The sequence below is a fragment of the Pelobates fuscus genome, chromosome 4, assembly GCF_036172605.1.
Source record: "Pelobates fuscus isolate aPelFus1 chromosome 4, aPelFus1.pri, whole genome shotgun sequence".
In the NCBI taxonomy this organism is placed as follows: Eukaryota; Metazoa; Chordata; class Amphibia; order Anura; family Pelobatidae; genus Pelobates; species Pelobates fuscus.
The window spans coordinates 36,951,478-37,095,656 of NC_086320.1; the positions used below are offsets into that span (position 1 = coordinate 36,951,478).

A 144,179-nucleotide genomic window follows, 5' to 3' on the forward strand; every position below is an offset into this window, starting at 1 on the left:
TATCAACATCGTTTAACCTCCCCCCCACCAGAAAAAAAATTTGTGCCATTTCTTGGATGTGCCAGTGCGTGTCAAGGTGTGTATATCTGTGCTTGTACGTGCCAGTGTGTGTATCAGTGTGTGTGTGTATCTCTGACACACAGATACACACACACACATTGGCACATAGTGGAACACAGATACACACACTGACACACAGATACACACACCTTAACACACAGTCTATATCTGTGTGTGTGTGTGTATATCTGTGTGTCAAGGTGTGTGTATCTATGTTTGTATGTGCCAGTGTTTATGAATCTGACACACAGATACACACACACTGGCAGATAGTGGCATCCAGATACACACACTGACACAGATACACACACCTTGACACACAGTTTGTATCTGTGTGTGTGTGTGTGTGTATCTGTGTGTCAAGGTGTGTATCTATGTTTCAAAGTGTGTGTATCTGTGTTTGTATGTGCGGTGTGTGTCAAGGTGTATATATATGTGTTTCTATGCGCCAGCGTGTGTAGCTCTGTCAGTGTGTATCTGTGTGTGTGTGTGTGTGTGTGTGTATGTATCTGACACACAGATACACACACACACACTGGCACATAGTGGCACACAGATACACTCTGACACACACCTTGACACACAGATACACACACTGACACACACATCTAGACTCACAAATACACACACACTCAGATACACACAGTGACATATACACACACTTGCACCCACAGATACACATTGGCACATACACACACTGACTTACTCAGATACACACACACTGACATACACACACACACACACACACTTAGACACACACACACAGGCACACTGGCGCACACACACACACACACTTAGATGCACACAGTGACACATACACAAACCTTAATGTAACTAAATCCCCATTATTTTTTGCCTAGATTAGGTGTTTTTAATAAAACGTGAAAAAACAGCACTTAAGTGGCTGTTTTGTAGATAAGGAGTGCACTGTATCTTCATTTTTTACTGTATGTATTGGCCCCCAGCAGCACCCCACTTAAGTGTGTTCTGGTGAGTGGAACTAACCCCCACTGACAAACATATACACTCTCACACTCTCACTGACAAACACACATGTACTCTTTGACAGACACACAAACACATACAAACTCCCTAACAGACACACATACATTTTTTTGTTTTTTTACATTTTACTCCACCCAGCCTCCCTACCTTTAGGAGTGCTGGCATGGAGTCCCTGGGGTCCAGTGGGGCTGCTGAGCATCTGGCATGCGGGCGGCGAGGGAGCAGTGATCTCCCTGCTCAGCTACCTCGCACGCCTCTTAGTGATGCCGGAGCGACGTCATATTCCGGCTCCAGCATCACTGCTGTGCGCGCGAGAGAGCTGAGCAGGGAGATCACTGCTCCCTTGCTGCCCGCTGCCATTTTATTTTTTAAACTTTTGCCAGAACACCAATTGGGAAACGCTGCTTTAAGTCCTTCCTAATTATTGTTTTCCCTAAATCAGTACCTGTGCATTGCTTACTCCAAAATTCATAACTTTGCATTTATCTACATTAAATATCATCTTCCACTTGGTTGTCCAGTTCCCTAATTATAAATCTTCATTGACACACTGTTTTCTTGGAGAAATGCATTTTTGACACAGTAGTCTGGGTAATATGGGTTCTAGATTCTACAAGAGTACGGAATGAATGGATGGAACATTCTTGACCCAAACCTGAGTGCCCTGGGCATTTGCGAGTGACAATTAAACTGCAGCTTTGTTTCCTAAAAGTAGCACAGAACTAGTATTCAGAAATGCAATCAATAATATAGCTGCTGTCTCCTTTTACCTGTCTATGGCCACTAATATTATAATGTCAGAAGTTACTCATTAATCCTAGTCATCTCATAAAACCAGACTCTGAAAAATTTCCCAGATCTAACGGCACACCTCTCTGTGTACAGAACTCAACCATGGGAAACTTTCATGTGAGTATCATGTAATTTATAACATTTTCTTCATTGTAGGACTATTAGAAATAATATTTTCAAAGCTTAATTTTTAATTTTTAGGGGGAAAAAATATATATATAGATTGTTTAATTTTTTTACATTTTTTTTTATGCATTTGTTTGAATGATAGACAATAAAGGGGTTGTATAAAACTTTTACGATCAAAAACGTAGATGAAATTTTTAATCACCGTGGATATCAGTACATTCCATTGGCATTAATAAATTGAACTCCACTTTTATAACTTTGAAATACTTCACGATCATAGCACTTTTAGGAGTCTCCTTCCAAGTAACTAGAATTTTTTTTTTTTCATTTCAGTAATAATGCCTTTTTATAGATTTGTAGAGTATTTGCTATTTTTAATTTATTTCTTATTTAATGTGTGTTTCATCTCTACTTCTAAGACACTCATACGGATTTATCCACTAAACTGTTTTTAATTGAAGGCGGAATTGAAATATTAAGGCAATAGTTGTTATGGACAAGTTCTGCAACTCAGCTGTAGTTGAGTTTTTAGACTACATTTTGCGTGTTTATGTTTTGTATTATGTTCTTTTTGTGCCTGTGAGAGTCGACCATGAAGCGGGGTCTCCATAAGCCCAATTAGCATTACAGATGAACTTGATTCGAGCAAATACTTGTGTTTATCTTAACTTAGACCTTCAGTTTTATTCAGTAAAAAATACAATATAAAACTTGCAAAGATATTAAAAATAGATTTACTGCTTTTGTTATTTTTATGTATGAAAAAGTTCAGAAATAGAGGATTGTGAATTGTTAGTAAAAAAAAAACTTAAGAGGACAAAAAAACTAAATTGTGAGAAGACCTAAACATTTTAGCCAGAGACCCTATTTACTAAGTAGTGAATTTTAATTTAGTGAGTTAAGGATGGGCTGGGTCATTGAACGGCAGCAAAAATGCTAGTGGGCTGATTATTGACTCAAGGTCCTCCCAAAACAATTTGCATTTACATTTGCAGGTACATAGTGATCAAATCTAATACAAGCGAAGCTAGCATGTTGTCATTAGCACCATTTGGATAACTAACTTGGGGGAGAAAAAGTTAACTCCGAAGAAGGGCACATTATACCCCGATAATTATAACATAAACATTATAATATAAATATATATTTGTGGTCAGGGAGAATAAGCAGAGTTATAGTAGTGGTGTGCAAGTCGGTTGTGGTGTGCTGAAACCGACGTTCGAGTAAGCCTGTAAAAGATGGCCCACCAATTGAATACCTTAATAAAGGGAGCAGTGGCTGAACCAGTTGTTCTCAGCCCAAAGGAAGGGGAGACCTCTGCTTTTATAGTCCGGGCAACCCCTCCCACAAATACTGCTAGAAAAATAATGTACTAAATAAAATTAATGTACTAAATATTATTTTCTCATTTTATTTTTTAACCCTTTGGCTGCATGCGTTGCCAGTGGACAAATACTGCAGATATTTGTAGGTTGACTCACAAACATCACGCGATTTTATGTTGCAAGCTTGTCTAATACTGGACTTGTTCAAATGGAATATTGTAGAAATTTGATGTTTGATAAAAAATATGCATCCTATATTTTTCCTTGGAATTTGCATGTGAATTTTACAGATTTTTGGTCTTTACTGAATATGTCTGTGAATGACCCTATTTGGTTAACTCACCGCTATTACGCAATTTCTTGATGTCATCCTACAGGAGTCTTATAAAGGAGTCCAGAACTTGCACATGTTATTTTTTTGAATGATTATATATATGATCATAGTAAGGGTAGGCATATTTAAAACATGTGTAGAATTTATAAGTGGATATTTAAGTTCATGCACTTGCTATGTTCAATGTGGGGATCAGAAATAATTAAGAATGATGCTAGCAGAATGTACCGGTAACCTGTTAGCATATTTCCACATATATCATGCTTGCATTAAGTGCTTGCTCATTATACAGTAAGGCAGAATATACATGTGTTTAAAATACCGTAAGTCGCCACTAATTATAAATTTGTTTTTGGCTTTGTACAACACAGATATGGCGTTTAACCCCATTTAGTTTGTTTACAACCTCTTTTATAGCAGTTTGGAATGTTTTATGATTGAGTACAGAGCTCCCAGTAATTAAACTTACAATAACATGTGTTTAACCTTCAGTAAATGTAATTACGAATAAGCACACAAAAAATACTTAATGTAAATGATTTACACAGTCTCGTCAGGGAGGCATCTAAAATGTACCCTTGACACACATGCAACCCTCTATGGACATCTCAACTGTTGAGAGTTATTGGAGATGGTCCACAACTTGGACTGTTAAATTAACACTTCCACCTCATAACAACTTCCTCTCAATTTAGTCATTAAGGACATGGTGTCACTGGATGCCATCTTACCTTAAAGGGTTAAACCATTTTTTGAACAGTTTACCTTACGGCTATTGGCACTAGCTCCTCAGTCCTACAGAATCACAAGAAATCTTCCTGATCCCTGTGGTGGCCAGACGAGGAAGACAACTTTGAAGTCAAACCGTGTGAAAACATTTTATTTGTAAGGCACCACGCAGTGACTCTAGTCCCTTAACAACTACACTGTGATGAAGTAGCTATGGGGTCTGAATACACTGGAGAGTGTTCCTTTAAATTTTGGGCTTCATTTAATGATTATTTTCAGTTTTTAAGAGATTTTACCTACTTTGCAATGTTGGCCTATGTTTTTGCAAATTCCATTCCAGCAAAGCACAATCCTGTCATAGTTTTTTTTTTTTTATCAATTTGCTTTTTAAGAAAAATAAACAAGATTGTGTTCCACAGAGCAGTGTGACCAATTTCATCCTGAAATGTGTCTTTCTTCAATACCTCTGAATAGAATCTTTAAAGTGGGGTTATTACTAGACTAGCGCAATGGCGGAAAAATTTGGTTCTGCTGAATATTGTTTTTAAAATGAAATTTAGTGCGGTATACTCGTTCATTTGACTCATCTAAATATCGCCCATAAAATATATTCTGGTAAATGATTCAGACGAACACAAAATGGAGCAAAAATGGGCAAAAATAGTATATACATATAATAAATATTATTTCCCCACCATTTGGTTTACAGATCAAGTGAGAAAAGTAACCAATAGAGAGGAAGAGAGGGGTAGCAGTATATAAAATAATCTATGTTTATATATGTATAAATATATAAAATATATAAATATAGATATATAAATATAGATTTTTATTTTTCTTAATGCTCCTCCTTTTTTACTCTCTGTTGGTCGTGTCTCTATTGATCGTTGAATAAAATTAACGTTTAGTGGCAATCTATATTTTTCTTCATCTCTTTTTTTAGCGCCATGGATGGATGTATCAAACAGGTTGCGTAGTAAGTGAGGATGGAGGAGTGAGGGGGATGGGGATAGGGCAAATTAAACATTTTTAACAAATAGTTAATATCATAAAAGCCTCCATTATATGAGGTCATTTGTAACTCTCTTGTAGCTCTTAGTTATATATTGTATTTGAAGTGTTGAATTGAACTCCATTGGAAAAAGCATCAAAATCTCCTCAATTTAAACCCATGCACTGAGTATACACCCCACCAGCAGGTTTTGACTTTCAGCAGAACTAAAAAGAAACAGTTTTGCACCCTGCAAAGTCCAAGTGATGGAGCAAAGTTAAAGAACGTGTAAATTATTCAGCAGAGCATGTTATAATCTCCTCTTAATCTCATTGTTTCTCGGTAATCTGTGCATGATCCCATACTCATTATCAGACTATTTACTGGGTTTTTTTTAAATAAATTGTTGAGTGTACAAAGTTCATTTTATGGATTGATAATGCTATCTAGATGACCAGTGGTTCACATCCAATTCTTAAAAACGGCTACGAGATTACTAATAATAAACTTAACAACGTCTGCCGGAAAGCTTAAAGGTTGAACCACACCTTCTATCATAAGCTCATAGATATGTTTTATGACATGTGGTATGCTTCATATGTTTGACCTTTATATAGACAAATAAATGATAACCATGTTTGTAAATTAAAATTATTTATCAATCCAATTAATGATGCCCCATTTTGCCTCCCTGGTCTTCACTGTTAATTCATCTCATCATTCCCTCATCAGAAAGTTAATACGAATTATATTTCTTAGTATCTTGTTTAAATACTTTTCTTTAATGCTTCTTCATTGCTTTGCGAGAAGTACTGGTGAACACACAGAGAAAGCTGTGTATGTCCACAACAGATAATTAAAGAAAGAGTAATGTTTCAGTTGAGTTCACTATTTCCCGAATATATATGAACCACCTTTATGTTTACTTTTATTATCCCTGGAAACCTGTATTGTCCATCAGACTCTGTTAGATCAGGTGAAACCTGTATTGTCCATCAGACTCTGTTAGATCGGGTTTAACCCTAAGGTGACCCAAGGCAGCCACCTTTGGCCCAAAGGTTACAGGACCATGCATGGCTCCATTAACCATCGCTATGTGATGAATGGAGGGGGTCCCATGGGGCCTTATTCCTTCTCTGAACTGGCGGACGCCATTAGTATTTCATCAGTTGATTTACTAATCTCTGACTATGACTTATGATAATTAAACCATCCGCAGCCAACAGGAATTCATCTTTGAGTTCAAATTGATTTATTTTCTTTCTCTCCCTGCACTATGTCACTGTAATGCAGGACTTATTGTAGCAGTGATACATATTACAGGCAGATACAGTATCTTTTAAAAAAAATATATCAGAACTTATTCTTATTAGTCTTATTGCAGTATATTCTAAACACCATTAATGCTCAGGTTTTAGTTTCTTTTCCGTAGCTTTAATAATACCCCTGTGTCATTTTATATATGATGTATGTATACCTCCAAACATTTCAAATGGACAGAGAGACACTTTCATTTTAAGGATGTGAGAGGAGGTGTGGCCGATACATTTTAGGTGACTTACTAATAACATTTTACACCAACTAAAATGTAAATTAGAACAAGAACAATGTATCTTATTTGAAATCACAGACTGATTTCAAATCACATTTATTGTAGTTTAAAGACACATTGGGGAGTATTATTGCTGTGGAGCTCTGTTATAAATATACACTCACACACCAACAACATGGAGCTCCTAGAAAACGGGGACATTAAGATAGTGAGAGGGACAGAGGGATTTGGGCCCAAAATAGGGACTGTCCTTCCTTGGCAGGAATGTGTGTGCTTCTGTACTTAATGATATTTTCAGTATGAAATAGTTTGAAAAAGAAAACCTCTGCTTTGTGTCAAACCAAGAAAACCTACTTATCACAAACCGCTGAATTTGTTCTAAAACACAGTGCGTTGTTTATGTGCAGATGGGAGATCCACGGAAAAGTTATGTTATAAAAGCCGAACTGGAAAAAGTCTCTAAGTCGGCTACGGTTTCAGTTCGGCTACCCTGGCCTTAACCCCTTAAGGACCAAACTTCTGAAATAAAAGGGAATCATGACATGTCAGACACGTCATGTGTCCTTAAGGGGTTAAATTTCAAATTCAAATTGAATTTCTTTTTAATTCACAATTTGGTAAATAACCCCATAAAACACTTTAAAAAAAATGTAATACAATAACTTACAATTACAGAATTTAAAAATGTGTGTGTAAAAGCAATAGATTTTATCTATTTTTATTACTACATAATGATTGCATTTTACTGGAGGTTGCCATTCATTCTAATTTGGCGTGTTTTCTGCCACTGACTGCTGGTCATTCTGTTTGCTGATTGGGTAAAAACTCAAAACAGATCCCACTACTGACACCATCAAAGCAGCGGGCCTCTCACTGCTGCACCCTTAGTTACTGTTTTCTATACAAATCAATATTCTGTGAATTAATCCGTAATGAGTTAAGGACATAACAATAACATTACATAATATATCATTACTCACTAGTGCAATTAGTACAATACCGTTTGTGTGATGAATGTTAATAATTAAATATTGAAACCCTCCCATTTATGGCTTCAGATGTGATGAGCTAGAAAATTGATAAGTTAAAGCTTTGGTTAGGGTGGGAATGAAACAGAATAGTTAGATAATTTATATTTTATTGGTGAACAGCTGCTCTGTGATAATGTTACTTTGTCCTGCTAGTCATCACAAAGATGTCCCTGAGTAGGTTACTTGTTTTTTCTTTAATTTCTGAAGCTACCAGCTATAATTATTTTAATATAAAGTGTCCTTCAGGGCAGCCCTTACAATTGGCAGGGCCCTGGATGAGACAATTTTATAGACCCACCACCATCGTCCACAGAAATGCATATGTGATTAGTAACACATGCATATATAGCCACTTACCAACCTTTAGAGCAACACTCTAAGCACCATAACCACTGCTGTGCACTGCTTGACATTTGCTTAACATTTCTTCATTCTGTCTGGATACATAATGTCAAAACATGAATTTATTAGTTAATAACAAAGATGAAAATGCTTTTTCTGAAGAAAACAGTAGAGTAAGCAAAGATTATCAGTTACTGGGACACTATTTGTGTTGGTGCTTTATAAATAAAGTATAATAATAATAATAATAATAATAATAGAGTAGGGGCAAATGTTTATCTGCTGCAGACAGCCATTGACACCTTTACACCGCTCAGACGGGCAGCAGGGAGGGGCACTGCCAGCTGTGACACAATGTGTTGTATTCCCAAAGATGACAATTATCAAAGTAGACAGCCTAACAAGGATATATGACAAGTTATAGTGGTGCGGGAAGTAGGGGGTTTACAACCAGGCTCTCAAAAACTCACTATAGGGTCAGGAACAAAAAAAATTATTCCTGACCCTGTAGTGTAAAAACTACCATCTAGCCCTCCTGGGCCCCTCATGCCTCCATAAATAAAGCAAAAGCTTACTGTATTCAAGCCTGAAGCTGTAGCTCTGCATGCTGTTTGCCTAAAAAAAACAAGCAGTCTGCTGACATCAACAGAAGTGGTGGCCTGATCCAATCACAATGCTTCCCCATAGGATTGGCTGAGACTGACAAAGAGGCAGATCGGGGCAGAGCCAGCATGATTCAAACACAACCCGGGCCAATCAGCATCTCCTCATAGAGATGAATTGAATCAATTAATCTCTATGAGGAAAGTTCAGTGTCTGCATGCAGATGGAGGAGACACTGAATGGCAGTCACACTGTGCAGCACTGCCCCAGGAATCACCTCTAGCAACCATCTGAGGAGTGGCCAGTGAAGTTATCACTAGGCTGTAATGTAAACACTGCATTTTCTCTGAAAAGACAGTGTTTACAGCAAAAAGCCTGAAGGTAATGATTCTACTCACCAGAACGAATTCAAGAAGCTGTAGTTGTTCTAGTGACTATAGTGTCCCTTTAAAATACTCCAGCACAACAGTGTGTTCCCATTGGAGGTGCTGGTTAATTAGTGCCATGTTTTACAAATATGACAATGGGGCGAGTAACATTTCATTTGCATGACAAAATCAGGATGACAGCGCTACCGAGCTGACCATGTGCAGTGCTCAATGGGTATTCTGGTGTCCCCAGAAGTTAGTCATCAGAGAAAAATATGCAAGGACTAATGGACAGAGGTCTAAATTCAGGACTGTCCCCTTAATATCTTGTGATACTCAGTCTGCACTCAGGTGCCCAGTTTGGCCTCAAACATCTGGAAATACACTGTTTGCTGACACTGTTGTAATAAATCAGTCTCTTGCATTATAAGAAAAACAGTTATGGGCCTTTCTGTCCAAATTAAATTGGATATAAATGGTAAGACAGGCTGGCCACTCTTGTGCATCTACGCTATGCACAAACAATTAGGAAAAATATAAAGTTACCAAGCCGTAAGTAATCATCATATTTTTTTTTTTCTTTATAGCCAACCATTAGGCATCACCATGACTTTGATGCAGAACGAGATTGCAAAAAGTTGTATAAAGCGTGCAAAGGATTGGGTATGTACATAAAGTAATAGAACGTGTTTGTGAAAACCCACTCGTTAATCCTTTTTTTTAATGTAAAGTTCTAAAGTAGTAATGTATAGCCTGGGATTAATGCTACCCCTCTATCCTCAGTCTTCATTGTAATCAAGCTGTGATGATCTTTGTAATACAGGTGCCTGGTTACATCCATCAGACAGATTTACTAAATATATGAATTATAATTTCTTCATTCATGATATTGCATTCCGATGGCATTTTGAGACCATGCAGTCAAAACACACACACACACACAAGTTCCCTATAAGGGAGTTTGGCAATTTGTATTTATACTTTGTAATGCTTTGGAAGGCAAGGGATTTTATACTATTTATAATAACTTTTTTTTTTTATTACTATTATTATGTTATATACTTTCCTGAACCCTTAATATTCTCTTCTTTACTTCACTTTCCACAGGAACGGATGAGAAAGCAATTATTGAAATCCTGGCAAACAGATCCACAGACCAGAGGCAAGAGATTAAACACAAATACAAGACAATGTATGGAAAGGTATGTGGAAGGTGATGGGGGTGCAAAATGTTTGCAATCGAAGAATTAAAGTGTCTTAAAAAATATATATCAATATATATATTTATTTTAGATAGTACCTATAATAAAACAAGCACATAGACTTGTCAAGTTTTTGACCACACAGTTTCAAGAATTTCTGACAGGCTCTGCAGTAGATTTGCGTGACTGGATGGCCCCCACCACCTAAAATTCAATATGTCCAAGACTAAGCTCTATCTAATTCCTCCTCTAGCTCTACTACAATTTATGACTTTTTATACCTCTGTAGATGGCCAAACAGCCCCATCTTCACTGGAATCCGTCCACAGCAGAATTCAATTCAAGATTCTCTGACCTACAAAGCCCTTACTAACACTGCCCCCACTACCTCTCCTCAATAATCAACAAATATACTCGAGCCCGCCCCTTAAGATTTAACAATGACCAGCTCCTTGCATCTACTGTTATTACCTCTTCTCACGATAGACTTTAGGATTTCTCTCGAACAGCACCAGACCTCTTGAATGCACTTCCACACACTCCCCATGTTTCCCTTTCTTTAAACGATCTCTAAAGACATTATTGTTCATTGAAGCCTACCACTCAACTTATAGTTACATAGTTACATAGCAGAAAAGAGACTTGCGTCCATCAAGTTCAGTCTTCCTCACATATGTTTTTGCTGTTGATCCAAAAGAAGGCAAAAAACCTAGTCTGAAGCGCTTCCAATTTTGCAACAAACTAGGGGAAAATTCCTTCTTTACCCCAAAATAGCAGTCAGATGTCTCCTTGGATCAAGCAGCTATTACCCCACTAATAAGAAATGATATCCCTGTATGTTATGTTTTTGCAAGTATTTATCCAATTTCAGTTTAAACATCTGTATGGACTCTGATAAAACCACCTCATCAGGCAGAGAATTCCATATCCTTATTGCTCTTACTGTATAAAAAACCTTTTCTTTGCCTTAGATGAAATCTCCTCTCTTTCAGCCTAAATGTGTGACCTCGTGTCCTATGTATAGCCCTGTTTATGAATAGATTTCCAGATAATGGTTTGTACTGGACCCGAATATATTTGTATAATAATAATTACATAACTAATGCATCCACTTACCCAATAATTGTCCTCATGTCATTCTCTATTAACATTATTCTCACCCTTGCAGTCCACACCTCCTGTCCCACCCCCCTCCCCCATCTAGTTTGTAGGTTCTCATAAGAATACGGCCCCCATCTCCTTCTGTATTAGTTTTTCAAATGTAGTATTGTCTCTTAGTTATCTTGTACTGTGTCTCTTTACTTGTACCATTGAACCCATGGACAGCACTACGAAATTTGATATCACTAATAAATACAGTATATTAATAATAATAATGAGGAGTGAAATACCTTCCTGCATTGATACGATCTAGCATGATCAAAATAGGCTTTTTACACAGAAAACAAACTTTTTGATTATGGACTATTCTCCCAGGTCCTGTAAAAGAAAAATAACCCGTATACAATTGGGCAAGAAATCTAAATATTACATATCTTCTGGCCTTATATATCTACCGTATGGTTTTCAAACTGCAGAAATTTATAGAATGTTCCTGATAATTCTTTGATGATTGTCTTACTTTTTTAGAACTGTGTTCCACTTTTCTATTAGTAACACTTTTATAAAACTTTGCACGTTTTCATTCAACATGTTGATGTTAATATAAGTACAAACACAGATATATTTTCTCATAGTGAATTATATTTTTGTAGGATCTAGACAGTGTTTTGAAGAGCGAACTGAGTGGTAACTTTGAGAATACCGCCCTAGCTCTGCTAGACCGTCCTTGTGAATACGATGCACGGGAGCTAAGAAAAGCGATGAAAGGAGCAGGAACCAATGAATCTCTACTCATACAGATCTTATGTACAAGAGCCAATCAGGTACTGCATGAAGCAGGAACGCAATGCGTTCATATATCCAGTAGGAAAAAAGTTACATGTTCTTCTTTACTTTTTACTTTAATACAAATGAGACACCAATTACAGTATTATTTATAAAGATAAGCATTTTACATAGATGTACAGACACTGAGTTTGTTTTCTGACATTTGTATACAGTGTTTTCTTACATGATGAAAGAAAACACTAAAATACCATTATTCTCAAGAGGGAAATTTAACAAGCGATTAAAAAGTTTTTAAAAAGTCTCCTTAGTTAGCCCCGGGAAAGCTCTTTTTTTCAGTTTCATGAATAATCTCACTATAATAGAATAAAAGATAACTATTGTTTTTGTCTTTTCATTGTCTAGCGTATAAAGTATTATGTGTAGTCAAAGAAAAATGAAGGGAATAAAAAAATAAATCACACATAACTTTTATCTGACTCTAATAAAGTGAATAGCCACATATGTTCCTTTTCCCTTTGAGCCAGCAGAACTTTTGCTCACAGATACGCAACTGGAATCTATCCGCACAGTGTGTCCGGGGTTCGTCCAAGCACACCTTAACGTGCGGCCAGTTTGTCCACCTTATCCTGCTTTAAGATCCTCACCTGCACTTTGGAATCGTTTTCAGTTGCCCATTATCTAGGGTTTGATAAAGAACAGGAAAATAGTCTATAGTTCCTTAATAAAAACTCCCTTTAAATAGAAACTTCCATGCAATTCCATGGCAATCAAAAGATAATGTAAGTGAAAGTATGGAAAGTATACTCTCTGTCTCACGTACATTTTGTCTCATGTACACATTGCAATGAACATTTGCGAGATCAACCTTGCAGTGTCATGGAATCTCCCATAGACGCCCATAAAATACAAAGATCCAGTTAGAACTCGACTTTCTAGTTGAAAAGAGGAAAATATCAGCACCAATTAGTGAGAGCTTGAGATAAGAATATAAGCCCTTCTCTTTATCTCACGAGAGACAGGGAAATATCACGTGCCGTCTTTGCAAAAAAACGTTCAGACCTTACAAGTTGCAGTGCTGATTTAAGTCCTTAAAATGGACAGTATAAATTGAAGAGAAAAGACGTAGAGATAATTTATGTATTATGTAACGATAATAATAATAAAAAAAAACATACACTTTTCTTTCTTACATTTAGTTGAAATGACATTTCATAACAATGAAGTACTGAATATACACAGAATGTAAAGTACGCCACATTGCTTGTTAACATAAATAACAACCACAAGGAAAATCATTTTAGAAAAGTAGATACACAAAGCAACAAAATGGACATCAAAGACTTCTAAAAATGCACTTCTTGCTACTTCTTAAGAATTGATTAGTTCTACAGTATTCAAACAGAAGCTAATAACGGAATCTGATGGCGCTATATAAATAATAAAATAATAATAATAATAATAATAACATGTCAGTTAGCCAAGTTTACTACTGTATAACAAAAAAAAGTTCTATATATTAAAAAAAAAAATTGAAAGACAAATATTTTTATTTAATGAATACATGATTTTTATTCACTTATCCCAATAGTCGAGGGAAAATTGGGCCTACTGACCCATAACAATGTCATTGAAACTTGAAAGGCAAGGAATATTCTTTATAATCAGTTTTATAATATTTTCATTTTTTTTTATTTATTTTTTAGCAAATCAGAGCAATAAAGGAAGCATATAAAAGATGTAAGTACTGTTTTCTGTTAACTTTGTTTAATTAATTCAGATCTTCTTGTTTTGTTCTAAAATCTAACCATGCATTTTGTTTATCTTAGTGCATGGTAGAGATTTGGAGGCAGATGTAAAAAGCGACACAAGTGGTTACTTCCAGAAAATCCTAATTTCTCTGCTACAGGTGATTCTGCTACTAAATTGCATATTAATTGATTCATTATTTGATTAATTCATGAAATGGCTTTTTATTAATGCCACATGATAGATGCACCAAATGTATTACGTTGTGATAAAGATTAGCTGCTTGGATTTTTAAAACATATTGGAAAATATATTTCTTTAATTTTTCTGATAAACGTTTGATTAAACTCATGCTAACATTTGGAGATTGTGCCACCACAATCATTTTTGCATATATATATATATATTCATTTTATTTAAAATTCAACACATTATAATATAAGGTATATCAAAAAATAATGAAAAATTGAAAAATTGAAAAGTAAAAAATAAAATAAATGTCATAGTTCCTCTTTTCGATTTAAAGTATTTATAATAACTTGCTATGATTTTGCCCATCTGCAATAGATAAAAAATACCTGTCGATTTTATATATATATATATATATATATAAATAATTTATTTATTTATTTACGTATTTACCTCCCCCTTATAATTGTTAAATATTTTCTCATTTATAGGCCAACCGTGATGAGGGACTAGATATTAATGAAGATCTTGCTGGACAGGATGCCAAGAGACTGTATGAAGTAAGTACATATGTTTGAAGGACAATTAGTGACTAATCTAAGCTGAACATTTTAAAACATTATGGCTGTTTCATGACAGTGCCATAAACCTGGCTCTGCATATGTTTGTATCTACATTTTCCATGATATTCAGCTAGCCATTAGTAGCATATGGCCAATGTATAAACGTCACAGGTGCAGTTTCCTGATCTCCCCCATTTTGCAGGAAAATTCTGCCTTCTGTAAGACACTCCTGTATTTTGTAGCATAAAAAGGGCTAGGGATTTAATGATTAAAGTTAGAGTTTAATTGCTTACATAAGGGATGTAGGGGTTAAACTAATGAATTTTAAGGTTAGGGATTTTAGTTAACATTTTTAGGGTTAAGGTTGGCAATATGCGATTTTAAAATAAAGGACTTTAGGGTTAGAGATTCTAATGTTAAAGGGTCACTGTAGGATCCCAGACAACCTCATCTTCATCTCTTTTTCGACCTGCAATGTAAAACATTTCCACTTTGTAGACAGGGCAATGTTTCCACTGCAGGGCTAAACACGTCTAGTGGCTGTTTTCCAGACAGCCACTAGAGGGTGCTTCTGCACCTACGACACGTATAAAGTGTTCCTTTTGATAATTTAAAGATAGGGAGCAGTACTATAGCTCATTGATAAGCATTGTAAAGTCGCCAGCCTGTGCAACTGCATGCGTGGCTAAACCACAGAAGATTCTCATTGAGAAGCCTCTGATTGGAGTATTCCCCTGCACAGAGTGAAAGTGCCTGGGAAAGAGTACATGGCTTTCAAAGGCTAGACACAGCAAGTATGCCGCTGTGCAGAATTATTTTTGTGTGTGTGTGTGTTTGAAGGCATATCTACTAAATATTGTGGGACATAAATCAACTGAGTTTTCCTTTAATTCATTAATATATTTTAAAGAACATCATTGTTTAACTCCTCACTAGACTCGATTTCTCAGTTTGAGTTGCTCTCAATTCGTGCTCTTGCATATTTCCACTGTCGTGCCTATTCTGCCTGGTGCATGTGTGAGATACGCCTTCATGGGTGACTTGAGGATCACCATTCATAATGTTTCTGGAGGCAGCAGGAGATATGTGCCTGGATTTGGAGACAGCCTTTTTAGGTGTGCCTCAGAAGGATCCAAATCTGCATGTGAAATGCACGATGTAGATCCAGAAAACCCAAATGTTTACTACTCTCCTCATTCTCCCCTCCCCATCATCTCCCCTCCCCATACTCAATCCCCATCAGTATCTCTCCTCCTTGATCAACCTCCATCTGTCTCTCTCATACTGTGCAATCCCCCGTCTGAATCTCTCCTCCTTTATAAACCCCCATCTGTATCTCTCTTCCTGTGCAAACCCCATCTGTATCTCTCCTTCTTTATAAATCACCATCTGTATTTATCTTGCTTTATAACCCCCATCTGTATTTCTCTTCCTTTATAAACCCCCATCTGTATCCCTCCTCCTAAACCCTCATCTGTCTCTCTCATACTGTGCAAAACCCCAACTGTGTCTCTACACCTGTCTAAACCCACATCTGTGTCTCTCGTATTGTGCAAAAGCCCCATCTGTGTCTCTCCACCTGTCTAAACCTCCATCTATGTGTTTCATACAGTCCAAACCTCTATTTGTGTTTCTCCATCTGTTCAATCCCCTATCTGTGTCTCTCCACCTGTTAACCTCCATCTATGTCTCTCCACCTGTTAACCCCCATCTGTGGCTCTCTACACCTATTCTCCTCCATCTATGTCTCTCCACCTGTTAACCTCAATTCTCGTCTCTCCACCTGTTAACTCCACCTGTGTTTGTCCTCCTGTTTACCCCCATGTCCTGTGTCTATCTCCTCCTGTTAACCCCCCCCCGTGATCTGTGTCTATCTTCTCCTGTTGACCCTCATGATCTGTGTTTATCTCCTCCTATTAACCCTCATGATCTATCTCTCCAACTTTTAACCCCCACCTATGCCTCTCTTTGTCACAGAGTGTGTCTCCTTGCAACATGTCCTTCCATTTCTCTCCCTCATCCCTCACATGTGTGATCTGTAGCCTGGGAGCCGCTGGCCGAACACTCTGTGCTCTCTGCTGCTCCACAGCAGATTCAGTCAGTAGACGGAGGCATTGAGATAAATAAACTTCCAATCCCTGCCTTTCTCCACACACAATTATTTCTAGCAGGGAATATTGACAGATTTAAAGGTAAGTGATCCAGGTGAGAACTGTATTGCCTCAAAGAGTCTAATATTCTTTCTGTTTTCTTTTTAGGCTGGAGAGGCTCGGTGGGGTACAGATGAGTCTGATTTCAATGTAGTTTTGGCAACAAGAAATTACATGCAATTAAGAGCCACATTCAAAGCATATGAGATTGTAAGTAACTGGCAAATACTATGAAAAAAAAGGGCAATGTTAACAAAGAGTCTCGTACAGTTAGAGGAAACGGGGGAATGTACAGACTTAAGTCTTTAACATAAGGGTTGGTTCAGGGAATGTTAAGCTTGGCAGAGACTTCGAGGTTTCACAGTGAATTCAAGATGAATTTTAAATTTAAGTTCAAAGTAGCCAGACTGGAAGCGTAGCCGACTGAACATTTTTACAGTACAGTTATTTCTATTTGAATTTGAAATTCCCAAATTCTCACTTCGGTGAATAGCCCTGTAAGATTTAGGAGATACATGCCTTAATGGCACTGTGAACGGTGACTCCAATACTTCTCACTCAGGCAAATCTAATACGAAATAGCCCGAACCTTAAATCATTTTATCTTAAGTCTCCCTAATGCTAATCCAATCCTCAAACCCAAAACCTAAAATAATACCAAACATGCAACCCTCCCAAGTCTTTAATTAAGGCTGTGGGGTAAAATGGCCCTCAAACATTATAATAATAACTGAAAATACGAAAACAATTTTAGTCACGTCAAAGATTCCCCCTGATGCCTCCCTTATTGGGAAAGACTTTTATGTTAAATGATTGCACAGCAGATAAATATTTTATCCCCGGGTCCACACGTCATTTAAAGATACTGTATGATGCTGCCGTGCAATACAGATCTGTTCATTGAGACATTTGTAACTAAACATTTGACATTATGTATGTAAATGGACTGGACAAACCTGGTCTACAATGTAACAGGTTGTGCTATGTGTTTCTAATGGTATTGGATCATTTGGAAAACGTATTACATCGAGGTCTAAGTTTGACATACTTATAAAGGATAGTGACCTCGGTGATTGTTACATTTATTGGCAGTGGCACAATTATTTACTTTTTACTGGCTCGATATTAATAGGTGTTGACTAGTATGATTAACGATACATTGATTTTGTTTTTCTGAATACTTACATGGTGGACAGAGATAGATAGACTGATTGATTTACCATTACACTGACTGGCTGCATATTTCTCTTTCAGCTTCATGGGAAACAGCTTGAGGATGTGATAAAAAGCGAAACATCTGGAAACTTGAAGAAAGCATATCTGACGATAGGTAAATGTTTGTCAGCATTCTGTCTCTTTACAGACAGGGGGCGGTATATCTCCAAATATTATAAACTGCTGGATGTTCCTAGGTTTAATCTGTAAATCACATCAAGCTATAACGAAATTGAAGGAGAGAAAAATAAGTAGCAAGAGAGGTGAGAACGGACAACAGCCTGCCCTTCGGTGAGTCCCCGCTCAGATCTCTAGCTGGTTTTAGCTCAACTTGCGCCATTACAGAGAGAACATATCTGAAGCATATCAGACTGGTCCCACCCGTATAGCCAATATCCCTCTAGGCATCGTTTAAAGGGTAATCCAGATGTGGACCCCTTGCTCACGGTGCCTAGAGGGATATTGGCTATACCTCACTGATGATACCTTACAAGGCTGAAACGATTGTCTCGGGTTGCTGTATCTCTCGTGCAGAGGGAACTTGTTGGCATTTTGGATCTGGACTGCCCGTATGGGTGGGACCAGTCTAATATGCTACAGATATGTTCTCTCTGTAATGGCACAAGATGAGCTAAAACCAGTTTGAGATCTGAGCGGGGACCCACCGAATGGCAGGCTAATTGAGCTGTTGTCCGTTCTCACCTTTCTTGCTACTTGTTTTTCTCTCCTATAACGAAATCTATTTATATTCTTTGACTATCGACACGTCATCATTCTAAATGTTTAATTTAAGGGGAACATCGTATTGGCTTCAATTGACCTATTCTTTCACATTAAAGGGAAACTATAGTACCAGGAAAACAAAGTTGTTTTCCTGGCACTGTAGCTCCCTATAGTGCCCCCTTCCTTCCCCGTGGTGCAGAAGGGGTTAAAGATCCCCTCTGTCACTTATCTCAGTCCAGCAAAGACTATATTCCTGTGTATTTTGGGCAGTGGAGTGTCTCTTTAAGAGCCAAGCAATTGCCATGGCTAGTTGAGGTCAACAACACGTAACCAACTATTGGCGCAGGTTCAAAGCTCCGATATTATGGGTGGGGGGTAATATTTCACAGTTCACATATCAATGGAATCCATATATAGAGAGATTAATGGTAGTATGAGGTGAGATTAAAAGGGTAAAGATAAATATGTCATAGACTATTTAAACCAGCTTGATAAAAATATACCTTTAATATAAATCTGCGGTGGGTTTTTGCAGCCTGATTATTTATACAAATTCCTCCGGCAGAGTTCACATGAACTCAGACAATGTGTGGTTAGAATGATAAAGTATAAATGATGCAATGTTTTTCCAGGTAAGATCTGGCTGGAAGGATGTGGTTTCTGGATTCATGTCAAGGCTTTGTTTAATATAATATTTTAGAGCTTGGAAACTATGAAAATTACTGCATCCATTCTATTGGCATAGACCCAAATGTGTACACAATGGCATAGTCTCCTGGGAAGACAGCTCCAGAATTAAGCATATGTTCTTAAAGGGATGCTGTCACTGTCTGAGGTGGCAATGACTGGCTTGGAATATTACTGTCAAATCACCAACTGCTTAGTTCAACTGTAGCATATCTCCATGCAAACGAGGACGTGCAACTTATAAAATTTATGGGAATCCGGTAATCTTGTGGAGGAACAAAAATCACAACAGAATAGCATCTATGGGTTACAAATGAAATTAAGGATGTAAATTCTGTCAAATACTGAAATAAGAAGGGCCTTGAAAATATCTTGTGCAGGATCCTGTAGACCAGAGGTAGGCAACCTTCAGAACTCCATATGTTTTGGACTACATCCCCCATAATGCTCTTACACCTGTAATGCTGGCAAAGCATCATGGGAAGTGTAGTCTAAAACATCTGGAGTGCCGAAGGCTGCCTATGCCTGCTGTAGACAGCCTTAGAATCTTTACCCGTATAAGTATTTGTGGAGCTTAAAATTAATCGACAAACGGACAGGTCGCCAATAAAACATATAAACAACGTAGTGCAAGATGCTCTCATATAATAAAACACAAACACATTTGTTATACGTAACGTAAAAATGTATTTAAATAAAGCATATCACACATGTCACTAGAAATAGGATTCCTGGTAGTCACCTTGTGGAGGCATCATTACATACTATGTGATATGAATTTTTCTTGTCTTCATATCATAAATCTACATTATGGAAAGTTTCACTATATGACAAAACACATTACTCAAGGGATTAGACTCTAAGGAGATCTACCAGAATATTACAGTAGAAATTTTGTAGATTTGAATAGAATGGGTAAAGGCCTTTTTGTTTTTAAAGAAGCAGTAACAACAATTTGCTGAAGTTCTTATTATAGATTCTAAAAAACTATAATTATTACGGTATATGTAAACAAATATTACATTACGCAGTGCCAGTGCATATAGAATGTCAACATCATTGAGATTTATTTTTACAGTTTGTACACTGCGATCTAAATTTTTAAATTCAGTTTCAATTCACATTGAACTTCCAAACATTGACATTATTGTAAATAACCCTGATAGACTATAAAAACATGACTGCCTCTCATTCCAGAATCATTAATCCAATAAATGAATAAAAGCACAACCCTAAATAGGAATACAGGGCCAGAGCAGAGTTTCAGGCACAAGAGAAGGGTTTTACCCACTGCTTTATTAACATATTTCACATACTTAGCGTTAACTAAACACTGAAACATTGTTACCATTTTACAGTACGCTAACTAGTGCCGGCTGAGATCAATGGTTCAGAGTTTGTATACTGGGGTACCACCAGCCTAAATACGAGAGCCCCTCTTCCTACACATAATTATTTTTATTACTGTTATTGGTATTTATATAGCACCAATGTATTTCGCAGCACTTTACAATATTATAAAGGGGGACATTTAACAATTAAAGAGATAATTACAAAATGTTACAGGAACAATAGGTTAATGAGAACCCTGCTCAAACAAGATTATAATCAGGGCCCGCGGCTGCCCATCTATTTTTTTGATTGTGCTGCTGGCCATGTTACTGGGTGCTAGAGAGCACTTACATTACTGCTCACTAGCGGCCGGTAGAACACCGCAGGCAAGATGAGCATAGGAACAGCAATGGAGTTAAGATATCAGAGAATGTGTGTTAGTCTGCTTGAGTCAGTATGTTTGTGTATGTCAGTCTTTATTGGTCATTGTGTGTCTGCATGGGTCAGTGTGTGTCTGTTTCGCCCAGTGTGTGTCTGTATGGGTCAGTGGGTATCTGTATGGGTCATTGTGTGTCTGCATGGGTTATTGTGTGTCTATATGGGTCATTGTGTGTCTGTATGGATCAGTGTGTATCTGTATGGGTCAGTGTGTGTCTCTATCGGTCAGTGTGTGTTTGTATGGGTAAGACAGTGTCTATATGGGTCAGTGTGTGTCTGTATGAGTATGTCTGCATGGGTCAGTGTTTGTCTGCATGGATCAGTGTGTGTCTGTATGGGTTAGAGAGTGTCTGTATGGGTCAGTATATGTCTGTATGTGTGTCTCTGCATGAGTCAGAGTGTGAATATGGGTCAGTGCGTGTTCGTTAGTTTGCATGGATCAGTGTGTGTTTATACTTGAGTCAGCGTGTGTTAGTCTGCTTGAGTGGGGACGGCAAAATATTTTTGTCTAGGGCTTCAAAAATGCTTGCAATGGCCCTGATCACAATTATATATATATACACACATATACACACACACACAATCGAAAAGGACTCTGCATTCAACATCTCAGTATATTTAGGGTCACGGTACAACTTCTGTCATATACAAAAAACCAACAAATAAAAGTGTTTATTATTGCTGTGGGGAAATAAAGACAGCACTTCATGTCATTGAGTCCAGTTAGTGCACTTTTATTTTTATATATATATAGTTAAGCTTTGAGGAATATCTTCAAGCTGCATAGGTGCTAGTAATAATAAAAGGGTTTTACTATCAGTCCGAAAGACTGACCAGGATTACAGATGAAAAAGGGTGACAACTTTTGCAAAACATCAAAAACAAATGGGAAAAAAGAGGAAGATAGACTGGAGTTTAAAGCTTTGCAGGGTACAAAGCAATAGTTATGTGCAATTAATTTTGAATGCTTCTGAATGTCCGAATTGCCGAACCGAATTGCCAAAGTGCCGAACCCTAGGGGTAGGATTACTGGTAAGGTTAGGGGTAGGGTTAGGGGTAAGAGTAGGGTTAGGGTAGGGTTAGGTGTAGGGTTAGGGGTAGGGGTAGGGTTAGGGGTAGAGTTAGGGAATTGCCGCTGTCCCAAAGTTCTGAATTGCCGAGGTCACGAATTTCTGAAGTGCCGAACCGAAGTGCCGAATTGCCGAAGTCCTGCTTTTTGGAAATGCCAAACCGAACCGAAGTGCCGAATTACCAAATTGCTGAAGTCCCAAATTTCGGAAGTGCCAAACCGAACCAGAGTGCCAAAGTCCAGAATTGTCAAAATCCCGGATTTTGGAAGTGGCAAAGCAAAGTGCCATATTGCCAAAGTCCTGAATTTCTGAAGTGAAGAAGCGAAGTGCCAAACCAAACCAAATTTTTTGCCCATGCACATCCCTACAAAGCAACAATGCATATTCACATATAAATCAAGATATATATCGTTATTCTCTCGAATCCCCTTTCTCGACCTGTGACACAATCACTGCCAATTTCTTAAACAGTTCTACTACGAACTTTCTGCTATAAGAATCCTAAATATGAGAGTTATTTTCTGCATGTTCTGGGCTGACATGCCGTCGCCCAGACACTGCACATCATATTCTGACTGAATACCACCCAATATCTGCATGTTTGGTGCAATATGTCAGATCTAATGAAGGGTTATTTCTAACCATCAGCACTGCCTCGAGAATTAATTCAGTGTGAGTCTCACTCACTTTTGATACTGTTACTGATAACAATGACGGAATTCCTGTATAAATTATTCCCACATGTCGTTGATTCTGCAGTTCAGTGTGCCAAGGATTGCCAAGGATACTTTGCTAAGAAGCTGTACAAGGCGATGAAGGGAGCCGGGACAGATGAGGCTGCATTAATCCGCATCCTTGTTACCAGAGCAGAGGTGAGCTCATATTTCAAGATTCTCCGTATTAACTGAGATATTATATTGATAGCGTAATCTTTTTTTTTTTTTTTTAGGAAATCAGCACTTTATTGTCGCATACATAGATTTGCATTTATGATATAACAATCGCTTTGAACATGAGACTCGCAGGTTAATAGCATGATCTCAAACACACACAGATTGGTCCGTTTGGATCCTAATCTAGGTTATGGATTCAAAAGTTCTATTTAACCCCTTCATTACCAGGCAGTGTGCAGAAAACTCACTCCCAGAAACCAAGTATTTTGGGTGTCCTGGAAAGTCTTCTTTAAATGTAATTTTTGTTTCAGTATACATAGATAGTGCATTATTTAATGGAAACAAAAACATAAATTATGTCTGGACGGAAAAAAACTGTTAAAAAATCATTCACCAATTAATGAGGTCACGGAAAGTTGTAAATAAATAACATTTCTCAATATGTAACAGACATAGGCTACAGTCATCTCAGCAACGTCACATTACAGCAATAAATGCACCCTCACATTGCAGCCAGATAAATGCACAAACACACTGATGTAAAGAGACACACAGTGATATACACGCAGACACACACATACAGTGACAGATACAGTCACACAATCACACTGGGTATGAGTATATTACACATGTAGTTCCTGGTGAGGAAATAGGTCTTTCTGCAAGAATTACTACATTTATTATTATTAATCACATACATAAATAACCCATGTAGACCATGTCTGACGTTCCTGTGTCAAAACCTGATTTATCTCAGCTATATTCAAATCAGTGAGATCAACAGGGGCCATTTCATCTGAAACCACTACAATCAGTTCTAAGAGGAGACCGATGTCTTGACAGGTTCTCATCTCTCTTAGCAGTCAGGAACCTGCAACAAACTGTTTTTTTCTTCGTTAGAAATATGTACTGGTCGTTAGGGAAAAAAAAAACACTTTTATAAACATTGTATCTCAAGTGCTTTGTCAGATTCATTGTAATAACATGTTTGCACATTGTTCATATCCATATCTTGTACAAGAAAATATGCATCTTAATAGCTTGTTTTGAACGTTGCCTGAAATACACAGTTTGGATGCCCACCAAAAATCCAGGATTTAGTCATTTCACAGTTCTGTTCCAATGGAGAGACTGACAAAACCAGAAGTGCTAGCTTGCCTTGAGGACTGGGAGCCACTGCTCTAGTAGAAGGGAAGCAACCTTCGGCACTCTAGATGTTGTGGACTGCATTTCACCTGGTACTTTGCCTGCATGATGGCTGTTGAAGCATTATGGAACATGTAGTCCACGATATCTGGACTGCCAATGGTCTAGAACATGGCCTAGGAACATGGCTTTTCCAACGCGCCAATTGTCTGTCTATAGAATAAATCTATAATTAAATCTATAATTATATCTATCGTCTATTAACCTAATGTGAGAACAATTTAGAGCAAATCTCTTAAATTAGAGCCATCATCAAGAATATTAAATTGGGTTCCGTAGTAATTGTTACATTTTTACAATGTCACCCCAATTATCTGTTAGCCACACTCCTATAATATTTTGTATCAATTATAAGGCAGTATTGAAAAAAAATCATACTAGGAGTCATGCAGACACAGTATGTGAATAAGTACCCAAGATATATAATGTTTATTAACCTTACTACCTTTCCCCAGAAATGCTTCTTATACTCCAAATGAATGATTGTTATTTTGCGATCTTTTGGCAATCTAGACTAAGAGATTAAATGATGACGCAAATTGCCAAAAGCACAGATTGCTTCCCAAAAACTATGAATGCATTTACAATACCGTTTTGTCCTGAAATGAACCTAGAGACTGTATATCACAGCACGAAAAATAGAAAGACAGTACGACTCGAGCTGGAGATCAAAATGTCAAATATTTAATATTTTATTTTAAAAAAATTCGCATAAAAATATTCATGTCCTAACTATTTGACTGGAATGTTTAAATCGTAACAGATTTTTGGTTATTCTGAGCACATGAACAGTCAATGAAAAAAGTATGTCCAGACTCAACACATTGTGCAAATTAATGCATTATCTTTTTTTTATTTTATTTTTTAACAGATTGATCTCGAGACAATCAAGGAACGATACCAACAACTCTACAAGAAAAGCTTAGCTGATGCCATTAAATCAGACACATCTGGGGATTTTTGCCGAATTCTCCTGGCATTACTGCATTAAACATACATTTTTAAGTATCAAAAATTTAAAGTACCCCAAATCTAACGTACCCAAAAGATTTCTCATTCCTTACTGTTAACTTTCTTTTGAGGCCAATATTTACGTTTTAAAGTCTGTTAGAGATTGTCTGTTTCAAATTACAATGTGTCTGTATGATTCACATTGATAACCGGGATACTGCAAATTTTCCTGAACCCCAATTTCCTGTGATGGATGTTGCATCATGAACATCATGGGGAATGTAGCTCACAGACCTCTGCAGTGTTAGGGCTAGTCTAAGCTAGAGGGGGGAATACTGGAATTGATTACTGTTTTGGAATAAAATAAACATTTTCTTATTGACGAACAATTTTCAGATGCATTTTTATTTTAGCGTTGGTGATAGAATAAGGATTTGTGTTTCACCATAAAACAAAAGATATTTATTTCAAAATCAAATATTGTCTTTATTTCATGTTTTCATTATATTCCATCTTTTTTCATTTTAAAGAATTTTCTTGTGGAAACAGCCCGACACATAGTACAGTCTATTTCCCTGCTAAGTTGTGCAATTCATCATCTCACAGGGCTATTGTGAAAAAAAAGGTATATTAAATCTGTACAACATAAAAACAGCCTTTAGGTTTAGTAGTTTTTGCAATGCTAGTAATCTCACGTCTGTATCTCTCTTATACAATCTGCATAATTCCCACAGTAATTTAATCTCACGCTTTATGATTTGTTGCACTATGTCCTTTTTTTTTTCTTTTTTTTTTTAAACATGTTTGGAGATTTCTCAGATCTGTTGGTCTTTTTAAATCTTTGTTAGTGAGGTTTTCAAACTAGGTTAAAGGGACACTATAGTCACCCAGACCACTTCAGCTCAATGAAGTGGTCTGGGTGCCAGGTCCCTCAGGTTTTAACCCTTTACATGTAAACATAGCAGTTTCAGAGAAACTGCTTTGTTTACATAGCAGGGTTAATCGAACCTCTAGAGGCTATCTTCCTGACAGCCGCTAGAGGCACTTCTGCAACGCTGGATGCAAAATTCGCATCCAGCGTGCAGAACGTACATAGGAAAGCATTGAGAAATGCTTTCCTATGGACTGTTTGAATGCGCGTGCGGCTCTTGCCGCGCTAGCGCATTCCGCTCCACTCGGGGGAGGAGAGGTCACCAGCGCTGAGGGAGCCCGGCGCTGGATTAATGTAAGCTGCTGAAGGGGTTTAAACCCCTTCAGCCCAGTGGGAGGGGGACCCTGAGGGTGAGGGTCCCCCAAGGATTCTATAGTGTCAGGAAAACGAATTTGTTTTCCTGACACTATTGTGATCCTTTAACCCCTTAAGGACCAAACTTCTGGAATAAAAGGGAATCATGACATGCCACACACGTCATGTGTCCTTAAGGGGTTAAGCATTGTGATGGGTCATTTACTTTTTTTCTTTTAGAAATATGCTAAAAAAATATGTTCAAAATGTTTATCAATCCTTATGTTTGGTTTAATGCACATGTTTTTTTCTTTATCAGATAATACATAAGACTCTTGTCTTATAAAATATCTTATGTGCGTTACATAAAATCAAGATGAACATTACAAATAATGCATGCTACTGCATGGTATAGTGCATGCACCTCTTGCTGCATGATATAATGCCTTTTTGCTGCATAATATAATGCATTTTCTTTTGCTGCATGTTATAATGCATTAGCTTCTTGCTGCATGTCAAACTGAATTAGCTTCTTGCTGCATGTTATAATGTGTGAGCTTCTTGCTGCATGTTATAATGTATTAGTTTATTGCTGCATGATATAATGCTTTTTCTTTTGATGCATGTTATAATGCATTAGTTTCTTGCTGCATGCTACAATGCATTAGCTTCTTGCTGCATGTTATAATGTTAGCTTCTTGCTGCATGTTATAATGCTTTTTCTTCAATGCGTGTTATAATGCATTAGTTTCTTGCTGCATGTTATAATGCATTAGCTTCTAGCTGCATGTTATAATGTGTTAGCTTCTAGCTGCATGTTATAATGTGTTAGCTTCTAGCTGCATGATATAATGTATTCGTTTATTGCTGGATGTTATAATGCTTTTTCTTCAATGCGTGTTATAATGCATTAGTTTCTTGCTGCATGTTATAATGCATTAGCTTCTTGCTGCATGTTATAATGTGTTAGCTTCTAGCTGCATGTTATAATGTGTTAGCTTCTAGCTGCATGATATAATGTATTAGTTTATTGCTGGATGTTATAATGCTTTTTCTTCAATGCGTGTTATAATGCATTAGTTTCTTGCTGCATGTTATAATGCATTAGCTTCTTGCTGCATGTTATAATGTGTTAGCTTCTAGCTGCATGTTATAATGTGTTAGCTTCTAGCTGCATGATATAATGTATTAGCTTCTTGCTGGATGTTATAATGCTTTTTCTTCAATGCGTGTTATAATGCATTAGTTTCTTGCTGCATGTTATAATGCATTAGCTTCTTGCTGCATGTTATAATGTGTTAGCTTCTAGCTGCATGTTATAATGTGTTAGCTTCTTGTTGCATGATATAATACCTTTTTGCTGCATGATATAATGCTGTATCTGTTGCAGAATGTCATAGTGTCTATTGTCTCATTTCCACTTTTAGCAGCCAGTCACTATTTATTAAAATGCCTGTTGTTAAGGTTCGTGCTTACCACTTGCGAAATTTCACCAATAGACACAGGGAGTCGCAGGCTTCAACTACTTAAAGCCGGTTGCTAACTAGTTTCAAACCTTGTCACAACTGTTTGGTGGATGTCACTGAACCTCAAAACACAACACCATGGGGCTAACTACATTGCTATAAATCCTATAGGACAAAATACACTTAGCCATATGGCATTAATTTGAAACCCCGACACACCATATCAATCAGCAATAAAACGAATGCTCGATGCATGATGTGAATACTAAATATATTCTCTTATAGATAAAGCACGTGCCATTTAAATGACCAAACTTAACGTTCCATAGATCTGTATCTAGCACAGCACAATATCACAGCTCAATGCAGTGTATACACTGTCGCTATCTCCTGCTATGACCACAGAGTGGAGCACACATGCCCAGGGTGAGCCTTTTTTTCAAAGACAATATGTGGTTTCTATGGTGACAGTTTACACAGTGTGTATTTCTGTGCTTTACCGACTAGTGTCTAATCTGAGACAGGTCAGTATAATTGCCATAAGACATTTTGGCAGCCTGCTGGTAGAAAATAGTGACATGACTGGAAAACTATTTAGAAGATAGAGCCTTAACTTTATGGCATTGTCGTATAATGGTGATTTTATTCAGCCATCAAACAAGGTGTGGAAATGTTTCGACGCAAAGTGTCTCTGTCAATATTCTAAATATTGGAATATTGGTCCAGTAAACATTGTAGTTTCCTATGGGACAGGCGCCAAAAATGTAGCAATTGTGCCACACACCTATATCCTATTCTAATAAGGTTGGAAACCAATCAGTACTTAGTAGCCGTTTGTAGCTACTGGCTATTGTTAATAGAGACAGTTTACGACCGCTACTTATTGGCAAGGGTTGAAACAAGCCCTAAGTCTCTTGCTACATGGTATAAAAAAGATGTATATCTTGCTGCATGGTAAAATACCTATGTCTCTTATTCTGCGTCTCTTTATAAAGTAAAACTTGAAAAAAGCGAGATCTACTAAACGATGCCCAGGTGATCCATTATCTGGAGTACTAAATAGCATCTAAGTTCCAGTTCCCCTATTGTCCGACAAACAGGAAGGTAGTGTAAATGAGGTTAAAGAAAAAGAAAACGGTCCTTGCGACGGCGTTTTGAACATGCAGAAAGCGTTGAGCGTTTTCCTTTTCTTTAATAACTGAACTTGGTAGCACTTTTTAAATTTTTGTTACCACTATGGTGATTTTTAGGTGTTTCTTTATTTATAACTTTAGTAGGGAGAGTTGGTTCTGGTAGACACTAGTGGTCAGACCACGGCATCGAGGTAACTCTTAGGGTGAATTGAGAAATTTTCTTTTTTTCTTTGAGGCTTTTCATCTGCGTTCAGACCAGATTATCTGGTCCCATGTTCTCTGTGGACCCTGTGCCTTTTCTCTCTCCCTAACCTCGTTTACACTACATTCCCATCATTCAGACACTAGAGGAACTGGAACTTAGATGCTATTTAGTACTCCAGATAATGGATCCCCTGGGCACCGTTTAGTAGATCTCCCTGTTTTCAAGTTATACGTTTTGTTTGTATATCCCTTTTTATCCTTATATTGATTAAAGATAGCCCCCCAACCCCTTCCTCATTTCTTATACCAGTGGAGCTCTCCTAATGTTCGTTTCCCCTTGTGGGGTTCTATACATCACTTACTCCTATTTCCTGCAGAGTCCAACAATGTGATGTTTTTTACTGTATTTATTTTTGTTCTGCATGGTAAAGTTTGTTTAAAATTTTATCGTTTACTGGCAGAACTTCACCATTCAATTCAAAACGTCTTGGCGTATTATGGATCGTAAACCTGCATTCCATGAAAATCAGATCATGATTTCTTGTACTGCATCTGATTAAAGTTTAAATGAGTGGCATAAATCAAGAGCCTGAGGTTACTGGAAGTCTGTGTTTTGAGCTGGGACAACATATTTGTAAGGTTTTAGATTCCAATATGTCCATCCTTTTTATGTATCAACTATATTAATGTAACCTGAGGTCCTACACATCTTGAACTGCTTGCTAAATCTTCTCTGCTGCCATATGTGAACATTATCATTGGCTCTACACAATCATGGGAATCTACATTGATCAGCTTCAACATTAAAGACACCTGCCTAATATCATGAAGGTCCCCCTGGTGCTGCACAATCAGCTCTCATGTGTTGAGGCATGGACTTCACCTCTGAATGTGTCCTGTGGTATCTGGCACAAATACATTAGCCTCAGATTATTTAAGTCCTGTAAGTGGTGTGGCCTCCATGGATGGGATTTGTTGTTCCAGCACATCCCACAGATGCTCAATCGAATAGAGATTTGGGGGATTTGGAGGTCAAGGCAAAATATTGAACTGTATACCATTCCTGAACAATTTTTGCAGTGTGACAGGGTATATTGAACTGTATACCATTCCTGAACAATTTATGCAGTGTGACAGGGTCAATTATCCTGCTTAAAGAGGCCGCTACCATCAGAAAACACCATTGTCATGAATGGGGTGTACATGGTCTGCAAAAATCTCTAGGTAGGTGGTATGTGTCAAAGTAACATTCACAGGAATGTCAGGACCCAAGGTTTCCCAGCAGAACATTGGCCAGAGCATAAAACTGCCTCTGTCAGCCTGTCTTCTTCACATAGTGCTTTCTGTTGCCTTCTCTTCCCCAGGTAAACGATGCACACGCACCCGGCCATCCACTTGATCTAAAAGAAAACATGATTCATCAGACCAGGCAACCAGTTGGGACACTCACTTCTCCATTGAAGGCAATTTCAGCGGTGGAAAGGGGTCATCATGGGTACTCTGACTGGTCTGCGGCTATGCAGCCGCATATGCAGCAAACTGAGATGCACTGCGTGTTCTGACATACGTTTTTCTTCAATTTAAGCTACAGTAGCTCTTCTGTGTGATTGGATCGGGCGGGTTGGCCTTTGCTGCCCATGAACCATGGGCGCCTAAGACCATGATGCTAGTTTACCAGTTGCCATCCCTTTTTGGCCCTATTCAAAGACATTCAGATCCAGTTTCAACACATGAAATTAAAGAACAGACTCACTTGCTGCCAAATTCATCCCATCCCATGACAGGTGCCGTTGTAACGATATAATCAATGGTATACACGTCACCTGTCAATGTTTGTTTGTTTTTGTTGTATTTTTTTCAAATCATTTTATTGGTTTTCTTAAATATAAATCACATACAATGAAAAAAAAAAAAGAAACAAATTGTACATACTAGATTTTTTTTAAAAACACATTGGATTACATTAGATTTCCTATTCTTATGGTTTCCCTCTTTTACCTCTTTTCTATTAATCTTCCTAACTTTTTCCTAATAACCCGTTATTTAAGTTATACTTCTACCCAGTTAGCGAAAAAAAAAGAAAAGACAACAATAAGAGAATAGCGATTATCCTTCGTTAGGGAAAAAAAGAAGCAAAAAAGAAAATTATCCCTCCTTACAATCCTCCTACATACCCCACTCAACCATACATCCATACCTTACAATCTTGACCAACTGTCTATCTGTCACGTATTCTTCGTCTCCATGTAACAAAAACTGAGAAAATTAGTTTTGACCTCCCTGATTTCTGGTACCCTTGACTTTTGGCTCTACCTTATCTCTGTGTATTGCTCTGTGTCCCTGACCTCGGCTAGTTTTCTAACTACTCTCAGGTACGGTAGGTCCGGCCATTCTAAGGCCCGGTAAGACATTACCCTCAGTTCTAGGGTGTGATACTATTCTACGTGCTGGATCAATATAATCCTGGCACTATCTTGAACTTTCATACATGGAGGGATTTAATATTTCCTCCTTCTAAAAAATAAGAGATCGTCAGCTGACCCAAGTTTATAATTCATTCATGGCACTTTCCCATAGGGGGATTCCCACTCTTCAGTGTATTCCCACCAAGGGGACCATATTTCTTGATACAAAGATAATTTACCATTTATACTATAAAATAGTTTTTCCATTCTTCCTTGGAGTGAAATTTGGCTGGTTATTTTAGTCCAGGTGGGTGGCTCGGGATTTAACCAGTCTCTAGCCACACATATTTTAATTGCTAGCAGTATATTTACAATTAAGTATTTATTCAGCTTGCTAATTGTGGGGAGATCCAAATGAAAAAGCCAAGTTTGTGATTCAAGCTTAAAGTTTCCCCGCAATAATTTGGATATTATAGTTTCTGTTAATTATTTCAATTCCTGAATTTTTTCACACTTCCACCAAATATGTAGTAATGTGCCTTGTGTATAAGAACGCCTCCAGCATTCCCCTTTATTTAATTTGTTAAATTTGCTTATAAGCCAGGGAACCATATACCAATGATTTATTAACTTGGAATGTACACATTTTTTAACCAACACCCAAGATTTTATCCATTTCGCGATAGGTTTACAAACTTCCAAGTCTCTTTCCCATTTCTTTATAGATAACAATTTTAATGTTAGTTGATTAAATCAGCATTTTTATGTTTGAGATAATTTTAGTACTAAGAGCTTTTGCTATAAACTCATCAAGTTTAGTTGGAGGAGAAACCACCTTGTCTTTTTTTTCAATCTAAGATAAGTAAAAATATTTTTATTAGTTAGATCCATATACTTTTTTTGGATCTTGGAAATACGGTATAACTCCTTCCGGGCAAAAAAACTCTACATTTTCTATTCCTTTAAAATTCCAGCTTGATAGATCTAAATCTTTGATATAATAGTTTCTGGGCAAAGGTAAGAAGGGAGGGGGGATATAAAGCATATTTGTTTTAATAAAAAAAAAAAACAACAACATTTTTGTTTTGATCTGCCCCCTCTCCCAACTACACACACACTGCCCCCACAGACCCCCATATACACAATGCCCCACCACACACACTGTCCCCACTGCACTCCCATACATAATAAATCACACACTGCCCCCACTGTAACCCATACACACACTTCTCCCCATACACACTGCACCCCACACACACGGCCCCCACTGCACCCTCATTCACACACTGCACCCCCATGTACACCCTGTCCCCACTGTACCCCCATACACACACTGCACCCCCACACACACACACTGCACCCCACACACACTGCACAACCATACAGACACTGTCAACACTGTACCCCCATACACACTCACACACTGCTCCTACTGCATCCTCATACACACACTGCACCCCCATACACACACTGCCCCCACTGCACCCTCATACACACATTGCACCCACATACACACACTGCCCCCACTGTATCTCCATATACACACTTCTCCCCCATACACACTGCACTCCACCCACACTGCCCCGCTGCACTTTAATACACACCCTGCCCCCACTGTACCCCCATACACATACTTCTCCCCCATACACATACTGCCCCCACTGTACCCCCACACATACACTTCTCCCCCATACACACTGTACCCCACACACACTGCCCCCACTGCACCTTCATAAACACACTGCACCCCCACACACACTTCTCCCCCCCCCACACACACTGCACCCCCATATACACATTTCCCCAACTGCACTCCCATACACACACAATGCCTCCACTACACCCTCATACACACTGGCCCCATACACATAGTGCTCCCACTGCACCCCATATATACACACTGCACTCCCATGCACACACTACACCCCTCACACAAACAAACACTGCCCCCCTACACACAGTGCTCCCACTGCACCCCCATTCACACACTGCACCCCTCACACACTGCACCCCTCGCACATGCACTGCCTCCCATACACACACACACTGCACCCCTCACACACACTGCCTCCCATACCCACCCTGCAACCCTCACCCACTCACTGCCTCCCATAAACACATATTGCTCCCCTCACACACACACACACACACTGCCAACTCACACATTAGTAGAGGACCCCTACTACAGCTTCTATCCTGGCAGACCCCAGGTAAATTGTCAAACTGTTCTTAAACTGTTTGACTATTTACTCTGGGAGGTTGCCACGGCACTCCTGGCAATATAACGACTACAGAGAGCTGTAGTGGTTATTGTTCCTGGATTGTTTCTTTAAATAATCTCTGTGTTCCCCTCCCGGGATAAGGCTCTGGATCCGCCACTGCTAATGAGTATTGGAGAACTTAAACAGGATATATACTAGGAGTAGATACAGTCATACAGATGTCAGAATCAGGGCTAGAAAAAGGGCCGTAATTGGGACGAAACTGGAAATTTTGACTTAAAATAGGTCTTTACTGGCAGTAATAAATGGAGCCATAATTTGATTGGAAGTATTGACCAAAAGCAGGGGTTAACTGCTCTTGACTGGAAATACTGACTAAAAGAGAGGAAGAGTTATACTGATTGGAATTATTATTATTATTATTATTTTATAATTTATATAGCGCCATCAGATTCCGTAGCGCTGTACAATTGGGAATGGTCCTGAAAATCCAAATGCTATATATTTTAAAACATTATAGGTTGACAAGGTAGCATCCCAAACTGGGCAGATTTTACAGCAAACTCATAGACATCAGGTCTACATTTTTGGTGCTTTCCAAGTCCACACATATGTGACGCAGATTTTGCGATTTGAAGATCATTTTCTTGTGCAGAATATTTTTCATGCAAAATCCTTGGCTTTACAGTAAGAAATATACTGAGAGGTTTGGCTTTGAATTGGAATCTCTGGCAAATGATCGTCCAATTCTCCTAGAGCTGTGAACCGTAGAAGAATGAGTTGGGGTTTACTCTATTATTGCGAGCTTTTTGAGAATAGTCTGGAGACATTATCTACATGACCTTTTTCCAGCTCAGCTATTTTCACCTTACATTGAAATGACCTCACTAATTTCTGACAACTCGCAGTTTTGTGAATAACCTTATACGTTTTTGTTATCTTACAGACTTAAAGCACATGTGAGCAAAGTCACCTGATCAATTTTTTTCACGCACTATTTCTCTCAGACCTCTCAATCAGACTTGAGAGGACTGATGGCAAGTGTAGAATTTTTGGGGGTTTCGGGCATTTAAACCCATATGTAAATCCTTCAGCAACTCTCGCCGTATAGGCAGGACTGACTGGATGCCCGGACTTGCACCCTAGGATGCAGGCACATGCTGGGTATGCCCTTTCTACTTGGCACTTCAACAAAGGACTCTGACCTGCTCAGCCCCTCTCTCTCTTTTATCTAATGTCACACCTGCAAACGTTGGATGATCTTACAATGTATTTAATTCTCTTCCACTAAAGTGAAAGTGTGTGCACACTAATTTCTAAATTATCTGGTGGCATTCTGCAGAAAAAAAAATATAATTTCACTTTAAGGAGTACTTTAAAGTAGCCGATTTATCACGACAATAACAGAATTACACACTGTTTACAAAGCTCTTGTGTTGCAGTCACTGTAGGACAAGGAACTCAAGTGGAGATCTTTCTTCCAGAGGAGCCAGGAATATTTTTTTTTACTTTAAGTAAAGCTCCTGCTAAGTCTGATTATTATATATATAAACACTTGCTGGAAAATTAGATCTACGGCATGCTCTGTACTCGACAGATCTGTTGACTTCGCTGCCAAGGTTGTGACATGGGACAACACTAAAAGGAACACAGGAGACTTGTGGCTAAAATTAACCGCAGAAGGTGCCTGCGTATGCTGCCTGTTTTCAAAAGGGTTTTGAAAGTGGTGAAATTGCTTTCAGGATAAACAAAGTAAAAAGCGTCAGAATTTATAAAGCAGCGCTTGCCTTCAATAGTCATCCAAGCACTGAGTTAACATGGGGTCTGGACAATCTCAGAGAAGCTGCTATTGCGAATAAGTCTTGAAGTGGATTTCTTTAATTAGGTAAAGTAAGTGCCAGTTTGCTATTGCATGTCCTGCAAGTCTAATGTCCACTTATTAGTAAGAACCCTTCTTATTATCTCTTTATATATTGAAGAACAAGATATTTAACATTTAAAAAAGTTTTCGTTCAAAAGTTTATTTGCTAAATAATCATTGGTGTGTGGATTTACAGTTAAGCTAAAATATAAATATAAAAACAAGAAATAGTTGTATGGGTCTTTGCATGTGAGATTGTTACCTGTGTGGGCTATAAATCCCTAAACTTTGTTTGATGAAAACTCCTTAAAAAAGAAATAATTTTTCAACATTTACATTAATTTTTTTAAGAACAACTTCAGAGATTAGCAAATATAAGGATAAAATGAGTGGAATATGCTTAATGATCAATGATCAAGGAGCTTGGCATTTTAAAGCACGGTTTACTGTAACCTGATCATTTTTTGGTCACTGGCCATTTTTCTGAATGTACGCTATCTTCAGGCAGACACAAGGCAGAACAGATGTGATGTGTCACAATTTTCTTGTGACTACGTGAATGCGTCAGTGGATGCAGTGCACACAATTTTCATATACAGAGAAAGTTCTAAATCAATAACTTGTCAAACACAGCATCATATAAGACTATCCATATCAAGTCTGCAAAGGAATTGCCCTGTGATGGCAAATTGTAGGCCAAATAACTCAACTGGAGAAATTATCAAACTCATTATGCCATCTTGATAATGTTGACCTATAATTTGCAATTTACCAGTCATTTCCCTTGTCAACAACTCTTGGTTTAGTAAAGCTCTTGTAAACCTCTTGGTTTAAATTTGTTATTTATAACCCTTATAATATAGAATGCACATTATTCCAACTTCAATCTTTAAGCATCATACAACTTTATCAACTAGAAAAAATTCCAATATCAAACAAAAAGCAAAAATAAAAAGCAAAAATAGACAAAGTGACAGAAATAGAGGCAAACAATAATACAATAGTACTTTACCAAAACAATCTTACAAGCCCCAAGGCAGAAACACGTCACCAACTTCCCCAACGTTTCGGCACCAACTGGTACTCTTGATAAAGGCAACCAGTTGGTGCTGAAACGTTGGCGGAGTTGGTGACTTGTGTTTCTGCCTTGGGGACCATGACACAGCTCAAGTTCTGGGTCCCTGGTGTCCACCCCCATGTCTGCCCACAGGGCCGCCCCAGAGTCCGCTCATGGGGATGCAGTTTGTCTACTGTGGATGTAGAATGTGTGTAGTGGATGCAAAGTGCTTGTGTAAAGTGGATGCCATTAGTGTGTAATGTTGTATGTTTGTGTAACGTATGTAGTGTATATTAAATGCAGAGTGTGTGTTTGTGTAGTTGGATGTATGTAGTGTATATTAAATGCAGAGTGTGTGTTTGTGTAGTTGGATGTATGTAGTGTATATTAAATGCAGAGTGTGTGTTTGTGTAGTTGGATGTAATGTGTGTATATTAAATGCAGAGTGTGTGTTTCTGTAGTTGGATGTAGTGTGTGTATATTAAATGCAGAATGTGTGTTTGTGTAGTGGATGCAATGTTAGTGTGTATTAGATGCAGTGTGTGTAGTGCATGCAGTGTGTGTAAAATAAGGGGCTGCAATTTGTGGGGTGGAGGGGGAGAGCATTTTTTTTTTTTTTTTCAATTTGACAATTTTTATTTTGTCCGCAAATGCGGTTTAAGGGATACAGAAAAGAAAAGAGGGAGGGGAAACAGTGCTTCTGTACACATGTAGGGCGCATAACCCCCAACACTTTGCAAAATACAGTATACATTACATAACATTGGTGTACAAGTCTAGGAACGACACATTGCATGTTATCTCCTTCTGTAACCTGTATCCCCTTGTGTTGTGTTGGCGGGTATTGTCTACCCGTCATGGAGGGAATCTATGGAAAAGAGGGGGGGGGGGGGTAACTGGGGTAACAAGTTAACTCGTATGTCTTCGTCAGTTTGGTTGGGTTGTTTGTCCAGATCTGTATTGTCCTGTTTGTTGGCCCCTCATTATGTGCTCGGGTCTCGGTCTTTTGTTTATGCAGCCCATAGTGCTTTCGCTGTGACGTTTCCCTTGCCCAGTTTTATCTGGCTCCACATTATCCCTTCGTATTCTAGTGTAGTCGTAACCATCGTTACTACCTCTGCTGGGGTTGGGATCTCTGGAGTTTTCCAGCGTTTCGCTAGTAATGTGGAGGCTGTCGTTAAAACTAGGAATATTAGTTTGGTGATGCAATGTGGTGTGCCTGTGGGTAGTAGTTGGAGTAAAAACATTTCTACATTGTGGTCTAGCATGCACCCGGTGGCCCCCCGAATAAGCCCTGCTATTTGGTCCCAGTATGGTTGGACTAGAGCACATGTCCACCAGATGTGGAGCATGGTCCCTTCCTGTGTAAGACATCTCCAGCATCTGTCGCTTGTGTCCGGGTATATGATCTTGAGTCGCGAAGGCACCATGTACCATCTGTATATTAATTTGCGTGAGGCCTCTATGAGAGAGGCACATGTTGTGAGTCCCTTGTGATTTGTGTGGATGCAGCGCCATTCATCTTGTGTGAGTGTTCTACCTATGTCCTTGTGCCATTCGGTCATATGTCTCCACTCCGGTTCTATTTCGGTCTCAGTGATCGACTTGTAGCACACAGAAAGTGTCTTTTTAGTTGGGATTTTGTGTATACACATCTTTTCAAAAGGAGTTAGGGTGATAGGGGATGTGAGCGGGGAGCCCTGTCTTGTATCCTTGCCTATCAGAGCTGTCAGCTGCCAGTATGAGAACGTGAGCTGTGATGGTGTCTTATATGTGGCTTGGATGACTGGCAACTGGTGTAGGCCCTGTGGGGAACATATCTGGTGCAGGTGTGTGATGTTGGAGGCCTTCCATGTTCTGTGCGGGAATGTGTTGTTGCATAGAGATATCGAGCGTAGGGGCGTCGCCATAGACCATGGCTCTGCGGAGCATAATTCGGATCTTTGGCTGTCCCATATGCGGTACAGAAGTTTGGTGGTGGGTAAGGCTTTTGACGACGTGCGGCGTAGTTGTTTGGGTATCCACAAGGCCGCAGGGAGATCCGCGATCTCGCTGCAGCTAGCCTCTATCGCTATCCATTGGGGAGTATAGGTAGTGGAATGCATGGCGAGGATGTTCGCCATTTGTGCTGCGTGATGATACGCCTTGAGGTTCGGGAATCCCAGGCCACCTTTGTCTATTGATTTCATGAGCAGCGCCCTTGAGACCCTGGGGTGTCTTCCCCCCAACTGAATTTAATCAAGCGAGATTGGAGTCTGAGTAGGACCGACTGCGGTAAGGGTATCTGCAATGAGCGGAACAGATAGAGGACCTTCGGCAAAATTGTCATTTTGAGGCGCGCTACTCGGCCTAGCCAAGATAGGAACTTGTTTTGCCAAGAATGCAGTATGTGCTCCACTTCTTTGCTTAGTTTAACGTAATTGGCTACAAAGAGGTCGGTGTGTCTTTTGGTAAGTTTGATGCCTAAGAAAGTCAAGTAGTCGTTCCTCCAGTCATATTGGAATTTGAGTCTGTACCTCTCTTCTTCTGTCTTTGGGGTGTTTATGCACATGGCTTGTGTTTTAGTTAGGTTTAGCTGGTAATATGATTGTTTGCTGTAATCTTGAATTTCTTTGTGGAGGTTTGGGAGGGAGATTGCTGGGTTGGATAGCGTGAGAAGGATATCATCTGCAAATAGGTTTAGTTTATATTCCTTGCCCCCTATGGAGATTCCCTTAATGTCTTGATTGTTCCGGATCGCTATGGCTAATGGTTCTAGGGCCAACACACAGAGTAGCGGGGAAAGAGGGCATCCCTACCGGGTGCCGTTGGTGATGGTTAGTGGGGTGGAACTGAACCCTGAATTTAGCACTGTTGCTGAAGGGGTGCTGTATAGGGCCTTCACCACGTTGAGGAAGGCAGGGGGGAAGCCGTACCCCTTGAGCGCTTCCCACAAGAATTGCCAGTTAAGCCTGTCAAACGCTTTTTCAGCGTCTAGGGATAGAAGTGTACCTTGTATTTTGGAGCTATTGAGGTAGTGAAGGACGTTTAACACTTTCCTCGAATTGTCTGGGCCCTGTCTGCCAGACACGAATCCCACTTGGTCTGTTGAGATCAGGTCGGGCAGAATTGTTTTGAGCCTCTCCGCATATATTTTGGCGTATAGTTTGGCATCTGCACTCAACAGGGAGATGGGTCTGAAATTTGGGCAGGTCGTGGGCGGTTTGCCCGGTTTGGGTAAGGTGATGATGTGGGCTGCGAGGAATTCCCTCGGCAGGCTGCTCTGAGTCGTAGCCAAGTTAAAGGCTCGTGCTATGTATGGGCTCAGTGTGTGTTTGAATGTGTTGTAATAGAGGTTGGTGAAACCGTCTGGGCCTGGTGCCTTTCCCTTCGGCATTAGTTCTATTGCTTGTAAAACCTCTTGGGCTGTGATGGGGTTCGTTAGATTCGTGAACTGTTGGTCACGGAGCTTGGGCAGATCAACTCTGCGCAAATATTCTGTGATCGATGTCAGGGTGGGTTGGTGTACTTGGGGATTGTTTTTCAGGTTGTAGAGGGAACTATAGTAGGACGCAAATTCGTTGCAGATGTGCGTGGGTTGGGTCAATTTTTGTCCCTGTGGTGAGAGCAAGTAGGGAATTCTAGTTTGGGCCTGTTTGTCCCTAAGTCTCTGGGCCAAAGCTTTGCTCGCCTGGTTACCCAGGACAAATGTGTTGGCTTTCAATTTTTTCAGTGCGTAGCTCGCTTTTCGAAAGTTTGCTGCATTTATTTGATTTTGCATTTCTTGTATCCGTTGTTGTGTGATCGCGGAGGGGGTGAGTATGTTATCTCTGTGGAGGTCTTGCAATTTTTTGAGATTTTGGGCATGTGTGTGGTTCTGCTGTTTCTTGAGATAAGAGGCTCGCTTGATAAGAATGCCTCTGATAACGGGTTTGTGGGCCATCCATAGAGTGAGGGCATTTATGTCTTGCGTGTCATTGGATTGAAAGTACGTGTGCAGTTCTTGTTCTAGCGTCTGGACAAATTGGGGGTCATTGAGGAGTTGTTCATTTAACCTCCAGAGGCCTCTGTTCTTGTAGTTATAGTGGTCTGCTAGGTGAAGTGTGACCGGGTTGTGGTCTGACCAGGAGGATGATCCTATCTCACACTCTATCATTCTATTCAGGTGTGCGCTCTGTAACATAAACCCGTCTATTCTTGAATACATGTTATGTACCTGAGAAGAATGTGTATACTCCTTCCCCTGAGGGTGCAGTGTGCGCCATGCGTCATATAATCCGTATGCGTTTAACAGTTTGGTTAAGGTTTTGCACTGTCTGTGCAGTACCTTTGCTCTTTTGGTTGAGTGGGTTGCTGAGGAGTCTTGGGCGGGGTCTTGGAACTGATTAAAGTCCCCACATATGATTGTGGTACCTGTTTGGATCTGTGTTATTTGTTTTAGCAGTTTGCTAAGGTATGTTCCCTGGTTTACGTTTGGTAGATATGTGTTGACTATGGTATAGGTGGAGCTATTGATAGTGCAAATCAATATGATGTACCTGCCCATCGGATCCTCCTTTACCAGGATTTCATCAAAGGCTAAGTGTCGGTTGAGGAGGATAGAGACTCCCTTCCGTTTTGTGGGTGCGGTGGCGTGGTATTGATGGGGGTACATTGACTTCCCCAGGACAGGAGTTGTATCTGCTGAAAAGTGAGTTTCTTGCAGGCATATCACGTCGGCTTGGGTGCCTTTGAGCTCTTTAAGGAGTGTGTGCCTTTTTTGTGGGGTATTCAACCCTCGAACATTGTGGGTGTATATTTTCATATTTTTATCAGTTTAGGTGCGTAGTGTGGGTTGTGCTCACGATTGTCCGTGTGGGTGGTGGCTGGTGCCGTGTGCAAGGGAGTGTCGGTTAGCCTGTAGGGGCAACGAATTTGGCTCTGAAGCTCGGGGCCGTGGTTCGGTCGGGGATGCCAATTGGTGGTGAAATGCTGTTGTCTGGACATTTTCTTGTGGTATCGGTGCAGCGCAATAGTGTAAGCGGCTTGATGACATACAACAAGTAAACATAGCATAAACAATATAAACCATAAACAGTAGTGGAACACCACTATTGAGGTGTTCAGGGTTTCCTGTCGGAGGTCGTGACTTAGGCCTCCTTGGTTTGGGGGTAGGTGGTCGGGTCTAACCATAGTCGGTCCAGGGTCGGGAACCAATCCTACGACTGGGCTCTTTTTCTGCAAGCACATAGTAGCGGTCTAGCTCTCATATCAATGAGGGCTTCCTCCCAGGTTTTTTTTTTGGGGGGGCGGGGGGGGGGGGGGGTTGGGTTTGTTTGGTTTTTTGGGGTTTTATGTTGGTACAAACCGGGTAGGGTATGTGACGTTCCATTCAGTCTTTGGTCCAGTCATCATCCATGGGGGGGGGGGGAGAGAGAGGGGAGGCCACGTCGGTCTGTGGGTTAAGTCAAGTGGATGCCTTAGAGGCTCTTAGAGCAGGGGTTTAGAGGGATGTCAGGTGTCCCAGGTTGTGCTATATACCCCGCTATATTCTCATTCCACCGCCCCCCCCCCCCCCCACCTCCCCCCACCCCCCAAACCTCTGTCTTCAGGCGAAAGCTAGTGAATGTCTCTGGTGCTTCACTGCATGGCGCGCGGGGTGGTCCGCCTCGTTCTGACTGCTCTCCATTCCCCTCGTGGTTTGTTGCTTCGAGGTTGACCCACGCTCTGGGTGTTGTTTACTTGGATGCCCCAGGACTGGAGAAGGTCAACGCCCTCTGCAGTGGACGTGATCACATGCATTTTGCTGTCTTTGTTGATGAGCAGCTTTACCGGGTATCCCCATCAGTACTGGAGGTTGCGCTGGCGGAGTGTCTCTGTTATGTTTCTGTATGTTCGGCGTCTCCTTAGTGTTTCTGCTGATAGGTCTGCGTAGACGCTGATGCCTTTAAACTTCTCCAGGACGTTGCTGTTGGTATGGTGGGTTCTCAATATTTGCTCTTTTATGTGAAAATAGTGAATCCTCATGAGGACGTCTCGCGGTGTGGAGGGAGGGAGATGCGCAGGCTTTGCCACTCTATGTATCCTGTCTAGGATCAGCATATCTGCTGGGATGTCAGGCAGCATGGAGCGAAAGAACTCGTATAGCGTAGGCCGTGAGCTCCTGTGTGTGTACCTCTTCCGGTATGCCCCTCAGCCTTAAATTATTGCGGCGGGAGCGGTCCTCCATATCCATAATTTTATTTTCATTTGTTCCAGCCTGCTTTCTATGTCCTCCATTTTGTCTGCCATAGAATCATGAGCTGTAACAAATTCTTCCATTCTGTCCTCTAGGTGGGAGGTTCTATTGCCTAATTCCACCATGTCCCTTCTCAGCTCTGTTATTGCTGTGTGGAACGTGTTCTGCATTTTCCCTGCTAGTTCATCTAGCATGCACTGCAGGGTGCGTTTGTTTAGCTCTGTACCTGCTGCTTGGTCACTGTCAGAGTCAGATTCTGCGCCATCTTGGATCGCCTGACCCGCGGTTTTTGCTTGCGGGGTGCGGGCTGCAAAGAACGTTGATTTGGCTTTGGGGTCCGCCACTTTTTTTCCCCGGTGCTGGGACATCTCTGGGGTAAGTTTCACCCTCGTTTAGTGCGTTTTTGCGCTGCTTATTGCTCCTTTATTGAGCCCTGTCGACGGAGCTCTTTCAGACCGCGACCATACGGCTCGGGTTCCGGCCACGCCCCCATTTTTTTTTTTTTTTTTTTAAACATTTCTTTAAAACAACATTTTATTTTATTAGCCCCTCGATGCTTCTTACCTGGGAGGGAGGAGATCGCATTCCCTGGTGGTCTGGTGGCATGGTGCTCAAAGCCAGGAGCTGTTTACTGCTGGGGGGGCCAGCACACTGCAGAGGGGTCCCAGCACACTCAGTCTCCAGTTCCCAGCAGCTCCTCTGTGAGACTGGCCTGCGAGACTGGCCTGCGTGCCGCGCAGGGCGTTGCCATGGTAACATGTGGCAACACTCTGATGGCCGCGACTCGTGAGAGTTAGAGATAGATGAGCTGCTGGGAACTGAAGACCGAGTGTGCTGGACCTCTTCTACAGGGAGCGAGGGTCCCACAGATGCACATATATATGTAGTAAAAAAGCACTATATATATATATATATATATATATATATATATATATATATATATATGTACACATAGGGAATGTGGGGCCCAGAACTCCCAGAGCAGTCCAGGCCTCCCAGGACCGCTGGGCCCATGACAACATGCCCATAACAATAGGATGGTCATTTGTGGACACGGCAGCTCTAAGCTTAGCTGTTCAATCCTTTATTGGGTGCCATCTTGGAGATGGAGGAGGAAATGTTTAGTTAAGTATACCTTCTTGAGATTAAAATACTCACCATACATATGACAGATCCTTTTTTACTTAAATCAAAACGTTTATTGGGAATCTATAATGATATGAATCTATAAAATGGAAAATAATGATGAGAGCAAGAGTCTAGTAAACTAATTTGAGAATTTCCAAGATTGTGGGGTTCAGTTTAACTTTTAATGATTGGGTGTAGGCCAGTTGACCTCTCTAGGTGAAAGGGCCCAATACTCTATGCGAAGGCAAGAATATCTAACCCAACCAATGGCCTGTTAAGACTTATAGAAGAGCTACATGACTTTTAAAAAGCTGGTGTTTTAGTACTACGAGCACGTAAAACAACTTCTAAAATGTATTTTCTCTCCAAAAGCGTAGCAAAGCACAGTAACGTCTGCTGCTTATATTTTGTTTCTCAAATTAAATCAGTGGCACATAATCAGCATTGATTATGTAAAACCCTGTTCTACTGTCTTTTTACTTTACCCAGGAGGACAATTAAGTCTTTCATGTGTTTGAAGAATGAGCATACGCCAGCGAGACACAAGTTTAAAGGGATAATACAGACGTGGACCCCTTGCTCACGGTGCCTAGAGAGATATCAGCTATGCCTCACTGATGATGCCTAACAAGGCTGAAACGATCGTCTGGGGTTGCCGTATCTCTCGTGCAGAGAGAACTTGCTGGCATTTCGGATCTGGACTGCCCGTATGGGTGGGACCAGTCAGATATGTTTCAGAGATGTTCTCTCTGTAATGGCACAAGATGAGCAAAAAACAGCTTGAGATCTGAGCGGGGACCCACCGAAGGGCAGGCTATTTCAGCTGCTGCCCATTCTCAGTATACTCCTGCGACCCATTTTTTTTGCTCAGGTCAGTGTAGAGTGCTCCAGAACTTGCTCTAGGACACACAAGTTAGATTCCCGATAGGGCTTTGGGCTCATAATTATAATAACATCAATATCCCGGGATGCACGTACAAAAATAACAGGACACAAGTACCCTTCCTAATTTGCTTCTGCCCACTTTGACAGTCATGGTCAATAACCTTGGATTAGAACACACACTATGGCACAATCATGGTAGTTAAAAAGTCATGAATTTGATGTATGATATTTAGATAATGCTGGGCTCAGTGTAAGAGTCTGTTACATCTGTTGCCTGTATGCTGTAGTGACAGGTCAGATCATGTTTTAACTAAGAGGGTCAGCTTTTAAAAATTCAGCCTTACAGCAGGACACATTATTAGAGAGATGCGATTTGCGTTGCAGTTAATAAAAGAATTCTAAATGTACAGTAAAAGCTGTCTGTGTTTACCTCAATCCTTCAGAAGTCTAAATCATTGAAAAAAAATAAATGAACATTCATATTTTTCCCTGCCTCCTGTTAGGTTGCAAGAAGACACCAGGGCTCCTGACTGTTTAATGATTGTGACTCGAGTTATATACACAGTTATTTCACTACAAACATACGCAGGCTAAAGTCCTTAACAATGATGCAAAGGTAACATCTGGCAAATTCTTCCAACTGAAGCTATACACAAAGTGATCGAAAATGGATGAACATGTTGGTAAGAATTATCTTTTCCAGGATCCAGAAATCTCCTGTGATTTACTAAAACATCTTAACAACTTGAGGGAAGAAGGTTTGTTAACGGATGTCTTCATTTGTGCTGGGGGATGCACCTTTCCTTGTCACAGAAATGTACTAGCCTCAAGTAGCCCTTACTTTAAGGCAATGTTTTGTAACAATTTTAGAGAGTGTGGAGAAGAAAACGTAGTATTGAAGGGCATTGACTCAGATATTTTTAATCTCATCATCCTCTATGTCTACACCGGTGAGATCCTTATCACTCTGGAGAATGTGTATTGTCTCATCGAGGCTGCTTCTATGCTTCAGTATAATACATTACTACAAGCTTGTTCCAAGTACCTTCAGGACCAAATGAATCCCCAGAACTGCCTAAGCATGGTGCGTCTTGCTGACATTTTCAGCTGTAAAGACCTTAAAAAGAAGGCCAGAGACATGGCTTTACAATGTTTCCCAGAAGTTGGCATTTCTGAAGACCTCAAGGAACTGTGTGCCCAAGAATTGCTTGATTACCTTGGAGATGATGATCTGTGTGGAGAAGAAGAGCAAGTTTTTGAGACCCTGATGGCATGGATTCGACATGACATCCAAAGACGTAAGTGCTTTGTTCAGGATTTGTTTGAGAAGGTGCGTCTTCAATACGTACACCCAACTTTTTTCTTCCATTTTATTGCCAGTGATCCACTAATTCAGTCTTCGACAATTTGCAGAAGTTCTTTGGATGCAGCATCCAGAATGTTATTTTCTCAAAATACAGCGATTGTGCCAAATGTCAAGCCCATGCTGCATGTCCCTCGAAGATTTTCTCACCAGGAATTCCTGATTAATGTCGGAGGTAGAAAAGACAGTCAGCAGACAACAAAGGATGTTTTGCTGTACAATGTGATGACAAACCAGTGGCTCAGACTTGCTACGCTTCCATTGCGTCTTCATAAAGCTTCTGCTGTGGGCTTACACGGCAACGTTTATATCTTAGGGGGTTTGTCCATTTGCAGCAAGAAAAGCACGGTGACTTTGGCTGTTTACATTTTGTCTCTCAAATTAAACCAGTGGCGTAAAGGGGAACCAATGCTGTCTGCACGCTACTCTCATAGAAGCATTGCCTACAAAAACTATATATTTTCTATTGGAGGAATTGGTGAAAAGCAACAGATTCTGAGTTCCATGGAGAGATTTGACAGCATTTATAATACGTGGGAGGTCATGGCAAACATGCCCCTAGCTGTCCTTCATCCTGCAGTTGCTGCCAAAGACCAACGAATCTATCTTTTTGGTGGAGAGGATGTCATGCAGAACCCTGTCCGATTTATACAGGTAAGGCGTTAATGATGTGCAGTTAACTGACTTTTACCATCCATACATTATATCTTGGCTTTGCATGATTTATCACTGGTGTGTGCTGACCATAACTATTGTAAAATATGGTCTGATAACAGGTCATAGTCCCAGGGGAACTTGGTAGGCACAGTGGACCTTCTGGGGTTATTTAATCCCTGTTATGCTCTATAGCTTCAAGCAGTGTCCATCTCTAATGACTACTGTCTGGTCCCAGTGGTGATGGCGGGCTCTTGTCAATCGCCCTTGATAAAGGCAACCAGGAGGTGCCGAAACGTTGGGAGGTTATTTTTGATTCCTGTTTCTGCCCATAGACTTGTGAGAATTTTGGTATATGATTATTTTTTATTGCTTATGTTTTATGCCTATTTATGTATCACTTTATATATTGTTTAATTGGAAAAAAAATTGCCTTGTATTTCAACCTGATATTGGTTTTATTAAACCTGGTTGATTATTCATTGTGATTTCTGGTGTGCATTCTCTTTCTCTTTTTTGGGCTCTTGTCAATCACCACAACACTGTCCAATCACTGGTGAGTGGGAGGAGCATGCAACATTATTTCAGTTGCCGAATGAACACTGAAAAGATTAGTTTTATACTTTTTATAAAATACTTTTTAGTTTAAAAAAAAAAAAAAAAATATTATTCCATGAAAATAGTTTATCTAACAGAAAAAATGCACCACAGTTTTCCTTTCAAGCAGTCAGCATGATACAAGAGAAGAACCATATAACTTTTGGAAACAGATTTTTATTTTATTTTGCTATTATTTTGCTATTCATGTAGATATTTCTTATAGCAGGCTTTGAGGCACATCTTTTATGCAAATAAGCAATAATGCAGATATATGCTGTTTAGTATTCCTATCACAATATCACAATTATTCTGCGATTTTCAATATAAAATCACATATTTAGCCGACTTTCTTAAAATATAATATTCTGGTTTTCAGAAATTGTAGCAGTGGACATTTTCAGACAATTGAAAGCAAGTCATCTTTGTGATCTCTATAACTTTTTAAATTGTCTTCTTCAAGATTGGTTTAAAGTACACGTCCCGTGACTAACATGAGTGGGAGTAACTTTAAAGAAGATCACATTTTATCTGTGTATTGTCCTAACCAAATTTCTAGCAAATGTTCAGATGGAAATTAATTCAACTGTACGTCATGTCAGAGCTCTGCCCCCTCCTTATTCCCGTGACGAGCGGGATCTAATGCGCATGCGCGGCAAATGTCCACACGCTCATTAGACCTCCCCATAGGAAAGTATTGGATCCATGCTTTCCTATGGGTGAAAAATCTGACAACGGATGTCTTCATGCAGAGCGTGAGGGCGTCCAGTGTCAGATAATGCACCAAAAGTCGGTTTCGATTCAGGAAGCCCTCTAGTGGAGACAGCCAATGTGGGCAGACTTAGAGCTGCAATGTAAGCATTTCAGTTCTCTGCAACTGCAGTGTTTAACATTGCAGCACTAGGTGCAAAAGGGACACAGCACCCAGAACACTTTAATTAGCTGAAGTGGTCTGGGTGCCAAAAGTGTCCCTTTAAAGACTACATACGTGGAAGTCCTGTAGAAGTTTTTCGTAAGCCACTCTTCCTACAGTTGATGATGGCCTACACATTACAAATTGTGATATACTGGTCACATCAATTTGGAGGTGGGGTGGCTGTGTGTCCTGTCACTTCATCCATTCAACGAACTGTGAAGAACACAGTTTTCGGGCAATTATATATTTTAATGTATATATTTTCACTAGCACAATGTATATATTAAATCTATAAACACCTGAATAGGAATGCATCACCCACATTTGTGGACGGAAGGTTCACTTTAAATTTAGACAACTAAACGTTTGAATCAGTCCAAGAAGGTGCATTCCTTCTTCACAATTATTTTAATAAATTGTGCATATTCAACTTAGTAGGAGTATTGTCTGAAGCATTGTTTAATTATAATTTAATTAAAACAATATGTATGCTAAATGAATGTCACGTTAGGTTGAAAATAATAGTAAGCTTTGTTTTCCTATTCAAACACGAGGCGGATGTTTGCCAAAGACTCGATTTAGAACATTCATTTGCTCAATAAGATGAAACATTTGCACAGGAATACATTCTTACGTTTATTCGGTTTATACGGTTCTATTGGCTAATAGAAATGTCATTTTAACATGGCTGTGTTATCATGCATTTTATTTGCATTATCATATAGCACTTGAAAAAATCTATCCCTTTTTATTAATCAGTTGTGAATTTGTTTAATACATTTTTGGAAAAAAAATAATAGATTTCTGCAAAACAGACTTCTATTGTGCCCAAGGGTCACAATGAAATTGTGCAAGCTTAGTAGCTCTGCTGTAAAATATCACGTTATGATTGGCGGCTGCCTGTATTTGCTTTTTGTAGTATTTTGCTTTATTTTGTTAAGGGAGATGCCTCTAATGGTTTAAAATTCAATTAAAAAACAAGATGACTACACACGCAGTGGAAAATGGCATATCTTTGAGTGATAAACATTAAAAGACCACTACAGTGGGGGGGCGTGGCCGGACACCGTGCGGAATGGAGGCACACTGACGGAGCTCTGCTTCCACGGGCTTAACAACGCGGCTAATCACTGCTCTTACCGGCTTAATCTCCGACCCACACAAACGGAAAGATGTCCCAACACCGCGCAAAGAAAACTGCGGAGGCGAAAGAAAAATCTACCTTCTTTGCAGCCAGAACGCCGCAACACAAATCCGCCGACCTCCAGGCCCAAGATGGCGCCGAAACAGATTATGACACAGAGCACGGCTGCACAGTGAGTAGGCATGGCGATAACCCCTTAACACAAAGCCTCCTACAGGCCATGCTAGATACTGCAGTTATTAGAATGCAATCCACTGTCACAGAAGCCATTAAAGATTTGAGGAAAGACCTCACTGACATAGAGGCTAGAACCTCCCACCTTGAGTGCAGTATAGAAGGCCTTAAAGGGGCACAACAAGAGTCTGAAACACGCCTCAGCAAAATTGAAGAACAACTATACTCCCATGAGACTAAATTAGCTGACGCAGAAGACAGATCACAACGTAACAACATACGCCTAAGGGGAGTACCAGAGGAGGTGGGAGCACAAGACCTAACGGCCTACGCTATAGAGATGTTCAAAGCTTTACTACCAGATATCCCAGCAGACATGATCCTCCTGGACCGCATCCACAGGCTCCCCAAACCGCAACATCTACCACCCACCACACCGAGAGATATCCTCATGAGACTCCATTACTACCACATCAAAGACCAAATACTCAGAGCACACAGAACCAAAAAGGACTTACCTGTTCAGTTCAAGAACATTCTCATGTTCATGTGTCAGGGTACCTGCGGTCTCTACCTCCGAAAGAGGTAGAGACTTAGCTGTTCCTCCATCCAGACGGCCTGATGGCTCCCTTCCCCACGGTCTATCCGGTCATGCAAGGCCGGCCGCGAGGGAGTGACTGCCTTTTACAGCATCTAGGCAGGAAGTTGTCATCAGGACACTCCTCCGGAACGACCTGTCACTCAATTGCTGCAGGACCAATCAGGACGCCTCGGAGGCGTGGTTACTGCTCTGAACAGGGTATTTAACAAAGCTTCGTTCATTAGCTCATTGCCCTGTCGTGGTTCTAGCTTGTTCTAGTCACTCAGTGCTTGTGTATTCTATTATCCCTTTTGGTTTTGATCCGGCTTGTTTACCTTACTCTGCTTATCTCTGTTACCCTTGATTCGGCTTGTCTCTCGCTTACCTGTCTTCTGTTACCCTCGACCTCGGCTTGTCTTTGACCATTCTATACTGTACTACTTACGTTAGTCCGGCCATTCTAAGGTCCGGTATACGTATCTGGCTACTGTTTGTACTCTGCGTGTTGGATCCCTGTCCCGATCCTGACATTACGACAGGGCCATTGGATCCTGCAAGTACAAACAGTCAGCTTGCTTCTCCTGATCCTAGGTTTGAAGCCATGGATCACAGAATGGATCAGATGGCGCTTGCGCTACAGGCTCTATTATCTCGTGCCAATAACCCACCAGAGGAGATACGTAATACCCCTGTTTCTCCTGTCGGTTCAGGTCTAGAGGTAGCCACAGTGGGTGCTTCTTCTCGCATTACCCCCCCAGTACGCTATGGTGGGGCTCCTGAGAAGTGTCGTGGTTTCTTAAACCAAATTAGTATCCATTTTGAATTGCAACCTCGCTCTTATCCTACAGAAAGGGCAAAGGTAGGATTTATTATCACCCTACTTATTGAGAAAGCTCTGAGATGGGCCAACCCATTATGGGAGAACGATAACCGATTAGTTTATAACTATAACGCCTTTATAGCTGCTTTTAGAAGAACATTTGACCCTCCAGGTAGAAAGGTTAATGCAGCCAGATTACTGTTGCGTCTGAAACAGGAGAACCGAACACTGGTGGATTATGCACTAGAGTTCAGGTCTCTGGCGTCAGAGGTCAAGTGGAATGAGCAGGCGTATATGGATGTATTTTTGAATGGCTTATCTGAAGTAATCCTTGATGAGGTTGCTACCAGAGAACTCCCTGAGAATTTAGAGGATTTAATTTCGTTCATCTCTCGTATAGATGAACGTTTAAGAGAGAGACAGAACACTCGAGAGAGGAACCGGAGACCTTCTTTTAGGTTAGCCCCCGCTTTTCCAAGTCCTGACTCCACGGTATCTTTGCTTCCTGAACCTATGCAGATAGGGTATACCCGCCTCTCTGAGGAGGAAAGACAGTACAGGAGAAGAGAGGGTTTGTGTATGTATTGTGGAGCTAAGGGTCATTTACTCTCGAACTGTTCTAACCGCCCGGGAAACGCTCGCACCTAAGTCTCTCTAGAGGACAGGCCTTGGGTGTTTCTATTTTGTCCTCTACTCCTAATTATAAAGATCACAGGCTTCTGCTACCAGTTTCCTTAACTTGCGGGAGGGAAGTAGTAAGGGCTATGGCTTTGATAGATTCCGGTGCTGCTGAGAATTTTATCGACCAAGCCTTTGCTAGTAAAAACAATTTCCCATCCCAGCTAAGGGAGACACCCTTGGCCGTTGAGGCCATAGATGGTAGACCACTACTAGACCCTGTTATCTTTCGTGAGACCATACCCATTGAGTTAAATGTTGGTATCCTACACGTGGAGAATTTATCTCTTCTGCTCATTTCATCTCCTTCCGTTCCCATAGTTCTGGGGTACCCATGGTTGAAAGAACATAACCCTATTATTGATTGGGAGTTAGGGGAGATACTCTCGTGGGGCCAGGGCTGCCAGGATCGGTGTTTGTGCAAGGTTTCTCCATTAGCTAATATTAACATACAGGAGAGTCCTACTCAGTCCACAGAAAGACAAATACCAGACCTTTACCTAGACTTAAGGGCAGTGTTTGACAAGAAGAATGTAGATTCTTTGCCGCCACACAGGTTATTTGACTGTAAAATTAAGCTTCTACCCGGGACTATGCCTCCGAGGGGCCATGTATATCCTTTGTCTGTTCAGGAAAACTCGGTTCTAGAGGAGTATATTCAGGAGAATTTAGAAAAGGGATTCATCAGGAGGTCTTCTTCTCCGGCCGGGGCGGGGTTCTTTTTCATTAAGAAGAAGGATGGCACGCTGAGACCTTGTATCGATTACCGAGGCTTGAATAAAATAACTGTCAGAAATGCCTATCCTATCCCACTGATTACCGAGTTATTTGATCGTCTTAAGGGCTCCAAAATCTTCACCAAGTTAGATCTCAGAGGGGCTTACAATTTGGTGAGAATCCAGCAAGGTCACGAGTGGATGACGGCATTCAATACCCGGTATGGCCATTACGAATACACTGTTATGCCATTTGGACTATGCAATGCTCCTGCAGTATTTCAAGAGTTGATTAATGAGGTACTTAGGGAGTTTCAGCATGATTGTGTTATTGTTTACCTGGACGACATACTAATACACTCTAAGGAGATTGAGATTCACCATAGACAGGTCAGAAAGGTGTTACACAAACTTCTGCAACATGGTCTATACTGCAAATTGGAGAAGTGCAGTTTTGATCAGTCTCAGGTAGACTTTCTTGGGTACGTGATTTCTGGGGAAGGTTTTAAAATGGATCCTGGTAAACTCCAATCTATTTTAGACTGGCCTTTGCCCAAAGGACTCAAGGCTATCCAAAGGTTTATTGGTTTTTCCAACTACTATAGGCGCTTCATTAAGGGTTACTCCTCTATCATTGCGCCTATTACCAATATGACCAAACAAGGGGCTGATACTAAGTTCTGGTCTGAGGAAGCTCTTGGTGCTTTTAAGACTCTCAAGGAACTTTTTCCCTCAGCTCCCATTCTAGTTCATCCTGATACGACTCTGCCTTTCTTGCTCGAGGTCGATGCTTCTGAGACAGGAGTTGGGGCTGTTCTGTCTCAAAGGTTAGGGGTGGATAAACCGTTACACCCTTGTGGTTTCTTCTCTAAAAAATTTTCTGGGCCTGAGAGCAGATATGACATCGGGGAGAGGGAACTGTTAGCGGTCATTAAGGCTTTAAAGGAGTGGAGACATTTACTGGAAGGGACACTACACCCTGTTACTATCCTAACGGATCATAGGAACTTGTCTTATATTGGGGAGGCTAAGCGCTTGTCCCGGCTCGCCTAGCTTTGTTCCTCACTCACTTTAATTATGTACTTACGTATAGACCTGGTTCTAAGAACTCTAAAGCCGATGCTTTGTCTCGTCAATATGAACCATCCGCTATAACTGAACCACTTCTGTCCTCCATAGTTCCTAAGGGGAATATCATCGCGAACACGAATCTCAGGATTCACTCTCCATTGCTTTCTGAGATCATGAAGTTTCAGCATTTGGCACCCAAACAGACTCCTGGGGATCGACACTTCGTTCCTGCCGCTCTCCAACTGGAGGTGCTACGCTGTCTCCATAACAGCAAGGTGGCTGGGCATCCTGGCATCCGCAAGACTTATGCGCTGGTCTCTAAAGATTTTTGGTGGCCTGACTTACGCAAGGATATTAAAGAATTCATCGGGGCATGTGAAGTTTGTACCAAGACCAAGCTAACCCATTCGCTTCCATGCGGATTTCTGCACCCTTTAGAGGTTCCTGAAAAGCCTTGGTCCTGCCTGGCAATGGACTTCATTGTTGATTTGCCTATCTCTAAAAAGCAGACTGTCATCCTCACTGTGGTAGACAGATTTACTAAAATGGCTCACTTCATTCCCTTACCTAAACTCCCATCTTCGCCCGAATTAGCGGAGATATTCGCCAGGGAGATTTTCCGTTTGCATGGGATACCTTCCCAAATTGTCTCTGACAGAGGCTCCCAATTTGTTTACCGTTTTTGGAGATCATTCTGCTCCCAACTAGGCATCAAATTGAATTTCTCCTCTGCCTATCATCCTCAGTCCAATGGAGCTGCTGAACGCACTAACCAAAAAGTTGAACAATATTTACGTTGTTTCGTTTCAGAACACCAGGACGATTGGGTCGGTTTGATTCCTTGGGCGGAGTTTGCACATAACAATCTCATTTGTGATTCTACGCATTCTAGACCTTTTTTCTTGAATTATGGCTTTCATCCTTCCATCCTTCCTTCGGAGTCTTCTTCTCAAGGGATACCGTCGGTGGATGTTCATGTTGCCAATTTAAGAGAGTTGTGGGATCAAACTCGACAAATCCTTCTGCACAATTCTACGCTGGTTAAAAAACACGCTGACAAACGTAGAAGGGCAGCACCGGTGTTTGTTCCAGGCGATAGAGTATGGTTAAGTACTAGAAACATTCGGTTAAAAGTGCCGTCCATGAAGTTTGCTCCTCGATATATTGGACCTTACAGGGTACTGTCTCAAATTAACCCAGTTGCGTATCGTTTAGCGTTGCCTAATGCCTTACGCATTCCTAATTCATTTCATGTTTCCTTGCTAAAACCATTAATATGTAACAGGTTCTCCTCCACGATCGCCCCTCCCCGCTCAGTTCAGGTGGAGGGTCAGGAGGAGTATGAGGTCAATTCCATCGTTGATTCTCGAATCTCCCGGGGGAAACTGCAATATCTGGTCGATTGGAAGGGTTATGGTCCTGAGGAGAGAAGTTGGGTACCTCAGGAGGAGGTGCATGCTCCCCGTCTCCGCAGGGCGTTTCACTCTCGATTCCCTTCTCGCCCTGGTGTATTCCGCCCGATGGGCGTATCTGAGAGGGGGGGTACTGTCAGGGTACCTGCGGTCTCTACCTCCGAAAGAGGTAGAGACTTAGCTGTTCCTCCATCCAGACGGCCTGATGGCTCCCTTCCCCACGGTCTATCCGGTCATGCAAGGCCGGCCACGAGGGAGTGACTGCCTTTTACAGCATCTAGGCAGGAAGTTGTCATCAGGACACTCCTCCGGAACGACCTGTCACTCAATTGCTGCAGGACCAATCAGGACGCCTCGGAGGCGTGGTTACTGCTCTGAACAGGGTATTTAACAAAGCTTCGTTCATTAGCTCATTGCCCTGTCGTGGTTCTAGCTTGTTCTAGTCACTCAGTGCTTGTGTATTCTATTATCCCTTTTGGTTTTGATCCGGCTTGTTTACCTTACTCTGCTTATCTCTGTTACCCTTGATTCGGCTTGTCTCTCGCTTACCTGTCTTCTGTTACCCTCGACCTCGGCTTGTCTTTGACCATTCTATACTGTACTACTTACGTTAGTCCGGCCATTCTAAGGTCCGGTATACGTATCTGGCTACTGTTTGTACTCTGCGTGTTGGATCCCTGTCCCAATCCTGACATCATGGACTTATCCGCAGAAACACTACGCCGAAGAAGAACCTTCAAAGCCATAGCGGACGCGCTGAGACACCATAATGTCCCATACCGATGGGGCTACCCGGCCAAGCTCCTTATCTCAAAGGGAGGAAAACTCATCGCAGCAACCACACCAGCCGAGGGAATGGACCTCCTGCGACAATGGGGAATGACTCGAAACCTGCAGACATCTCTCCGAAACCCCGGAAACACCGAAGAGTGGCGCCCTCAAAAGACGAGACGCACATCCCCGAGAGAAGACTGATGTTACTCGGCGAAACTCAGCAAGTTTTCACATGTTAATTTTTCTCTCTTATTTGTTTACCATTAAGTTACAATGTGATGTTATTACATAGATAAAGCTTACACTACTCCATAAGTTTAAGCCCATGAGGCCCACCCCTTGAGACGGGCAGGGGCAATACGTGTAATACCCCACAAAAGCCCTTCCGAATTCCCTTCACTGCCTATACTGAGCAAAAGCTTCCAATCACCGACCACTAGGGTCGGGGCCTCTACTGCTATAACACAGGCACTTCTCTGCTCATAGAGGCAATGGTGGCTACAGTCACTAAATACCAAACAAGAACATAAGGGCGGAGGGAAACCGGTTAACGATAAGCCCGAAGCGACCCCCGCTCGACCCGACCACTTTACCCCCACCTAGGAAGTGCCATAGTGAAGGCACATACCTCTAAAAGTCACTTTTGTAAGATACTTTATTTGTTTACTGTTTATTTGCTTACCTGTATTAACCTGTTTTACTTTGTATTGATATCTATATAGTGCTACCTGGTTCCAATCCCTAAACACCCAGGCGCAGCTACCCCCTAACTGCTCCGCATAGACAATCAGACCGGACATACCGGCAGGCCCACCACTCCAACGGGACTGTACTCCACTCCTCCCCTCAAGTTAGCCAACACAACCTTGTCACGCAACTACCATATACCAAGACACATACCCCACATCCACCACCCACGAAATATAAAAATCATTACCCACAATATTCGAGGGCTGAACTCGCCCAATAAACGTCATACCCTCCTTAAAGAGCTCAAGAACACACAAATGGACATCGTCTGTTTACAAGAGACGCACTTCAAACATGGCTCTAACCCCACTCTGGGCCTCAATAATTTCCCACACCAATTCCACGCTACCTCCCCGAACAAAAGTAAAGGAGTATTGATCCTTTTGAGCCACACTCTAGCCTTTGACCTAATTTCAATCGTACCCGACCCACAAGGTAGATTTCTCATCCTCATATGCTCCTTGAACAACTCCACGTACACCATAGTGAACTCTTAATCGCCGAATGACAACCAAAAGTCCTATTTGGCCTCCCTACTAGACAAAATAGAGAAACTACAAACCGGCACCACAATCATCTGTGGTGACTTCAACCATATAAGTATTGCATCTCAATCAACAAGATACTGGCATCACACGGTCTCTACGATGTCTGGCGGACCCTACACCCTAACGATAGGGAATATACTCATTACTCCCAAGTTCACAATACGTACTCCCGCATAGACGGGTTCCTTATACGCAATGCTCACCTACAACAGGTTAGATCATGCACTATAGAAACGTCCACAATATCAGACCATAACCCAGTGTCGTTAGTCCTCACAGACTCATACCAATTCAAAAACCGCAGCCCCTGGAGACTAAACGAACACCTTCTCAACGACCCCTCATTCATGGAAAAGACAAGAAACGAAATGCACCAATACTTCGAATCCAACGCCCCTAACGGCACATCTCCCGCTACTTTGTGGCTAGCGCACAAAGCAGTTATACGGGGAATCCTAATAGGCAGAGCGACATATCTTAAAAAGTGCACCCACGACACTTTGCTCTCACTCCTCAAAAAACTTCAAGACCTCCACAGATCAAACCAGGCGAATCCCGTGAAAGCTCTCCAACAACAAATACAACACGCACAAAATGAAATTAACGTAATCCACCTACGCAAGGCACACACAGCACTAAAGAAACTAAAGGCCACTTCCTACTCAATAGGTAACAAAGCTTCGAAACTGCTAGCAGCAAGACTACGGGACAAACAAGCACAAACCAGAATACATTATCTAAACACACAACACGGGCACAAGGTAATGCAACCCACGCAAATATGTAATGAATTCGCTCGCTACTACAGCACCTTATACAATTTAAAAAACGATCCTAACTCACCCGGTCCCACCCCACAATCAATAAGAACATACCTCGGTAAACTCGACCTCCTCCCACTATACACCCACAACAGGCAGCACAACTCATTGCCCCCATCACCACAGAGGAGGTACAATGCCATATAGATGCCATGCCCAGAGGGAAAGCACCAGGCCCCGATGGGTACACCAACACATATTACAAAACATTCAAACGTGAACTGATCGAGCCTCTTACCCATTTCTACAACGAAGCAACTAAACTAGGCTCATTCCCCAATGAGTTCCTGTCAGCTCACGTCATCACCATCCCTAAACCAGGGAAACCCCCAACTTCATGCCAAAATTTTAGACCAATATCATTGCTCAATGCAGACGCCAAACTATATGCAAAAATCCATGCTGACCGCCTCAAGACAATACTACCTTCCCTAATACACACAGATCAAGTAGGATTCGTAGCAGGCAGACAGGGGCCGGAAAACACCAGGAAGGTCCTTAACATATACCACCTTCTAAAACGAACCAAACAAGAGAGCATTATGCTCTCTTTAGACGCCGAAAAGGCATGCGATCGCCTAAACTGGCACTTCCTACACGAAGTCCTGTCACTTAACGGCTTTCCACTGCCCTTCCTGTCTGTGATACACACCCTATACAGCAACCCCACGGCAACAGTGCTGACCTCAGGATTCTGCTCACAGCCCTTTCAGATTACTAATGGCACCCGTCAGGGATGCCCTCTATCTCCCCTTCTATACGTCCTCGCCTTGGAGCCCCTGGCAATAGCCATTCGCAAAAACGCCAACATACATGGAGTCCCGGTCGGCCCACTGGAGTACAAACTAAACCTCTTTGCGGACGACATACTGCTCACGCTCACCCAACCACTCATATCCCTCCCATCATTACACAAAGAATTACACACATACAGTCAGCAATCCTACTACAAACTCAATATTACTAAAACGCAAGCAATGTGTCTCAACGTACCTAGATCCACAGAAGATATACTAAAATCGGCCCATGAATATGACTGGAGAATAGACCACCTAACATTCCTGGGCATTAGAATAACCAACAAAATCGCCGATCTATTCACAGCAAACTACATAAAGCTCCTCCGAGAAACTGAAAAACAACTCGCTGGCTGGAAACATCTATTCCTATCATGGGTAGGGAAAATAGCTGCGATCAAGATGACAATACTCCCCAAAATCCTATATCTTTTCCAGTCCCTACAAATCAAGATCCCACAAAGCTATTTAACAAGCCTCCAAGCAATACTACTACGTTTCAGCTGGAGTGGGAAACATCCCAGAGTCCCTAAAGCCCTGCTTTTCAGACACGTAAAGAATGGAGGAATGGGGTTCCCAAACCTAAAATTGTACTTTCACTCAGCCCTCCTCACGAATATCATCGACGCCCACTCCACCGACAACCCCCCACAATGGGTAGCTATAGAAAGCCAGTTCTGTACCAACAAAGACCTATCTTCCACACTGTGGACTCCCCAACACACTAGACCACGAACCACAGACATGTTACCCACTACCAAACTCTTAATATCAACATGGGACAGCTGCAGAGACAAATTATGCTCAGCTCATCCATGGGCACTGGCTGCCCCAATCAAGACCCTACACCACTGCAATGGCACATTCCCGCATCAAAAATGGAGCGAAAGAGGTATCACGCACATGTATCACCTATATCAGCCTGGGGGCCTGAAACCCTTCCCAGAATTACAAACCGAGTTTACACTCCCTTCGAACTTCACGTTTGCATACCTCCAACTGAAAGCGCTACTGACAGACAACTCGATTCACACTAGGAACCAGACGCTACGTACCACAGCTACGAAGTTCGAATTACAATGCATGACAGCACTATCCCCGACAAAAGCGCTTTCCAATTGCTACTACAATCTCGCAAATCCCAAGACAGATGACACCTGGAAATTCATGAGGGATTGGCAAGAAGACCTCCAAGAACAAATCACACCACAAGAATGGAAGAAAATCTACACAGCTCATGAAGGTCTGACCACCTGCGCAGCACATTTTGAGACGTCGCGTAAAATACTATACAGGTGGTACATGGTGCCCTCTCGATTGCATTCCATGTACCCAGCAACGACTGACATATGCTGGTGCTGTAACTCACATAGAGGCACAATGATGCATATTTGGTGGTCCTGCAACCCAGTTAACGAACTTTGGAAATTAGCAGAACGCTTGATTCATGAAATTACAGACTGCTCTTTACCGCACGAACCAAAAATAATACTTTTACGGTCAATACCAAATAACATCCCCAAACCAGAAAAAAAAATGATATACATCATTCTGAGCACAGTGTCCACCTTAATAGCGAGAAACTGGAAGACCCCTGCTCTCCCCTCAACCCAAGAAATTACTACCCTGATTTCGACAACTGTCGACTACGAACTCCTAATGTGGAACCAAATGAGGATAGGGAAACTGAGCCCGTCCATAGACGAGATGTGGCGTACCTACCTACTAAAACAGCCTACACAAATTCTCAAAGCCTTACGCGAAGAAAGGCTAACATAAGTCAAACTCCAGAGTTCACAGCCACGAGGATCCTATCCATCCTAGACACAACATACCTACACATCACGAGACTATACGAGACCCCTGTCAAGCTGCCAGCCCCCCAGATGACCCCTGCCCGGTCGGACTGTACCAGGAGCCACTTCAGCTGCCCCCCCCCCTTCCTTATTCTTTATCAACCTATCTTCCCACCCTCTCCTCTGCCCCTCCCCCTATCCATTAAGCCTTAGCGACAAAACCTGAAGAGTACCATGACAACACGCTCTAAACATCTGCACAATCTCATAAACCAGAACGTTACAACGGAACTACCTTACGCAGGCACCTACGATTGCTCAGACCACATAAGCAGAGGAAATCCACAAACCCCATTGGGCATGGGGCGGTAGACCAAACTAAAACCCTAATCTGACAGACCCTTTAGACAGCACCAAAGACAGAAGGTCAAGAGCAAATTAACACTTCACAGGGGCAACTGGCGGACACTTGATCACCAACCTCCCACAGTTCCTATACCACACATCAATGGTTAACCTGACGTACGAGCCTACCACACACGACCCGAGCTGTCTATACTAATAACAAGTTCTGACAAGTGATGTAATAATATTCCCATAGTACGAAATGTATACTATGTAATTTGGAAAGTGTGTCATACTGTATAAGATCGTTTTGACTCCCCACCCCTCTTCTCTTCTGTATCCCTATATTTTCAGAAAATAATAAAAACTAAGTTATAAAAAAAAAAGACCACTACAGTGCTAGGAAAACAAACATGTTTTCCTGGCACTATAGGGTCATTAGGTCCCCCCCACCCACAGGGCCCCCCTCGCTCTGGGCTGAAGGGGTTAAAACCTTTCTCGAGCGCCGGGCTCCCTTTGTGCTGGGGAACTCTCCACCCCCTGCCGACATCAGATCCAATGCACATGCGCGGCAAGAGGCTGGATTAACCCTCAGTGAAATATAGCAGTTTAAAACAAGAGGGATGTGGCACCCAGACCACTTCATTGAGCTGAAGTGGTCTGTGTGCCTTTAGTGGTCCTTTAATACATTTATTTTAGATTGGGTAGCTTAAAACAACACATATACATATGTAAATATGTGATAGATAAACAGATAGATAGATAGACAGATGGATAAAAAAAATGTTTATTTTTTGAGAATATTGTTTGAAACGCATTTGTCTACAGTCTACAAAACATTTTTTAAAAGGCTGCTTTATGATCAAGGATGTGCATTAAATATACCAAGAAAATAACAAATTATAATATATTTTTTTAATACAATATATGCTTTCATTGATTGATTTGTTTATTTAAATACCATAAAGCTGGGTAGACAAATTGAGAAACGTCATTCTTTCATTTCAAAAGATATCATATTTTTATAATTACACACCAGAAGTCAAATATTAAACTAATTTGAGAGCTTTTTAAATTGATGAATATTGTTTTTTTTAATTACTCTTTTATTAACATTCTATTTCCCAGGTTTATAATATCGCTAGAAACATGTGGTTCCGAATGGAAACAAGAATGGTCAAAAATGTTTGTGCCCCAGCAGTTGTGATTGGAGAGAAGATTCTAATAATAGGAGGTAAGAGTTCAATGTTTAGCCGCTACTATATCTACATTGTTGGTCAAACACACCAACGATATGGAGATCCGTAAAAAGACGGTCATTATATTATAAAATAGGGACAGAGGGATTTGGCAATATCGCTCCTTAATAGGGACCCTTGGGAGGTATTATATAATTTCCAAACTTTTTAACAGCCATGGCCACACGCTCGAAAATTTCAGCCAAGGACAAATAAATCATTAAAATAAATTAAATCAATTAATTTACTATTTCTAGGTATCCCTGAAAAGCAATCTACAATCTGAATTGCTGTTCTGTTCTATATATGCATACCGTATGTAACAAAATAAAAATGCTGATCTAAACAATAAATAAATAAATCTCACTAGTGAAAGGGTTAAAAAAAATCATACAAAAGTTTTGCAATGTAGAGAATAGGGCATGTGACACTAATCTATATAAAGATGCAACAGCAACACTTCATAATATGATGCAATAGTTTTTGGAGGTTAGCTAGAAAGAACCAGTGATTGACAGCTCTATTTCTGGCTTATATTTATGTTCTGAAGCAGATGACAATAACCTTTCACCGCTTTCACTCTGAACGGAGCTAGAAAGCAGGATACACTTTTCTAACGCTTGTTATAAACATTTCTGTGCATCTATTGTATGTAGATGTATGTGTGTGTATTTTTGTACGAGTATGCGCTGTAATATTAAATTTAAATTTTTTAATTTTTGTTTAATTCTTTACTTTTGTCGTGCATAAAATTACGATCCAGCCTGTACGGCCACAACAGCAGTAACAAGCATTATAATTTCAGACTTTGTCATGACATTTGAGAGAACTGCACATTTTATAAATAAGAATAAACAGAAATGAATAAACAACAGGTTATTGTAGAATTGGCTCTTGGGAACGATCTATGAGACCTCAGAGTATGCATGACAGAGGCGCAGAAATAGGTTGGTCGGTTGACCCTGTGGTGATGGAACAGAGCCAAGACTAATATTATGTTAACATTAGTAGATTTAATCATGTACCTCTGCATATATTAAAGTTGAGGAGTATAAGCCATGTTAGAAACTCCTGTAGTTCACTTTTAGGAGAGGGTTAATACATAGCAACTGCTACGGTGAGCATTACAATTGGGCAGAGTGATCTGATGCGCATCCTAATGAAGAAATGAAACCACTCCAAGATGATATGCATAGTATGGATTTACATGATGGGAGCTGGGGGGGTTAGTTGTTAAGTATGGAGTCAGCGTATGCGGGATATTCACGGTCTCGGCCTCGTTTGGCATTAGGTTTAGTAGTCATTGCCCTAGTATGAGGGGCATCTAAAACGGGTTGTTGTCATACATTTCACTTTTAACTGAGGGCTAAACCCAACACAGAGAAAAATAAAATTAAAATAACGTATAGGCAGGTGTGTCAGGTGGTCTCCATCCCAGGTACTCCCCGGTAAGCGGGGGTGAATGGCACTATTTTAGCTGGGTCCCAAGTTGTAGAGGAAGGTGGGGCTTTGAGGCCCAGGGCAGCAAGGACAGTGTCCATCTCAGCGATGTCTGCCACTTTATGTTTGGTGTCTTGGTGCTGAATGTGTAGTACGTGCATTAGTCCCCAGCTGCTTTATCCTGACCGTTCTGGTACTTAACCAGGAGATCACTGGTAGCTGCACCTGAGGGCATTGATGGCTTGGGCAGGCAGAACTTTCCGTCAAGTTGTATTCCCTTAGCTTGCTTGGGGGTAGGAGGGCTGCAAATAGCCTGCAAATAAAGTGAGGCAGTTCAGCTGGGGCTACTCCTTCAGAGAGTCCCCTGATTTTCACATGCTTCCATCGCCGCTTGTCTTCCACAGCTGCTAGTTGGTGGGTGAGAGTAGTGTGAGCAGCGTTCAGGTCGTTGACCTGCTTCTGGAGTTCTAGGACCTGTGTTTGTTTGGGCGGTCTGCTCCACTGCTGTGAGGTGAGCGGTGAACCCCCTAACGTCTTCCCTCACCTGAGATATCTCAGCGGAGAGTGTTTGGTGGAGATCTGTGATGAGATTAGTGAGTATCTCCGTGGTGACCGTGTGAGAGGAGCCAGCGGTTGGCTGTGGGAGCTTGGGAGTCCCTTTATACCCTAGACACTGCCCCACAAAAAACAGTAATAATTGAATGCAGTGACAATAATTTAAGATAATAAAGAGTGGACACATAGTCCTACAGATACAATCGGCCCTTTGAGGGTGACCAAACTGCTGATGCGGCCCCCGATGAATTTGATTTTGACACCCCTGCCCTAGAGTTTCAGGGCTGTGTAGTGGGACATCCTCCAAGCTATCTGTGAAGTGGTCAAAGTCGGCCACCATACTAGGTCCGGCCGTGCCATGCGGTCTCCTCAGTAAGTAACCTATGTCTGCAGTGAACCGCGGCCGGTCTGGTCGTGGCTTCTTAGTTTTTCTCCCCATTGGTGTGGATGCTGTTACCGACAGTCTGTCGGGTCGTGAGTGGTTTTGTGGAGTTGTTTTTCGTGCCATTTAGTGCTTCAAACCTGAGAGAGCAGCAACGATGCGATCAATCCTGCTGGATTCGTTCATTAAGGCAAAAGCATTTCTTAAAATAACACAAGCAATTTGATAAAGGTATCAAAACATCTACAGAACAGTAAGCACAAAGGTTTAATTAAAGTAGGTAAAATGTAGAAAAAAATTTAAAAATATACAGGTTGTAATTATTCTGTTCAAGGGTGGGAGACTAAACATTCTATTCTCTCAAAAAGCAAACGCTTTTATGTTTTATGTTTTAAATGCAAAATCAAAGAAAAAAGCTAAGGTCAAAATAAGTGATTTATAAAAAATCTCCAGTTTAGGTAATAGCTATCTCAACTTTTTTTTTCTAGTAATTTGTGTTTTAATAATTTACTGTCTAGTAAATAAACCTTTGTATGAACTTTTGTGTTTCATTCTTACTGTATTATACAGTACTTTAGATCTCCCATTAGTTCCAGCATTTACCTATGTAGTTAAATTAAAGGGACACTATAGTCACCAAAATAACTTGGCTAAATGAAGCATTTTTGGTGTATAGATCATGCCCCTGCAGTGTCACTGCTCAATTCTCTGGCATTGAGCAGATCAAATAGGACTTTTTATACTTTTAAAGGTGCTCAAACCACTCAGAAGGCCAAATGTTAAATTATTTGCCATGTATAATGCTTACCAGTTTGTGTTTGGTTGCAGGTTTCACCAGGAGGATAATTGCTTATGATGTGAAGCAAAACAAATTCATCAAATGTGCTGATATGAAGGATAGACGAATGCATCACGGCGCCACTGTGCTCCAAAATAAACTCTATGTGACGGGTGGCCGGTGTCTTACTGCTGACAATACCATAGAAGACTCGGATTCTTTTGACTGTTATGATCCCGAGACAGACACATGGACATCTAAAGGGAAATTGCCCAGCAAACTGTTTGACCACGGCTGTTTAACACTCCAGTGTAGCCCCTCACATTTGCATTGAATTATTGATGAAACCAAAGTTGATTTAAGAACTATATAAAGTTTACTGTGAAGTGTAAGTTTGGCACTTCCTGTCACAAGAGAGTTATAATACGATATCAGACAGGAGGCTGTTTACATTGTGGTAACAAACTAGGGCGATGGTACCATTATTTGGTATATTGTGCATTGCTGTTTGACTTCAGACACAGGTTCCATGGACCTTAAATAATAATGGGGTTCACCGTGATCACAGAAAATCAGGTATGGGATATACACCCTGTTTTCACTGCTCCACATTCTAGTAAGTAGCCATTGTAACTAACCAACTCATTCCATTCAGTGCTAACGAGGCTCACCTCTATACATTTGGGATTTCTATGGGTACGTATAACTCTATAATACTATCGATAATAGCAGGGCATGAGGTATGGCAACAGGTCATTTAACCAAACATATCTCATAGTCTTCTTACTCATGCCTGCCATTAAAACCAAACAGAACTGGCATCCCTAGATTCTCCAGATGTTATGGAATTTCAGCTGCCATCAGACCTGGAGATTCGTTCGTGGGCCAAACTGCAATTTTAACGCATTTGGGCTGATTGGGTGATCGGCCTAATTCTCGAACTTAATTCTCGAGTCGTAATTTTACCTCAATAATGGACCACCCGAAACCCACAATACCAGACAATATATTTACAATTATGTATATAGGGCCAACATATTTTGCAGTGCTGTATTTTTTTTTTCTTGATTGCTCCTCATGTTTTTCCCTCTTTTTGGTTACTTCTTCTCACTTGGTCTGTGAACAAAATGGAGGAAAATTGCTCCTATCACTGTTCTCCTAAATATATGCATAATATTATGTATATATTTTACAGCATACTGATTGGGCCATTCTTTTTGTTCTTCTGATTTATTTTACGAATTGGAATCTCAGTAATGAAATTCTGCCAAGCCAACTCAACATGAAAATTTTTCAATATTTTGAAATAAATTGTTTGTCCGAGCCCCATTTTCTTGTTGAGCACATGTCTGACTGCCATCGGGCTAAACCAGGGAAAAGCAAAATCTCTAGTGGCTGTCTTCCTGACAGCCATAAGAGGCACTTTCACTTCCAGAACCAAGTCAAACTCATAGAAAGCATTTGATGGGAGGTGCACGACATTTTACCATGCAGGCCTATCTCGCCCCCTTTACTTCTTTAGACGAGAACACGGAATACGTCAGCAGGCGTGCTGGCAAAGATGGAGGCAGAGCAGGCGGTTGCTGTGGAGGTGTTTAGTCGCTGGATATGAAGTAAATAAAACAGATTAAACTTTAATTTTACATAGCAAAAAGGGATGGAGATAGGTCAGAACAGAAGGGACTTACAGACACTAAAAAAATGATTGTTATTTTTAGATACATAGTTTCCCTTTAATACATTAATAACAAGCTTAAATTGCCAAATGTATTGGTGAATTAAATGGTGTGTGTTGTATGGTGCTCTTTCTTCTACAGTCCAAAACATAGGAGAACATACTTGACTAAACTGTATTGAAATGTATCAGTTTGTGCAGCAGAACCATGTCATAGACAAAACATGATGCATTATTTTATTAATGTGTCTCTTTCGGTCAGGTTTTGGAAAGACATGATGTAAGGCTAGTTTTACTGCTTGCGTTTTGTAATTTTCTTTATATGTAAATAAGCTTGATTAATATTAAAAATGTATACTCATTTTGGCAATATGAAACTTACACATAAGGCAATCTGAGTTATGTGATCAATTGCTATTTCATGTTTACACATTCAAATCATGTGCTTAAACCTGTAACTAAAGTTAGGATTGATTAATACCTGGTTTATTCATTAAATTGAATATTTAACTTTAAAAAACAAACAAAAAAATAAAACATAAATTTGTAAAAAATGTAATATGCTGTTGTGTCAGGATTTAAAGCAAGTGGTAAATTTCTTTTCTGGTTTATGTTAATGGGATGGTATTTCACGCAGCTAGGGTTAAGTTTGTCTGCAGCTCATCGGACTCCAGAGTGAGTAGTAAGCTACAAGTATGGGCCCGAATGAACTGAAAAGGACAATGCTCTGTGCAGGGATGTGAATTACTTTATATTCCAAATACAATATGTGGTAACATTGTGTCTTGGTAAAAGCTTAATGGTACTGTAATGCTGCTAGTCTTTCAACCAGGAATAAACTATTTAAAAAACATTCTTCACATGCCCACGTAATCCCTGGATTTTAAAAAATTATTTCTCAATCACCTTTTTTTAAAGGTAGAATCTATCGTCTCTTGATAACTGTGGAGCACAAATTCATTGGTGAATGCTGTTTTGTGGTACGGTTCCAGACTTCAATCATCTCTGTAGATATTAAGCTCATATGTTGCAGAGAAGAAGCAGTCAGAACGATGAGTAAGGTATTTGAGATTAGCACGGCACAGGAGCTTTGACTAGAGTACCCATTATTATGAGCATGGTCTAACACATCTCCAAGACTTGATCACCACTACTATATAGTCACCTTCAGGATATCACAGATACCCATTGTAATGTGACAGTCCAACCGGAAATATCCCAGGGAGCCACTTTAGCCTTGTTTAGCACTAGGGTGCACAAGCAAGGGGTTGTATCAGTTCTAATAGACAGGTAGGTAAATAGGTAAACACAAGATGGAGGAAAAACACAAGAAATGCTTAAAGGACCACTATAGGCACCCAGACCACTTCAGCTTAATGAAGTGGTCTGGGTGCCAGGTCCAGCTAGGACTAACCCTTTTTTCTATAAACATAGCAGTTTCAGAGAAACTGCTATGTTTATAATAGGGTTAATCCAGCCTCTAGTGGCTGTCTCATTGACAGCCGCTAGAGGCGCTTCCGCGCTTCTCACTGTGATTTTCACAGTGAGATGACGCCAGCGTCCATAGGAAAGCATTGTGAATGCTTTCCTATGGACTGGCTGAATGCGCGCGCGGCTCCTGCCGCGCATGCGCATTCAGTCAAGGAGGAGGAGAGTCCCCTGCCCGGCGCTGGAGAAAGAGGGAAGTTTAACCCCTTCCACCCCACCCTCAGGGCACTATAGTGCCAGGAAAACGAGTATGTGGTCCTTTAAGATAAGGGAGTTCAGTGACTCCCTCACGCGGTTTAGTGATGCCGAGTGTCGGAATATGACGTCATATTCCGTCGCCCGGCTTCACTTCAGTCGGCACGCGCGAGGGAGCAGTGAGGAGCAAGAACACTGAGCTCCCTCGCTGGACCTCCTCCCCGGCCGGGTAAATTTTAGCAGAGTAGGCACCTGCAATATGAGGAAAGCAGGTGTCTACTCTGCTATAACACCAGCATGTACTCGCGGCTCACCAGGCCGCAAAGATGGTCCATGTGGGCCGCGAGTTTGACATGCTTGCTGTAGATGCTTAGGGCAAACTATTTATTACTTTAAGCTAGTATAATCTACACTGATCAGCCACAACATTAGAACCACTATCACTACCATGGCACCTATCAAGGAGAGGGGTATACTAGTCAGCAAGTGAACAGTCAGTTCTTGGATTTCATGTGCTGGAAGCAGGAAAATTGGGCAAGCGAAAAGATCTGAGTGACTTTGACAATGATGGCTAGATGACTGATTCAAAGCATCTCTAAAATGGTAAGCCTTGTGAGATGTTCCCAGTTTGCAGTGGTTAGTACCTACCAAAAGGGGGGCAAGGAAGAACATCCAAGGAACCAGCATCAGGGGCGTGGGAACCCAAAGCTCAATGATGCATGTGGTCTGTCAGGTCCGATATCACAGAGCAGCAACTGTAGCTCAAAATGCTGAAAACCTTAATGCTGGACATGATAGAAAGGTGTCAGAACACAATGGTTGCAGACCATGTACACCCCTCCATGGCAATGGTGTTCCCTGATGACAGTGGCCTCTTTCAGCAGGATTACGCACCCCACCATGCTGCACAAATTGTTTAGGAATACTTTGAGGAGCATGACAAAGAGTTCAAGGTGTTGCATTGGCCTCCAAATTCACCAGTTCTCAATCCAATTGAGCATCTTTGGGATGTGCTGGAACAACATATCTAATTCACAGAGGCCCCACCTCGCAACTTAAAGGGACACTGTAGGTACCCAGACCACTTCAGCTCATTGAGGTGGTCTGGGTGCTGTGTCCTTTTTGAACCGAGTGCTGCAATGTAAAACATTGCAGTTCCAGAGAACTGACATGTTTACATTGCATCTCTGTCTGCCCTCAGTAGCTGTCTACCAGACAGCCACGGGGGGCACTTCCAGAATCGTAACAGACTTTTGGTCTGTTATCTGACACTGGACGTCCTCACGTCCCCATGCTTTACTATGGGGAGGTCGAATGCGCGCACAGCATTTGCTGCGCATACACATTAGAACATGCTGGTCGTGGGACGGAGGCAGTGCGGGGCATTAACCCAGCGCTGAGGGACATCGGCGCTGAGATAAGGTAAGTAAATAAAGGGTTTTTAATTCTTTATTTAGCGGGGAGGGCGAGAGGGAGTGGGGAGTCAGAGGGATTGGTAGTGCCAGGAATACGGCTTTGTATACAGTATCCCTTTAAAGGATCTGCTGCTAATATCTTGGTGCCAGGTATCACAGGACACGTTCAGAGGGTTTGTAGAGTCCATTCCTTGACGCATCAGAGCTGTTTTGGCAGCACGAGGGGGACTTGCACGATATTAGGCAGGTGGTTTAATGTTGTGACTGATCAGTGTATAAACAGTTAATATATCTGAATTTGTAATGTATTTGTTCTCATCATTGCAGCTCTGAGTAAGCTTGCAGGGGCTGCTTAAAAGCTCTTAGTGTCTCATCCTTTCTCCTGATTTCACTGTTATACATTTTGGGAAAAATATTGGGTTCTCTCCATTATCCTAGAGCTGAAACGGAAGTTTGGGAAACCAGATACTATGAGGCTTTAAAAATCTGATCTTAGGCAATAGATGTGTATTTGACCTCTGTGAAAACATGAGAATACATTGTAAAAATACGGTACATCAAAATATAAAATGCTGAGAATCTAAGCAAAACATAAGTGGAAAGTCACGTAGATTTTATTCTTTTTTTTTCATCCTAGGTTTAATATTTTGTAACCAAAAAAAAAAAATGTTCTAAAATGTTAGCCTTAGCCAATGCACACTGTGTCTCTTTCATTTGATAGAATGTCAACTCACTTTAAGGTTAATTAATCTCAAAATATATCGTCCAGTTGTTGACACATATCATATTTATTTTAAAATGACTTCTCTGGGTCTGTGCTGCATGCTGATTGCAGTTTTGTTTCTACAAATCAAGCCCTCTGCAGGTATATCTTTATTACATAAGCCTCACCTAGTATGAAGATTATAACATGGCTAATACATTCCTACATACTTAGTTTATACCATGGTCCAGTTTCCTCTTAGTATACATAGCTACATTGTAGAATAGAGATAATATTTATATTAACACTAATTCCCACTAACCTATGTGGCTGTCGGGGGAACTAAGCTTTTTTCCCACAGACGTGTAGTGAGTCAATGGAGAGGTTCATTAATTTGTGAATAAGAAATGTTTTTAGTTTTTTTTTTTATTTCAATTTATATTTTATTTACATTAAGCTTACTTAAGTTTCTTATTTCTTGGTACTCAACTTGCAGATAAAGGAAGGTCTGAAGATTAAATTAAGTATATTTATGGAGATTTAAATTATATATTTTTTTGCATTTTCAGGAGACTTATTGCACTAAATGATAAAAACACATTTTCACAGATCAAACAAATGACTACATACAATCCACCAATGCACCTCACTGTAACTCTAAATGAGTGATCAAGCGTATTGTATTCCAGTTAGCAGGCAATCAAAACCTGTCCCTCGAGTGAGGAGAGGAAAATCCTTTTAGCTATCAGTGCTGAATGTAAGGTTTATACGTATGCCAAGTACAGAAACACAGGACTCCAACCATACATTCAGGAAGGGAATCTGAGAGTATCATATAAACATTCCCTGGAAATTGCATAAAAAGCCTATTTATAGCAGTAAAGAAACAATATAACCAGATAGTGCGCTCCACCAATGAAGAATAAAAGGAAAATAGAAAGTAGCATATGTCTTCTCTTTATTTAGTATAAACACAAAACAGCTAATAAATACGGCAAAGTAGGGGAGGAAAAAGACATCCCACATGTCTGATGAAACTGAACTCATTTGACGTCGATCCCAGATGCTTTGTCGCTGTTTGTAGTTCAAAACTTCCCTGTTTGGACAAAATGTATTTCAGAATTTAGTAGGATACACCTTGGTGGCTTTGTAGTGTGCAGTTGACTGGGTTTGGGATACAATGTAATCATAACCCCAGTGTAGGTTCTCCCCTATCCTCCTAATCTCTTTATTGCACCAAACCCCTAAAACTGTATTGCCTCATATCAAGGAAATCCCCTTGATCTATAATTCGTATTTACAATGGTAGAAAACAAGCAAATGCTTGCAACTATGGGCGGATACCTTTCTCTGCAAAGAAGGAAAAGAGGCGATATTTACCTCTCTTCTCTGTTCCATTTTACTTAAATGTGCATATCTTTAATGTTTCAAATTGATACTTGTATACCTGAGGGCAGAGCTTATAACAAGTAATCAAACGATTTAATGACAATAACAATGATTGACAGGGAACCAAGATGAAATTCCTTGTTTCCAGGAGTCTGTCTGATATTTGGAAGTTATACCTCTCACGGCGTTAATTCACAAGCAGAGAAGGTTTTTTAAAAGTATAAAAAGTAAGAGAGTGTTGCAAATAGACAAGTGCACAGAAACAACATTTGGTTCATTCATTTCATTGAGCATAATCGTTTTATCAGAAGAAAAAAAGGAATATTTGATCAGACTAATTTTCGTCTGAGCAGCGGTTCAACTTGTCCAAATATTGTCCATGCAGGCAATTTGGGGAAAACTATACTGATTAATCTAAAGGGCATGAAAAATAAGCCCATCTGTACGGCAAAATATATACCTAATATTTCTATGTGTATATATATTTTGCAGTACAGTAAAAGGCTAAAATCTTTTCAATTTTATGGAGCAAATTAGTATATTACCATTTAGATTTTTCCACAATCGGTCAATACTCGCACCTTTTGAGCACATAGTTACTTTTGAGCATTCGGTTGCATATATTAAGTGTTCTATTCTCTTTTTTCTTTATTATTTATTTATCTGATGTATTTCTTTCTTTCTTTATTTGATTTAGTGGTTGTCCCTGAACCATCAATCTTTTTTTTTTTTGGTGTCAAGGATGGAACACCAAATCACAAAGTAAACAAATACCGTATGTACTCGAGTATAAGACGAGTTTTTCTTTTTTTTTTAAATTCTTTATTTTTCCGTGCATGGGTTTATCATAACAATCATACATGTCTTGCCTCAACAGCAGTGACATGTTGTAGAGGAAACAAAGCATAACAGTTGTGGCATTGAAAATGAGTGCACATTTTTTTTTTTATACAGTAGAGACATCGGTAAAAGGCAGAGTAATAGGGGGCGGGGCCGGGCCGCCATGCTGAGTGGAAGCACGGGGACAGAGCTCCTGAAGAAAACTCGAGTTTTAGGCTATATAGCTCGGCAAAACGCTGGTTAAACAGCCAGAATTTGTACCCCAGTTCGTGAGGCAACCCTGGTCCCGAGGAGAGACTTGCCAAGCGGTTCTAGTCCCTCGGTGGGGCGATCCCAGCCGACCGTGATGGAGACCGCCCGGGCGGTGAGTGGGGTGGATGGCCGCCGCCCAGCTATCCTGCCCACCAGCGGTATAGCTGAAATGCAAGGCTAGGCGGGTCTGGCCCTGTTCCCTCCCCCCTATGGACCGGCGGGGGTGATCCCGGTCCCCACCCTGTGACCCAGAGAAGTGCCGCAACGCCAGCGAGAGTCCGCTCCCAAAATGGCGGAGACCATGCGGCACCCCCGAAGAGAGGGCCACCGGACGCACCCTCCTCTCCTGCTCCCATACGGCGGAACAAGGACCGCGCCAACGAGGGCACCGGCGAACACACACTTACCTCGCACAAGCTGAGGAGGAGCAGCGTGGCAGCTCGACACACCAGTGCAATCTCAACCCGAGGGAGAAACACAACACAAGGCCTCGGACCAACCTGGCACACAGCCCAGTACCCCGTTGGGAGCCTGAAATGGAGGAATAACCCACCCACAGCCACTACAACCGGGACTCACCACAGGCCCAAGACTAGTGCTCAGCTGGAACACAAATGACCCGGGAATGAAACTGCGACCCCCCTTTCAGGTCACCCACTGGGACTATCAGCACAGAGGCAGCCATTAAGCATCTTACCACACTACAACATGCTGCATTGCACACTGAGGGGTCATCCTGCATACCGACATGGACTCTTGCCTGACTGTTACTGGGTAAACATGGGGTGGTTACTATAAGCGTAAAGAATTTAAAAAAAAAAAAGGCAGAGTAATAGTCAGTGGTGCAGTAAGCGTTTAAACATAGGCTATGCTGGCTGACTATTTGAGAGTAAGTTTAAGGAATAGAACTAACAAGTAATTTGCACGTTTGACATTATAGTTAGGAGATGGGCTTAATAGCTGACTGAGTGCAGAATATGTTCACGGACAAGCAGAGAAGAGGAAAACAACATTATACAGAGTGAACTTGAGAATATATCATGCATATAGATTTGAGAGCAGTTAGTGGAATCTGCACATTTTTTTAAAAAAAGTAAATACTGACATACAATAGATCACATTTGCAATGGATAATCATCGGCTAACTGATCTATAGTTAACAAGCTAATTGCCTGTTCTTATAATGTGTTGCTTGCTCCACTCCTGCTATATGAATGCAACAGTCTGTGCTGCGAGTTGTTAGGGCCAGTTCTGACCGCAGTGTGAGACATACTGTGCGGTGGGATCTTGCAGAGTCTCTGCTGCAGGGCCTGTAGGGGCACAGACTGTCTCTAGGTCCTTCCGTCTTGGTCAGCCGACACCGGCTCTGAGTGAGTGGCACGTGGGTCCTGAGCTCTGCGAGGTCCCTTCCCCCGTTGGTTGTTGCAGCTGTGTGAGTATATCCCAGAAGTGGGTCGGTATCGCCCCCAGGCTCTGCAGTGGGTCACTCCAGTGCGGTTGTGTCGGGCGCATGGCCATCCTGCATGTCTCGCTGCCGGCCGCCATTTTAGGTGCGCCTTGGAGGAGGTTGTAGTTCTGCTTGTCTGCGTCAGGCTTGTACTGCTGTCTCAGCTGGTGCTTGTGGATGTCGAGTGCGGGCCGGGATAACCCCCGCCGGCCCAGTGGGGGGGGGGGGGGAGGAAGGCTGGTGCACTGAGAGGTGTGTGTGCGGTGTTACCATCCAGAAGAGCGGCCGTCTCTCCCTGGCTCGGCCGCATGTAGGCCCCTTGTGCTTTGCGTGGGATCCCGGGCAGTGTGAGTCTCGATTGTGGGTTCCTTTGATGCACCCGGGTTTCCCCAGCTCGTCCCATGCCCCCTGACTGGTGGGTGGTTTTGTGTTTGGGGTATTTATCCCCATTATTGTCGCTTCTTGCAGGAGCTGATGTACAGCACGTCTATCCTGCTCGGCAGTCAGGCTCCGCCCCCTCATAAGACGAGTTTTTCAGCACATTTTTTGTGCTGAAAAACCCCAACTCGGCTTATACTCGAGTCAGTGTCTGTATTATGGCAATTTACATTGCCATAATACAGACTGGGGGCTGGCAGCGAGCGTTTACCTCTCCTGCAGCTCCTGTCAGCTCCCTCCTCCTCTGCGCCGGTCCGTTCAGCACCTCGGTCAGCTCCCAGTGTAAGTCTCGCGAGAGCCGCGGGGTCATAGTGCGGCTCTCACAAGACTTACACTGTGAGCTGACAGAGGAGCTGCACGGACCAGCGCGGAGGAGAAGGGAAGTAAACTCTCAGCCAGCCCCCTCCTTCCCCCACTGAACTACCAATGCCACTGGACCCTCAGGGAGTGAGAGCCCCCCTCCCTGCCATGTATCAAGCAGGGAGGGGGGATGGAAAAAATAAATACATAATAACAATAAAATATTAAAAATAATAATAATTAAAAAAATAACAATATAAAAAAAATGTAAATAATAATTAATAAAATAAATAATAATATAACAAAAAATTATTAAAATAATATTAATAAAATAACAATAATCAAAATGCCCACCCCCCACCAACACATACACAAACACACACTGCATCACACACACTCACACTTCATTCATATACACACACTGCACTCATACACACACTGCACTCACACACACACTGCATTCATACACACACACTGCATTCATACACACACTGCACTCATACACACACTGCACTCATACACACACACTGCATTCACACACACACTGCACTCATACATACACACACTGCATTCATACACACACTGCACTCATACACACACTGCGCTCATACACACACACTGCATTCATATACACACACTGCACTCATACACACACACTGCACTCATACACACACACTGCATTCACACAAATACTGCACTCATACACAAACACTGCATTCATACGCACACTGCACTCATACATACACTGCACTCATACACACACACTGCACTCATACACACACTGCACTCATATACACACACTGCACTCATACACACACACTGGACTCATACACACACTGGACTCATACACACGCACTGCACTCATACACACACACTGCACTCATACACACACACTGCATTCATTATATACACAAACTGTAAATAAATATTCAATTAATATAATCTTTTTAGGATCTAATTTTATTTAGAAATTTACCAGTATTTCCCACCCTAGTCTTATACTCGGGTCAATATGTTTTCCCAGTTTTTTGGGGTAAAATTAGGGGCCTCGGCTTATATTCGGGTCGGCTTATACTTGAGTATATACGGTACATTTGGCCATTGTCCATTTAGTTTTTTGTAAAATCCCTTCATATGGCGCTTCAGAGTTACCGAATTGAGACGACTCAACACTGGAATAAAAATTCAGGCAAATTACAATTTGTTTGAAATCACATGCACAAGTCTAGTTAAAAATTTTAGGATAAGCTAAAATAGCTAAATTGTGGACTATGTCCAAGTCAAACTCTGCTAGTTTAACCTAAACTATATGACTTATCTTCCTCTTTGTTCTAGAATTCGATACGTATGTCATGGTTCATTGTATCCCTATACACCTCTCAGTAAGTGGACTTAGACTGGCGATAACCTTTTTGCGTCTTCCCGAACAAGAAGAAAGTTTGAGCTAGAAATTTTACCAATGCATTCAAAAAATCAGCTTCTTTTTCATCTCTAATCAAATACACTAACATTTTTAAAACAAAAAGTGCCTGTAGTGAAGAGGTTAAGGATGCTGGCAGAATACATACAGGCACTGTGGTTACTTCTGGGTCGCTGACGACTGGAACACAAGGTGCAGCCAAAATCAACGAAACTATTCAAGGCTATTTCAGCTATTTCAAATCCTGTAGCCCATCAAGTATAACAGTGATCCAAGCAACAAGAGGGAGGTTTGTAAATAAATATTTAAAGTGGCTTTACATCAACAATGGAACCTGACCAGTGTCTGTGTATCTACAGTATCATTAGATTGATATCATTGTGAGAGTTTAGCCAGGGCCGGTGCAAGGACTTCTGTCTACACAGGCGAAGACACATTTTGCTGCCCCCAAAATGTATCTTCACCTGTATGTCTAATATTCTCTATTTGCCCCTCTTACCCATTATTTTGCCCTTTTTGTGCATCTTACCACCTTTTTCTCTTGTTTTCCCTTTTTGTATATTGTATCCCCTGTTTGGCATTCTATTTTATGTGTTGTGTCATCATCCCACTTTTCTTTACCCCCTTGCGTCACACACTCACTCGCTCATACACACACTGACCGTTACACACACACACTGACCATTACACACATACTGCTTACACACACACTGCTTATACACACACACTGGCTCTAACGCACACAGTCTCTTACACACTTGCACTGCTTATACACACACTCACTGGCTCTAACAGAAACACACACAGTCTCTCACACAAAGTCTCTTACACACACACAACTTATAGACACACACACTAACTCTTACACAGACACACACACACACACACTGGCTCTAACACACACATACACACTAACTCTTACACACACACACACACTAACTCTTACACACACAGACACACACACTAACTCTTACACAGACACACACTGGCTATAACACACAGATACACACACTGGCTCTAACACACACACACACACACACACTAACTCTTACACACACACACTAACTCTTACACACACACTAACTCTTACACACACACACACTAACTCTTACATACACACAACTATCTCTTACACACACACTAACTCTTACACACACACACACACACACACACTAACTCTTACACACACACTAACTCTTACATACACACACTGGCTCTAACGCACACACACACACACACACTAACTCTTACACACACACACTTACTGTTTCTTATAGTTGCTAAACAGAGGTCCCACTGCACTGTTGTAGCTTTCCTCCTCTCTCCACAGCAATTGATGTCACATATCCCAGCGGCCTGTAGCTCTAGAAGATATTTGCTGCGGTCGCTCCTCGCTGCTGCTCCGCCCCCTTTCCTCAGTGGCTGCACGTTCCCCATACAGCTGGATAGATTGCTGCAGAAATTGACCGGCGGGAGCGGAGTTCTCCATGCTCCCGCCGGTCACTTGGACATTTTTGCGCCCCTTGGGTCCGTGCGCCCTAAGGCGGCTGCTTGGGCCACCTTATGGTAGCGCCGGCCCTGAGTATAGCATTAAGCTCCCCAGCAGAGATCTGCAGGGAGAAAAAAAAATGTTTTTTTTTCAAGGACTTTGCTTGTAATGTGTTTTCGTGCTAGGTGTTTGCTTGTAATGTGTTTTCGTGCTAGGTGTTTGTTTGTGAGGAGTTTGCTTGTAATGTGTTTTTTTGCTAGGTGTTTGCTTGTGAGGAGTTTGCTTGTAATGTGTTTTCTTGCTAGGTGTTTGCTTGTGAGGAGTTTGCTTGTAATGTGTCTTCTAGCTAGGTGTTTGTTTTTGAGGAGTTTGCTGTAATGTGTTTTCTTGCTAGGTGTTTGCTTGTGAGGAGTTTGCTTGTTATGTGTTTTCTTGCTAGGTGTTTGTTTGTGAGGAGGTTGCTTGTAATGTGTTTTCTTGCTAGGTGTTTGCTTGTGAGGAGTTTGCTTGTAATGTGTTTTCTTGCTAGGTGTTTGTTTTTGAGGAGTTTGCTTGTAATGTGTTTTCTTGCTAGGTGTCTGCTTGTGAGGAGTTTGCTTGTTATGTGTTTTCTTGCTAGGTGTTTGTGAGGAGGTTGCTTGTAATGTGTTTTCTTGCTAGGTGTTTGTTTGTGAGGAGTTTGCTTGTAATGTGTTTTCTTGCTAGGTGTTTGCTTGTAATGTGTTTTCTTGCTAGGTGTTTGTTTGTGAGGAGTTTGCTTGTAATGTGTTTTCTTGCTAGGTGTTTGCTTGTGAGGAGTTTGGTTGTAATGTGTTTTCTTGCTAGGTGTTTGCTTGTGAGGAGTTTACTTGTAATGTGTTTTCTTGCTAGGTGTTTGTTTGTGAGGAGTTTGCTTGTAATGTGTTTTCTTGCTAGGTGTTTGTTTGTGAGGAGTTTGCTTGTAATGTGTTTGCTTGCTAGGTGTTTGTTTGTGAGGAGTTTGCTTGTAATGTGTTTTCTTGCTAGGTGTTTGTTTGTGAGGAGTTTGCTTGTAATCTGTTTGCCCTAGGTGTTTGTTTGTGAGGAGTTTGCTTGTAATGTGTTTTCTTGCTAGGTGTTTGTTTGTGAGGAGTTTGCTTGTAATGTGTTTTCTTCCTAGGTGTTTGCTTGTGAGGAGTTTGCTTGTAATGTGTTTGCTTGCTAGGTGTTTGTTTGTAAGGAGTTTGCTTGTAATGTGTTTGCTTGCTAGGTGTTTGTTTGTAAGGAGTTTGCTTGTAATGTGTTTGCTTGCTAGGTGTTTGTTTGTGAGGAGTTTGCTTGTAATGTGTCTTCTTGCTAGGTGTTTGTTTGTGAGGAGTTTGCTTGTAATGTGTTTTCTTGCTAGGTTTTTGTTTGTGAGGAGTTTGCTTGTAATGTGTTTGCTTCCTAGGTGTTTGTTTGTGAGGAGTTTGCTTGTAATGTGTTTTCTTGCTAGGTGTTTGTTTGTGAGGAGTTTGCTTGTAATGTGTTTGCTTCCTAGGTGTTTGTTTGTGAGGAGTTTGCTTGTAATGTGTTTGCTTGCTAGGTGTTTGTTTGTGAGGAGTTTGCTTGTAATATGTTTGCTTGCTAGGTGTGTAACGGATCGCCTGGCACCCCGACTGGGTACCTCCGTTAAAGGATGCTCCTAGCATTTCCTGAGGACTCCAAGCACTCTGGCAGACACCCCAATCACCAAATCTGAGAAGCATATAAATCCTCTCAAGCCTCTGAATGCTGTAAACAGTTGAATAGGAACCATACGAATAGGTTTGCACTCCTAGCAGTCAAACTAAAACAGCATGCAATAAATCCTCCCCCAAGAATGAGACGACACTTCCCTTTGAGGGTTAAAACAGGAACTCCAGATTTATTCACAGACTGTCTTATAAAGGATTCTCCCATGCAAGGGAGGGATTTACAATACACCAATCACACAATGGTTACATCCCACAGATTCCCTCCCCTTAGCCTGAGAGGTAATGCAATTATACATACAGTTTAAAACATACTTTTTAACCAATATTCCTAACTCTAAAACCATACATCCAATTCACATAAAAATTACATATTCACAATCAATCCATTCAGGGGAACAACATATCAAAAAATGGCATGAATCAGACCAGGGGTTCAGAAGTTAGTAAAATATATTTTAAAAACCCCTGCCAGCATGGCTTTCCGCCCAGACCAGTTTCCGAGTCTTCTATCCTGGAGATAATTGAGAAGTAATTCAATTATCTCCCAGGACAGAGACAAGACTCCATTATGCACATGGTGAGCACAAAGCATTAAAATACTATAACATACACAAAGTCACATTTTATACATAAAACACAGACATGTCACATATCCCCAGATAGCTGGGATCTGAGCGCACAAAACTACCGAATAGCGCTCAGATCCTATTCACACAGTTTAATTGCCATGGAGCCGAAGTCTTTAACTACAAGAGTGGGCTCCATGGCATAGCTATCTGGGTTAACACATTCACATAAAGTCGGGTCCATAGTCCAAAGGCAAGAGGCGGGCAAGCAGCCCCCTCCAAGGACACGTGGCGAGGTTGGTTTCGCCACAAGGTGTTTGTTTGTGAGGAGTTTGCTTGTAATGTGTTTTCTTGCTAGGTGTTTGTTTGTGAGGAGTTTGCTTGTAATGTGTTTTATTGCTAGGTGTTTGTTTGTGAGGAGTTTGCTTGTAATGTGTTTGCTTGATAGACTCAGAATTCGAAATTAAGTTTAGATATCACTTACGGTAATTGCAAAGTATACAGTCTGAATCAAGGCAGTGTTTGCCTTGTTCTTTTACCACTTTCAGTCTCATATTATATGACTCACTGTCTAACTCTCCATCCACTTCCTGCCTTGTTCTATAGACACATTATGTCTTGTCCTTTATTCACTTTCTGTCTATTTTACCTTCTCATTCCACTTTCACCTTCACTATCTTCCACTTTCTGTATTATTTTCTGCTACTTTTCATTCCACTAACAGTTTTCCTTTCTTTTTGCTGTTTGCCTCTCTTCTTACCATTTCCACTTTCACTCTCTTTACTTTCACTTTCTTTTTTTCATCTCCTTACACTTTATCTTACTCTACTCTAAACATCTCGCTTATTGAACTTTGTCCATATGCTTAATAAACACAACAGAGGCGGCTCTCTAATTAGGCGATTTAGGCGGCCGCCTAAGGCCTCGCGCTGATGGGGGCCTCGCGGCCGCCTAAATCGCCTTAGTGCAGTGTGACAGGTCGGGTCCTCGGTCAGAGACCGAGGACCCGACACAGGAGGGGGCCCGGCGGCTTGCCCTTAATGCCGCCGGGTGCGAGGCCCCTCCTATGCCTGCCCGGGAGAGAGCCAGCCTGTCTGCAGCTCTCTGCCCCAGCCACCCCACCACCCACAGCCACCCCACCACCCTCTGCCCCAGCCACCCCACCAGCCACAGCCACCCCACCACCCTCTGCCCCAGCCACCCCACCACCCTCTGCCCCAGCCACCCCACCACCCTCTGACCCAGCCACCCCACCAGCCACCCCACCACCCTCTGCCCCAGCCACCCACCACCCTCTGCCCCAGCCACCCCACCACCCACCCCACCACTCACCACCCTCTGCCCCAGCCACCCCACCACCCACCCCACCACCTCTGCCCCAGCCACCCCCAGCCACCCCATCTCTGCCCCAGCCACCCTCTGCCCCAGCCACCCCACTACCCTCCTGCCCCAGCCACCCTACTGCCCCAGCCACCCTACTGCCCCAGCCACCCTACCACCCTCTGCCCCAGAAACCCTACCACCCTCTGCCCTCCTACCACCCCACTACCCTGTCACTGTCCTCCTACCACCCTCTGCCCCTGCCACCCTACCACCCTCTGCCCAGCCACCCTAACACCCTCTGCCCCAGCTACCCTACCGCCCCAGCCACCCTACCACCCTCTGCCCCAGAAACCCTACCACCCTTTGCCCCAGCCACCCTACCACCCTCTGCCCTCCTACCACCCCACTACCCTGTCACTGTCCTCCTACCACCCTCTGCCCTAGCCACCCTACCACCCTCTGCCCCAGCCACCCTACCGCCCCAGCCACCCTACCGCCCCAGCCACCCTCTGCCCTCCTACCACCGCACTACCCTGTCACTCTCCTCCTACCACCCTCTGCCCCCACCTTACCACTCTCTGCCCCAGCCACGCTACCACCCTCTGCCACAGCCACCCTACCACCCTCTGCAACAACACCTTATACACACAATGCAAACCCTATTTTTAACTTTAGATGTTAGTGGGGGCCTCATGTTTGAGTTTCGCCTAAGGCCTCACAAAGTCTAGAGCCGCCACTGAAACACAATACATTTCTTACAATATATGTATTACTTTGGCCACCAGTCCTGAATGCTCATGGACATGTTGGTTTCCCAGGTATCATAGTTTGAGAATCGCTAAAAAGACACTGATTGACTACCTAATACAGTAGTTGACATCTGCTCCCCATAGTGCTATAATTTATTAAAGGGACACTATAGTCACCAGAACATATACAGCTTCTTGTATTTGTTCTGGTGAGTATAATCATTACCTTTAGCTGTTTTGCAGTAAACACTGTCTTTTCAGAGAAAATGCAGTGTTAACATTCCAGCCTAGGGACACCTCCACTGACCACTCCTCAGATGTCTGCTAGAGGTGCTTCATGGGGCAGTGCTGCACAGTGTGACTGACATTCAGTGTCTCCACCCTCTGCATGCAGACACTGAACATTCCAATGTATTGATTAAATTAATCTTGTGTATGAGATGTTGATTGGCCAGGGCTGTGTTTGACTTGTGTTGGCTCTGCCCCTGATCTGCCTCCTTGACAGTCTAAACCAATCTAATGCTTTCCTATGTGAGAGCATTGTGATTGGTTCAGAACACAAATTCTGATGATGTCAGCCAAGCAGGCAGATTAGGGGAAGAGCCAGCATCAGCAGACTGGAATAATGGTAAGATTTTACAATATTTAGGGGGGTAACAGGGGAGCCAGGGGGCCTGGATGGTGGTTTTAACACTACAGGGTCAGGAATATATGTTTGTGTTCCTGACCCTATAGTGTTCCTTTAACTTCAGACTTGTTCCCCATGCCCTGTAGGATTCAACCAAGAATTGTAGTCTCATCAGATTAAACCCTACACAGCACCAAAATCTCAGCTCTTCTCCTTGAGCATTGCCCTGATGGTGCAATGTTGTTTTGCCACTGTATACTTGGAACTTATGGAAGTACAAAATATCACTAACTTCTTTTGCTAAACTATTCACGATTGAGGTTCTGACCCTGAAGACATCACTCTCAAAGGGAATAGCAAAGTAATTCCAGAATGTTATCTTTCTCAGTCTGTATCTAGCAATGATGATCATTTTTAGATGTTAGGTTTTTTTTTTATTCTTTATTTTAGGAGCGCAGTGATGAGTACAAGCTTTTGTAATGACATATGACAAGAGGTATAATGACAATATTTAAACTTATAAGGTCAAGATATGCTGCACTTTTTTTTTTTTTAAAGAAAACATGCTTATGCACAGTAAGTCAATATATTAGTAGTGTAGAAGTAAGTAGTAAAGCTGGCTAAGTAAACTGACTATACGGTTAGACATAATAAAAAGTTGATAACATACTAGACAAAGTATATATATTTATACCACTGGGTATTGGTGAGATAACCTTAAATTGTAATCAGATGGCCCAGCACTGTGCATTGCTCAAGTGGCAATTGGCATCTCCTGCCTCCGTTCACCAAACACCACATGCTGGCCATGAGAAAGAGTTCTCCCTGATGAATGCTAGGCAGCCTCCTGCCACCTTGGTACTCCACAGGGAACGGCATTTCAGCTGTTGTCGAGTGAGTCCATAATGGTAGTGCTGTAGCCGCACAAAACCTCCAGCCCAGGTTGAAACGGGGGTCTTTTCCCTGTGTCCATGGGTCCCCATGCTATGTGAGGTAGGACCATGGGCCCTCGGTAGCTCTGTTCCCAGGGAGCCCTTCTCGGTATATGGACAGGTGGTAGGGTGTGTTCCCTTTTGGATCCCCAGCCCAGAGAGAGATAGTGCAATCCCAGCAGCTGTTTGGGTCCGAGGTTTGGCATAAGGGGTTGAATGGTGAGGTTGGCTATGAGGGAGCCAGAGACTAGACGCAGCAGCCATTTTATGTACACCGCATGAACTCTGAGGCAATCTGTCATCATGCTTCATTTTGGCTTATTGCTTTTGGTATTGGGCCAGTTTCTCCCAAAATCTTCAAAGATTGCATCTGGCCTCATGGAGAGGTCTGCTTGCCTAGTGAAGCAGGCAGTTGGACTCGCCGTGTTCTGCCAGGATCGCATGGGTGATGCTATGGCTGCCCTCTCAAGGACATTCCCAGCTGCAAGGGTTCATTCTGCGATGTTGGAGTAAGTATCCCCAGCAGGGGGGGGGGGGGGGGAGGCAGCAGGGCTCTCTGTTTTGGGCTCTCTGTTGCGATCGTGTCCCGTGCCTGGGGATTTATATATATATATATAAAATAAAATAAAATTAATCAATAAGAAAATAAAAAAAAATAACAAAAATAATAATACATTTTTTTAAATGTATTATATACCTGTCATGGAGTAACACTTCCGGGTTCGGCACTCAGCGGTGAGGAGCCGGACCCTGCCCCCCTCTGACACAGCTCTGACGGTATTTAGGGAGACTGGGCCAGAGAGTGAGTGCTTGGTGATTGATTGTGTGAGCTGCCCCCGCGATACCGCGGGCTCCACAGGCTCAGCTACTGGGAGCTACTTCCACCAGACTTACCTCTCCACAAGCTCAGACAAGCCGTTCCAGCTTTTGAGCAAATGCAAGGATTGCTGCATGCCATAAAGGATTACCGGAGAACGGATACTTTGCTACTTTACAAGTGGACCATATCTCTGAACTATTGGAGGACTACCCATATTAACCTTAAGTATATCTTTCAGCTATTTGTCTGCAATATCATTTATTAATGAACTAATGCTTGCTTACTCAAACCTTCGTTGCTACAAATTACTAATCTCATGAAGGACAACTCCCATCATGCTTAACATGAAGGACAACTCCGATCACGCTTATTCACTATGAACTGTTCTTGCTTTACAAATATTCTTAGCTACTTGATTATTGTTCCTATTGAAGATTATTCTCATGAACTTAAAGAATGTTACTTAATGCATCTCTGAAGAAATACTTAATAATGAACTTTGTGTTGTTGATTACTTGCACTTCTTCTTATTGGATTATTGCCTAAATGCAATTCATTTAAGTTTAACACTTATTAAAACTTCGGTTGAATCAAGTTACCAGTGATTCTCTCTTTTCTTAAAGCTACGGTATTGATACTTAAGGATTCTCCATTTCTTCACTATTTAATTAGGTAGATTACAAGCTGCAGTTGAGTTCCAATCCAAATCACCCCTATTAGCGTAACAATACCTGTATACTTTCGCTCTAATTGTATTTTAAAATAATTAATATACATATATATTTAAATCAAAATACATTTAGAATGACATTATAAATACATATATGTATCTCTCTCTCTACATATATATATATATATATGTGTGTGTATATATATATATATATAATATTTATATATATATGTATATGTATATATTTATACATATATATATATATATATATATATATACACACATATTTGTATATATATATATATATATATATATATTTAAATTCTACATATATATTTATATAATATTTTTACATGATTAAGTTACATAGTTACATAGCTGAAAAGAGACTTGCGTCCATCAAGTTCAGCCTTCCTCACATTTGTTTTTTGCCGTTGATCCAAAAGAAGGCAAAAAAACCCAGTTTGAAGCACAATTTTGCAACAAGCTAGGAAAAAAATTCCTTCTTGACCCCAGAATGGCAGTCAGATTTATCCTTGGATCAAGCAGTTATTACCCTACATTGAAAGATTATATCCTTGAATATTCTGTTTTTGCAAGTATGCATCCAGTAGCTGTTTGAACATATGTATGGACTCTGATAAAACCAACTCTTCAGGCAGAGAATTCCACATCCTGATTGTTCGTACAGTAAAAAAACCTTTCCTTTGCCTTAGACGAAATCTTCTTTCTTCCAGTCTAAACGCATGGCCTCGTGTCCTATGTAAAGTAATTTCATTTATTACAATTTGGGGACTTGCCTGACAACGCAGGCAGAAAGTCCAGAGAATATGGTTCGCAAGCCCTATATTTTACGCTTAGTCACAAACACTGGCAAAAATTATCATTCAAATCTGTTTTTTGCATTTTTCACACACATACAAATTAGAATGCTAACTTTGGCCAGTGTTTTTGACTAAGTGGCTACTAAAAAAGACTGGACATACCCCATTTAAAATACCTTGGGTTGTCTACTTTTGCAAATGGTATGCCATCATGGGGGTAATTTTCATTCCTGTGCTACCATACAGTCTCAAAGGCAACATAACCAGTCTGGCAAGTTTCAATATGTATAAACTAAAAAATTCATGTGCTATATTTGACCCTGTAACTTTCCAAAACACTATAAAACCTGTACTTGGGGTGTACTATTTTACTTGTGAGACTTCACGGAATACAAATATGTGCATTTTATTGCAGTAACAGCTAACAGTATTGTGACATTCACAGTTAAAATGCTATGCAATACTAAAGAAATAAAAAAAATCTTACTTTTTCACAATGTTTTACATTTTATTCATATTAAATTATTTTTAAAATATAAATATATGATGTGACATGAAAGTCCTGTTTCTCCTGAACAAAATGATATATAATAAGGGTGGGTGTATTTAATATGAAAGAGGTGAATTACGGTTGGACAGACATATAGTGCAGATGCCAGGTTTTGTTTACGTTTTGTTTTGTTCACAACTTGTACAACTAGCTCAGTCCTTAAGGGGTTAATAGAGTTACTCTATCCATCAACCATCATGTAAAATTCATAGAAGGATTTTTTTACTTTTTGTAACTTTTTTTATTTTCAATGTTACAGTACATACACGTAGGACTTAGTTTTACATTGCAGTAGTTTCAGAAGAATTTGCAAATTATAGTTCTTTTCACCACAGATCAGCTTATATAAAGTTTTATTATATTGTGATTGTTTGTTTATGAAAATGTGTGGTTTATAAAACCAGAATTATCTGATAAGGAATGGGGGAAATGCTTTACGCAACAATAACAGACATTAAATGGTACAAAAAATGTATTTTAGTAAAGGCTGCAACATATTAAACAGATACAAATATATAACACACAGAACATAAAATTCTAAACAAAAGACATTTCATACCTAACATTTAATATAGAATTAGCAATATTAAGTTTTATTTTTATTTTTTTGCTGTTCTGTTTGACATAATGATTATTAAGCATAGAGATGTCACATGTCATAGCTTGTCATATTATCCTTACTTACACAACAGGTTTTCTTCATTCAGATGATCTTCATGTGTCACCATCACACGGCAACCTCTACCTATGTTTGCATTTCACGAGGTCGTAAAAATGAATTTAGTAAATTCCATTCCATGTACACATTGTACAGCACAGTACAGGACAAAAATAATGCAATAAACCACGAGGACATCCTTTCCTTAATTATTGCAGCCAAGATGTAATCCCAGCTTTTATTGTCTTCTTGTTTACGGTATATTCTTTACAATGAAGAACTAATGTACACGTCCTGTATGAATAAAATAAAAAAGGGTATATACTAAGGAATAAACAAGTATACACAATTATAATCAAATTATAGCAGTAAACCAGATGAGATTTTAATTAAACAGCAGGCTAAGCTTTTAAACATGATCACAATATAAAATAAGACTATTTATTAATGATTATTTATTGTTGTGTAATTAATTATTGTTATCTACATTTAGGGGGGGTTTTGTATGGGAGCAGTATTTAGTAGATAATCCCCTTTTACTAGCTACATTTTGTTTTAGAGACTGCTCTCTGTTACCAAGGTTTATTTATTTATTTTTCCCAATAATTAATTCTACCTATTTATCTTTTAAAAATGCAGGGACTGGATTCTATTGGATTACATTTGTGGTGATTCATTGAACTATATTAACCATTGATTAACTTTGACATTTTGGAATTCATCATCAGATAAATCGACATACATGTTAGCCCCTCAGTGTGCCTTGCTATCTACATAGTGTTCCAGGTGTACATTCCATGTACACATTGTACATCACAGTACAGGACACCATGAACATAATGCAACAAACCACATTGACAATTCTTTCCTTATCATGACCAGCCAATCTATAATTTAATTTCTTACCTCACATTGGTTTATGGTAATATAGAAACTATAAAGTATCAAAGAAATGAACATATGGAGAACTAGCTCATTCCTCATCATCAATTAATAAAGCAATGTCCATTTTCGACCACAGGTGATGTGAATAACCTTGATTATATCATTACAATGGCACCTGTCAAGGGATGAGATATATTATGCAGTAAGTGAGCAGTCAGTTCTTGAATTTCATGTGTTGGAAGAAGAAAAAATGAGGGATAGATCACGCAGAAGAGCTACTGTAGCTCAAATTGCAGAAAAACGTAATGCTGGCCAAGATAGAAACACGTGTCAGAACACACATAGAAAAAACTAGCGTTGAGGGTCCATCGGGTAGCCCGTACACTTAGGGCAAATCCAAAAGGCAGGCAAGTCTGATTACTGGCCCGGCCTTTAGCAGAGCAACCTGCCCCATTTGTTATCTCCAGACTCTGTTGGGAGGAAGTGACTACCTGTCACTTCCTCCCAGCTTACAAACGGCATGGGCTTAGAGGACAGAAGAGAAAGAGATAAGAAAAAGTATATTAAAGTGTTATGTTGGATATCTAGTGGCTTCTGCACCCAATGAAGTTGTCTTACCTAGTCTATAATAGAACCATATTCATAGAGATTTTTTTAAATCCAGGTATTTCCTGTGGGTAGGCCGCATGGGAAGGCATCCCTAGTGACTGAAAGATGATACATGTCTAGTAGAAAGCAGACTTTACATTTGGTTTCAAACAAACTGATTTGTCTGAATTTTAGGTGATAGGTAGGTTTTTCTGAATTCTGTAACTCTGAACCAACACATGGACTTATCATAAACAAACAAAATAGACGACGGATGGGCAGGTACATTTGTTTTATGATTCAGAGTTCCATCCATGGAACAAAATGTTGATTTTATTCACAGATCACGTGAGAAGTCACCAAGAGAGGGGAAAAAAGGAGTAACGGTAACAAATATTTATTTTTATAAAATACATTTAATAAATATATAATGTAAAAAAAAATATTTTTTTATTTTTTTTTACTGCTTTTACTTTTTACTCTCTATTTTCGTCTCTTCGTCTTCGTCTCACTTGAAGTAATATATTATATATTATATTATGTATATATTTTGCAGTATGCTGACTGATCTATGTTTGTGCTGTTTTAGTTCGTCAGAACCATTTACATGGGCAAAAATCATCTGAGCCTCCACCTCCGTCACCTCCGCCAAACCTCCACCTCCGCCAAACAACTTTTTATTATTGGATGAATTGATAAGCCCAAACTGATTTTTTTTTTTCTCAAGTATAGTAACAGGTTTAGGTAGATAAACAGCGGGCCTTGGTTCAACAGACATTTAAACATTCTGTAGTGTAAGAAACAGAGGATGTTGTCATGTAGCAGGACAATAACAAGACAATAACGAGAAACATCAGACTTCCAAATGTAGACATTTCCCTGGAAACTCAAAGCAAGTTATACAGTGATTGACTATACTAACATTGCAGTGTTAGGCGTTCTGCTATATTCTGAATATTCTATTTGTCGGTAGGTGTGTATGATCACTATATACTAATTATCTCCTCCTTGTTAGATGAATTAATTAAATCTCACTATTGGAATGTGTACTACTAAATGTTATATAACTGTTACTTAACACATTGCTTGTTACCTATTCCTGGGTGTCATTAAATATTAATCACACTAATAATATGTGTGATCTTTTTCTCCCAGCCTAAAGCAGATATTTAATAGCTTATATTTTCAATAGGCACGGGAATACCTTGTGATAAAAAACTACTCTGGGTTTGAAAACGACCCTTAGTAAAACCGTAAATCTGGTTAGCTCTCACAATATTAACCCTTTCTGTGTTGCACTATAGCGTGGAAAATCCCAGTGCTAGATTATAGTTATTTAACAAACACAGAAGAAAAGCGATATTTTCAATTAGTTTTAGAACATATGGACCCCCACCAGTTATTACTGTGTCAATTGTAAGCACTAAATTTGGTATAATATAACCCAGGACATACTTGAAAATGAGAGAATTTTCAATGTATCCTTCCTGGTAAAATATTTTATGAATAAATAATACTAATAATCAAAAACTGAGGCTTGCACAGTAAAGCATTGTATTTTGCTTATTGCAGTTTTGGCCCAACTAGAAGTCAGATATCCAGAACAGAAAGTCATAAGTGGAATTCTTATACACTACAGATTTATTTAGGAGCTGTTAGGTACGTCATTTATATTATATTTTACAAACAGTTTGTTCCCGGTGGTCAGGGGATTGGAGAAATGTTTGCCACATGGGTGCAGATATTAAACATTTAGGATCATTGCCTGTAATTCAGATTTTAGTTCCATCTACCGACAGTTGGATTCTGGATACATTCAGCTTTGTATGTATTGAGTAGCTATAGCAGGACAAAGAGAGCTTAAAACATAGAATGTGACGGCAGACAGAGGCGTAGCGTGGGGGGTGCAGAAGGGGCCGGCCGCACCAGGCGCAACATCGGGGGGGCGCGCTCGCACTCGCAGCTCTCTGCCCCTGCCTGGCTCACTCACTCTCTCTGCAGTGCTGGCTGTGCGAATCCGATCCGAGCCGCCGGGTCGCCGCCCACTATGGAGGGGGGGGATGCCAGGCGTGCGGTGTGGTGGGTGCGAAGAGAGAGCGAGGGACTATCTGGGGAGGGACAGTGCAGCGGCCGCACAGCGCAGCGCTGAGCGCGGGAGAGAACCACACCAGACCAGCCCAGGCAGCAGCAAGAAGAAGCTGGCAGCGGCGGCAGGTGACACAGGCCAGAGAGGAGAGAGGGAGCCAGTGGTGACAGACGCTGCAGGAGGAAAACCTCAGTCAGGACCTGAGTCAGGACTGACTGGAGTAGTACTGGGCTCAGTGGGCTGGCTGTGTAGTGCTAGCAGAGCATCTCCCAAACTGAAGTTTCTTTGGGATGTTCCCGGTCTGCAGGTCAAGACTGGCATGTTGAGCTGACCAGATGGATTGAAGTTTGGTTGGTTCAACAGTGACGAGACAGATTTCGATCCATATGTAGCTGCTCCAGCTCAACATAAGTTGATGTAAGCCAGTGGGTCTAGGCCTAGCAACCTTTAATTTATTTTTATTTTTTTTTGCTGAAAGGCAATAGGCATGAAGGTGAATAAACATTATGTTAAGAGTAAAGAAATGGTTATACAATGAAGGGGTGCTAAAAGTGCAGCAAGGCAAGAAAGTGATTTTCTTTTTTTTTTTTTTTTGAATTTTAGCAGAATACTACACCTATATCATGCCATACAAAAAAGAATCTGGTGCACAAGGCAGGAAAAGGAGAAAGATAGAGACAGAGCAACAAGCTAAGTTAGCTGGAAGCCTTCACCGGTTTTTGGTGAGTACTGCTGAAATTACAGCAGGACCATCAGCAGCACCACAGGAGACTCATAATCCTGATCCTGTGTCGGTAGACATTCCTGTTCCTGCATTAGAAGCAGAGACAGTTTCATAGGATGTTTATACTCAGCCAAATCTGCCAGAAAATATTGACCAAAAAGTTTATACTGATATTGGCTATTGGCCTGAAACCATGGATGAAACCTTGAAAACTGAACTTGTCAGGCGAGGGACAGAGGAACTGCAGAATAAGGATGCATGGTTTCCAAGAGACATTAATGGCAGGTCATTTTCCAAGGATTGGTTCTACTTACATCTGGACAATAGTGAGACTATGTTAAGGACATGGTTGGTGTTTTCTCCTGTAAACAATGCTGCATATTGCTTTCCTTGCATGCTTTTTCAGAAGGCTAAACGGAAAAGTTCATTTGGAAAGTCAAGTGGATTTAATGCATGGAGAAAGTTAAGCCCTAGATTACTAGAGCATGAGCGCAGTTCATATCACTTGAGTGCATTTACAATATGGAAAGAATTAGAAATGCGGCTGCACAAACAGGAGACTATTGATGCTGCTGCCCAGCTTGCACAACAGAGGTCATTTGAAAAATGGGAGGCAATCTTAGTCAGAATACTTGATTGTATTCTGTATCTAGCCAGGCAAACCTTACCCTTACGTGGTCACTCTGAAGATTTAAATACAGATGGTAACTGTGGAAATGTCTTAGAAACTTTCAAGTTACTTGCCAAATATGACCCAGTTGCCAAACAACATCTTCACAAAGTACAACGCACAGATGGTTACATTGTGTCCTATCTCTCTTCACAGAGCCAGAATGAGTTTATTAGCCTGCTCGGCGATCACATTCGAACAGTCATGTGCTTGGGGGGGTAAGGGTTTCTTTAACTAATCTAGTGGAAGAGACTCGAGTGCTAAAATCCACGGGTTAGGGGGCGCAAATTACTTGCCTTGCCCCGGGTGCTGACAACCCACGTTACGCCACTGACGGCAGATAAGAACTATCTAGTCTACCCAGTTTTCTAAATACTTTCATTAGTTCCTGGCCTTATCTTATAGTTAGGATAGCCTTATGCCTACCCCACGCATGCTTAAATTCCTTTACTGTGTTAACCTCTACCACTTCAGCTGGAAGGCTATTCCATGCATGCACTGCCCTCTCAGTAAAGTAATACTTCCTGATATTATTTTTAAACCTTTGCCCCTCTAATTTAAGACTCTGTCCTCTTGTTGTAGTAGTTTTTCTTCTTTTAAATATAGTCTCCTCCTTTACTGTGTTGATTCCCTTTATGTATTTAAATGTTTCTATCATATCCCCCCTGTCTCGTCTTTCCTCCAAGCTATACATGTTAAGATCCTTTAACCTTTCCTGGTAAGTTTTATCCTGCAATCCATGAACCAGTTTAGTAGTTTGGATTGAAGCAACTGAAGTTAGTTTCTGCCATCGATTTATTTAATTTAATTGTTGGTTTTTGCATGCTCCGTAACATTTGATGGGCCACATTTTGGGGGAAACCAGTAAGTATTCAGTGCAAGAGTGTAGCATGGAACTGGTTATATATCCTATATTTAGGTGTTTTGAAATTATTGTTATAATTATTTTGTCATTTACATAAAAGGGGGAAATTTAACTATAAATTAGACAAGTACAAAATGTTACAGGAACAATAGGTTGATGAGGGCCCTGCTCAAATGAGCTTACAGTCTCTGAGCTGTTAAATTAAAATGTTAACACAATAGAAATGCTGATGAATTATATCAGTATTCATTAAATCATGAAAACATAATGCCATGGTCAAAGGGTCAGGAATGCAGCTTTTTCACGTCCACAATACATCCCGGACTATAATCCTGATTGACAGAATTGTAAATACAGGATAGATCCACGTTCCAGCTTTTCTAGCATAAAAATTATCTTTGGCCCAAACTTCTTCTAAATAGCTGTACTAAACCCATACTAATCACACATACCAACGTTTTATATAAATTTATATCAACTGCACGGAGGAGCAAATCAATGTTGAATGCTTGTCCTTTGGATTTTGCTATTTCTGTTTGTTCTGCGAAGTCGACTAATTGTACTTGGATGATCTATCTACAACAACAGTGGATTTCATACAAGATAACAATAAGATATGTACATGCACACGCAGGGCTGCCATCAGAAACTTTAGGGGCCCCTATCTCAGCTCAGGGTCTTGGCCCCCGGGGGCCTGCCTTCAAGCCCGCCCACAGGGACCGCTTCCAAATCCCGCCCATAGGAATACACACACAAACACACGCACTGATACAAAAGGACACGGATACACACACACAAAGATACATACATACTGACACACACACATACATAGTAACAGACACATAATGCATGATTAAGGTTCTGCTGAGATGAAATGTCACAATTTTGTGAAGTGCTGATCCCACCAATAAAACTCACCTGTTTGATCACGGAGTGTCATCTGTGTCCTTCTTCCTTCAAGTTTACATTGGTGGATTCAGCTGTGTTCTCCCTGGACACGGAGCACCTCCTTGACCGTGGGCCGGAGCTTTAATGTGGTACTTGTCTGCAAGGTTCCTTGTTTTGGTAGGAATACATACATACAGACATACATACTGACATGGTTGTCACCCCTTGATGGTTTCACTATGCACACAGCTAATTAAATGTGGGCGAATGTCTAATTCTGTGTGTGGACGTCTCAGGGGAGGACTGAAAAGTTTTGGCCTGTGGGGAACAAATAAATGTTTTTTTTGCCATACATAAATTGCATAGATCTCTGTTTGGATGTCCCTAATCTCAATACGCAGACAATATAAGAATGTTATAGTTGGAGGTTGGTTTATTTACAAAGTGTAACAGCGGATAGTCCTGCATTCTCCATAAATATCCCCCACACAACATGACGGAATATTCACAAACATTTGTTCATTTCTACATGACGGACATAACGTTATGTGACTTTATTGACATCAATACAAGATAAGGTTTGGAAATGGTACTTAATTGAGTCCGCTAAGCAAAACTCTAGTGTTGCACAGTCAGGAGCCAGCTCACAGTCACGGTAAGGCAATACGACTTGGCAAGAAGAACATACAGTCATACCACTGGATGTTTTATTCACAAAGATGAAAAACAGCTATATTTAGGGTTCAAAACCGAGCCTTTCTCAAGGTGTTTTGTCATCCAGTCATTTGCAATCACCTCTGTCTGCATCATACACAAACTCATACGGGTCTGTCAGCCTCCGATTCTGCAGTCTCCTGGGATATAGCCCAGTGGGTAAGTCGAGGCCTGGAGAACATTGGGATTTTGGGCCACCGGCGCAGGTACAAACCCACACAGTGGGATAGCAAAGGCACTGTGCAAAATCTGCCTGTTGCCACACTGCTGTAAAACTCTGCTAACAGACATCCCAGTGTATGTTTAGTTGCTTTTAATCATCAAAATAATTGTGCTATGGGGCTGCTGCCCACAAACCCTGCATAACAGTGATCCAGGTGTATGTGCCCCCCTTTCCAATGCCGTTGGGTTGTATCTATGTGGCTAATAAGATGTTTGCTTACTGAATATCTGTATGCCTGCATGAGTTGATAATAGAGTTGATTATATGTATGCGAGCAGCTAGTTATGCATGTGTGTATATTCCTGTTGCTAAATAGAGTTATGGGATGGCCTCAGTTTATGCACCCTAGTGCCACCTACCTGCATGTAACTCACACAGCCTTCCTAAACACTTCCTGTAAAGAGTCATCTAATGGTTATACTTCCTTAATAGCAAATTCTGTGTCAGAATTTCTCCTCTCCTACTCTGTCAATAGCTTTCTAGGCCCTGCAGGAGCATCCTTTGTGTGTAAATTTAGAGAGCAGGATATAAAAACTTCTAAAGTAAGTTACATCTGATTGAAAGTGAAACCACATTTTTCCATGCAGGCTGTGTGACTCACAGCTATGGGAGGTGTGACTAGGGCTACATGGACAGAAACAAAAGTGGTTTAACTCCTAAATAGCAGTCAATTGAGCAATGAAACCTCAGAGGCATGACCTATACATCAAAACTGCCTCATTAAGCTAAAGTAGTTTTGGTGACTATAGTGTCCCTTTAACATTCCCCCCTTCTCCCCCCCCCCCCCCGCCCCCCCCAATATCTTAACCATAATTGCTATGTGGTGGCAGGTAATATATAGGCAGTGCAAGTAGAATACAGAGTGGGCAGATTATATACAAACAGTACAGGTAGAATACAGAATGTGCAGGTAATATACATATAATGCAAGTAGAATACAGAGTGTGCATGTAATATACAGACAGTGCAGGTAGCGTACAGAATGTGCAGGTAATATACAGAGTGTTCAGGTAAGATACAGATTGTGCAGGTAGGATACAGAGTGTGCAGCTAAAAGACAAACTATGCATGCACAATACAGAGTGTGCAGGTAGGATAGAGAGTGTGCAGTTAAAATACAAACTATGCATGTACAATGCAGAGTGTGCAGGTAGAATACAGATTATGCAGGTGATAAACAGATTGTGCATGTAATATACAGACTGTGCAGGTAGAATATAGAGTGTTCAGGTAGAATGCAGTGTGTGCAGGTAATTTACAGTCAGTGCATGTAGAATCCAGATTGTGCTGGTAGAATTCAGAGTCCGCAGGTAGAATGCAGAGTGTGCAAGTAATACAGTCAGTGCAGGTACAATACAGAGTGTGCAGGTGATATACAGACTGTGCAGGTAGAATCCAGATTGTGCAGGTAGAATCCAGATTGTGCAGGTAGAATGCAGAGTGTGTAGGTAATATACAGTCAGTGCAGGTAGAATGCAGAGTGTGTAGGTAATATACAGTCAGTGCAGGTACAATACAGAGTGTGCAGGTAATATACAGACAGTGCTGGTAGAATACAGTCAGTACAGTTAGAATATATAGTGTGCAGGTGGTGTACAGACAGTGAAGGTGTTATGGTACTTTTTGCAGTAAACCAAAATGTTTAAATGTCTATCTGTTCCTGTCCAAATCAATAAAATAAATTGCGTATATACGCTGAAGTAATTAAGTCTGACACACAAGGTTCAGGTTAAAATAACTTCGAGAAAATTTATTGGCAAGTGATTAAAAAGCGGACACGCAGGTCCTTTTAAGAGACATTTTACGTCATCATTGCTTATTAGAATATCAGTAAATAAACATCATTAATTGGATTAATTGTCAAGTGTCGGGATTAGTGTCCACCTATCAATATTATTAATTGGCTCAAAAGACTAAGTGGTTAATCCCGTGTCCACCCACCAAGAGGTGGGATTGTTCTGGACACGGGTGGGGGACAAGGGGTCTTGAGCGTCATTTTACACGGTCGGTGATCTCAGGCCTCGTGGCCAGGTGCAAGGTCTCTTATGAATAGAACATTTCATTACTACTGTGTTCGCATGGCCTTCAAATTATACTTTGTTGCAAATCTAAGGAAAAGTCAGCAATTCCTGTGTTAATCATATCTTTATAGAAAATACAGTCTTTGTTCTATTGTATTAGATGTGCTGGGAAATTCTGTCATGTAAGGTGATTTTAAAATGAACAAGTTAGGTTATGAGGACAAAATGGAGGATTGAAGAAGTCAGGTTAGGGGGACAAAATGGAGGATTGTCACAGTATAAAGTTAAAATGGAGTTAGTGCAATAATTGAATACAAATACAATAAGGTTTTTTAAATAATCCCACATCAGTCCCCCCTATGAAATGTTAGATTCTAAGAGATAAAACTTTATTAAGTTAGTACCAGGAAGACGTGTTAACCCAAAGGCACAGAAACCCCGTGGCCGCTAGCTAGGTGTTAATGCAAAGTGCAAGGCTGTCCCTAGATCTGACCCTAATAGGCTAACTCATCCGTCAGTATGGCTCTCGAACACTTCACACCCAAGGGTATCCCATGGCAGCTAACCCACCACTTCTCCACATGGGGCCTTTACCATTCACTGACAGATGCTGTCCCTGAGCTAGTCCCTTCCTAGAATTCCTGCACTTTATCAACAAAAGGGATTGTTTGCAGCGGCAGACAGGGTGAGTTGATGTCTTGGAAATCTTGGTCATCAACTTCAAGATGGGCGAAAGTGGGTGCCGCTTGGTCAACAGTCTTCAGGAGGGATTTTCTCAGACATGGGAGAATACAACAAAAGAGAAGAGCAAAGAGAAAAAGAAAAATTAGTATAGCCATACCAATATGCATTAAAGCCTTTTGCCATCCCGTCATCCAGCCAAACCATCTTTCCCAGGGATCTTGTATCCCAGAATTCCTTTTCAACTCTATAGACAGGTCATTTAATTTCTCTATGGCTAATGTAACTTTACCATTAGGGCCTGTGTTTTCTGGGATATAGGTACAACATGTCAAGGTGTCGGGCAAAATTTTACAAACTCCTCCTTTTTCGGCTAAGATCATATCTAGGGCCATTCTATTCTGGAAAGCCATTTGGGATGTGGCCTGCAATTGTTCGGCCAATCCCTGGAGGGCGTCTCTGGTATAATTAACAAAACGCTGTTGATTATAATAAATGTAATTTATCCAATTTAAATTCTTGTTTGTGGTAACTATGGCAAAAAGTGATTCAAATCCTGCAGCAACTTCATCTCTTGCTTTAAATTCATTGGGCACCCCCCTAGGCACCCCAATGGCATCAATATAGACATGAGGATCAAAACTTCCTTTTACTGGGGCATCACGCTTAACCTTAGTGTGTCTGGACTCATGGGTGTTGAGGTGTGTGTCAGAGATGATATGTATAGGCATAATAGCTTTAGCCAAAGTACACTCCCCCCACCACTCCTTGTCCATTCTGGATCTTAACTGTAAATCCCCACACAACCAGTAGATATCCCCTAATGACCTGGTGTGAAACTGCAACAAGTTCATAGAGACACTCCTGTAGGTAGCACAATACCCCTTAGAGAAGTTACCCAAGAATTTACCAATTCCATCATAATTAGCATAACAAGTGTAATTACCTTTATACACGGTAATACCATCTGGGGGTTTGACATCCTTGGTTAGGAGAGGATACTCCTTTGTCCATGCAATACATATGGACCTGTTAAAATCATAGTGATAGGCAAAAAGGCTTAAAACACATTCCTCTATATCTACTGGCAGGATTAGAGGTACAGTGCCCAGGTGAGGCCGGGCACCACCACACACATAGCATGCAGTCTTATTATGCTTATTGGCATTATATTTCATCCATTCTAACCATAGATTTACATCATTAAAACCTGTTTCAGCGGCCATGGTATCTTCAAAGGTGGGGTTAGCAATGGCCATCATGTCTTGAAAGGTCTGGATGTGAGGTTTTAATGGGTTAGGGACCATGTGGGTGGCCCCTTGCCACTCAGAAGAGTTGCACATATCTTTTAAGAAGAAATGCCCTAATTTACGGTAGGAACCCTTTTTCCAATACATTCCCATCACATACTGGTCTGCATCCAATGTTAAGGATTAATGCTCAATGTTAAGGATTAATTTCATTGGTGTACCCCCCCCAGGCTTTCTCAAAGTCATTCTCTGGAGAAGGGATCTACCTTGATCATCTACTTTAGATAAGGCACTTTTTGGCTTGTAACCCCAGGCAGGCCCGGCATTCCATCCCGCCGCCCCCCAATGATTACAATTGTGCCCCCATTGCTTGTCAACTACACAAACATATGGATCTTTTGAATGAGGGATATCTCTGTAAATACTCTGGATTTGTGATGTGGGGAACGGGCATTCTACAATATCACAATAGTCAAAGGTGTAAGTAGCCACATGGGTGCATGATGAATTGTACCAGAAGGTATACCCACTAATATCTTTGGTGATGGCTACTTGTTGGGCCTTTATGAGGCTGATTAAGGAGAAGATGTGCCAGAGGTACATGCTTGTGCGGTATCTGCTTCCTCTGGGGCAGGAGATTTCTTGCAGTGGGAAGCGTGGATCCAATTTGGCCTACCGGCCAGTTTGACGGAAGTTGCGGTAATCAGGAGAACTTGGAATGGACCGTCAAATCTTGGTTCCAGGGTATTTTTCCGCACAAACTTCTTGACCAGAACCCAATCTCCGGGGAGCAGGTTATGGGCACCTGTATCCAATTCGGGATCTGGAATTGAACAGAAAACTTGGGCATGTATTTTGTTTAAGGCACTTGCAAGTTCAGTTACATAATCTACTAAAACATCTGATTGGAGCTGTAACTGCTGCGGATAATAACAACCTAGTCTGGGTGCTGTCCCAAATAGAATCTCATATGGGGACAGTGAATGCTTCCCTCTAGGTGTGTGCCTAACACTGAATAAAGCTATTGACAGGCTTTCTGGCCAGGGCATCTTTGTTTCTTGTGACATTTTTAACATTCTGGCTTTTAGAGTGCCATTCATGCGCTCTACTTTACCACTACTTTGTGGGTGGTAAGGGGTGTGGAAGGCTAGGGTCACCCCTAGAGCAGTCCAAATTTCTTTAGTCACTGTTGCTGTAAAGGCTGGGCCTTGATCACTTTCAATGACTTCTGGGAGTCCAAACCTACATACTATTTCTGTAAGTAGGCGTCTTGCGGTTGTTTTTGCAGTGATATTGGCCACTGGGTAGGCCTCTGGCCATCCTGAGAACATGTCCACTATGACTAGTGCATATTCATGGGGCCCACTCTTGGGCATTTGGATGTGGTCAATTTGGATTCGCTGGAAGGGGTACATGGGCTTTGCCAGGTGTTTTGCAGGCACCTTGATTGGTCTTCCTGGATTGCATTTTGCACAAATGACACAGGCCTTACAGAAGCTGCTGATCAATGTTGTGATTCCGGGTGCTTCATAATACTTCTGTATGAGGGCGGCCATTAATTCCTTTGACAAGTGTGCAGGCCCATGTGCCCATTGGACCACTGCTGGATATAAGTTTTTGGGGAGACAGAATTTGAAGTTGTTGTAATATACTCCATCCTTTTGGACGGCTCCTTTCTTTTTCCATTTCTGGATTTCTTCAGGAGTGACTACAGCTTGCTGTTCTCGCAAAATTCGCAAATCAGTAGGAAGAGTTTGCAGAGTAAAAATAGGGACTTCTTCTTCTTCTTCTTGTCCGGACACGTCTTCATCCACTTCCTGAAAATCCCTGGCTGCTAGCTTAGCAGCCTGATCAGCCAAATGGTTGCCCTTTGCTTCATCTGTATCCAATTTCCCATGGGCCTTTACCTTCAAAACGGCCACTTCTTTAGGGAGTAGGAGGGCATCCATTAGTTCCTTGATTGCAGTACCATGCTTGACTGGCGTACCGGCGGTGGTAAGAAATCCTCTTGTCTTCCAGATGAGGCCGAAGTCATGTGCCACGCCTAGAGCATACCTTGAATCTGTATAGATATTGGCACGTTTTCCTTCGGAAATTTTGCATGCTGAGGTCAGAGCCTGTAATTCAGCTTCTTGCGCAGACATTGCTGGCGGTAAAGATGATGATTTGATAACTTCATCTGTTGTGGTTACGGCATATCCTGTATGGTATCTTCCTTCTTCATCAGCATATCTTGAACCGTCCACAAACAGGGTGAAATCTGGATCTGGTAATGGATTCTCGTGCACAGTTGGTAGGTGCACTGTCTCCATCTTCATCTGTTCAAAACAGTCATGAGGTGTTTCGGGGTCATAATCATTCACTATGACCAGATCTTGAAATTCCTTTTCTAGGAAGTGGCGTGGCCATGCTTCCAGAAGGTCAGTTGTTGGGTATTTGACAATACCATTTTCCTGTAGCTGTTCTTCATCCATGGTGGCCCATAACTTTGCCATGGGCCCAAGATCATTCCATGACCTTGTCTTTGCTTTGGTAACAGGAATATGTGGGATAGCAGTATCCCAATGGCGGTAGAGGTAGATAAGTTGTTGAGGTAGTTGGACCAAGACCATGCTATTGCCTTCAGAGTCACAATAGAAATCTTGAGCAGTGAGCTTCACATTAGTCCAGTGGTAAAGCTCATCTTCATAGCAAGGTTCGGGAGTAATGTTTGGTTTGTACCACATGGTACAGAAGGCGTAATCTGGGCCTTCACAGAGAGGCTTCTCATCTTCATAAAATGTCAAATGTGGATGCATGACTTTCTTGATACATCCACAAAGCAGGTAAATGTAGGTTTCATCTGTGACAAATCCATAATAGATACCCCCCTCAGGGAGTGGAAGAAGAGTGGATGGATTAAGAACTTGACATCTTTGAATGGAAATGTTGTCAGGTAGAAGAAGATGACACTGTAGGCGTAGGTGTCTGGCAGGAGACACGTGCTTGAGCTGGACTTGGTTGATGATGGCAGAGATGTCATGAGGGGCCAAAACAACCAGAGGGTGGCCAAGGACCAGGTCTGAGGTTCTTTCTATGAGCTCTCTTGCAGCAAAAACAGCCCTGAGACAGGAAGGGGTCCCTCTGGCCACAATGTCCAGTTGACATGAGAAATATCCAATAGGCCTTTGGCGGCCTCTTAAGTCATTAGTTTGGGTGAGAACTCCTGTTGCATGGCCTTGTCTTTCAGAGACAAATAATTTGAAAGGTTTGGAGTAATCAGGCAGGCCCAAGGCAGGAGCAGAAGCAATGGCACGTTTTAGAGCATTGAAATTGTCTATTGCTTCATTAGTTAAACAGAAAGGGTCAGACTTAAGTGCGTCATAGAGAGGTTGCATGAGCAGGGAGGCCTCTGGGATCCATGCTCTGCAGTAGGAAATAAGGCCTAGGAAGGCATGGAGAGATTTTGAAGTTCTTGGAGTTGGAATATCCAGTACGGCTCTTACCCGGTCCCGGGTAAGATGTCTGGTACCTTGAGATAGGCAATGTCCAAGGAAAATTACTGAGGGTTGGCAGAACTGTAGTTTGATGAGGGAAGCCTTGCATCCTTGTTCTGCCAAATAACAAAGCAGGCTAATTGAGCACTTTTCAGCAGTGGGTATATCATCTCCACAGAGCAGCAAATCATCCACATACTGAAGCAGAACAACTTCTGGGTGCTCGGCTTGCCATGGGTCAAGGATGGTGGCCATGGCCTTTGCAAATTGACTTGGTGAATTTTGTGCCCCTTGGGGCATGACAGTCCAGGTATACTGTTGCATCTCATGAGTGAAAGCAAACAGGTATTGGCAGGATGGGTCCAGTGGGACACTGAAGAAAGCATTTGCTAGGTCAATGACTGTGAAAAATTTTGCAGATGGTGGGACTCCAGAGAGCAGAGTATGGGGGTTTGGTACAAGAGGGGTGTCCAGGACGGTAGCTTCATTGACAGCACGGAGATCCTGAACCATCCTGTACTTCTCTGGCTCACCTTTTGGAGTTTTCTTTTTCACAGGGAATAATGGGGTGTTACATTCAGATTTACATTTCACCAGGGCACCCTTCTCCAAGAGTGACTTGATGTGGGTAGAAATGGCAGCGGCCTGTGCTGGTTTTAATGGATATTGTGGTTTTCTTGGTAATTTAGCTCCTGGAATGAGCTTTACCACCACAGGGGGAACATTTAGGTGACCTATGTCCTCTGGGCCTGAGGACCATAACTTGGCGGGCACCTGTATCTTTAATGCCTCTGGGAAATTGGACCTTAATTCTGCTGCTTTCTCACGGGGCTTTTCTAAATGCAGCATTAGAGGCAAGGAGCACAAGGCTGAGGTGTCTGATTCAGATAGAGGTGTGGACATTTCTACCTGCCCATCCGGGGTAAAGGTGATGGATGCTTGCAGGCGTGAGAGAACATCAGCACCTAATAGGTTAATTGGGCATGTGGAGGATACCACAAAGCGAGCAAGCAGGCTAGAGCCAACTCGTAATGGAGTTGTTAAAGGGCTATGTCTTGGCTGGCCATCCACTCCAACACAAGAGACGTCAATATTTGACAGAAAGGATGGGTCTGGCAGGTCTTGTTCTCGCAGAACACTACGGGCTGCACCTGTGTCAACTAGAAATGTGGTAGGGTGGCCTTCAATGGGCAAAGTCACTGTGGCAAGTGGCCCCCCTTTATCCCCTGTAGACACTGCCATGACAGGGGTTGCAGACACAGGCTTGCCAATTTCCTAATCATCTGGTTCCTCAATTATCGGAACCTGTTTGGTGGCTTTGGGAGCTGGGGCAGGTTTGGAGGGCTTTCTGGGCTCCCTTGGCTCCTTTTTAGGTTCTGGGCAGTCACTTCTAAAGTGCCCCTTGGCTCCACAATTAAAACAATGTCCCCCCTCCTCCGGTCTAGTACCTTTTGAGACTGGGGTGGAGCGGGATACCATGAGAGGCGCTGAAGTGGATCTTCTTGGGGTCTGAGCGGATTCCAAACCTCTAGCAACTAAAAGTAGGGTGTCCAGGGGAACAACCTTATATTCAGGGCGTGCAGCAATGATTCCCTTGCGTATAGAGTCCTTAACACCTTGGACAAACGCACCTGACAGCATTTGTGAATTAATTTTGTCAGTAAGATCAAACCCCAAATCTGTAAACATTTGATACAGTCTTGCATGAAACCTTTCCACTGATTCTCCTTTATCTTGAATAACATCAGTAAGGCCAGCAGCCTGATCTGCAAGTTTGTCCTTAGCCCATTCTTTTAATTGGGTGCAAAAAGTTACTCCAGAGGGGTAATCAACATCACTGTTGAGCTGATCTGTACTGAGGTGTCGGGCCATACTTGGCCAATATGCATCCCCTGCTTTAATAGCACAAATGCTCAATAGATCACGCCATGCGGCTGAATAAGTCTTTTGAATTTGAACTATCCCTCGGTAGAAGGGCATGGGCTGCTTTTCTGGGTCCGGGAGTGATTTCATCAGAGCACTAGCTTGAGTGGGGTTAAAAGCTACATATTTAGGAGGGGCCTGTTCTCCCCGACCCTTGTGGCCGAAGGGATCATCGATAGAACGATGAGATGGGGCTCCCGCAGCAAGTTCCGATGAGACATGGGACACCCTGTCCATCTCGTCATCATCGAATTCTATGATATTGACTCTTCTACGCGGTGCAGGTCCCGCGTGAGGTGAAAGGGTCGGTGGCTGGGAATGAGCCCCAGATGCAGGGGTGGCTAGCGAGTCGTAACCTGGGGACAGGTAGTCGCCGGGAATTACTGGCATCAGGGCTGAACTGGGAGCCGCCATATTGGAGGCGGGGAAAGGAGTTGCTTCAGGATTAAGGGAAGGAGCGGCGGCCATATTTGATATGGGCACTTCCGGGGTAGATTGGGCCGGACTGGGCATGACCGGAACCTGGGGAGTGGCTTGGGGAAAGGGAGGGTAACCGGGGTAGGGCAGGGCCATGGGATATGGGAAGGGGTAGGGCCAGGCAGGGGAGGGCAAAAGAGTAGGGTGGGCAGGTACGGTTAAGGAGGTAGGATATTGGACTGGGGCGGAGCTGGTTATCGGAGGAGACAGGACAGGATTAGTAGGGATGGATGCAGAAAGAGGAGTCGTAGCATGGGAGGGAGGGGTAGTTAGCTGGACGGGTGCTGATGGAAGGGGATTAACCATAGAGAGGGATTGCAGGGAGGAGGCGGCAGATGAGATGTTAGGGTTAGGCATGGAAGGAAGCGTGGGGATGGCTGAGGATGATGGGACCGTTAGAGAAAGGGAAGGGGTAAAGAAAGATCCATCAGAATTCAGGACCGGGCAGACAGGGGAGGTGATGGGATGGGATTCGGGAGGATCGGGAGTGGGGAACATAGTCAGCTGGCTATCACCTATGGCTGACTGAACCTTGGGGACGGACATCCCCTGGGCGCCATTTTGGGGCGCTGGCTGAGGGTAAACCCCAGCAACACAATTTTTATGATACACAAACAATTTTACACCTTTGTGATTTACTTCTTCCTCAACCCAACCTTCTAACTGAATAGCCTTCGCTACTCTGTACCATGCTTCAGCAGTCTTTAATAAACCATTATCTGTAAGCTTGCCTTTCATTTCTGCTAGTAACTTGCGCCAACTTTCTGGTTGCAATCTCCCACATGTCGGTACAGCAATTTTACATACTTTTGCAATCTTTTCAACACCTTTAACCATCTCTTCACCCTCTCTGTTCTCTACCAAATCACATGCTAACCAGCCCTTGCTGGGCTTATCTAAATCCTGTCCCATAGTCCCTTTACCCCTATACCAGCGTCCTAGATGTAGAGAGAGAGAGGGAAATTTGAACAAGAACGTCTACAATGCTCGACTGCCACCCGAGAATCGTGGGACTTTCTCAGGTGCGTCTTCCCAAAACGTAGACTAGTCACTGAATCCGCCTACCCGGGGTGGTAGACACGGATTGGAGCGAGGTGAGAAGTGTGTGACCAATCACTTCTCTTTTAAGAGGAATGGGAGTGGATAGTATAACAATATAGAGAGTATAGAAAAGATGAAAGGCAAGGAAAAAAAATCCTTAGAGACAGACACAGGAGTACATGAGACTCCTCTTTAAACAAACAAGACAACAATACAGTTGAAATACAGTGTATGCATCACAGTTCAAATGAAATCAACAGTAATTCCTTTCCTTTACTCATGTGCTTACTCCAAAGTCACCTCCCTCAACCCCGTAGTGCCCCTATAAAACCCACTTATAAGTCTCACTACCACAAATAAACAGAAAAACTGGAATTCCACCAGCCCCCAGCGCTCAGGGCGGCGGTTACCAAGAGAAAACTGGAATCCCCCCAGCCGAAGCTGAGGTTTACCAAAACTGGAATCCCCCCAGCCTCGGTACTCGGGACAGTGGTTACCAAAATTGGAATTCCACTAGCCCCAGTACTCGAAACTGTGGGTTACCACGTGCACAATGAGGCTAGCTAAGCTCTCAGAGTGTCACGAGAAGGATCACAGGAAATTATGAGTCTACACAAAATCCACAGTTCCAACAATCCCCTTTTTCCTTACAGCCACAGCCACGAGGCTCCTAAAAGAGGTAAACAGGCAAAGAAGACCCCCAGGAACGCATCCACAGGTCAACCCCCCTTTTTCCCTACAACCACGGCACCGTGGTTCCTAAAAGGAGTAAAACAGGCAACAGAAGACCCAGGCAAATCCCCTCGGGTCCACCCCCCTTTATCCCAAAAGGGGCAAAATACAAACAGATAGACAGATATACTGAAGACCCAGGCAAATCCCCTTAGGTCCACCCCCCTTTATCCCAAAAAGGGGAAAACAAGCAAGACAGAACCCCAGGCAAATCCCCTGCAGGTCCACCCCCCCTTTATCTCAAAATGGGGAAACAGGCAAACAATTCAAACACAATTCAAACACACCCAGGCAACAGATAGACTAAAATGCAGGTAAACAAATGAGTAACGAGACACCGGGCAAGATATTACCTGTCTTTGATGTCCTCCCGGGAAGCAGTCACAGACACGTGGACGGGTCAATCAAAGGGGCCGGAACATACCGGTGGCTCTGCAGAAGTCTCTACCGTGTACCTGGAGGTGATCAATCTCCTTTCCTTCCCCCTGGATTCCTCCGTCCAACAGCGTCTTCCTTAGGACGGCTCACCGGCCAGACATAGCCCGGTGCCCCACGTTGGGCAGCCAAGTTGTTATGGTACTTTTTGCAGTAAACCAAAATGTTTAAATGTCTATCTGTTCCTGTCCAAATCAATAAAATAAATTGCGTATATACGCTGAAGTAATTAAGTCTGACACACAAGGTTCAGGTTAAAATAACTTCGAGAAAATTTATTGGCAAGTGATTAAAAAGCGGACACGCAGGTCCTTTTAAGAGACATTTTACGTCATCATTGCTTATTAGAATATCAGTAAATAAACATCATTAATTGGATTAATTGTCAAGTGTCGGGATTAGTGTCCACCTATCAATATTATTAATTGGCTCAAAAGACTAAGTGGTTAATCCCGTGTCCACCCACCAAGAGGTGGGATTGTTCTGGACACGGGTGGGGGACAAGGGGTCTTGAGCGTCATTTTACACGGTCGGTGATCTCAGGCCTCATGGCCAGGTGCAAGGTCTCTTATGAATAGAACATTTCATTACTACTGTGTTCGCATGGCCTTCAAATTATACTTTGTTGCAAATCTAAGGAAAAGTCAGCAATTCCTGTGTTAATCATATCTTTATAGAAAATACAGTCTTTGTTCTATTGTATTAGATGTGCTGGGAAATTCTGTCATGTAAGGTGATTTTAAAATGAACAAGTTAGGTTATGAGGACAAAATGGAGGATTGAAGAAGTCAGGTTAGGGGGACAAAATGGAGGATTGTCACAGTATAAAGTTAAAATGGAGTTAGTGCAATAATTGAATACAAATACAATAAGGTTTTTTAAATAATCCCACATCAAAGGTAATATAGAGACATTTGGCTGCATTTTCTGACCAGAGTAAGCGTTTACTCTGCATTCTGCAAAGTGTTTTTCCTGTAGACTTCAATGGAGCAATTGCTATTCTATATCCAGCCAGGTATATGTAAAATAATAACTGCAGGTAAAAAGAACATTAGCAGTCCTTTGAATGTTCTAGCACAGAGTGTAGAGATTCCAATACCATCTTGTACCCATGATCTATTCCCTGTGAAGGCTCTGTTCTTCTGGCATGAGATGGGTATTATTCCTCACAGATGAGCTCTCACATGACAAGTCATTTTTCTCACTAAACAATCTTTATGAAGAAAGAACAGAACATTTTGTTGTTCTTTCACTGTTGGGCCTTTCAATGCCATGCTGACTGATTGTATAATTGTCCTCTCTCACAGTACACACAGCAGGATATTATTGACTAAACATGACATTATTGCACAGTCGTTATTTGGCATGTGCAAACCATAACTTTTTTTTTTTGTAATAAATTTTTATTGAAACATTTTCCTTTTTCACAATAAAAGACAATTATGTTGGGTCTTAAGAGATTCAATTCATGTACAGTGTTACAAACAAATAAGTATTTGAATAAATTATTACACATTATTTGACATTGTACAGAAAGATAGTGTCACAATGATCCCATAGGAACCAGCATAAATAACAAAAATAAAATAAACAAACAAACAAAAAAAAAAAAAAAACCGTCACCAAATTTTGGAGCAGATAATTTAGAGCATATAGTCATTTATTTAGATCCATATCTATTTTATATTCTATTTGATTTATCCCTTCGTAAGGCCAACAAATACTTCACAATAAAATACAAATATAATAAACTATCTAGCTAGAAGAGTGTCCAAATAAGCCCTTGTATTTTTTTAACCAATCTTTGTACCATTGTTGCTTCTTCGACATAAAAGTCGAATTGTTGATCAGCTCATATTCCATTGACATTTGGAACATGATCTGATCAATCAATAGTTGCTTGTCAAACGGCTTTGATGATTTCCAATGTCGCGCAATAGTGATTTTAACAGCGACTAGGCAATGAATGGCAAAACAAACATCCTTCTGGGAATTGAAAGTCAGGTTTAAATGTAAGAGGGCCGCAGCGGCATTCTCCTCAATTCTATTTGTCGTCATGGCTGTAAAAATATTAAACGCCCATAACCATAAATATTTAACCGCAGGACAGGTCCACCATATATGTGTATAAGTACCTGGCTGACTTCCACATCTCCAACACGTTGGATCAGTAGAATCATATATTCTGGCCAGTCTGGCTGGAGTATAGTACCATCTATATAAAACTTTAAAATGGCACTCAGACAGGTTAAGGCAGTGTATATATTTATTTACCATAGTTAGAGAGGAGTTCCACTCCTCTACAGAAATCTGCAAATCTAATTCTAGTTCCCACCTTTTAATCAATCTGTGAGGGGATTCTTTAAGCAGCTCCAACATGGACGCTGCCACAGACGAAATCTTTCTAATGGCTTGGCTTCGAAAAATAAATTCCAATTTCTTTGCAAATATATTAGATGATTTAATAACATTTTTGTGGATGAAATTTTTTAAGCGAAGATAAGTAAAAATTTCTCCACCTGGGATATGACGAGTATCTATAATGCTTTGGAAAGGTACGATCTTATCTCCCTGCATAATGTCTGCAATCCTCAGTTTGTCAACATTATTCCAGTGCTTTAACGAGAAATCTTCTATCAGTATTTCCAATATGTCAAGCGTACATGTTTTCGGTATGGAATTATTTATGCTTAGTTTTTTCTTAATGTTTAGCCATTCTCCCAGCATCTGGGATAATATCAACGAGCTAGTTAGAGGAGAGTTTTTAAGGGAAGTCTTTGTAGTTGTCCACAAAGAATGTTGTAATTTATCCAAATGAGCCACTTTGGATTCTATAATATACCAGGGCTCAGAAACCTGTTTAGGATCCTGGAGAAGATAAATATGCCTGATAATATTCGCTTGGTAACTATATACAATGCTAGGGAAATTTAGACCGCCATTGCTCAACTTTTTAGTTAGGATCTTTTGAGTAATTCTGGGTTTTTTATAGTTCCAGATAAAATTGTTAAAACTAGATTGAATCATTGCCAACCAGGATACAGGGACTTTAAGTGGTATCATGGAGAACAAATATAGCCATTTAGGCAAAATGTATGAGTTTATAATATTGATTTTACCCTGCCATGAAGTTTCTAAATTTCTCCATTTTTTAAGTTTAAGATTCATGTTGCGAATGAAAATCAAAATATTCCTCTCCATTATTACGGCTGGGTTAGCAGTTATAACTAATCCCAAATAGTTTATTTCTGAATCTGTCCATATAAATTTGTAAGTGTTAGCTAAAGTAGTGACTTGTTCACTGCTCATATTCATGTACATTACTGTGGATTTATTAATATTTAATTTGAAATTTGAAATAATGGAATATCTGTCAATTTCAGACATTAAGTATTTCAGAGACGACTCTGGAGCGGAGAGCGTAAGTAACGCATCATCCGCATAGAGAGATATTTTGACATCCAGAGTATCCATTTGAACACCTCTAATTCGTGGATTGTTCCTGATATTAATAGCCAAAGGCTCAATGGACAAAATATACAACAAGGGAGAGAGTGGGCACCCTTGTCGCGTACCATTTTTAAGAGCAAACCACCCTGCAGTAATGTTTGGGCCCACAGTGCGTGCAGAAGGAGCAGAATACAAAGCCATTATGGCATTATGTATCCAACCTGTAAGCCCGAAAGCAGTAAGAACTTCAGCTAAGTAACCCCACCCGACCCTGTCAAATGCTTTTTCAGCATCTAAAGACAGGGCCAGGAGGGGCAACTGATCTCTATTGGCCAAATCTACAATATCTATTATTCTCCTAGTATTACTGGATGCTAACCTACCCGGTACAAACCCAATCTGGTCCGGATGGATCAGGGTCGTAATTATAGACTTGATTCTCTCCGCGATTATAGCCGCGTATAGCTTCATGTCTACATTAATTAACGCTATAGGTCTGTAATTGCTGGGATCGGTACTACTTTTATTTTGTTTTAATATAGGAATGATATTGGCTTGTAGTAGTTCGGTTGGAAAAGACTCGTTTATGGCTATTTGATTGAACATATCCGTTAGAGGTTTAATCAATAGAAACTGCATATGTTTATAATATAAATTTGTAAAGCCATCCGGACCCGGAGTTTTATTTATAGGTAATCTATTTATTTGGAACTGAACTTCGTCCTCCGAAATGGTTTTATTTAAGTTTAATAAATCCTGATACGTAACTTTTGGTATTTGCGTGTCAAGTAAATACTTTTTAATATCATTAACCTTAGGGGACAGTTTTAAATTATACAAATCCTCATAAAATTGGTTAAATCTTTCCCCTATTGAGGAAGGGGTCGAATAAACCTTTTGACCGTCTGTCAGTTGTTCAACTCTATTTTTTGCGTTGAAATTTTGTAATCGTTTGGACAGATTTTTATTAGCTCTATTCCCCGTATAGTAATTATTTAGTTTTAATTTATGAATATTTGTTATGATTTTCTGTTCAACCTTTAGATTTATTTGTTTTTGTAACCCTTTTAACTTTGTGTTTATTTCTGCAGAGGGATTCTGTTTATTAAGTTTCGATAAATTATAAAACTCAATATACAAATCACTTAAGGTCTTTCCAGTATTGATCTTCATAATGTGGGCTAATTTAATTAAATATCCGCGCATAACTGATTTATGTGTACACCAATTGTTTGCTGGAGATGTATCGGAGGAGCTGTTCTCCTGCCAAAAATATTTTAATAATTGGGTTAGTTCCTCCTTGCTCTTTGGATCATTAATAAGAGCATCATTCAGTCTCCAAGTATTTCGGACTGGGGGAGATTTATTTCCAAGCTCCATTAATATAAAACTATGATCTGACCAAATACTGTCTTTAATTTCACTTGTGTTGCATAAAGAAATCGAATTTGCATCCAATAGACAGAAATCAATCCTAGAATATGATCCATGTACACAAGATTGATGAGAGTAATCTTTGTCGGTTGGATGCAATATTCTCCATATATCATGCAGGTTGTATTGTTTGCAGATAGTATGGAGTTTTTTAGCCTGCTTAATAGTTCTTTTATCAGTTAGAGTGCCAAATGTATACAACTTATCCATTTTAGGGTCACTGACACAGTTAAAGTCCCCAGCTATAATTAGATGGCCTGTGTGCACTTTATCAACTTGACTCATTATAGACAGAAATTTAGCCATAGGATCAACATTCGGCAGATACACATTGACTAAAGTATAAACCGTATTATCAATGGCACAGACAATAATTATAAATCTAGCTTCTGTATCCAATTCAGTATACTTAATTTCAACATTGAGATTACTATTAAAGATAACTGCAACCCCTCTTTTTTTGTTATTCGTTAATGAAGCATGAACAATGGTGGGAAACTTGTCCCCTCCCCATTTCTGGGTACGATCCTTTAACCAATGAGTTTCTTGTATAAATGCCAGTTGTATATTATGTTCAGCTAACGAGGCATACAATCTTCTCCTCTTTCTATTTGTATTTAAGCCTTGTGCATTTAATGACATAAACTTAATCATATTTTTCATGTGGAGTTTTCAAAAGTATTTGATGTGCTTGGACCCCACGTCTAAAGTCAAAGAATTGGACAGCTAGCATCATCAAGAGTTTCTCCAAAATATCATATGCTCCAAAATAAAAACAAAAAAAACAAATCAAATACAAAAATATACCACCCATAATAAAACAGAATTGGATCAAAATTGATCCAATAGCCACAGACAACATATAACGAATATAGAAGAACCTAGTTCCCTAGTTCTTCCCGTTTCCTCCTTGTCCCTCTTTTCTCTCTTGCACTGTGAATTTCAGATGGTACTAAAAATTGACAGAAACTATGTAGTATCACTACACCAAGAGGGGCAACCTCCCAGAGAAGACTGACAACAGCCTCTTAGAGTCTTACGTCCACTATTTCCATTTAAGTCGGGGAAAGCAGGATACCCTTAAACTGGTCCCACCTAACGAATTCTGTGTGTATTAGTGTCAATACAGTTAACCAGACAGGGTCATTATATAAATGCAAAGAGGGGAAAAATTTGATATACCTATCAATTATCTGTATACAAAAAAAGAACTGAGGGTATGATTGGGTCTGGTATGATTTCCAACAACAAGGGCATAGGCCATAGGAGATAAAGTTTACCCGTGCCATTTGTCGGATTCTACTGTGGTGCTAGTTAATTCAGATAAGCCCCCTATGACCAGCGCTTATACCTCCCAATATATATCACCATTAGGTAGTCGTGCCATGATTTCTCAACTGCATATTCTATTCGGTGCTTACCCATCTACCCCCACATCTTAATAGAGAAAAATAGCAATGGGTATAAATTACATGCTTCAAAAAAAAAGTCTTATTTTACCTTAATTCGTGGATCCCCACCAGCATTGACATTTTAAAGAATGGGATTATCATACACATATAGTATCATTGTGCCCGTACAGATTATTTGTGCACATTTATATGAGTGTGCATAGCAGATTTCTATCTAATCTATCCCCGCAAACATCCTTCCATATTTGTTTCCGAATAGTGATAAATTTAAACTTTGACAAATTAACATTCTTTTCCCTTTACCCATTTTCATATTTACACACAGTGTTGTCTTGTGGTAGTAAAACAAAATTCAATGACTATGACAATTGTTTATATTTTAGAATACCGTGTCTAAATATCTATAGGCCCTAGCAGTTTAATTTGCGAATGGCTTATAGAGTTGCTAATGTATATCAACTTGCCTATACCAATATACCGTGACATATTAAGTTTATCTGTGAGTTTACAATTTCTAATGTGAATCTGCATTAGCAGAGTGATTATTAATCTGCACATACAGAGAAATAATGAAAAGTGAGTAGTGAATCTATATTAAATCAAACATTTAAATCGTACTTTTCTTCTCATCTAGTAAATTGTCTTAAACAAGTAAAATCCCAATCACCTTATCACCCCCCCTGTTTGTAGCTATTGAGTAACCATGGCTAATTGTGATAGCTTTGTAGTCTGATCCCCTATGGGGCCGTCAGCCTAGACGTTCTAATAATAGTGAGTATAGGTAAGTTAACGTATTATCCAATGGTAGTAAAACAGACTACCGTAAGTATATCACTTATAATATATATAGGCTGTTGTATTCGAGGAGTGGGACATTATCCGTATTGTAGTACCATTGAGCAATTGTTTAAGGGAGTTTTTTCTTTTTTTTTTCCTTTCTTTTTTCTTTCCTTTTTTCCTTTTTTTTTCTCTTTCTTTCTGCTTTCTCCCTGAATAATAATCACTCTCCTAGTTTCTTTTTTTTTTTTTTTTTTTCTTTCCTTTTCTTTTTCCTTTTTTTTTTCTTGTTGCCCTTATCCCCTCTCCCCCCCCTTCCCCAGCGAAACACTTCATTTCTCCCCATATGCGTTATATTCTTAACCACTTAATGGTGCTGCTGCATTAATTTCTTGCCCTTAAGCCATTCAACCAAGTCCATATTAGTGTCAAAAGTCTCTCTTTTGTCTTCATATGTCAGCGAAAGTTTCAAGGGGTGTAGCCACCTGTATCTTATATTGTGAGATCTAAGTATTTGGGTTGCAGAACTAAATGTTTTCCTTTTCTGTCTGGTATCATAGGAGAGATCCCGAAACACCTGTACATTTTGCTAACAGCCAGAATTGATTTGATTTGTTCGAGCTGACCGCAGAATAGATTCCTTAAATTCATATGAAACAAAACAGGCAATGATGTCCCGTGGAAGATTTTTCTGAATTGATTGGGGTTTAGATAATCTATGGCAACTATCTATTAATTGGTCGTGTGGATCAAACACAATACCCAAAACTTCTACGAAATCCAGCAAGGTTTTTTTTAGATCTTCTTGTGAGTCTTTCTCAGGTATATTCCTGAAACGTAGGTTTTTACGCCGACTGCGATCTTCCAAGTCAGTTATTTTGAGTTCTAATGCCGAAATCTTGATTTGGGCATTCGTAGTTTCTTGCATAAGACTTTTAACTTGAAAATCCATTGCTTTGAATTGATCCTCTATTCTGTGCATATTAGCAGCAAGAGCATTTATTTCTTGTTTAATTTCTATTTTAATTGCTGCTGCAGTTGTAGCTAATTCGATCTTTATTTCATCCAAGTTCGCTCTGAGGGTAGTTTGTAATATAGTAAGTGTAACTTGATCTGTTTCAACGGATTTTCTGCCTTCAGCCTCGGGAATATCAAGACTAGTGTCTGTATCATTCACTGTCAATTTAGGCTTTTTATTCTGTTGCGGCGAAAAATAAGTGCTCATTGATTTGTCTTGAGAAAGATCTTTTTTATCTTTTCTTGATGAGATCTTAGTGTCATTAGGTTTTCTTGAAGCCATATTGAAGAAAAATAAATCCGGGTTAAGGTTGCACACCAGTAAATATGGTTGCTCTTTAATTATGATTGTATAGACAAACTTAGCGTTGCACTTGAAATTACACAGTGGTATACAATTACCCCGTTTGTATATACGTTGGCACACAAAAATATGTATGTAAAAAATGTATAGAAAAATATAAATATGCCCCTCACACTCAGATATATGAAATAATTTGGCTGACTTTGGTGGGGTTTAGTTGTACACTAATACACTAATAGTGTGCATTCCCATTCAGGATGTATGAGTAGACAAATAGAGAAATAGAGAAAAATATAAATCCTTGATCAGAGGAGCAGCGTTTACCACGTGGGAAGCGGCCACCGCAACCTTGTGAGGGCATATAGGGAGAGTGTTTCCTCCGGTAGATTACCTTTATCTTTTGGTTAAAAAAGGGAGCGGATAGTTCTCTGTCAAGGCTGGAGACAGGGGGGAATCAGGCAGAGTTTATTCCCCGTCGGCAAACCGTAATGACTCCTCAAAGCTGCAGCGGGAGCACGGACGGCTCATCTCGGAACGGCCGCATCGGCACCCGCCGTCCCTGGTGGCTGCCCCTCCTCCTCCGTCACAGCGACGCCGCACGCAAAGCACGTCAGCACGTCATAACGCACTCTATAAAAATAAACCAAACGCAAACCATAACTTTAATAACACGCTGACACCAAAAGTTCTGTTGGAGTATAAAGTCCACAGCTTTATTAATTAATATCAATATATATAAATTAACAATTTAGGGTCATTGTCAACAGTACTCTTTTCGTAACGCTCTCTCCTGTATCATACCCCCGACAATGACCCTACCAAAATAAACATTAACATAACCAATAATACATACACGTAACTCAACGGCCTACCAAGAGGCCCCACCTCCATTTGTCTAACTGCAGGGGTGTACCCAGACACCCCTAACCCCCTTGGTTCGTAGCCACCGATGGGCTCGAACCTACCTCCATACTTTTAACTTCCAGCCTACTCCAGCCTAGACCTTGGCCTACCAATTTCTTAACCCACCAAACTTCCAGTTTAACCAAGACCTTTTCCCGCCGCTGTGACCAAACGGGAACTACTTCCAACACATAGGGTGGGTGGGAGGGACAATTTACAGGTAAGAAAGGCTCAAGTTAGAATGAACTTACCCTAAAATGGCCGCTATTTAACTTCCCCTTTACCCACGCCCCTTAGCACAACCATAGGACAGCCCCTTGACCTGAACTTCCCCTGCCTACTCCTGGCTCTGTCAAGGCCCACTCCTGCCTGCGTTGCTCCGTGGTTTCATGACATTATTGCACAGTCATTATTCGGCATGTGCAAACCATAACTTTAATAACACACAGACACCAAAAGTTCTGTTGGAGTATAAAGTCCACAGCTTTATTAATTAATATCAATATATATAAATTAACAATTTAGGGTCATTGTCAACAGTACTCTTTTCGTTACGCTCTCTCCTGTATCATACCCCCGACAATTACCCTACCAAAATAAACATTAACATAACCAATAATACATACACGTAACTCAACGGCCTACCAAGAGGCCCCACCTCCATTTGTCTAACTGCAGGGGTGTACCCAGACACCCCTACACCCCTTGGTTTGTAGCCACCGATGGGCTCGAACCTACCTCCATACTTTTAACTTCCGGCCTACTCCAGCCTAGACCTTGGCCTACCAATTTCTTAACCCACCAAACTTCCAGTTTAACCAAGACCTTTTCCGCCACAGCACTTGCCTTGACCCCTTAAGGACATGTGTGACCCCCACCACACAGAAACAGGGCTTGTGCTATCCCATCTTGCAATCCTAAATTAAAAAGGTCATAACCTACATCCGATAAGTGCACTCCGTCTGCACGAAAATAACCGGGTAACCTTTCCTCCAATTCCCGATGCCGCACCACCACTCCCCCTAGCCTACGAATGAACACCGCCATGGTCTTGTTCACCTTACCCCGGCATCGAGAAACTGCCTTCGGTGTATCTCCAGCATAAACGAGGTACCATCTCTGACCATACCACTTTCACGCCAGGGATAAGCCCCCTCAGTTTGTCCACATCCTGCTTCATACGTTTCACCAGTTTGCGTTGTGGGACCAAACCTAAATCGTTTCCCCCCCCCCCGTGAACTACCACCACATTCGGTAAGGCCCCCTCTGCTACCTTCCGAAACATTGGCGTACTAATGTGCTGCCAATCGAACCCCCGATAACCAAACCACAATAATGCCACTCGATCCACAGGAAAGCCCAGCTGTGTTCCGTTTCTTCTAACTGCGGCCCTCCTCCTTGCCCAGTGAATATACGAATGGCCAATTATCCACACCGTCCATCCTAAAATAAAACATAACAGTAATGAAGCAGCACATACACCCCCCCAAACACACCCACTTTTCAACCCCCACTTTACACCAGCCTATCCAGCCGCACATAAGAGCGAAATCGAAGAGATTCCCATCTTCCGATCCGTACCGTCGGCATGTATGAAAAAACATCCGCTCCTTACTGGGCGGAGTACCAAAAACCCATTCCCGCTTGCCACCGGACATAACCCTGACCCAGGCAATTCAAATAACGTCACCGTGGAACCTTTCCCAAAGACATCCGTCTTCGATCGAACCAGGTGGATCATTACCCTGTCCCCACTAACCGTCACATCTTCCAACCTAAGCCCGCCAACCCCTTTCTTGTTGGCACTAAGCAATTCCCCAATCCGAAACGCCCCAGAAAAGGCCCACGAAAAGGCCACCGTAAATAACGCCACTTCGAACACGGAAAAACATATCTCAGGCAGTTTGCCTAACAACCCCTGCAACACTGCGAACGAGACTGGCCGTCTCGTATCTTTCGTCTTCTTACCCTTCCTGAATCCCCGAACCGCTTTCCTCACTATAAAATGCTTTGTCATATCCACCCATCCATTAAACTTAAACATAAACGCCAATGCTGACAAGTGCCTATCCACCATCGACGGCGATGCTTGCTTTGCGAACAACCGGCATAGTATCCATAACAGCACGTCCAGCCGATTCTCCCCAGCGCCCTCCGCCCCTACCTGCTGCATTGTATCCTCCCAAACCTGCCAAACCTTAACATAGGAAAACCACGTCCCAGGCGCCAGAGACTTCTTTACGTATTCCCCAAGCAGGATGTCCCGAGCTCCCACATCTCCGCAGGACAGGCTAGGCCCTCCTCCTCTGCCTCCGGCACCGCCTCCCGAAAACGCTCCCACTGCAAGCGAGACAGTGCATCAGCGACTACATTGGTGAGCCCCGGAATATGCCGAGCACGGAACACAATATTAAATGACATGCACAAGAGGACTAATTGCCTCAACAATTGAACCACTGGCCATGAGGAAGCGGATAGACCGTTGATGGCCTGTACTACTATGTTATCCGAATTGAACACCACCCTTTTATTGGCTAACTCCGGACCCCATAACGCCACCGCCACGACAACCGGGAGCAATTCCAAAAAGGCCAAGTTCCTAATCCAGGGGTTTGCTCTCCATGCCTCCGGCCACCCCTCCGCGCACCATTGCCCCGCCAGGTACGCCCCAAATCCACGCTACCCGATGCATCCGTAAACAATCCCACGTCTGCGGAGGAACCCCCCGGATCCCGAAAAAACACTCTCCCATTAAACTCCCTCAAAAACCTCGCCCATACCCCCAAATCTTCTCTCATGTCCACTGAAACTGATATAATGCGACGGTTTCCTCACCCTGCTTGTCGCCTGTGCCAACCTTCTGCAAAAAACCCTCTCCATTGGAATCACTCAGCATGCAAAATTCAGGCTCCCTATCAACGATTGAAGCTCACGCAAGGTTACCTTCCTCGCCTGCCCAATCGTGTCAACCAGTCGCTGAAGGGCGCGTAGCTTGTCCCCGGGCAACCTGCACTCCCTCCGCACCGAGTCGATCTCTAACCCCAGGAAGCTGAGGCACGTAGTGGGCCCCACTGTCTTGTTCTCTGCCAACGGCACCCCAAACGTGTGCGCCACCCACTGAAAGGTCTGCAACACCTGGCTACAGCGCTCCGTGCGAAGCGGGCCAACACATAAGAAATCGTCAAGGTAGTGTACTACCGCACCCCCAGCCGACTCCCGCCACACGACCCACTCCAAAAAGGTGCTAAACCTCTCGAAGTAAGCACACGAGATGGCACAACCCATAGGCAAGCATAAGTCCACAAAATACCCCCCGTCGAAATAGCACCCCAATAAGTGATGACAATCTGGGTGTATGGGAAGCAGCCGAAACGCTGCTTCCACATCCAATTTCGCCATCAGTGCCCCTGGTCCTGCTTTCCTGACCAACTCAACAGCCTTGTCGAATGATGTGTAGGAAACAGAGCACAGGGCATCGTCGATATCATCATTAACCAATGCACCATGCGGGTACGATAAATTATGTATCATACGGAATTTACCCACCTCCTTCTTGGGGACCACCCCGAGTGGAGACACCAACTAACGGCAGGGAAACGAACGGTCCCGCCATCCTCCCCAATTGCACCTCCTTATATAACTTTTCTCGAGCTACCCCCGGATGTTCCCCCACTGACCGAAGATTTTTACATAACTCGCCCGAAGTCCTTTCTTGAAACGGAAACGATACGCGTCCCCTATTCTGTCCAAATAACAAAAAAGCTGCGAACAGCGATCCGGGTACTTTTCCCCGATCACGCTCGCCAAGATGCAAAAGGCCCTCAACCAGTTCCCAAAAGACTTGGGTATCTTCCGATACCTCTGCCTCTTTTCCTCCTCCTCCTTCTTCGCATCCTTCTTATCCTCTTCCTTCAAATCTAAAAACTCCTCCAGGGGAAGCAGGGAAAATATTTCCACAAATTCCCATTTCCATATTTTATCCTTAACCTCTACCTTTAAGTGGCACCCCAGCGGCCCCGCAAAAGACACATGCACATTTTGCCGCGCCGCATCCGTTACTTCCCCGCAGAGATCGACGTGCTCCCCTTCACCACCCGATGCTCCATGACCCGTTCCCGCAGTGCCCTCACCCCCCTTAGGCGCTGCAGATGCCGTGGCCGTCACCCCCGCCTCACGACCGCCCTCCGCAACCCACACCTTCTCAAACTGTGTCGGTGACCCCCGTCCCCCGACCATGATTCCAACAGTGATCTTAAACATCCCAATAAACATCCTGAGTGTGGTGCAGTTGGAGACTCACCGTTCAGGCCCCCGGCCGCTGCTGGCCACGGGGGTGCCATCTTGTCCACAGCATCAACCGACCCAGAAGGAACCAGGGGACGCCGACTCCTGCCCGCCTGTTCGGGTGTTGATCTCGTGGGCGTCCTACTCATCGACCTGCAAGGAGAATACAGCCTGGGTGGTCTGTGCGACTGCAGCCTCACCCGCCCTTCATCCCTGTGATCAGACCTGTCAGTCCCACTCCCATGCTTGTATTGTCCCTCCCGCTCGCTTCTCCTCCTCCTCCGTGCAGCGTAGCTCCTCTCCGACGACTCTGACTCACTGCGCCGGCGCCTCAGCCACCTGTCCTCGGGAGTGGACCTCCTCCCCCTGCACCAATTCCCCGTTGGGCTCCTGTCCCCTCTCCGCCTTCTGCCTTCAGATCCTAACCTGCTGCCCCGCCATTCTGCTCCTCCCCGGCGATGTCTTCCGCTATTCCCACTGCTGGTGCTCCTCCTATCCCGCTGTTCCTGGGAGCGACCCCTAATGGCCTCCCACCCACTGTCGTCCAGCCACCCGCCGCCCGGTATCTGCTGCGTCCACCTTCTTCCCCGCCTGCACACCTGCGCGCCTGCCCCTACTTCGCTCCACGCTGCCGCTCCTCATGTCTCCTGTGATGCCCGAAATACTGCTGCTGTGCCCGTCTCCCCTCCTTCCCATGCTCCTGGCCATGCTCCTCTGTTCCCTTAAATCCGCGGCGCCATCCTTCCTGCACACAACTCCAGCTGCCTCCTGCTGTGCCCTGCTGACCTGGTCCCTCTCCATGACCTGTGAGACCGCTGCCCTATCACTGCCAGCACCCCTCAGCCCCCCCTGCCCCTCAGTGCTGCCCCCAGGGGGCGACTCACCGGTATGTCCTGGGCTGCTCCTGGGCCCTGCAGCTGGATCCTCTTCGTCCAGCTCCACTCCAGCACCGGCTGACACATCCGCCTGCCCGCCCGCCGTCATCCGGCAGGGGGCGCTCTTCAAGGGAGGTCTCCTCCTGGCCTGCAACCTCACCACCCCAGAGTTGCGCCTGGCAGGCGGTCCCGGCCGACGACCAGCTCCACGTCCTTGCTTTCTGGCTGCCGCACCGCTCTGCCGCGCACTGCTTCCCGCCGAGCTCCTCCTCCGACGGGCTGCCGAACCCGCTCCAGGACTAAGCCGCAGGGGCGGCCTGGCTCTCCTCTCCGGCCTCCGATCCGGAACCGTGTGGGGGGGAGCAGACGTGCTCGGAAACCCCAGCTGCTCCTGCAGGCACGCCATACCCTTCTCCTTCACCACGGACCGCACACCCGACATAATTTCATCCAAGGAAGTCATGCTGCACCTGAAAAAGAAGAACAGAAGAGCCTAGCCGACCTGCAACAATTTACAGGTAAGAAAGGCTCAAGTTAGAATGAACTTACCCTAAAATGGCCGCTATTTAACTTCCCCTTTACCCACGCAGGGCCGGCCTTAGGGGTGTGCGAGCTGTGCGGCCGCACAGGGCGCCATGGTGCAGGGGGCGACCTGCGGCCGCATAGCTCACACGGCATGTCTGTTAGCCGCAATGCTAACAAGACATTTGCCTTGGGCGCCATTTTCCAGGGGGCGGCAAAAAAAAGCCGCCCCCAAATGCCCAAGGCAAATGTCTTGTTAGCCTTGCGGCTAACAGACATGCCTGGCTGCTGGGCAGTCGGGCGGCGCTGGCGGGCGGCTGGCGGGCGGCTGGCGAGGGAGCACTTCCTCTGAGCTGTATGCTCAGCTCCCTCGCGCGCCGCAGAGTGAGGCTGGGAGCCGGAATATGACGTCATATTCCGGCTCCCAGCCTCACTCTGCAGCGCGCGAGGGAGCTGAGCATACAGCTCAGAGGAAGTGCTCCCTCGCCAGCCGCCCGCCAGCGCCGCCCGCCCAGCCCAGCAGCCACTGGACCACCAGGGAGGAAGAGACACCCCCCCCCAGCATTCCCAAAGGTAAGGAGGCTGGGGGGGGGGGGTCTAAATAAATGTTAAAAAATGTGTTAATGTGGGTTAGTGTGTGTGTGTGTGTGTGTGTGTGTATGTTAGTGTGTGTGTATGTTAGTGTGTGTGTGTATGTTAGTGTGTGTGTGTGTGTGTGTGTATGTTAGTGGGGGCTGTGTCTGTTAGTGTGTGTATGTTAGTGTGTGTCTGTGTGTATGTTAGTGTGTGTCTGTTAGTGTGAGTGTGTGTCTGTTAGTGTGTGTGTGTGTATGTTAGTGTGTGTCTGTTAGTGTGTGTGTGTCTGTTAGTGTGTGTCTGTGTATGTTAGTGTGTGTCTGTTAGTGTGTGTGTGTGTGTGTGTGTCTGTGTATGTTAGTGTGTGTCTGTGTCTGTTAGTGTGTGTCTGTTAGTGTGTGTCTGTGAGTGTGTTTGTCTGTTAGTGAGTGTGTGTGTCTGACTGTGTGTGTGTGTGGCTGTCTACCTGTGTGTGTCTGTTTGCCTGTGTGTGTGTGTGTGTATGAGACTGTCTGCGCGTGTGTGTGACTGTCTGCGTGTGTGTGTGTGTGTGTGACAGGGTGTGTGGGAAGGGGTAAGGAGTGGGGGAAGGGGGGATGGGAAGGGGGGGCGCTGTGAAGATTTTTTGCACAGGGCGCCCAAATGCCTAAGGCCGGCCCTGTACCCACGCCCCTTAGCACAACCATAGGACAGCCCCTTGACCTGAACTTCACCTGCCTACTCCTGGCTCTGTCAAGGCCCACTCCTCTCTGCGTTGCTCCGTGGTTTCAGTTTGGTCCTTTTTTTCTGGCACATATACTGGCTTGAAAGTTTGGGTGCTGGGGGATGCTGGTTAACTCTAAAGCAGCAGGGAATCGCTTAAAGGAGAACTGTCATCATTTGACGGTTGGTTGGTTCTATCCTGAATACAGAAACATCGTAGTGAAACAGATTAGGAAACAGATTTTCAATTCTTGAATAACACAGGTCATGGTACAGAATAAAATCATAAATAGTTCTGGATCTACTCCATAAAAACTCTTTGATGTGCGTTTCCCTGGTGTTTAGCACAAAAAAATAAATTGTTATTGTGAAATATTTACTGATCTTTCTGAATCCTTTATCTACTGACCTAGAATTTACTGTACTATATACAGGGAGGGAAGAATGGAGGAAAACCTGTCCCGCAGCTCTCTTTATCCAGAAGCCAATTGTTGCCCTACAGAGATTTCTTCTGAAGGTTTTTTCCAGCCATGGAACTTTGGATTATTCATCCAGATTAGGTCACCAAACTGAAAGAATAATAGTGTGTAAGAAACCGTTATGTCTTGGACAATGTCAAGGTAAAGCCAGCTGAGTAACAGGTATCTCAATAACAATATAAAGAACAAGTTCAGTTAATCTCAGGAACAAAATATATCATAATGGAACCTTTAGAAACAAGCCAGAACAACGTATGTCATTGTAATCAACAGTAACTGTCCCCAGAGAAACAGGCACTATGTACAATCAGGAACAGATGCATGGACGTAGCATTGATGCAAGAAGTCTGAAGCACTTGGTGGAATGCTGGTAAGCATTATAGCAACCTCTCTCCCCACTACTGACAATCTAAAAAGCTGTCTGCCTATACAATAACATAATCCATAGATACGGCATGTTTAAAATGTATTTAAGAATGTAGACATTCACCTCGATTCTCACATCCTGGTGTCTTAAGGATAGGGGCCTTGTCTCCATTAATGGGCGGTTAGCTCCATGCCTGTCTCTGATCCTAATTCACCCCCCCACCCCCCACCCGCTGCAACTTTTTGTTAGGTGCTATGCCAACTAACAGCTTGATTCTTTTTTTTTTATTGGAGCCAGCTTTCCGGGCAATCCCGGTAGTTGTAATGTAAGAGACAAGAATGAAAAACATAGGATAAACATAAACATATTAAGCAAAACATATTAAACTTTTGAGCCTTGTTAGACTGGCGGTGGTGGTTCACGGAGTTTCCTTCCTCTGTGCGCCCCCTGATCCGGAACAAACGGAACAATGTTGGCTGGGTCCCATGTTGTTGTGGCTGGAGGGGGGTTATGTCGGCCCAGTTTTGCCATTACAGTGTCCATCTCTGTTATAGCGTTGACTCTGTATTCAGTGTCCTGGTGTTGTACTATAAGCACATGAGCTGGTCCCCAGCGGTACGTCGTCCCTCTGGCTGCCAGTGCAGTCGTCAGTGGTCGAAGGGATTTCCGCCATTGCAGAGTGGTGCGGGATAGGTCAGCGTAAAATGTTATGTCCATGCCCTCGAAGTTATAGGGATTTTTCCCTTTAATGGCGCCCATGAGCGCAGCTTTGTCTTGCCCATTCAGTAGTTTGACCAGGAGGTCCCCAGTAGTGGTGCCAGTGAGTTGTGGTGGCTTGGGTAAATGAAACATGCCCTCTAGCTGTATCCCTTTTGCTTGCTTGGCGGGCAGCAGGGTTGCAAACAGCCTGCGAAGAAAGTGAGGTAGCTCTGCCGGGGTCGGCGAATCAGCTATACCTCGGACTTTAATGTGTTTCCATCTGCGTTTGTCCTCCATGGCAGCTAATTGGTGGGACAGTGCAGTGTGGGCTGTGGTGAGTTCCCTCACCTGTGTCTGGAGGTCTGCCACCTGGGTTGTGTGAGCTTGGGTGAGTTGTTCAACGGTGGTTAAACGGGCGGTAAACTCTCTGACATCTTCTCTCACTTGGCATATCTCTGTCGATAAAGACTGGCGCAAACCTGAGAGGAGTGAGGTGAGTATCTCCATGGTCACCGGGTGGCCCCCAGTCAGCTGGCTTGGCTTTGCCGGCTCTCGGTTTTCTAGAGCCTCCGGACAGTGTAGCGGGAAATCATCCGTGCTGTCGGAGTATTCATCCATGTCGGCCACCATCTTAGGCCCCGCTGCACCATGCGGCCTCCGGAATAGTTCACCGATATCGGCGGATTGCCGCGGCCGATCCAGGCGCAGTTTTTTTGTTTTCTTTCCCATTGTTGTTGGGGTGCTGTAATGCTTCTTGTAAAGCAGTAGGCAGCTGGTTTGGTCGTTTTTTGGGGTTCTAAGGCGTCCGATCGTCGGAGAGCTGCAGGCATGCGACTGATCTGGCTGAGTGCTGGCTCCGCCCCCCACTATATGTACTTTTAAAGTAAAAAATGTATAGAAGTACTTAGCATAATGTTGAGATGTAAATATGTTTCCCATGTTCTAGTGATTAATATCAACAGCTTGATTCTAATACCTCTTAATTTATTGAAACTTACCTATGAACAACATATGTAAATCATCCGATTCTATGATGTTGTCATTTTTAGCTGGCATATGTGACACTGTACTCTAAAAAAATAGATATGCCTCCAAGTATTGATATAATTATTATTAAGCCTGTAATATCCATGTATTTCACATGCTTTCTGTTTCTCGGGTTTTATTTCACCTCGTATATTATTTATTTCACTCACGATGTATCAACCATAAAATATGTACCACGTATGCAATCGTTCTTACAGCATTCACTCTTGTTTGATATGTCACTGAAATCCTGAATGTCTTACTATGCACAACAAAAATAAAGAATTTAAAAAAATAATAAAGAATTTGGACATGTACTTATTGGTCAACAGTGAGTCATGTTCCAAAAATTGTGTTTTAATATCTGTGAGAACTTATCTGGGGACCAGATAACACAATGACAACCACAGTTTAGTGTCTGTTTCAAAATCAATGTCTGCACTGTTAGGCATAAAGGAGCTCATATGCCAGTTCTAAAATGATTTCTTGAAGGGTGAGTAGAGACTAGTGCCAAAAGGCTTGTAGCTACTATATCGGCTTATAACTTTTAGAAACAGAATTTCTTGGCTATTCTCCATTATGTGCTCATCCTCTACTGTCAATCTCTTTTCAATTGTGGTGGCATTAATTCCTGCCTTGGTGTCTACTTTGATTGTGACCTCTCTTTCACTCCAACATTCAGTCAACCTTCAAACATTGCTACTTACGTCTTGAAAATATAGCTCATACATGGCCCTTCTTAACACCTGATATGTCTAATATGATTCTATCATGTCCTGTCTTGACTTCTTTACGTTGCTCCTCATTTGTCTCACTCAAGCTTAGGCTGCCCTTTTACTGAATGCCATGGTCAGACCCATCACATAATTGCTATTATTAATAAAACGGCAACAAATTCCACAGCGCTGTACAAGGGGTGGACTAACAGACACGTATTTGTAACCAGACGAGTTGGACACACAGGAACAGGGGAATTGAGGGCTCTGCTCAATGAGCTTGCATGCTAGAGGGAGTGAGGTATAGTGACACTAAGGGTAAGGTAGAAAAGTAGGTTGCTGGGATAGTATTCACTCAGGGCTTAGTATTTTGTTTTGATTACAGTTGCAGGGAGGGAAAGGTATTGACAGTTTAATTGATATGCTTTCCTGAAGAAGTAAGTTTTCGAAGATTTCGACAGACAGAGGAAGGACGTTCCATAGGAATTGTGCAGCCCTGGGGAAATCTTGAAGGCAAGCATCAGAGGTAGGAGTACAAACGGAGTTTAGACGTAGGTCCTTGGCAGAGCATAAAGACCTAGACGGGACATATTTTTGTATTAGTTAGGATAGGTAGGTCGGAGCAGCATTGTGTAGAGATTTGTAAGCAAGTATCAGGATCTTAAATTGAGCTCTATATCTTACGGGATACAGCGGATTACAGGAGTCAAGGTGAGAGAGGACAACGGCATGGACAAGCACTTTAGCCTATCAGGTGTTAAATAGGGGTGGATGCATGCTATGTTTTTGAGATGGAAGCGGCAGGATTTGGCGATTGGACATGAGGGGTAAAGGAGAGTTTGGAGTCGAAGAGAACACCTATGCAGCAAGCCTGCAAGGTAGAGCTGATGGTAGCGCAATTGACTTGGAGTGCCACAAACAAGGGAGTAGCAAAACTTCAGGGAGGGAAGACTAGAAGTTCTGTTTTGACAGGTTAAGTTTAAGGAAATGAGCAGCTATCCAGTTGGAAATAGCAGAGAGACGGTCAGAGACACAAGTCGAGGGGTGGTGAGAAACCAGGGGATAACAGGCAAATTTGCGTATCATCCGCATTGAAATGATACTGGAAGCCGAAAGAGCTGATGAGTTTACCAAGGGAGGCAGTATAGATTTAAAACAATAGTGGACCAAGGACAGATCCTTGGAGAACTCCAACAGAGAGGGATTGGGGAGATGGGGGCAGAGCCAGAGAAAGAAACACTGACAGAGCACTGGGAAAGGTAGGAAGAGCACCGGGAAAGAGCGGTATGTCGTAGACCGAGATTACGGAGGATGAGAAGAAGCTGTTGATGATCAGCAGTGTCAAAAGCAGCTGAAAGGTGAAGGAAAATTAGGATAGAGTAGTGGCCACGTGATTTTGCAGTGATAAGATAATTGGATACTTTGGTCACAGCTGTTTCAACAGAGTGACGAGCGCGGAATCCAGATTGAAGTCTGTCAATCTCGCATATACAACTCTCTCAATAATCTTCCAATTCTCCCACACATCACCCCTCTGTCAAACATAACACTGGCTCCCTATATGTAACTAGTTACATTTCTAAATTCCCTCCCTTAACTATAATGCACTTCACAGATAACCTCTCTTCATAATTAATAGGTCCAACCTGAACTCTTAATGCTGACTTATGCCTTTCCTCAGTTTTCACCAGCACCGCCAACTCCTGTTTTAAACACTTCCCTAAGCCGCACCATTATGTCGCAATTAATTTTCCCATAGTCAATTTAGCTTTTTCTGACTTTTCAATCATTTAAGAAAGCCTTGAGAACCCACCTCTTTTTGACGACCTAACAACTAGCCAATCAACTTATCTCCCTTGCCACATTCTCCTGCTTGTCTTCATTCACTTCTACTGTAGTCACATACTTTTTACAGACTATGCTGCTAGTACAAGAGGAACGTATTGTTACTTAGAACAGTTGTACTGTACTTTTATCTTTTGCATAATTGTACCCAGCTTCCTTTAGATTGTAAGCTTGTTTGATCAGGGGCCATTACTAATTTGTGTGACTTTAAGTCAACCGTGTGAATTAAATGTATTTTTTTGTCACGCAAAGCCATTGCAGATGTCAGCTGAAAATGTTGTTCATTTAATTTAAAAAAATCATAAAAGATGCTACAGAGGTTAATGTGCAACATCTGACTGCTAAACCCTGTTCTGAAAGTTCACTGTGCTAAAGGCATTACAACATAAGCAAGTAACTTGCACCTGTCTCTTCTCAAGGACAAGATCATAATCCAGTTGTTCCTGGTCTGGTGTGAATGCACACTTATTATGTTAACAATATAATTAGGAATTTGTGAATACTTTAAACACAATTAATCAGACAGTTCACGCGTAGCACATATAACTAAAAAAATCACAAAAAGTAGAACTGTTTTTTATGCTGAAAAAAACCCCCACATAATTCTCTGTTATTTTGAAAGAGGATCCAGTAAAAAAAAAAATAAGTACGTTGGAAATTCCCCTTTAAATTGTCCTCGTGCATATTTTCTGTGTTGTCTCTTTTTTTATAGACAGCATTTTTCATTTGTTGTTTTTATTAACAGTCTCACAATTCTGGAGTGGAGCCGAGGACTCTTATTTTATTGTTTAAGAAGTTAGATTTATTAGGAAAACAGATTCAAAAGAAAGCTGGAAGCTTTCCCAGAAAAGTCTCCCAGACTTTCTAAACATACAGATCCGTTCTCGGAGGTGGCTGATACAAGCTGTGTTTTTGTGTCTCTCTTTCTTGTTATTTGTTTTCCTTGAAGCCACAGTACTTTAGTTCAGGTGGCCTCTTCTACGGAGTCCAGAACTCAATGTTTCCAAAAGGTGAAGTGTGAGGACCAAATGTCTTGGTAGTAAACCCACATGACGTGAGCATCAAGGTTACTATGAATTATATATTGAAAAGACTGCTTTTCAAAGCATTAAAAGGTATTAGTTCCTGCACACACCCTTACTATATAAGGGTTAAAAGTTGATTAAGTGATGACCTTAATCTGTTCAGTTGATGTAAATAATCACACGTCAGTTAGAAATGCTTTACATTCTGGACTTTTGATCTTTCTGCCTTGCGTTCCTTACAGAAAGAGTTGTGGATTCATAGAACAGACTACCAGCCAAGGGAGTAGAGACAAATAAAGTTTACGAAAGCAGGAAGTAGGTACAATGCAGTTCTGTGTCGCAAACGAAATGAGGAATATTTGGCAATTAAATTCTGCTCATTTTCTTGTCTACATAAAAAGCTCTAAAATTATTAATTACGTAACCTGTAAAACAGTCTTAGCAAATCTTAATTATTTAACCACATTGCACTTTGAAATTACATTTGACGCATGGCAGGGTAATACTGCTTAAGTCTGTGGTTTTATACCAATTTTCTTTATCGAGGCCCAAACTATGTAGATTGCATTAACTTGGCAACCTATTCTTCAAATGTATGGACCACATACTGCAAATACACTTTCATTATACTTACTCCATTATCAAAGGGGTTTCCATTGCACTGGAGAAGGCATTGTGCAACAGTGATGACTTTATCATGGGCTATTGCCTGGGGACTGATGTATAATAATGTGTTAGGTCCAAACAATGCAGAACCTCTGAAAATACCATGGCGGTAACACCCTAGATCCTGACCCAGTCCAGGATGGAATTTAAGATGGTGAAATGTAATGATCACATTTGTACCCAAATGGTTTAAATAGAAAAAGCTGAACAATCTGCAAATCATTATTGTATATACTTTGTTTCGTTTTGAATTATCATTTTGTTCTGATGCATCTTTTTCACACTAGCATTGAGAAGCTTTCAACTTTGGAAGTTTTACTTTTATTATTTTCTAATTGGTGGTTTATATTCTGGGTTAAGCCCTTCCTTTACCATTTCTAGTGCTGTATTAGACCTAACTTTTTCCGATACATAGAGCATTGTGCCCTAGTATCAATACTTATATACATACGAGTGAAAAGTTAGCCTTGGCGGGTAGAAATTTAACTCTGGGGAGTGTGCCATGGACTCTCTAAGCTTAAACTAATGAGTAACTTTTAAGGCCTGGCTAGTAGAGTAGGGCTTGAATTTTTACATTTAATACCTTATCTACAAAAAGTTAAATAATTATTTAATTTACCCTTTTCATGAGGATATGTCTACTAAAATTAATTATTATATATTATAATTCAGTCAAGCCATCTGGGACTTAATACTGTATTGACACCAATAAATTCAAGTGTATTGAGGAACAGTCTGTGTTTTCTGGAAACTGCCCTGTCCATCGATATTTAAGACACCACAAGATTTCCATGTGACAGAACAAGTTTGCTCAGGGCAGCAGACAGTTCCATCGCAGATATTGTTACAAAAAGTGTTGTCGAAGTAGAGGAACGGATGGTGAAAGTGAGTGACAGCAGCAGGTGCTAAAAATACTGCCAGGCACGAGCACAGCAACTGGATTAGCACAGGACCACGGAGAAAGAATGACATTGCACAGCCATTCTCATTTGTTCATTTTAAAAATATTGAAATTAACTACGGCAACTAACTAGCCTGCAAATTTCAATTGTAACCCTTTCACCGTGGATCACAGTGCTAATACAGTACACGAGTACTGCTTTGATTTTTTTTTTTTTTATTTAAATGTTACCCTTTTTTCCTAATATGACCCTTTCTAGTTTTTGTAAACCCCATCCTGTTTTATCTTAGCTACCCTGACCTTCTTTTTACCCTTCATTACCCCACTGTTCGCAGCGTTTTATACTGTGTTCACTCGTTAATTTTCTTTTTTGGGTGTAGGGTTCTGTGGGTGGAAGTGGAAATTGGCGAGTGGGTTGAGGCAGGTAGGAAAAAAAATAATTTACCCCTTAAAAAGTCACCATTGCCCGTTACTGCACAGCGGAGAAGGCTTACACCATGCTGACGCGTCAATCAGAGGATAGTGACTCCTATCGGACAGTGAGACACTTACTGAGCCCTTAAGTTATCCCTCTGGTAATGGTGCTCCCACCATACCACTAGGAGAAGCTCAGAACGCCACACTGTGTCTGAGCATAACTGTGTACCACCAAATCTAAGTGCCCCTGAAATACCCCCATTTTTGGAAACCCCTGGCATCACAACCAGGGTTGATAATTGTGAGCCAGAAAATGATTTAGCCTGTTTATGACAGATGGCATGTTTGAGCTGATATATTGCATTAAAGCTCGAATAAAGTTGTATAAGTTGTGCAAAATGTATGCAGGAAAATATGGTCAATTAGATCCACCAGGCTGCCCTGATTCTGGGGGGACAAACAACAAAATTGTATGGGTTCTCCTCCATCCATTAATGAAAAGGGATATCACCTATAGATTTATTTAAAAATGTATTTTACTTTGATACCCCAGCCTGTGGCACAGTGCAGAAGAACCGGTAAAGGTTTCCCCAGAAGCTGACCGATGGCAAAAATTGCAAACGCACAACAACTGCTTTGTAACATGATGAGTGGCTGGCCCTCAGATGAGGAGAGCACAGTGCCAGTGTCAGTCTGCCGCGGCAATGCACAAATTGAGAAGCCAAAGTCCATTGTTGAACACAACAAAAATATGGGGGGAGTAGATTTGACTGACCAGTGTATTCTGCCCTATCTGGTTCACCGTAACCACAATAAAGACCTGGTATAAAAAAGTTGCCACCTACCTTGTCCAGATTACATTATATAATTTCAATACATTTTCTTGGAGTTAACTCTGAAGCTTTTGCCCGATATTTTATTTCACCAAATTATTTTGTGAATTTTCCAAGTTGAACTGGGCATCTCAAAATTTTAGTCCTGTAACTTACTGAAAAAAAATGGAAAACTGGTACATGACAGTACTTTTATGTTCGTGAACCAATATTAAATAAAAATATTCTCAGCTCAAATCTATCCCCTCCCTCTTTATTCTCTTGAACTTTGATTTTTCTGTGATATCTAGAGGTGAGTGTGGCCCCAAAGTAGGGAAACTCCCTGTCATGTAAAACCCACTACCATTGGTGGCATAAGGACATTAAGAGTTGTAGGTTGTGTGTATCACAGCAGCATGCCACTGCCCCATGTATATAGTACTCCAAGATATACTATGTGTCTGATATTACATTTAACTACCCCCAAACCAGAACACCGTTTGCAGCAAGCAGTAACAGACAGTTGAATTATACACCACCTTTTACTGCTCCTGTACCAACACCATAATCAGCAAGGTGTTATGTACAGATATTTCCCTTGGTGCCGGGCAATTTACCATCGGGAGAGCACATGCACCCCTTGGATTTTCTGTGGGTGGAAGTGGGGATTGGAAAGTAGGTTGAGGCAATGAGGGAAAAAAAAATTTACCCCTTAAAAAGTACAGGTAGTTAAAATTAAACATACAAAGTTATTCAATATACTGTAGAATGAAAAATTGTCCAAGTCAGCTGACATATATAAATTGCTTTATTTTGGTGAATTATATTCAGTTCATGTAGCAAGAAAGAAAGTAGCAGTGTCAATTCTCAGTGCTGGTAGGTACTGCTTGTGACACTGGCATGAAAAGGACAGCAGCAACAACAGGCCAGTGTCACAAGCAGTACCCACCAGCACTGAGAATTGGCACTGCTACTCCTAAACAGATGGTTTTACATTATTAAGTATTGTGTTGCGGTTCTTTGGTGTTTTATATTATCCCTCCTTAGACAGATCCACAATTTATAGTGTTACATTCCAAATTAAAATGGATTTTCTGATATTTTTACTATTTGATTTGCAATGTGGAGGTGCAAAAGATATTTTATTGTAAGACGGTTAAAGCAACACTGTCACAGTAAAAATAAATATATCTGTATTTTTAAATGCAATAAGATGCAAGTAGGTGTAAAAAGTGTGTGGGGGAGTGCAAGTGCAAATCAGTGGGACAGGAGCGCACTTTTCACTTTAATTCCAAGTTTATTGCATAACGAACACCAGGACACTATACAGGTGGTGCTGGTGGTTATAGGGTAGGGTTGTTATGGCAAAACAACCATGTTTATAATGTCCTGATATATATGCCATTACTTAGGCTTTTAGTGCTTGGTTGGAATACAATGTAGAATGAATGTCTAATTTCCCTACAGTCTATATTGAGAGTTCAAGTTGTTAACTTGTCTTTCCCACTTTAACAAGTTGAAGCAGGTGTAAAGTTTGGAATTAGCAACTGCATCCCATTTGGTGGTAACGTTTACCATTTACCCTGAAATCCAGGTGCTACTTGGCATTTAGCAACCTTTATTTATCTCCATGAAAAGTGTTAAAACTCACTGCGGCAACTAACTACCAGTGACTTACAACAAGCATGGAAACAAGCCCTAAAAGTAAAAGCAGGTTGAGAAAAAAGTATTATGAACAATATCCTGTATCTATTAGTACAACATTTTTAGTTTTGTGGTGCTTTAAATTGCTAAATATTCCAGGACAAAAACTAAAGAATTTGTGTGGGTGTTTACTGAAGGGTTTCCATGGCTCAATATGTTGCACCTGAGTTTATTGTGTTAGTTCAGAGTCAGAGCTCCCCATTCATTACTTAACCTGTGTTTGTTTCTGTTGTATTTAATCTACAATTCTAGTCTATCCCAAGTCCCTCCCAACCCCAGCCACCCCAGAAAAAGCTAGGCAAGTGCCATAAGTATCAATTAGGAGGCATCATCCAACTTTGTCTTCGTGCATGTGGTCCTAGTCAACAATACACAGTAAACCATGGCTGGTAACCATGCGACTATAGCAGTACATAAAATAGACCCAGCCCATAACCAACACACCATATTAAGACATCCCCGGCACTCAGAAACTGCAAGAGTTTATGTAGGATATGCAATCAGTAGACCATCAGAACTGCTTGTCAGTCCACTGCGTGAGTGACGCAGGAGATATAAAAGAAAGAATAATCCAGACGATATTCTGCAATGCACACCAGGGTAAGTAGGTAACGTCACCATGGTGGCAGAGCATTGAGACGGGACTCAGTATGGGAGCATTGAGTTGATCAGTACCATTTTGGACAGACCTCTCAGGTTTCGGCTAGACATGAGCAATTCGTTTTGTTCCTAATGTACATTCAGACAAATCTCGTGCAATTCGCACATTCAGATGCTTACAAATTGCCAAAGTCCGGAATTGCCTTAGGGTTTAGGGGTAGGGTTGGAGGTAGGGACTGAATTGCCGAAGTCCCGAATTTCGGAAGTGCCGAACCAAACCGAATGCCATTGGTCTGAATTGCTAAAGTAGACAAAATGTTTTTCTTACCCGAATTTACGAACCGAACCTCATTTTTTGCCCATGCACATCCCTAGTTTTGGCATTGTCCTCTATTAACAAGGTCTGTGATGTGGAGGGCCATATCATATGAGGGACAGTTAGGCATTCCAGGAGGGCTGTGCTCGTGGCCTGGGCCATAACTAAATTGTCATGGTCTTCTTCAATGTGAGCCACTCTGTTTGTTAGGCACTGCAAGTGAGAACGGAGCACTTGGAAGTCTGCCCTAATGGAGGTCTTGAAGTGAGTCATAGCTTAGCAAAGATCTTACTTTGTGGTTAATGGCTTGAGCAGAGCTGCCCAATTAATAGCCATCAGGACTGACCGTATGTCCAGGTCAGCATGGAGTCTCATTGAGACATAGAGGCATCGATATAATAATATACCGCCACAGGCATGGAGTGTGGCCCTTTCATTGTGTCCTGGAGACATTATTTTGCCTGGAGTTCTTCTCCATTTCTGACAAATGTATTTGCACAAATTGTTATTAGTACGTCACCTAAAAATTCTCAGAAGAGTCCCTCCCTTTGTCACACCCAAAAAATTAAAGTGTCCTTCTTTTTTCCATTTCAAATGTTGGGTGGTAGGGAGACAGAATCTGTTTCGGGGCTGATAGTCACTGCTTTGTATGTATAAAGGTAAAGGTCATGAAAGGGTGATCAGATTGGGGACCCTATATCTTTCCTACAAGGGATGTAAAATCAATATACCCCAGGGGAGCTGTCCACCCTGTTGGGCATGGTCATGCGCATACTAATCCTGATACTATTGGGGTCAGTTCAGGAGTTAAAAAGCATTGCTCCAGCTCCAAAATGGTAATGGTAAATTTTCTACAATTACGATATGAAATCAAAATAAAGCTTTGGTGGGGGGCGGAGCCTAACTGCCGAGCCAGCCGGACGCTTCTTACTCGAGCTCCTGGGGAAAACTACCCAAACCATCGAAAAACTACGAATTACATAAAAAAATAAAAAAAGAAGAAGAAGATTGTACTGCTCACAACGCTCGTATGAACCCTCACACTTATTAAGCCACCGGAGTTTGACCGGCGTCTGGCGGTTCTGGACCGCGGGAAGATGGAGGCCTACTACACGAGGGAGAGGGGGAGGCGGCCGATCCCTCTACCCTCGAGCTCCCATGTCCTCGCAGGGCCCATCAGAGCACAGCCCACTCCCCCGCCTCCCCCCGCCGGTGAGGGAAATCCCGGCACCTACCAGGCTGCTGTGGGGTCTGGGGGCAAGCCTGCTCAACCACGAGAAGAGATAGATAGCCCCTGGCAAATGGCGGTACAGACCTCCCCTGAGAAAGGAAGACAGCTGCCTGACCTCGAGCTCAGAATAGACTAAATCTTTGCAAAATTTTGGCGCAAGCTAGAGAGCAGAATGCACCCATCTGCCTCTCAAATGCCCAGCAGCCATCCACCCAAAAAGCTGCCTCAACAAGGGAGAAGGAATCTAAAAGTCACAACAGCAAACCGGGCCTTAAAATGGCGGCGGACCAAGCGACGTACCCAACCCCTGCACAAGAAGCCCAACATCCACATGACACATCGCCAGGGACACAGGGCACAACTGAAGAGCACGACCACACAAATGTACCTGACGGCTCCGGAATCCAGAGTACCACAATGCCCCACTCCACTCCAGCTCCCTACACTGCATGCAAGCCAGCCACCACTATTAACATACGGGCAGGGAAACCTTTACGGCCCGGCCACACTACAGAGATGTGGGGTACCCCTGACAGGCATTGGATGAGCGAGCTACCCGGAACAGAGTACATAGCCCTGACAGACACGCATTGCAGGGACCCACATGCAGCGGACGCCAGAGAGAGGTTCCACCGCACATAACACAGAACTGTATTATGTTTATGTCTATGACTAAGTTTATGTTCACGATTTCTCACTATGTGATATAACGAACCATGTGCATCTTAGCCCCCCTACCCCCCAGTTTGGAATGACTAGCAACTACTCAGGGGCATAATGCCCTCATTTTAAGCAGATCAAACCAGTGCTTCTCTTTAAAAATATAGTTGACCTAAAGTTAAAATATATATATATATGCATAGATTTAGCATGATCTACTTTACCAAAATAGTGCAGTATCTCTTGATGTTTTGTGTATCACTGTTATGACTTGTATTGTCTATTTTCTCACAAAATGTCCTTCAAAACTTTATTGCCTATCTATGCACTACAAAAATAAAGAATTACAAAAACCCAAAAAAAAATGAAGCTTGGGCACTTTAAATGTAGCATAAAACCTAATAAAATGTATAGGATCTCTCATTCATTGCTGTAATTTATAGTTGTATGAAAAATAAAAGAACCACGTTCTGGAGCTGGGATTTCCTTGAAGCCTGAGCTGGTAGCGCTGAGTATATTATATATACCAGGAAAACATCTGCTGATTAGTAACTTGTCGTTCTAAGGGCCGTCCAGAGGTAAACAAAGGCGCACAGCAACACGGAGGACAAAAATAGCATGTCAAGAGAGCGCAGCTGTTAACCTCTTCACTGCTAGATCCTTCCAACGCTCAAAATAGCTTGTAAAGAGAGCGTGGTTGCTGGCCATCTCCCTGCCAAGCTTCTAACAACGCTGAATATAACATGTAAAGAGAACATATTAACCATTGCATTGCCAGACACTTTTAATATTCAAAACTAAATTTAAGAGTGGCTGTTAACCATCTGTTTGCTGAACACCTACATTCAAAGTGACTTGTAAAGAGAGAGTCTGTTAACATCTCACTAATGGGAACTTTAGAAATCAAAACAAATATAAAAATAGGCACTTAATCAGTGGCTTTATAGGCACTTTCCCCTATTTTTAACAGCCCTCATCTGTAGGTAGGTAGGTGAGGAGGGGGGGACATATCACTATTATTTAATTTCAAAGTGCCCCACCTGATGCCCATGGGGGGTGGCACAGGGGTAGGGGTACCAGGTCCCCTCCCATTATTTTACAAGCTCTATCCCCATGGAATGGGCCTTTCTGTCACTTGATTTATTGTTTCGTAGATATGTGGCAGGTGGGGGCATAGATGTCTACAACATCTCTTACAGTAATATTGGGATCATATGGACCTCCATAGGCTTGTGATTATTTATTTTTATTTTTTTCCATTTTAATGCAAAAGTCGGACAGTCGATATATGGTTAATCCTTGCTTCCCCACGGGTGTTTTGACTGTTTGCCCACTGGCTGCTAGAGTGTCAAGTGGTTCATAGAGAGCAAAGGTTTGGTCAACATTTGGTATATAAAGTAAAATGTTACCCGATTCCAGCTGAACCAAACGGGTAGATGATTGAAAGTCAAAAGAACCTAAAAGAAAATATGAACTAAAAGAATGATCGAAAAGAACCGGAGTGCCACATGTGTGCAATGTCATATGTGAGTTAATTACACATTCTTGTGTTGTATAACTTTGTTTGCAATCTCTAAAACTAAAAAATTATTATTTTCGAGAATAGTCAAACACGTTCAGTGAGTTCATAATACATAATTGTTTGAGTTTTAATCAACACAAGTTTTTGAAAGAAACCAGCTCAGTTTAAATGTATTAAATATTTATTCCAAGTAGGACACAAGTGTAGCCATTAGTTCAGCAATGAGACATGTTCCCTCTGTACAATACAGATTGCAAGTATCTCACCGCACCAAGGCCTTGGATGACCTAGCAATATAGTGTATGTACTTTGGGTTCTTTACATTTCAATGTATTTAAGTGTCTATACATCCATGTACAGATTGGAAAAAATGCACATTGATAGAATATAAAGGTATGTTTAGACAAAAGAAAGTATAGATCATATGGTGTAGGCCTTGTGCAATATATAGGAGAACGATGACCTCAAAAAGATCTGAATATATGATTAACTGTTTGATAGACACTTTAAAGAGACACTATAGCGTTAGTAATGCAACCCTGTATTCCTAACATTAACCTGTTCTCCCCTTATTTAAATATATATAAAAATTGTGTGGAATTAAAAAGGTTTTACTTAATTTTTCTTTTCAGCACCGTGATCAAGTCCCTGCAACCTCTCGACCTGCCTCCAGTAATGTCACGTAGATGTTTCTAAAAGTTTTGACTGGGTTAGCTCTGAGAATTCTAAATTGGAATGTTTGTGAACGGGATAGATCAGTGAGACATCTCAGGATTGAAGTATTAGTTCAGATTCATAGTATAAATTAATCTGCTACAATGTGAATATTAACCCTCCCCACTCTCACATGTCAATGCTCAAAGGGAAAAGGCTGCCGCAGCATACATGCCCCTGTACCCCAGGAAAATGATAAAGTACCCCTTCCTAATCTTAAATCCAGATTTTTATTGACATTAGGCTCATGCCAAACATCAATTCATCCAAATTTTGGGTGATCCACAGGTTGTCCAAATTCTGTAACTCTTAACTGACATATGATCAAATTACAACTAAAGCGAATTAGGCAGTGGATGAGCCAGATCAGTTCAGGTTTCCGACTGTGAAGCAAATAAAAATAAAAATAAATAGATGACTAATGGACAAAAAGATGATTGATGTTTAGGGGGCATTCATTGAATGTTAACTTCATTCACAGATTAAGGGAAATTGACAAATAGAGGGGAAAAGGAGGAGCAGTCAAAAGTATTTATACATTTATGTATTATATATTTAATAATGTTACATAGTTACATAGTTACATAGTTAGATAGCTGAAAAGAGACTTGCGTCCATCAAGTTCAGCCTTCCTCACACCTGTTTTTTGCTGTTGATCCAAAAAAAAAAAAAAAAAAAACCCAGTTTGAAGCACAATTTTGCAACAAGCTAGGACAAAAAATTCCTTCTTGACCCCAGAATGGCAGTCAGATTTATCCTTGAATCAAGCAGTTATTACCCTACATTGAAAGATTATATCCTTGAATATTCTGTCTTTGCAAGTATGCATCTAGTAGCTGTTTGAACATCTGTATGGACTCTGATAAAACCACTTCTTCAGGCAGAGAATTCCACATCCTGATTGTTCTTACAGTAAAAAACCCTTTCCTTTGCCTTAGACGAAATCTTCTTTCTTCCAGTCTAAACGCATGGCCTCGTGTCCTATGTAAAGTCCGGTTTGTGAATAGATTTCCACACAATGGTTTGTATTGGCCCCGAATATATTTGTATAATGTTATCATATCCCCTCTAAGGCGACGTTTTTCTAAACTAAATAGGTTTAAATTTGTTAACCTTTCTTCATAGCTGATATGTTCCATTCCTTTTATTAATTTTGTAGCCCGCCTCTGCACTTTTTCTAGTGCCATGATATCCCTCTTTAGAACAGGTGCCCAAAATTGCACAGCATATTCAATATGTGGTCTTACCAGTGATTTATAGAGAGGCAAAATGATATTCTCGTCCCGAGAATGAATGCCCTTTTTCATGCATGACAATACCTTACTGGCCTTGGCCACTGCTGATTGACATTGCACATTGTTGCATAGTTTGTTGTCTATAACAAGTCCCAAGTCCTTTTCGTGTGTTGTTATCCCTAATTCGCTTCCATTAAGGGTATACGTTGCTTGTGTATTCTTTACGCCGAAGTGCATAACTTTGCATTTTTCAACATTAAATTTCATCTGCCATTTGAGTGCCCAGACCTCCAGTCTATCTAAATCCTTCTGCAGCAAAGTAATATCTTGCTCACATTGTATTATTTTACAAAGTTTTGTGTCATCTGCAAACACTGAAACATGACTTTCAATGCTGTCTTCAAGATCATTTATAAAAATGTTAAATAGAAGGGGTCCCAGAACAGACCCCTGAGGGACACCACTTGCCACCTCTGTCCAGCTTGAAAATTTACCATTAACGACAACTCTTTGTATTCTGTTTTTAAGCCAATGTTCTACCCAAGAACAAGCATTTTCATCGAGACCGATTTCCTTGAGTTTGAACACTAATCTTTTGTGTGGAACTGTATCAAATGCCTTGGCAAAATCCAAATAGATCACATCCACTGCAACACCCTGATCTATACTTCTACTTACTTCTTCGTAGAACGCAATCAAGAATATATAAATTGTAGAATATATAAATCTATAAATGTAGATTGTTTTTCTGCTCCTCCTTTTCCCCTCTATTAGTTAGTTCTGTGAATTAATTGTTGTGAAAATGTGCCTATCAGTGCACTGCAAAATATATACATAATATTAATACATTAAGACAAGCCAAACAGGACTTATAGACAATATTTGGTCAACCAAAAAAATATCTTTTTTTAACCCCTTAAGGACACATGCCATGTGTGACACGTCATGATTCCCTTTTATTCCAGAAGTTCGGTCCTTAACCCCTTAACGCCGTTACGACGTTCTATGCCGTCACGCTTTAAGTGGGCTTTAAAGCCGCTGTGACGGCATAGAACGCCGTAACGGCTTTGAGCCCTGGAGCGCCCGGGATACTTACCTTCCCGGCGCTCCGCTTCGGGAGGACTGCCTCACAGCCCAGGCAGCCCCCCCACGGCAAATCAGGCCCCCGGGGGCCATGTGATCGCTCTCAAAGAGCGATCACATGGCCCCCTATAGCTGGCTGTGGATCTGCCAGCAGGGGGACTGTCTAAAATATTAGACAGTCCCCCTGCTGGTAGGTAGTGTAAAAAAAAAATTATGAAACATGTTTAAAAATAAAATAAATATATTTATATATATATAATATATGTATATATATTATATATATAATATATATGTATATTATATATATTTAACGTCATACATAGTGTATTTTAATACTAATATAAGTACATATATTAGTATTAAAATACACTTAGAATGACGTTACATATATAATATACATATATTATATATATAATAGATATATACACATATATTATAAATATAAATACGTATAATTCCAATAATAAATAAAAAAAATAATAAAATTAATAAATAAAATATTGAAACAAAATTTAATATAAATTATATATACATATGTAATTTCATTCTAACTGTATTTTGTTATTAATATATATATATATATATATTGGTAACAAAATACACTTAGAATGACATTCTATATATATATCTATCTATATATAAAATGCAAATAACCGCAAATATATATATATAGATAAATACATATAATTACATAAAAGATTACATTAGTATACACGTAGAATTTAAATACCTATAAATGCATATATATTAAAATTCTACGTGTATATTTAAGTAATCTTTTAACATAATTGATTTGATTAATTAAAATTTGATTGACATACCTGACAACACAGGGAGAAAGTGCTGAGAATTTAATTCGCAAGCACTATATTTGACCCTGTAACTCTCCAAGACAACATAAAACCTGTACATGGGGGGTACTGTTTTACTCGGGAGACTTCGCTGAACTCAAATATTAGTGTTTCAAATTGGTAAATTACAACAATGATATTTTAAGTAAAAGTGAAGTTTTTTGCATTTTTTACAAACGAACAGCACTTTTATGGACTATATTATTGTTGTAATATGTTTTACTGTTTTAAAACACTAATATTTGTGTTTAGTGAAGTCTCCCGAGAATAACAGTACCCCCCCTGTACAGGTTTCATGGTGTTTTGGAAATTTAGAGAGTCACATATACGGCTTGCATTTCATTTTTTTGACATTTAAATTTGCCAGATTGGTTATGTTGCCTTTGAGAGCGTATGGTAGCCCAGGAATGAGAATTACCCCCATGATGGCATACCATTTGCAAAAGTAGACAACCCAAGGTATTGTAAGTGGGGTATGTCAAGTCTTTCTTAGTAGCCACTTAGTCACAAACACTGGCCAAATATTCGTTTTTTGCTTTTTTAACACAAAAACAAATATGAACGCTAACTTTGGCCAGTGTTTGTGACTAAGTGGCTACTAAAAAAGACTAAACATACCCCACTTTCAATACCTTTGGTTGTCTACTTTTTCAAATGGTATGCCATTATGGGGGTAATTCTCATTGCTGGGCTACCACACCGTCTCAAAGGTAACATTACCAATCTGGCAAATTTCTATTTGAAAATGGAACGTTCTATATTTGACCTTGTAACTTTCCAAAACAACATAAAACCTGTTAATGGGGGATACTGTTGTACTCGGGAGACATCGCTGATTATAAATATGTGCATTTTTGTGCAGTAAAACCTAACAGTATTATGACATTCACAGCTAAAATGTCAGACGTAAATACAAATTTAAAAAAATCTTATTTTCTCACATTTGTTTTTAATTTTATTCATAATGAATTATGTTCCATATATGAATAGTTAATGATAAATTAAAGCCCTTTTTCTCCTGAACAAAATCATATATAATAAGTGTTGGTGCATATAATATAAAAGAGGGGAACTACGGGTGAACAGACATATAGCGCAAATTCCAGTTTTTGTTTACGTTTTGTTTTGATCAGAACGTGCACTATTGACTCCGTCCTGAAGGGGTTAACCCCTTAACGCCGTTACGGCGTTCTATGCCGTCGCGGCTTTAAAGGGCTTTAAAGCCGTTGCGGCGGCATAGAACGCCGTAACGGCTTGCAGCCC

At 41.6% G+C, this 144,179-nt stretch overlaps 2 protein-coding genes across 3 annotated transcripts; both read left to right on the top strand.

The window, feature by feature from the left end:
* Positions 1 to 1,924: 1,924 nt before the first annotated feature.
* On the top strand, positions 1,925 to 25,905 carry ANXA13 (annexin A13). Its single transcript, XM_063450261.1, has 11 exons — positions 1,925 to 1,974; positions 9,849 to 9,924; positions 10,369 to 10,463; positions 12,218 to 12,388; positions 14,057 to 14,090; positions 14,180 to 14,259; positions 14,780 to 14,848; positions 17,110 to 17,211; positions 18,256 to 18,331; positions 23,226 to 23,338; positions 25,437 to 25,905. Exons 1-11 carry the CDS (start codon positions 1,960 to 1,962, stop codon positions 25,554 to 25,556), a joined length of 951 nt encoding a protein of 316 aa, XP_063306331.1. The 5' UTR covers positions 1,925 to 1,959; the 3' UTR covers positions 25,557 to 25,905.
* Positions 25,906 to 35,783: 9,878 nt separating this feature from the next.
* On the top strand, positions 35,784 to 68,186 carry KLHL38 (kelch like family member 38). Of its 2 annotated transcripts, none has more exons than XM_063451079.1 (4): positions 35,784 to 36,061; positions 45,802 to 47,315; positions 62,383 to 62,488; positions 65,698 to 68,186. In XM_063451079.1, exons 2-4 carry the CDS (start codon positions 45,966 to 45,968, stop codon positions 65,979 to 65,981), a joined length of 1,740 nt encoding a protein of 579 aa, XP_063307149.1. In that variant the 5' UTR covers positions 35,784 to 36,061; positions 45,802 to 45,965; the 3' UTR covers positions 65,982 to 68,186. The 2 variants fall into 2 exon arrangements, with proteins under 2 accessions (XP_063307149.1, XP_063307148.1); XM_063451078.1 differs by having other exon boundaries at positions 35,784 to 36,056.
* The last annotated feature ends 75,993 nt before the right edge of the window (positions 68,187 to 144,179 follow it).

Excerpts from the sequence above, each read along its gene's own strand:
- ANXA13 (XM_063450261.1), top strand. Across the intron at positions 9,925-10,368 it reads TAAAGCGTGCAAAGGATTGG|GAACGGATGAGAAAGCAATT; the intron begins GTATGTACATAA and ends CACTTTCCACAG. Across the intron at positions 17,212-18,255 it reads CATTCAAAGCATATGAGATT|CTTCATGGGAAACAGCTTGA; the intron begins GTAAGTAACTGG and ends TTTCTCTTTCAG.
- KLHL38 (XM_063451079.1), top strand. The coding sequence starts at position 45,966 with ATGGATGAACATGTTGGTAAGAATTATCTTTTCCAGGATCCAGAAATC. Across the intron at positions 47,316-62,382 it reads ACCCTGTCCGATTTATACAG|GTTTATAATATCGCTAGAAA; the intron begins GTAAGGCGTTAA and ends TCTATTTCCCAG. Across the intron at positions 62,489-65,697 it reads GAAGATTCTAATAATAGGAG|GTTTCACCAGGAGGATAATT; the intron begins GTAAGAGTTCAA and ends GTTTGGTTGCAG.